This window comes from Myotis daubentonii, chromosome 4, assembly GCF_963259705.1.
Source record: "Myotis daubentonii chromosome 4, mMyoDau2.1, whole genome shotgun sequence".
Taxonomy (NCBI): Eukaryota; Metazoa; Chordata; class Mammalia; order Chiroptera; family Vespertilionidae; genus Myotis; species Myotis daubentonii.
This window is the reverse complement of record NC_081843.1, coordinates 14,605,355-14,727,250: the sequence shown is the minus strand read 5'-3', so window position 1 is coordinate 14,727,250 and position 121,896 is coordinate 14,605,355. Positions and strand designations below refer to the sequence as shown.

The 121,896-nt window shown below is 51.7% G+C and overlaps 6 protein-coding genes, 1 long non-coding RNA gene, 1 other non-coding gene and 1 pseudogene across 18 annotated transcripts; 1 reads left to right on the top strand and 8 right to left on the bottom strand.

Moving 5' to 3' along the window:
• Positions 1-9,604: 9,604 nt before the first annotated feature.
• On the bottom strand, positions 9,605-10,306 carry LOC132232955 (uncharacterized). Its single transcript, XR_009452520.1, has 2 exons — positions 10,004-10,306; positions 9,605-9,771 (listed from the first exon to the last, which is right to left on the bottom strand). It is a non-coding gene; the product is annotated as an uncharacterized LOC132232955 (long non-coding RNA).
• Positions 10,307-11,470: 1,164 nt separating this feature from the next.
• On the bottom strand, positions 11,471-22,913 carry AMDHD2 (amidohydrolase domain containing 2). Of its 6 annotated transcripts, none has more exons than XM_059692798.1 (11): positions 22,693-22,913; positions 22,426-22,562; positions 22,207-22,346; positions 14,216-14,270; positions 13,835-14,047; positions 13,660-13,748; positions 13,438-13,582; positions 13,257-13,364; positions 13,025-13,093; positions 12,099-12,265; positions 11,471-11,714 (listed from the first exon to the last, which is right to left on the bottom strand). In XM_059692798.1, exons 1-11 carry the CDS (start codon positions 22,773-22,775, stop codon positions 11,706-11,708), a joined length of 1,215 nt encoding a protein of 404 aa, XP_059548781.1. In that variant the 5' UTR covers positions 22,776-22,913; the 3' UTR covers positions 11,471-11,705. The 6 variants fall into 6 exon arrangements, 4 of the variants coding, with proteins under 4 accessions (XP_059548781.1, XP_059548780.1, XP_059548779.1 ...); XM_059692797.1 differs by having other exon boundaries at positions 12,099-12,200; XM_059692796.1 differs by lacking the exon at positions 13,257-13,364 and having other exon boundaries at positions 13,025-13,219.
• Positions 22,914-22,963: 50 nt separating this feature from the next.
• On the bottom strand, positions 22,964-28,859 carry ATP6V0C (ATPase H+ transporting V0 subunit c). The gene is made up of 3 exons (XM_059692799.1): positions 28,604-28,859; positions 23,854-24,037; positions 22,964-23,704 (listed from the first exon to the last, which is right to left on the bottom strand). The coding sequence occupies exons 1-3, from the start codon at positions 28,683-28,685 to the stop codon at positions 23,500-23,502; spliced, it is 471 nt and encodes a 156-aa protein (XP_059548782.1). The 5' UTR covers positions 28,686-28,859; the 3' UTR covers positions 22,964-23,499.
• A 10,824-nt stretch (positions 28,860-39,683) lies between these two features.
• LOC132232952 (mortality factor 4-like protein 2) lies at positions 39,684-41,510 on the top strand (annotated as a pseudogene).
• A 4,504-nt stretch (positions 41,511-46,014) lies between these two features.
• Positions 46,015-73,012, bottom strand: TBC1D24 (TBC1 domain family member 24). 2 transcript variants are annotated; one of them, XM_059692792.1, is made up of 9 exons: positions 72,910-73,012; positions 52,741-53,820; positions 52,095-52,112; positions 51,406-51,564; positions 50,181-50,244; positions 48,832-48,927; positions 48,275-48,515; positions 47,725-47,895; positions 46,015-47,081 (listed from the first exon to the last, which is right to left on the bottom strand). In XM_059692792.1, the coding sequence occupies exons 2-8, from the start codon at positions 53,703-53,705 to the stop codon at positions 47,741-47,743; spliced, it is 1,698 nt and encodes a 565-aa protein (XP_059548775.1). In that variant the 5' UTR covers positions 53,706-53,820; positions 72,910-73,012; the 3' UTR covers positions 46,015-47,081; positions 47,725-47,740. The 2 variants fall into 2 exon arrangements, with proteins under 2 accessions (XP_059548775.1, XP_059548776.1); XM_059692793.1 differs by lacking the exons at positions 52,095-52,112; positions 72,910-73,012 and having other exon boundaries at positions 52,741-53,779.
• Positions 73,013-73,202: 190 nt separating this feature from the next.
• NTN3 (netrin 3) lies at positions 73,203-77,067 on the bottom strand. The gene is made up of 6 exons (XM_059692791.1): positions 75,754-77,067; positions 75,494-75,682; positions 75,268-75,417; positions 75,098-75,148; positions 74,880-74,954; positions 73,203-74,576 (listed from the first exon to the last, which is right to left on the bottom strand). The coding sequence occupies exons 1-6, from the start codon at positions 76,679-76,681 to the stop codon at positions 74,227-74,229; spliced, it is 1,743 nt and encodes a 580-aa protein (XP_059548774.1). The 5' UTR covers positions 76,682-77,067; the 3' UTR covers positions 73,203-74,226.
• Positions 77,068-82,735: 5,668 nt separating this feature from the next.
• TEDC2 (tubulin epsilon and delta complex 2) lies at positions 82,736-87,560 on the bottom strand. 5 transcript variants are annotated; one of them, XM_059692789.1, is made up of 10 exons: positions 86,808-87,560; positions 86,622-86,720; positions 86,368-86,438; positions 85,884-86,265; positions 85,363-85,416; positions 84,632-84,725; positions 84,356-84,467; positions 84,157-84,258; positions 83,542-83,732; positions 82,736-83,224 (listed from the first exon to the last, which is right to left on the bottom strand). In XM_059692789.1, exons 1-10 carry the CDS (start codon positions 86,831-86,833, stop codon positions 83,078-83,080), a joined length of 1,278 nt encoding a protein of 425 aa, XP_059548772.1. In that variant the 5' UTR covers positions 86,834-87,560; the 3' UTR covers positions 82,736-83,077. The 5 variants fall into 5 exon arrangements, with proteins under 5 accessions (XP_059548772.1, XP_059548770.1, XP_059548773.1 ...); XM_059692787.1 differs by having other exon boundaries at positions 83,542-83,795; positions 86,808-87,540; XM_059692790.1 differs by lacking the exon at positions 86,622-86,720 and having other exon boundaries at positions 83,542-83,795; positions 86,808-87,540.
• Positions 87,561-88,154: 594 nt separating this feature from the next.
• CCNF (cyclin F) lies at positions 88,155-110,137 on the bottom strand. The gene is made up of 18 exons (XM_059692784.1): positions 109,989-110,137; positions 108,827-108,981; positions 106,857-106,963; positions 105,850-105,917; positions 104,415-104,608; positions 103,990-104,043; positions 103,132-103,236; positions 101,469-101,546; positions 99,975-100,126; positions 97,800-97,964; positions 95,712-95,835; positions 95,261-95,441; positions 94,361-94,448; positions 92,087-92,186; positions 91,861-91,988; positions 90,973-91,142; positions 89,347-90,237; positions 88,155-89,135 (listed from the first exon to the last, which is right to left on the bottom strand). Exons 1-17 carry the CDS (start codon positions 110,002-110,004, stop codon positions 89,768-89,770), a joined length of 2,355 nt encoding a protein of 784 aa, XP_059548767.1. The 5' UTR covers positions 110,005-110,137; the 3' UTR covers positions 88,155-89,135; positions 89,347-89,767.
• On the bottom strand, positions 107,941-108,047 carry LOC132233884 (U6 spliceosomal RNA). The gene has a single exon (XR_009452738.1). It is a non-coding gene; the product is annotated as a U6 spliceosomal RNA (small nuclear RNA).
• Positions 110,138-121,896: the final 11,759 nt, after the last annotated feature.

Below are 121,896 nucleotides of genomic sequence, written 5' to 3'. Positions count from 1 at the left end.
CATTGGCCGTGCTCGCCGTCGTCACGCGGCGCCCTGGAGCCGCATTTCCGGGTTGGCGCGACCCTGTCTTGAGGGATGGAGGCACGAGCCAATGGGAGCCAATCCCGGGGCCGCCGGGCGGGGAAGGGGGCGAGCTGTCATCTCGGGCTCCCAGGCTGGGAAAACGCGGCTCGCAGGGCAGGGCCCGCCAAAGTCACACCCGAGCAAGAGGCGAGGCTGCTCCCACCCGCCGCTCTGCGTAAACGCGGAGAGACGAAACTTGACTAGTGACAAAACTGAGAATTGCTCACGGGGGACATTTGGGCTATAAGTCATGTTTATACCGCAAAGAGCAATCCCATCTCATCTCGGCTAATGGTCCCAGGAACGCTTTCAGAACTTCTTTGCTTATAATTTTCTTTGTAGTTGCTGCTGCTGCTGCTGCTGTTAATTTTTTGGAAGCTGTTGTTGATAATGATGTTATTGTTTGTTTGTTTGTTTTAATATATTTTATTGATTTTTTACAGAGAGGAAGGGAGAGAGATAGTCAGAAACATCCATGAGAGAGAAACATCGACCAGCCGCCTCCTGCACACACCCCACTGGGGATGTGCCCGCAACCCAGGTACATGCCCCTGACCGGAATCGAACCTGGGACCCTTCAGTCCGCAGGCCGACGCTCTATCCACTGAGCCAAACCGGTTTCGGCATGTTATTGTTTTTTAAAATTGTGGTAAAATAGATATAAAATTTACCACATTAGCCATTTTAGTGTACACTCTGTCATAAAGTACATTCACATTGTTGTGTGATGGTGATGTCTTTTTAAATAATAGTTCTTTTTTAATTTATTTTTTTATCGACTTCTGAGAGGAAGGGAGAAGTAGCGAGAAACAGAAACATCCAGGCCAGGAACCATGACCTCCTGGTTCATAGGTCGATGCTCAACCACTGACCAGGGCACGATGATGTTTTAAACAAAACTAGGATCATCTTGATACCTGAAGGTCTGCATGTTTTAAAATAACCTTTCCCCCCCCTATTTCCAAAAGACATAGCCTTTTATATTTTTAAATAACACTTTAGACAATACAGAAGTAACAATAACAGCACCGAACCCTTAATTCACACTGGCCAGACTTAATTGTTGGGTAGCAATAATCGCCCCACTAACACTTATTCTTAGTAAGGAATTTTCATGTCTAATCTCATTTACTCTAAACAAACATCCAGCTATTGTTGCCCAACTTTTCAGGTGAGGGGCTGAAGCGTAGCACACAGCTCTGTACCTTGCCCTAGCCTAGGTCTTGTAGTGCGAGACCAGGGTCTTGATACCCACATGCCAGAGGCTGTCCTTGGACCATGAGGCTATTGAGCCTGTGTTCGACTGCCCAGATTTCCAGTCCTCGGCACATGTACTGACCTTAAAAACAATAAAAAGGCAAGTGGAACCTCTGTCCCCAGAAGGGCTCCTGCTGCTTTGATACTCACCTTTTCCACTAACAATGCACTGCTCAGGAGGACTCTACTGGAGGAGGTGTATGGCTTATAGATCCATGTATTGATAAAGCTCCCTCCGAACTTACACTGAAGTGGATCCCGGGCTCCTCCCCCATGAACAAGGCCCTACACTTAAATCCAGGCACACCCATATGTATTTCCTTAACATGAATTGCTAGCAGATAGAACTGCTGGGTCAAATTGCAGGTGTTCCTCTCAGGACTTGATGCATCATGCTGCCAACTGCCCATTGCCGACCCTCCTTCAGACATTCTCACCCTCAGTGGATGCAAAGACAAGCTCAAGGTAGATGCCAGCTCTTGCCACCGTACCAAGCCACACCCAACATTTGGGAACATCGGGCACATTGACCTACATCAATAACTCCTACTGTGCATTAAGAGTAGGTACTCTGGTCCTCGCCGGTGTCATTCAGTGGTTATTAGAGTGTTGGCTTGTGCACCGAAAGGTCTTGGGTTTGATTCCTGGTCAAGGGGGCACATCCCTGGGTTGCAGGTTTGATACCAGGTCCCCAGTCCCAGCGCTTTCGGGAGGCAACCAATCGATGTGTCTCTCGCTCCCTTCCACTCTCTAAAAATCAATGAAAAAATATCCTCAGGTGAGGATTAACAACAAAACGTAGGTTCTCAGGCCATTTTCATTTTTTACATGAAGAAACTGAGGCTTCAGTGACTTGCCTACTCTATGTTATAGAGTTACTAGATCACAGGGCTCAAAACTTGCCCTGATCAACCATGACACCCTGACCTCAGCCACTGTCTGTACTCAACTGCCTGCCAAAGAAACCTTTTTAAAAAAAAATATATCTTTATTGATTTCAGAGAGGAAGGGAGAGGGACAGAGAGATAGAAACATCAATGATGAGACAGAATCATTTATCGGCTGCCTCCTGCACACCCCTACTAGGGATCTAGGCCACAACCCCAGGCATGTGCCCTTGGCTGGAATCGAACCTGGTACCCTTCAGTTCGCAGGCTGATGCTCTATCCACTGAGCCAAACCAGCTAGGGCCCAACAAACCTTATTTTATATTTATTTTAGTCCTCTACTAATGTTAACCATTAGAGAATGTTAACCATTTTATAATTTACCTTAATTCTCATCACAACCTTATGAGATGCTCAATATTCATTACCATCTTGCATGTGAAGAAATCTACCGGAGTGTACACTAAATGTATGTGAGTGTAAATATATACATAGCTATGGAGTCTTAAATATATATATATAATCTCATAAGCACCTTTTCACAGAAAGTTACTGAGGGATGTGCGCCACTAAACCAAGAAAAAAGGCATGAGATCCAGGAAGTAGGAAGAAAGAGAACACGCAGGGAGGGGATGAAGAGAGTCCCAGGATTCGTCCATTCCACAAATATGTAGTGAGTGTTCCCACCACACCAAGCACAGTGTCAGTTCATTGCTGAGACAACAAGAATCTCTGCCCTTGTGGAACTCTGATACCACTGGCTTGTGGTTGGGGCTGGGGGTGGAGACAGCAAACATAATAAACACGTCTTATGTGGTGTTAGAAGATAATAAATGCTGTGGGAGAGAGAAAATTAGGTATGGAGGACTCAGGAGTGCTCAGAGAGAAGGTGCAATTTTATCTTATTTTTTGTTTTTGATAAGGTGCAATTTTGAATGAATAATGAGAAATCCCACTATAAGAATGGGGAACACACAGACTCAACAGCTCCAGAAAAATACTGAAAATGATAGGTTCTTTAGTGGGGTTCACCACATAAAAAACTGAATTAAGAAGCTGGCAGAGCCCTAACCGGTTTGGCTCAGCGGACCAAAGCGTCGGCTTGCGGACTCAAGAGTCCCAGGTTCGATTCCAGTCAAGGGCATGTATCTTGGTTGCGGGCACATCCCCAGTAGGGGGCGTGCAAGAGGCAGCTGATTGATGTTTCTCATCGATGTTTCTAACTCTCTGTATCCCTCTCTCCTCCTCTCTGTAAAAAAAAAATCAATAAAATACATTTAAAAAAGAAGAAGAAGAAGCTGGCAGAGAGGAGGAAAACTCCAGAAAAAACAGCCAGACCAGAAAAGAAGGGCAAACACAGTTTTCTAGGCATCTCACTCATCTCAGCTGTGGGTGATGTTTACAGTCATAATACAGATACACTGATTCAACTGGTAATTAGCATACTCCACCCTGGGTAGAAACCAGAGTCGGAGACGGTATGAGTGAGCTGACTCCTCGCCCCTTTTAACAGAAAGGCAGTAGATAATGAAGACCAAGTACAGAGATAGTGTTTGGAAAGACGGACATAAATCACAGGAAGAACACCGCAACCAGCAGTAAGTGGAAGACGCGTAGGGAGACATGAGGCAGGGCTACTGTTTCTCCTTACAAGCCGTTTTAGAATTCTTTGGCCTCTTCAACACTGATGCAAATAAACATTAATGAAACGGGTATATCTTCTTGGTGGAAAGTCTAAGACGCTCTCCCGTGGGAATGTAAAGCTGTGCAAGGATCTTTGTGACAGCGCGGCCTGAATGTGACACACACACAAATAAATAAATAAATAAATAAATAAATAAATAAATAAATAAATAAATAAATAAATAAAAAGAACCAAAATATTTGTCAACAAGAGAACGGTAAGTTATTGCCAGAGAATTCTATGCAGCTACTGAAAAGAACCAGGCAACGCTCTGCAGAGAAGGGGAGTGGAGGCAAAGCAGCAAATTGCAGACTCTGAACCGGGGTCTTGAACTTTTTTATAAACGTAGAGCCTCTCACACCAAAACATGGCCATGTAGTCCTTGAGTAACTCAGAGAACAGGGAGGAAGAACAGGTTGAGCCCTAGAGCCCAGTGGAGCAGCAGGTGGAGCCAACCATATTGCAGCCAGCCTCAGGGAAGGGGTGAGGAGAGAGGGGTGGTGGTGGCCCTGAGGAAGGCAGCTGAGCAGGCAGCAGCAGAAGGGCAGGGAGTGGCAGCTGAGAGAGGGTGGTAGGACAGTTCTCAGCTCTTGCGGGGCCTCCGTGGCAGCTAGTGTGTAAAGCCCAGGCCAGGCCAGGCTGCTCCTCAATCCTGGCGAGAGGCAGGGTCCCCCCTCCATGTGTTAGCTCTGGCTGCTCCTCCCAGGACAGTGAGCTTGAGGGGAGGTGCACTCACCTGTCCCAGCAGCATTCAAGGGCATCCTGGCTGAAGGAATGAGGACAGCTCCCAGCTTTTCTGTCCCTTCTGTGCCCAGAGCCTCTGTCCCTGGCAGAAGGGTGACCTTGGGCCAAGAGTGCAGTGGCTTGGCCTGACATTGTGAGGTCAAGTTCCGCCAAGGAAGGGGCAGGAGGATGACCATACCCACCTGGGAGGTGGCTGAAAGGCTGCCGTATGCACATGGACCATTTGTGTGAAGTACTGACTGCAAACCAGGCTTTGTGCTTGCACCTGGCCTGAGCTAGTTCAGGTATTTCTCACTTGGCACAAGGGAGGAAATGGGGTTCCGTGGCAATGGAACTTGCCTAACTTCACACAGCTAGTGCATTAGTTATCTAGCATTGTGTAACCTTTCCCTAAAACTTAAAGGCATAAAACAACAAACATTATTTCACTAGAGGCCCGGTGCACAGATTTGCGTACTGGTGGGGTCCCTCGGCCTGGCCTGCGCCCTCTCGCAATCTGGGACCCTGGGGGATGTGGGATAGCCGGTTTCGACCCGATGCTGACAGGAGGAAGCCCGATTCCTGCAGGCCCAATCCAGACAGGAGGGAGCCTGAGCCTGTGCGTTGGGCGTCAGTGTGCGTCACAGTGACCAGCTGACTGGTCGTTCGGTTGCTTGGGCGTTTATAGAGAGAGAGTTTCTGAGGGGTAGGAATCTGGAGCAGCTGGGGTCAGGGTAAGCAGGGATGAACCTGTGCATAGCAGGATATGTTTATTAAGTTAGGGAATATCCATCTTAGGGGACACTGGACACCTTGTTAAAGTAGTGAAACAGACTCATGTGTCCCCGACAGGGAAGGCCTCTACTTCATGTTCAACTAAAAAGATGGTGAATGGCAGAGCTCTATCAAGAATGCACTGTCAGTTTATAAAACAAACCCAGACACCACCGTGGAAAACAGCGCAGGGCCACACTGGAAGGAGCAGCACCAAGCTGTGAAAGGAAGGGAAGTCCCAAGGCAGGCGGGGGGGGAGGGCTGAGGTACTAGGGGGGTTAGGGGTACAACTGATGTCTACAGAGATGCAGTGGGATGAGGAGGGAAACAGGGAGGGCTGCAGGGGTGGTAAGAGCTGGGGGGGGCACTGTGGGGCAGGGAGATGTGCAGAGGCAGAGCCCCGCAGGTGGCCTGGCCTACAGGTGCCACGAGGGGCATTGGGCCACTCTGCCTTGCTGGCTCCTGGCTTCCGGTCCGCCCGCCCTTTCGCTGGTTCAGAGGACTGCTTTGCCGCTACAGCTTTGCCATGGCGCAGGCCGCCCTTGGGATTCCTGATGGGCTCTACAGAGGCCCACTCCATTTTCACTCTCTAGGACTCACCCTCATGAAGCCCCTCCTACGGCGAGTTCCGATGCGCTGCACCCCATCTTGGGCCTGTGGTCCCTGTAGATACCTGGGAGTATTAAGGTACGCTCAGCCCAGGGTGCAGTGGGGCAGGTTGGGCTGGAGTTTGGTGGGGAAAGGGCACCAGCAATTAGACCTGGTGAGTCAGACGGGACTTGGGTTCAGGAACCTTGAGTTCTGCCTAAGAAAGAATTCAGAGCCAAGACGAAAACCGTAAGACAAAGTTTATTTAGAAAGTCTCAGAGGTAGAAGTGAGCCATAGAAGAAACGGGTTCAGGAAACCAGTTACAAGGGCAAAAGAAAAGCCCTTGGAGCTTAGGAGAAAGAGGCAGCCCTAGCCAATTTGGCTCAGTGGCTAGAGCAGGGGTCCTCAAACTTTTTAAACAGGGGGCCAGTTCACTGTCCCTCAGACCGTTGGAGGGCCGGACTATAGTTTTTTAAAAAAAAACTATGAACAAATTCCTGTGCATACTGCACATATCTTATTTTGAAGTAAAAAAACAAAACAGGAACAAATACAATATTTGTATTTGCATGTGGCCCGCGGGCCGTAGTTTGAGGACCCCTGGGCTAGAGCATCAGCCTGTGGACCAAAAGGTCCCAGGTTCGATTCTGATCAAGGGCACAAACCTCCCTGGCCTGGGCCCTGGCAGGGGCACATGCAGGAGGCAACCAATTCATGTGTTTCTCTCACACTGATATTTTGCTCTGTCTTTCCCTCTCTCTTCCACTAAAAATCAATGGAAAAATATCCTTGGGTGAGGGAGAAAAAAGAGGCAAGGAAAACACGTCTGGGAGAAGGGGGTGAGGAAAAGTTCTGGCAGCTGCTCTGGGGCTTCAGTCCTGAGGGCTTTTATATGGCAGTCTCGGGGAAATCTCAATAGAATATTCACCTGGTTCCCAAGTGTGTCTCCTCAAGATCTCCGCTAATTGGTCAGCACCAGCCCAGAGGGGCATCAGTCATGGCAGCTGGTTCTGATGTCAGCCATGTCATTGCCCTGCCTGGCCTGGCTGCTTCTTAGGAGCTGAAACCCCGCTGAGGCTAGAAGTCATCTACAAGGGTTAATGCTTAAAGCAGTGGTTGTGCAGGGGCTTGTAGCTCTGCCCATGGCTGGGCACCGGGTGCTCTTTGTGGTGGCGACCCTCTGCATGTGGCTTGTCTTCCTATTCCGCTCACACCTAACTGCCCACTACAGATTCACTGTGAAAGCCCTGCTGCTCAGGCTCAGCCCCTATTTGGGGGCACGGCCACCGGCAAACTCTCCCGGTGGTTGATACAGTCCAGCCCCCACTCCCAAACCGCCTTCTCGGACCTGGACCAACTCAAAACCTTCCTGCATATCGGCGTCCAGCCGAGTGCGTCTTCCCCGCAGTGTCCTTGGCATCCTGACGTGAAGCCTGAGGCTTCAGAAGGAGCCGCGCGGCGCTGAGGCCCATGTGCGGTTGGCACAGTCTCCCAGTTGGGAGGCCCTCTTCCCAACTGGGAGTATTCAGATGTGACGGCAGGCCAACCAGAGAAATGGCTGGAACCCACCGCTCCAGCTGCTCTGAAGCTGGCAGTGGAGGAACCCCCGGAGAACTGACCTCTACATTTTGCTGAGTAGGGGTTGGGACACCTATTGATATATAGAATTAGTCCATTCACTTTGGGAAGTCACATACCAGGACTTTTATATGTTGGGACCCCCTGTCTGGGAAAAGGATGCACGGATGTTTCCTCTAAAGATTAGCGTGGTTCCCTCTGGCAATGTCTGTTCTAGTTATTGTCCTTCAGTAGCTAATAACTACAATATGAATGTTCTGATAATTTCACCTTCCTTTATGGCAGTGGCCATACTGAGCTGCTGGCTGGTTGGTTTCTGATATGTGGGGTAACTCCTGCCAACAGCACCGGGGGCCCTGTTCCTTAGGATGACTGACTGTCTTTATGCCTCAGAAACATTACAGGGTCTGAACCAAAAGAGACGACCTCAAGCCCGTGGCCCTGGACCGCAATGACGATCTCCGCCTGTGGAGCCTGCTGCATACATTGCTTTGACCATTTTTGTTAGGCGGCTAATGGCAGGCTCCCTTAATGCAGAAGTGACCTGGCTGGCTTGTAGCAGGGTACAAGCCCTGAACGCCACCTCCAGGGCTATACCTGGGATACAGCAAGAGCTGAGCCAGGTCAGGGAGGCAGTTCTAGAGAATCGGGCAGCAACAGGTTACTTGCTGTGGCAGCATAACCATGGTCGTGAGGAATTTAAAGGAATGTGCTGTTTTAATCTTTCTGACAATTCTCAGTTGATAAAACATATACTCCAGACCCTGCGTGTGGTGTGCTCCATCCCTGGGAGCTGCTTTCAAGGCAGAAGCAGATGCAGTCCAGCAGGATGAGACTTTTCATCTACAACTAACCTCATAGATACGAGAGGATAGAATAGCAGTGGGGAAACGGTAGGGGCAAGAATAGAATACTGGGACTGGCTATGGTTATGGGAAATATTAATCATGCTCTGTTAACCATGATTGCCTTGTGTTGGTTAAAGAAAGGACATTCTGACCTGGCTGGGAGTTCTACGCCCCCGGGACCTGGGAGTCAACCTTGGAACCATTCTCATTCGGGAACTGCCTATTAGCGTGGAAAGATTAACAGCCTTGTTGCCCAAACAGTGGAGTCCCACCCCAGCCTCCTACTTCCTCATGCCTGTAGTCCCTGCTTCCCCCTGTAATCCTTGTCCAATCTTGTACTAGCAGCTGGCTTATGGGAGGCTGCAGAGCAGATTTTTGTGGATGACCTGCTGCTCTCCCATACTGCCAGCAGTATTGGAATAAACACTCATATACGATTTAAAAAAAAAGATGTGGTGCAGCCTGGGCCAAACCAGTCCCTGGGCCAGGCTCTGACCAACACTGGGTCCTCGAGCCTTCCCATTCACACACACTAAACAGGTACACCAGGCCCCTCCCCAGGGATCCTACCTCAGGCTCTGCATCTCAGTGAGTCACCCCCACTCCAGTGAGTCAGGCACACACCTAGCATCGCCTCCCCTGCCTCCCAGTCCACACCCAGAGGAGGGCAAGCCTGCCTCATCTCATCCCACTGCCACCCACAGCCAGCCCCTCAGGGTCTCCGCACCACCCCCGGCACCAAACCCCCCAGCAACTCAAAGGCAAACTTAAATGGCAGCCTCAGACTTAGAAACTAAGTGGACAAGCAGATGCCAGGGCTGGGGGAGGGGGAATTTGGGTTAGTGCTTAATGGGTGCAATTTCCGTTTGGGGTGATGAAAATGTTCTGGAGATGGTGGTGATGATTGCACAACAATGTGAATGTATTTAATGCCAACAACCTGTATACTTAAAAATGGTAAAAAAAAAAAAAAAAAAAAAAAAATGCCCTAGCTGGTTTGTCTCAGTGGATAGAGCGTTGGCCTGCGGACTGAAGGGTCCTGGGTGCGATTCCAGTCAAGGGCACATATCTCGGTTGCAGGCTCAGTCCCCAGTAGGGGGCATGCAGAAGGCAGCCGATCAATGATTCTCTCTCATCATTGATGTTTCTCTCTTTCTCTCTCTCCCCCCACCTCCCTTCCTCTCTGAAATCAATTAAAATATATATATTTTTAAAAATGGTGATTGTTACATGTATTTTACCACAATTAAAAAAAAAAAAAGATACTCCAGCCACTGCCTCTACACTTCAAATAACATCAGAACTCTCCCTGCAGCTGCGGGGCCCAGCTCCAGCCCCAGTGGCCATTAGTTCTGTTCCTCCAACACACTAAGCCAGGGGTGGGCAAACTTTCTGACTCGAGGGCCACAATGGGTTCTTAAACTGGACCGGAGGGGGCCGGAACAAAAGCATGGATGGAGTGTTTGTGTGAACTAATATAAATTCAAAGTAAACATCATTACATAAAAGGGTACGGTCTCTTTTTTTTTTTTTTTTTTAGTTTTATTCATTTCAAACGGGCGGATCTGGCCCGCGGGCCGTAGTTTGCCCACGGCTGCACTAAGCCTGGGCATTGTGGGGCAGTTCCCTTTGCCTGAGTGCTCTTTCTTCTCAGCCGTGCTGGCTCCTGTCATCTCTGGTGTCACCTGGCTGACCACCATCTCAACCAGTCCCTCCACGGTTCTTCACCCAGAGAGCGGACAGGTCTAAGGAAGGCTCCCATGGTTGGCTAGGCCAGGCCAAGTGCTGACCCAATGCCCACCAGCTCTGGGACTCAGTGCCCCAGATGACCAACAGGACGGCCCTTTGGGTTTTTGGCAGGCGAACGGAGCAAGTGAATACCCACAATCATGAATGAGGCCCAGGCCTGACCGGTTTGGCTCAGTGGATAGAGCGTCGGCCTGCGGACTGAAGGGTCCCAGGTTCGATTCTGGTCAAGAGCATGTACCTTGGTTGCGGGCACATCCCCGGTGGGGAGTGTGCAGGAGGCAGCTGATCGATGTTTCTCTCTCATCGATGTTTCTGGCTCTCTATCCTTCTCCCTTCCTCTCTGTAAAAAATCAATAAAAATATATTTAAAAAATGAATGAGGCCCAGTACCAGGAAAGTGCCGACAACCGCTGCTCAGCTGCTAACCTATTAGCCGAGCTCATCTGCCCTCTCCCAAGGACCTTTGCCAGGGCGAGGAGACTCGGAAGGTGGGGTCCAGCTGGACCCTGTGTCCTGCAGGGCACAGGACATTGGTGACCACAAACTGCCCACCAACACCAGACAGGGTTACCTACAGCTGTACAAACACGAGGACAGGATGGCTCCTGGAGCCCTCTTGGGAGTTGGGTTGTTCAGAAAAGATCCCAAAAGATTCAGAGCCTGGATGATCTTGCGGGGCTGGTCCAGTCAGGCAGGCCAGGGAGCAGTAGCCACGGTCAGCTCAGGGGTCTCCAACCACTGCCTCCTGAAATCAGAGCTCGGCAACCTGGGGTCCGGAGGCCAGTGTGGATCCCTCTGAAGGTCAGAGAGGAGTGCTGGGTGATGTGCAGAGAGCGAGACCACAGGACACCCACACACCTACCTCCCAAACCTCTGTAGTGCCCCCTTGAGAGCACAAACTAAGACATTCCTTGCCCATATTCTTAATGTCTCTAAGACCAATGCTCTCCTGTTTAAAATTCCAAGATGTACCCTTCCCCTCAGCCCCACAACAGGCAAACTTCTGAAGTTGTCCCCATTCACTGTCCCCCAGCCTCTTCCTGCCAGTTTTCAGCTTCTCAACCTGTCGCCTGTGGCTTCCCCCTCCCGCCCCTCCATTCATTTCCAAATGACACACCTGCCTGCAAGTCTGCAGGCCTCACACACACCCTTCTAACAGACCCGTGACGCCTCCTTGCAAGGCTGGACTGAGCTGGAGTCCATCCACTCCCAATCCTAAGCCACAACCCCAACCCCAGCCTCAGGAAGGCCACCAGGGTGACAGTGGAAACAGCAAGAAGCCTGCTTTGAAGCAAAACTCAGAGACCAGGCAAGTCCCTTTGGGGTATATGGTTTATCCAAGCCAGTCGCCTCCAGGGCTGTCATTCACCGGGGGCAGGGTTCCCATTCTCTCCTCGGAGACCAGCTCCTCAGCAGCCCAGTATTGTCCGTGTCCGGGTGAGGCTGGGTGTCCTTTCCAGCTGTGGGCCCAGGTCACTGCCTGGCCTCCTCCGCCTGCCACACCAACTCGCCTGAGATGTAGGTGGCCTGAACGTGGAGGGAGTCGTCGAGCATCACGAAGTCTGGGCCAAAGGTGGGCTGTGAGCAGGAGGCAGGGGTGGGGCTGCCCCTCCTACCCCAGCCCAAGGCGGTGGGAAAGCCAAAGCCTGGGGCACACTGTGCAGGAGAGGATGCCCTGACCCAGCACAGACTGACGGAGGCCCTGGAACCGAGACTCTGGCAGTGGGAGGCAGGAATAAGGGACCAGGAGGCCCTGCCCCATCTAGTCTCAGACGTCAGAAGCCTGGCCTGCTGGGGGAGTGGGGCCAGCCCGAGGCTGGTTGCCGGGTGAGGCTGCCTGGACGTTGGGGAGGTTCCACCCTTCTGCCCACCCTGTCCCTGACCCAGGCCTCCCAAGAACTCCTGAATCTTCAGGCTGCCCAGGCCACCCCACCTTGGACCCTGACCTGCATCAGCTCCAAAGTCCAGGGTTCCCTTGAGCTTCTCCAGTCCCAGTAGCTGGGCGGGGTGCAGTGACGCAGCCTCCAGGGCCGACTCCACACTGCAGCCTGCTCAGGAGACACAGCTGGGTGACCACCCTCACCCCGCCCCCACAGCCCTGGAGCTCCAAGTCCTAGGGATGGGAGGACATATCCCAGGACTCTGCAGCGGGTCGACAAGACCCCCCCGTCTCCTCCCCCGCAGCCACTCACCCATCCCAACCCTGTGGGGACCCTCCTTCTGGGTCCCAGGGAGAGCACCCCCACAAGAAAGGAGTACCCTGGGCATCCATGAGGCCACCTAGGGCTTGGTGCTCTGCCCCTACCAAGAAGTCAAATAACCAAACCCAATTTCCTCCACCTCCTGCATCACTCCCAGGCCAGGCCACAGCTGTCTCCTGCCTCCCAGCCTGTCTCCTTGCTGCTCTAAACAGCATCTTGGACCCTGGTGACCCTCAGCTCCCAGATGACACCCTACCGGGTGCTGCGAAGAGCCCCATGAGGCCTGGCCAACTACAACCTCTGCCAGATAACCCCGACCCACCTCCCCCAGAACACACAGCCCGACCCTGGAGCCTGGATTGCTGCCTTGGCCCCCTCCACCTCATCACAGCTCTGTACCTGCTAAGTCCTGCAATCCCATAGGCCCCGAACCAATGCCCTGCTCTCATGTGGGGCAAAGTCTTGGGTGCCCTGGTTTGGGTGCCTGTCACCCTGGGTTCCAGCTCTTTGCTTGCTTGTCCTCCTCTCCCCCTCCCTATGGGTGGGACCTTACCAACTTACGAATGCCCATCCCTGAGGAACCCCACTAGACATGACAGACAAGGGATGTCCAGCTTCTCTCAGATGCAACCTCCGCCCCCAACATACACACACACACCAGCCTCGCTGACCTGTGGCCTGCAGGAAATGCCGAATGCAGACGTCCATCGGAGCTATGCTGCCGCTCAGTGTCTTGGTGCCTTGAGAGCAGAGAGGGCAGGCTCTGGGGGGTGGAGGGCAGGGGCCACCAGGCACACTGGATGGGGTGTGGGTCGGCTGGGGACACCTAGGTTCCTGCATCCCACCAGAGGGGCTGAGGGGCTCTTCTAATGTGGGCAGCCAGTGGGGACCGTGGTCACTCACCTGCCACATAGGCCGTCAGCCCATCCACTTCCACCTCCTGCTGCCCTAGCGTGTGTCGGCCATTGCCCAAGCCCAGGGCAGGGACAGCGTCGGTGACTAACACCAGCCCTGGGGATGAAGAGGCCTCAAGACCTGCCCCACATGGTCCTCCCACCTGCCCCGACCCTGCCCAGCCGCTCACCCTGGGGATGGGCCCGGTGGGCAATGCGCAGGGCTGCGGGGTTGGTGTGTATGCCATCGGAGATCATTCCGTAGAAGATGTGGCGGCCGGGGGGCAGCCGGTCACTCGTCAGGAGCCCCACGATGCCAGGGTCCCGGTGGTGGAACTGGCAGGGCCAGGATGGAGAAGCTGAGCGACAGCAGGAGCCCCCAGCCCGCCCACGGGAGCCGGGGCAGCACTCACAGGCAGCATGGCGTTGAAGAGGTGGGTGATGAAGGTAGCCCCGCTCTGCACGGCTTCCTCTGCAACCTGCAGGTCAGCCACAGAGTGCCCTGCACAGGCACCTGCACTCAGATCCTGCCACCGGCCCAGGAGCCCCAGGCTGCCTTCCCCCGCGGGTGGGGACGTACCCCCTCACCTAGGGACACACAGATGCCCCGAGCCGTCAGCGCCCGGATCACCTCATGGCTACGGCCCAACTCAGGAGCCAGCGTCACAATGCGAACGTTGTCCAGGGACCCGTAGGTGGCGAGAACATCGTGGAAGGCATTGGCCTCAAAAGAGCGCAGGCAGGCCTCGGGGTGTGCACCCCGCTTCTCCCGGCTGATAAACGGGCCCTCCAGGTGCACACCTGGTAGGAGGGAGTGGATGGCTCCAGCAGGCCTCTCACCCTGCAGCCACTGCCCCTCTCACCTGCCCACCCTCCCACCCCATTTGGGCATCTGGAAGAGTAGGGGCTGCCAACAGGTCCCATAGGAACCTCCCAGGGTGGGGGCGAGGAGAGGGGTCAGCCACTCACCGAGGACCCCTGCCCCATGGGGGCCACCACTCTTCACAGGGATCTGAGGAAGGACCTGGGGGGAACCAGCTGTTAAAGCCCTGCCCCCAATGGCCCAGCACCAACGTTACAGCCCAGCCAAGGTCACAGTTCGGAGCCTAGTCTAGTGCTCACTGGCCTTCCATCAGGTATTAGAAGATGGTCAAAGGCCCCCAACCACGGTCAGGGAAAGCATGGCGCTCAGAACCAGCAGGGCGGTCAGCGGCACCAAGAACGACAGGCCTGGGATGTGAGACTGGCCTGCCTGTGAGGACCAGGAGGCGAGGAGACCCCCAGGCAAGGGTCAGGTGCATGGTCCTCAAGATGGTCCAAGTCCAGGCAGCATGCCCCAAGGGTTTGGACCCAGACAGGGTGATGGGCCTGGCTTCCCTGAAGGCCAGAGGCAGAAGGAGTATGAGCAATCCAGGCAGAGCAAGGGGCAAAAGCAGGGTTTCAGGCACTGACAGGATGGCCATACTGTGCCTCGAGCTGGACACAGTCTTGAGGGTCACTTGTGTGTGACAGGTGCTCACACAATGTAGTGATCCTGGAGGTGGGTGGACAGGCAGGCGTCCCAGCCCACATCTCCCTCCTTCAAGGTGGGGAAGGAGCCCACAGAATACTGTCAAGTCCCTGGGTGAGCCTGGGACAGAGCACAGAGATATTTAAGAGCCTTAAACCTGGTGTGACAGAGAGGACAGGAGAAGGGTAGGCTGACCCTGCTTGGAGCCCAACGAGTGGACGCTGGGCAGATGTGGGCAGCCATGCACTGTGGGGAAAGGAAGGAAACAAGGTCCCAAAGCCCCAACGGGCTCAGGCCGGCAACACCTGGTGCCTTGAGAAGTGGGGGGACAAACAGCAGGAGCCTCGTTCAAGACCAGCTGGACCCCCGAGTATGCCCTGCCAAGAGCCTAGAGAAGTAAACCGCACAAGTGGGTAGAAGCAGAAAATGGGGCAATTAAAATGAAATGTATATGACTTTGGAGAGAGGGAGGGAGGGAGGGAGAGGGAATGAGAAAAACATTGATTTGTTGTTCCACTGATTTAGACACTCATTGATTGATTCTTGTATGTGCCCTGACCAGGGATTGAACCTGCAACCTTGACACATTGGGACAATGCTCTAACCAACTGAGCTACCTGGCCAGGGCCTGAAGTTTATATATATATATATATATCCCCAAGAATATTTTTCCATTGGTTTTTAGAGAGTGGAAGGGAGGGGGAGAGACAGAGAGAAACATCAATGTGAGAGAGACACATTGATTGGTTGCCTCCCGAATGCACCCCAACCAGGGCCAGGGATCAAGTCTGCAACCAAAGTACGCGTGCCTTGCCCAGAATCGAATTTGGGACCCTTTGGTCTGCGGGCCAATGCTTTATCCACAGAACCAAACCGGCTAGGGCTGAAGTGTATATTTTATTGATTTCAGAGAGGAAGGGAAAGGGAGAGATAGAAACATCAGTGATGCGAGAAACACATTGATCAGCTGCCTCCTGCATGCCCCACACCAGGGATCAAGCCTGCGACCCAGGCATGTGCCCCTGACCGGAATCAAACCCGGGACCCTTCAGTCCATGGGCCGACGCTCTATCCAGTGAGCTAACCAGCTAGGACTGAAGTTTATATATATATATATTTTTTAATATATTTTATTGATTTTTTAGAGAGGAAGGGAGTGGGATAGAGAGTTAGAAACATCGATGAGAGAGAAACATTGATCAGCTGCCTCCTGCACACCTCCTACTGGGGATGTGCCGGCAACCAAGGTACATGCCCTTGACCGGGATCGAACCTGGGACCCTTCAGTCCATAGGCCGACGCTCTATCCACTGAGCCATACCAGTCAGGGCTGAAGTTTATATTTTTAATGCTCCCTGAATGTCACCAGTCAGGATTGTTCCCTCTGAACAGAACAAGACTCTTCTCTGGGGATTTGACCAGCTCAGGAGGAAGGACTCAGGGATCTCAACCTAAGGGTGCTCTCAGGAACACCCGCTGGTGCTCCTGGTGGCTAGCTGAGAACTGCTCTCAATCAGAATAGATGACCAAGGCCTACCAGCTTGAGAAAGCCTCTGAAAGGACACACCTGGTCGGGAGCAAACACCCAAGGAAAGGAGAACAAGTAAGAGGGGTCTCATACCCATGAAATAAGAATGGGGTGTGAGCTCTGGCCGGCGTCTCAGTTTGTTGGAGCGTCCTGCAATGCACCAGGCGGTTGCTGGTTCAATTCCCGGTCAGGGCACATGCCTGGGTTGTGGGCTCAATCCCCAGTAGAGAGTGTGCAAGAGGCAGGCAATCAATGTTATGCTCTCACACTGATGTTTCTCTCTTCTCCCTTCCTCTCTCTAAAAATCAATAAACTGCCCTAGCCAGCTTGGCTCAGTGGATAAAGCATCAGCCTGTGGACTGAAGGGTCCCAGGTTCGATTCCAGCCAAAGGCACATGCCTGGGTTGCGGGCTCGATTTCCAGTAGGGGGCGTGCAGGAGGCAGCTCATCAATGATCCTCATCATTGATGTTTCTATCTCTCTCTCCTTTTCCCTTCCTCTCTGAAATCAATAAAGGTTTTTTAAAAAGCCTTTATATTAATAAATAAATAAATAAAAATCAATAAACTATTCTTAAAACAAACCAATAACAACAATAACAAAAAGAATGGGATGTTAGAAAAAAAAGAACATTACGGGGGGAAAGCAAGCACTTGCACATTAAAGTGCCGAAAATATATAATAAATGTCACTATATAATGGAACCAGAGCTACCATGCCAGAGGAACTCCCTTGCACATCTTATACCTTACATTTTTGAAATGTTAAAACAGGGCAAAATAAACCATCTGGCCTGGGCTTAAGTAACATTGTATCCCAAAGAACTGTTTGCAAAGATAACAAGAAAGCAGTTATTATGACTACTGCACTGAAAATTAAAAAGATTGTTTAGAATTAACATCACTATTTCCCTGGCCGGTGTGACTCAATGGTTGGAGCGTTTTCCCATACACTAAAAGGTGACAAGTTCGATTCCCGATCAAGGCACATACCCAGGTTGTGGGGTCAATCCCATCAGGAGGCAACCAATGGATGTTTCTCTCTCACATCAATGTCTCTCTCCTCTCTCACTCTCTCTAAAAATAATAACATATTATTTAATATTATTATTTAATTATAAAAGCATTAACATCAACTGTTATATTATCCACACCAATAAAAATGCCTTCCTTCAACTGATGTAACTGTTCCCCTTCCCCTTCTCATTCATATAAATACCCATTGCTTTTGTCTCCAAATCAGAACATTACTTGGACTGCTGCCTAAATCAGTGCTTCCCAAATAGCTATTCCTTGATCTCAAATAAATCCTTTGCCTCTCACTTTATTTTTAAATTTTTTATTTATTGATTTTTAGAGAGAGGAAGGGAGAAACATTGATTTGCTGCTCCACTTATTTATGCATTCATTGATTGATTCTTTAAAAAAAATATATATATATATATTTTTATTTCAGATAGGAAGGTAAAGGGAGAGATAGAAACATCAATGATGAGAGAGAATCATTGATTGGCTGCCTCCTACACACCCCTTACTGGGGATTGAGCCTGGACACGTGCCCTGACCAGGGAACAAACCCGCAACCCTTAGGTGCACAGGACAATGCCCAAAACACTGAGCTACACTGGCCAGGGCCTTGGTTGATTCTTGTCCATGCCCTGAACTGAACCCACCACAACCTTGGTGTATCGGGATGGCGCTCTAACCAACTGAGCTGTATTGGCCAGGGCTGCCCCTCACTTTAAAAGGCCTTTTTATTTTTAGGTTAACAAAAATATGCACTAAAGCAAAAAAAAAGAAAAATAAGAGAAGAACTGGAAGATAAAAAAAAGCTAAGAGAATGTTCAGAAAACAGTCAACAAGGAAGAAAGGAGAGAATAAAAGGAGAGTTGCCATCCAGGAAAAAAACCCCAAAAAACAAAAAACCCCCCACACAACAAAACCACAACAAACAAACAAAAACCCCAAAACAGGACTTCCAGACTGACAGGGCCCAACAAAGGCCAGCAAAGTAGAAGAGCTCCCCCAGGCCCCGAAATGTCACCCTGAGACTTTATTTTTTATTTTTATTTATTTATTTTTAAAAATATATTTTTATTGATTTTAGAGAGGAAGAGGGATAGAGAGATAGAAACATCAATGATGAGAGAGAATCATTGATCGGCTGCCTCCTGCATGTCCCCTTATGGGGGATCCAGCCTGCAACCCAGGCATGTGCCCTTGCCCAGAATCAAACCTGGGACCCTTCAGTCCGCAGGCCGACGCTCTATCCACTGAGCCAAAGTGGCTCGGGCATCACCCTGAGACTTTAGAACCCAGGGACAAAGGGAAGATCCCACAAGTTTCCAGAGGGAAGAAACAGGTCACACACAAAGGATCAGGGGTCAGATGGTTTCCAAGTTTTCATTAGCTACTCTGGAAGTTAAATGCCTTTAAAATTCTAGAGAAAAATGACTCCTCAATTAGAATTCTAACCTAGCCAAACCATCAATCCAGAGACAACGTTTTTGGACTATCGAGATCTCAAAACCTTTACATCTTACGACCCCTCTCTCCGAAAGTCACTGGAGGATGTGCTCCACCAAACAAAGGTGTAAACCAGCAGAGAGGAAGACACAGGATACAGAAAGATCCAGCAGAAAGAGGCCAGAGGACCCCCTCCAAGTGAGGGTAAGGGGACTCCCAGGACAGCTTGGCCAGGTAAGGCCAGCAGCCAGTGCTGGAAAAGTAGGTCCCAAGGCTTCCACAAGACAACAAAACAGATGGAATCCTTGGTCTGTCTAAATATCCCAAAAGAGGAACAAGACAACTGGCAGAAAGCCTGGAATTAAGTCAGCAGATAAAAAACTATGCAGCCCTGGCCAGTGTGGCTCAGTTGATTGGAACATCATCCCCTACACCAAAAGGTTGCTGGTTTGATCCCCGTCAGGGAACAGGCCTGGGGTTCGGCCGTGCAGGAGGTAGTTGATTGATGCTCCGTTGTCACAATGATGTTTCTCTTTCTCCCTTTCCTTTCCTCTCTCTCTAAAAATCAATTTAAAAAATCTTTTTAAAAAATGTAGCCCTGGCTGGTGTTTCTCAGTGGTTAGTGTCAGCTGCGAGCACCAAAGGGTCTCGGGTTGGATTCCCAGTCAAGGGCACATACCTGGAGTGCAGGCCATTCCCAGCCCTGGTCAGCATGCAGGAGGCACCCAATCAATACGTCTCTCACACTGATGTTTCTCTTTCTCTTTCTTTCTCTCTGCCCCGCCCCCCCCTTCCCTTGCTCTCTCCCTTCCACTCTATCTAAAAGCAATGGAAAACCTCAGGTGAGGATTTTTTTTTTTTTAAATGTAAATGAGCTACAAGTCCTCTTTACACAGTCCCAGTGACTAATCTAACAAAAATTGCAAGAAACTATTTGGGGAAGATAAGAAGCGAAAGAGCTAAAAGAGGCCAAAGAGAGCCAATCATCTTTCCTGATGGGAAGCCAATAATACTGCTCTAAACTGAAAAGTCAAGCAGGAGTACCAGCATAGCTTTTAGAGATATAAGGGTAAATTCCAAAGGGTCAACTGAGTTAAAAGGGACTGTCCCATTAAAAAATATATAAAAAATAAAGAAAGTGACTGTCCCTCAGTGAGAAGTGTGGGGGCAAAGGGCTACTATTTTTCCTAATAAGCCATGAAAGTTATAACATATACAAGTTCACTAAAGATGAAAGAAAAGACAATGGATGAGCTTTTCCAGAACAGACTTTTAAGAGGGAAAGCAAGGGAGCATTAAGTAGAGAGAACAGAATAAAAAACAGTCTAGAGGTGAAGGGAATGAGGCACCTACAGGGAGGAAAAAGTGGGAGAGGCCAGTGTAGAAGATGCGGGGGCCAGCAGCCATGGCCTGGCCGCACCCTGAGGCGGTACCTGATCGTGCCTCAGAGAAGCAGAGAGCAGCGCAAGCCAACCTTCCTCCTGGACGGACAGAAAAGGGCAAGACTGGAGGACACCCCCAGAAAAAGAGCAGGAGGTCTCAATGGACCAGAGCATGATGACCAAACCTGGGCAACTCTGACAGAGAGGCAATCTAGTTCTGCTCAGTATGAATGGGCCATGGAAGAAGGGGGGTGGATGGGAGTGGGAGTAGGGGAGACAGCCAAATGAGCAGTCCTGTAGTTTCTAAGATGATACCTGTGTTAAAATTTTTATGTTCAGAGCCCTCAACAATTTCCACTATAAATCAGTTTATTCTCTGCTTCCCAAGGTCTTTATCCTGTAAGGGTTTAAGGGGGTTGGTGAGTGCTGGGAAGAAAATAGGAGTCCTCTGGCCAGAAGCTCCTTCTCCTAAGGAAAAAGATCTCACAGTTTGTATCACGATGGGCCAATGTACTGCACAGGTAGATGGGGAAGGATGTGAACCAGCTGGTGCGGCAGACATAGAAAGGCAGGGGGCTGGGGGTGAGGGGTGGGGTGGGCAGGAGAGCAACGGCCTGGATGGCTGGAATGTACCTGGGCAGAGCCAATGCTTGGCAGGTAGGGAGAGAAGGTTTGGGAAGGTGGTGTTTATCCTGCAGATAAGAGCGGAGGAGGAGTGTGAGTGCTGTGCTGAGCGCTGTACACTCTTCAGGAGACTAGGATAACAGTCACTAAGCCTCACTGGTGGGGACTGGGAAGGGGGAAGACAAAGAACAAAGAAGTAGGAGGGAGAGCATGTTCCAGGATTCCAGGTTCCGTAAATTATAGGATGTGACCAGGAGAGAAAGCACGGAATCAGGTGCGAGCCTGTGGCAGGAAGATGAGTTTGGTTTTTAACATCTGACTCTGTGATGGGAGAGCTGTGATAAATTTCCAGAACGATGTCCATAGCTGACATTTAGCTAGTGCTTAATATGTACCAAGCACAGTGCTGAGCACCCAACAACTCTAAAGGATGAATGTCATTATTATTCTCACTTTAGGTTTGAGGAAACAGAGGCTCAGAAGGAGTAAGGAGTCTCCCAAGTCTCCCAGCTGACAGGTGATAGAAGTCAGGAGCCCACATCCACCTCGCACAGCTCCTGGCTCTGGTGCTATCTCCACACTCCCAGGAGGGAACCCCACAGAGGGCAACCCAATCAGTGATTCTGAAATGGATCCTGTACTGGAAGAAAAAAATACTACAAAATTGGAACAAAGATGGTAGTTTAAAAGATAACAATTTCCTAAACTCAGTAACTCTATTATGCCTACACAACAGAATACCCATGCTTTTAAGAAATAGTTAAGAAGTAAAGAGGCACAACCTATACAACCTACTCTCAAACACCTCAGGAAAAAAAGAACATACACACAGAGAATGAGACCAAATAATTAAATGTGGCAAAGAGTAAAGTGAAGAACCTGCATGAAAAGTAAAATTTCTTAAAGGAAAAAGGACACCTGACACCTGAACAGCAGGACTTGCAGGTCAGAAGTAAAGTGGGAGGGTGTGGGTGCAGGCCATTGCAGCAGAGAAAGGCTGGAGTACAATGGAGCTTCTCTCTGGAAGGTTACCACACACCATACCACAGGCAGGTTAGCCAGGGAAAAGCCTGAGAAGGCGCCAAGGATGTGGCAATGGGAAAGTCCCCATGGCCTTGATCCAGGAGGCAGATTCTGGAACCTGGAAGTAGCCAGAGTACAGAGTGGGAAAGGCATGTGGCAGGTGAAGGTGCTGAGGCAGCAAATGTGGAGGCCTGTGGGGACAGCTGCAGCAGACAGACCGGAAATGACAGCGGGCCCAGGGGAGCAGGCAGAGGGACACCTGAATTTGAGAACGACCAAGGGACAGGACCCGGAAGGACCAGATGGAGGAAGGTCAGCAGGTGAGGTCAGACCCAAGTGCATTGTGGGGAGAGGAAATGGTATCTGAAAATTAAGGAGCTGGCTACTTCTCGGGCCCCCTTGGCTTGAGGCCGGGCGCCTGACCTCACCTTGTGATAAACCTCTGGTGGCGAGGTGACTAAGGTGGGACAGAAAGAGGTGACTCCGTGCGACAGGATCCTCTGGGCTACAAGGGCTACTCCCGAACCCACATCCTCTGTGGCCTTCGAGAAGTCAACGCCAAATCCACCTGTGGTCGCAGAAGAGAGGAGGTCGCACGGCGCTCCGAGCTCCGCCCCTGGGTCTCCACCCCCAGGCCCCGACCGCACCGTTGATCTGCACGTCAATGAAGCCGGGCGCCAGGAGGCAGCCCCCGCAGTCCCGCTGCTGGTCGGCTACGAGCCGCTCCTCAAAGAAGAGCTTCTCTGGGTCCAGAATGCGGCCCTCGCGCACCCACAGATCCTCCCTGCGGACAGAGAGGGGTGGGGCTCGTGTCGCCGACCCAGCACCCTGCACCCAACCCGCGTCCACCATGGCCAGGCCCTGCGCCCGCCGGCTCCACTCCCGCAGCGCCAGGCGCCGCCCCCACGCCCCACCTGAGCAGCCTTCGGCCCCGCAGGATGCGGCAGTTGGTGAACCGGAGCACCGGGGCCCGCGAAGCGCCCTTTCCGTCGCGCATCTTGAGCCGAATGAGCCGAGCTCAGCTGGGGGCGCCGGAGCGGGGCCCCACCCACATGACCCTCAGCTGACTACAGCGCGCGCCACGTGACCAGCGTGCCCACGTGACCGCGCACACTGCGGCGCTCTGACGCCGCGGCTCAGCAGCCCGCCCCTCCCCCCGGGCCCACACAAGCACACACACAGATGTCCAGTCACATCCGAGAATTTTATTGGACACGGCTCTGGGCCTCGCAGGCCCAGCTCATGGCCCCGCAGCTAGGGCTGGAGGACAGTGGTTCCATACAAAAGATCTCAGGGCACACGGTAACCCCACAAAGCGACACTCTAAAGATTATTATAGTTGGGAGACTGTAGGGCTGCTCCACAGACGTGCGAACAGGTCAAATCTTTATAAATAAACATCCAGTGAAAACGACAATTCGAATTCATCCCTATACACAGAGCACTCTAGGGCAGGTAAGTGGGTGGGGGTGGCTAGAAGCCACCATCCTCACTGGTCAGGGGACCTGGATGGGTGATGATGAGTGGGCCCAGATGTCCACGGCACGGGGCGGGTGGGGGCAACAGACAATGGGCACTAGGACACTGCGCATTTACAAGACCAACTACTTGGGGGTAGAGGGGGGCAGCTGCCCCGTGCATGTGTATCAGGCTGTTCATTCTGGAATGAGGAGGGGGTGGTCTTTACATCATATCCTGTGGCTGGTGGGCTTTGAGAGGAGCTACTTTGTGGAGAGGATGAGGGCGACGATGAGACCGTAGAGACCCAGCACCTCTGCGAAAATGAGGATCAAGATCATGCCCACGAATAGTCGGGGCTGCTGGGCAGTGCCCCGCACACCGGCGTCACCCACAATGCCAATGGCAAAGCCCGCTGCCAGCCCACTGAGGCCCACACTCAGACCAGCGCCCAGTTGGAGGAAACTCCTGGGGGAGAGAGGACACAGAATAGACATTAGCTGCCTGTTGGGGAAGATGGTAGGCACAGGCCACTAGCCCACTCCCCAGCCCTCCAGCCCTATGCAGTGGCCTGAACCAGGGCAGGGCGGGTGTGGTGGGAGGAACCCAGCACTCACCTGTAGAGACTGATGCCTTCATTCAGGGAGTTGGCGATAAGGACTGCCACCACCAGGCCATAGATGGCAATAATGCCAGCCATGACCACTGGGATAATGGACTTCATGATCAGCTCTGGTCGCATGACAGACATGGCCGCGATGCCAGTGCCACTCTTGGCGGTACCATAGGCAGCACCCAAGGCTGTTGGGAGGAGGCAAAGTGAGCTCAGGCATCTGGAGCCAGCACCTTGGCAGTAGCTCTGACACAGCTGAGGGCCACCCCATTATCACAGGGAACAATGAAGGTGGCACCCAGCCAGGGGCAGGAGGTGACCCTCAGGGGAAATGGTCACAGCCAAGCACTCAAGAAACACAGGTAACTGTTCCTTTCTTCTGCCAGAGGTCCTTATGGCTGGGTGGCTTATCTGGGCTCCTGCTCTGCTGGGAAACCCCCACCTGTGCTCAGCACTCCCCAATCCTGCTGCACAGCTCCCATGCTCCCAAGGAGTTCAGCTCAGCTGCCCCGACCTAAAAAGTGGAGCTGTAACAGGCTGGCAGCAGTCACACAGGGACACAGGCAGCTGGGCCCCTGATGTCTTGCTGGAGATTCTGGACACACTTTGTCCCACCTAGAGTCCCAGGCACTCAGGTCACAGAGGGCCTGGAAAAGCATGCAAAGATTGCATATTGGCAGCCCAGATGTTAGGCCAGGGTCAGACTGTTGGCCCTAGGGCTATGCCCAGGGCCAACATGCTAGAAGAGCCCCAGGACACACAGGGTCTGACCACTGGTCAGGGAAAGCAATCTGGTAAGTCCTGTTCTCTCAGGCCAGAGTTTCCTGGGCTCCCCACCCTGCCCACTAAACTCCCTACCACCCTGCCCTGGGACACAATGCTAGGAGAGGGGGCGTCTGTGCTGATGGGATGAGCACACCCTCAACCATACAGCAGGCCTAGAACCTTAAGTTTGGGGAGGATCCTCTCTCAATAACCAGAGGAGCAAGGGCAAGCCAAGGAGAAGACAGGGCACAGGAAGACAGGGGGGCGTGGAGCCATCACCCAGCCCAACCTTGAGGCCTCGGCAGATCTCCCCGAAGCCTAGCCTCTGCCCAAGGCCTCCAGTAATGGGGGTGGGGCTCCAGGAAGGCCTGTCTCCTCTTCCGCTGCCCTCCTCTCTCCCCATAGAGTATGCTGCCTTCCTGAAAGTTCCCCTCTTTCTGGCTTGGAAGTCTAGAGTAACTTGCCCAGAATAGAGAGCCACAGCGGGTCAAGGCAGCTCTTCTGACTCAGTCACCTGCTCTCCAGGGTTCCACTGCACTTCTTGAGCAGAGAGCATGGGTTGGAGATGGAAGGGACCAAGACAATCCTGGCCATTCCCCTGCACATTCTGTTCACCTATGTGGGCCACAAGGTACCTACTCTGCTCATTACTGAGCAGGGGAGAACTCAGAGGGTCGCTGCCTTCCTAGGGCTCTAAGCTTGGGGAGGAGACAGATATAGCACCTCCACCCACAATGCCATGTTCCAGGAGAGTGGGGAGGAGGATAGTGATGGGGTCTGGGAAAGGGCTTCGTAGAGGTAACATCTGAGTGGAGGGGTGACGATGAGCAGGAAGATTCCAAACAGCCTGAATGGAGATGCTAACTAAGATAGTGCTGGATGGGGACCTACTGGAGGGAGGCAAGGGTGAGGCAAAGGGACTTGAATTGCCTCCTCCCCATGTTCCTGGAGGCACCTTAACACTGCCTCGCCTAAACATTCAGCAGCTTCAGCCTGGGGCTCAGGGCCTCTGTCTTCATGAAGCCTTTGCTGGAATTCTCCCGGTTGCAGTGCATCCTTTGGGCTCCTAATGGAGGCCCAGCATGTCAGGCTGTCACGTGTGTGCAAGGGGCCAGTGCCATGGCTCAAGGGTGAAAGCACAGGCGGCCACATGGCACTTAGGGGGAGATGGTTTCAGGGAACTCAGCATCACAGGCACTGGAACTGCGAGAGGCAGGCAGTGAGCTGGCTCGTCTCTCAGAGGGCAGCAGGGAAATCTGTAGCCGGGGCTGGGAAGGCCACAAGAACAAAGGGAAGAAACAGGAATGACCATCAGGAGAGAAAAGCAGGCTGGCTGGGGAGCAGCAGGTGGCTGAGAAAGCCCTGGATAGCTCTGAAGGCCAAGCCTGATGGGGCTCCAGATCCAATGGGAGACTGCGATCAGAGGGCCGTTACAAGAACACAGCACCAAACACAGGTGTCTACCAGCAGGGAGGAAGTCACAAAAATTATGGAAAAGGAACAACTGACAGCTTCATGGAAGACATGATGAAGCATCAACTGGATTTTTTGGGGTCACAAGTTAAAAAAAAAAAAGAGGAAGCTAAAGTGGGAGATGGAGATTGGGGAGGCCTGAGAGTGAGCGGTCCTCATTCAGTTGTAAGAAGACCTATCAGCAAAGCACTAGGCAGGCCAGGGAATATCTAGGCCAGGAGCTAGGGACAGAGCTTAGAGTCGGCCAGGCAGCGACACCTGAGGCCTGAGAACTGAGGGGTTTGTTCACATAGGCACAAGGAGGTAGACGAAGACAAGCCTTGGAGAAGGACATATTTAAAGGAGAAATGAAATAAGAAGTCAACCACAATTAGCCCCAGGTAGTGAAAGGAGTGAAGCTGCATTCAGAACAATAGGGATGAATGGTCTCAATACCCAGGAGCTTGGGACAAGCAAAAAAAGCCCTGGATCAGTGCTATCCTGTTCTCAGTAACTTTCGGAGCTCTGCTGGTCAGGCTCCATTGAAAGTACCAAGTAAGCCCTGGACGGTTTGGCTCAGTGGATAGAGCATCAGCCTGCGGACTGAAGGGTCCTAGGTTCAATTCTGGTCAAGGGCACATGCCCAGGTTGTGGGCTCGTTCCCCAGTAGGAGGTGGGCAGGAGGCAGCCGATCAATGATTCTCACATCACTGATGTTTCTCTCTCTCCCTCTCCTTCTCTGAAATCAATAAAATACATTTTTTTAAAAAGCAAGTACAAAATTAAGTTCTAGAAGGAAAAGAGAGGCACCTGGTAATCAGAGGGAGACCAGGAGCAGGATACAGATAAAGGGCTGAACAGGCAAACTCAGCTTCAGGAGCAAACAGTGACAGCCAGAATTCCCGGTGGGCAGGCATTGTGTTTTATTCACTTATGTCTCCAAGAGGCTGGCACATAGTAGGAGCTCAATCAAGACTTGTTGAATAAATGACAGCCACCAGTCACACCCCAAGGAGATCAGGTAAGGCAGAATCTCTGGAGGCCAAGCACAGAAAAGCCGGGGTAAGCAGGCCGGGCAGCCTGCTGGGAGGTTCTGGGAAGCAGTCAGCCCTTGAAGATGTGGAAAGAGCAGGCACTAGCTAGAAGGGAAGGGGAAGTCAGGCTTCTCCCACCACAAATGACCTCTTACTGGCACATGATGGAAAGGACAGGGCTCACTCAGCAGCTCGTGACTGGCAGGCAGGCTCAGGGAGAGGGAGGCCTCCCAGAGAGCAGAGCCCCCCAAGTCCCCACAAGTGTTTACAGTCAGCAGAGACTGTTTGGAGTTCAAACCCTCCACATACCTGCATTGGGAGCCTACCAATTCATCAGGTAGGGTGGGGCAGGGCGTGGTCATCAAGCCAAAAACCAGACCCAGACCAGGCCAGACCAGTCCATGGGGGCTGCATCTGGGCCAGGACTCACCTCCCTGGGTGGCACATTCCTGGGCCTGCCCCCAAGGATCTTTCTCCCAGGCCAATTTTCACTAAATTCAACACCCCAGGACTGTCAAGAACCAACTTCAAAAGCAGGGTGCCTTAGAGAACGCTGGAAGGCCCCTTTCTCCATGCCTAGGGCAGCCCTTTCCAATACCAGGCCTTGCGGAAAGGAAGGTAGGTCATTCACTCATTCATTCATTCTCATTCATTGGGGCCTGAACCAGAACACTCTCCTAGGGGAGACCCAGTCCCCTCAATGCGGAGATTCTCTGTGCGACCCACTCCCAGGCAAGCGTCCACACATCCCAGTGCTGATGCTGGCCGGATTCCCATTGTCCTCGGCTGTCTCAGTCCCAAACACTCCCACCCCTGGTTCCTGCCGACTCTCAGCATCAACTTCTCAGCCCAGCTTTCCCAACAAACCCACACAGGGCTATTGGGCAACAGTGACAAGCCCTAACCGGAAGCACCTACCTCAGGGTTAGACCCATCCGACCCGGACGGGGAAGGAGGGGATGGAGGGAAGGGAAGGGCTGGGCACCTCGGCTGGGAGCACCGGGACTCGATCCCCCATCCCCACCGCCCACGGACCGGGCCGGCCCTCTGTCTGGGGAGCTGTCTGGGGTGTGATGTCACGCCTTCCCGCAGGACGGCGGAGGGAGGTAGGGGTGGGGGGGGAGGGGGAGGAGGGCGGGCGGATGCGGAGCAGGCGCAGGACCGCGCGCCCCCACCCCAGCCTCCCCCCACCGCTCCCCTGGCTAAGATGGCAGCGGCGCCATCGCCCCACCCCCGCACCGACTCGGAACGGGAGCGGGGAGGCCAGCCCGGGTATCCCTGGGAGACCCTTGGGACCCGCACTCCGGCCCCACCCTGAACACCCCACGGCCCAGGCAGCCTTCTGGGCCCCGACCCCCGCCCGCGGTCACGTGAGGCCCGGGACCCCCCGCAACAGCTTGGAATTACGTCAGAGTGACGTCACACGCCGAACCCCCGGCCAGCTGTGGGCACGAGACCCACGCTCCCCGGCGCCCCCCGGGTCCCTCCTGCCGCGGCGCTCACCGCTGAAGATCATGGCGGCCGAGGCGCCCATGACCGCGAAAAAGGAGGCGTACTCGGGGCCGCCGCTCTTGACCTCGGACATGTCTGCGGGTGGGGAGGGGGCGAGCTCAGCAGGCCGAGGCGGGGGCGAGGACCGGCGGGGCGAGGCGCGCAGGCAGCTGGCAGCGGGCGCGAGGCGAGCGGACGGACGCGGCGGCGAGGCTCCCGGGCAGTCAGCCGCTGCGCTCTAAATACCAGCACCGCAGAACAAAATGGCCGCAGCGGCCGCGTCACGTGATCCTGGCCCCGCCCCCGCGGGCCGGACCACTGCGCGCCGGCGGGGGGCGCCGCGGCCCCGCCCCTGAGCGGCCCGCTGGCCGCGCCCCCCCCGTGCGGCCACCCCGCGGGCCCGGACTCTGGCGTGCGGCCCCTCGGCCTCCGCGGGGGCGCTGCCCGTGGCCGCGGCATCTCGGCCCCCCGGCGTTGCGCCCGTCGGGCCCCTCCATCGGGGCGGGGCGGCGGCGGGCCTCATTATCATACGGGGCGGGACGCGGGGCGCTCCGCCTCCTCTGCGGCTGCGTGGCGCCGCCGGGGTTCGGATCCGGGGGCTGCTTTTCTTCGCCTTTGCGGCTGGGACCCTCGGCTGTCGGCGTCTCACGGCGGGACCCGGACCCTCCTCTCCTCGTCCTGGAGCGACCCGAGCATCCGAGCAGGCGGGGCCCAGTCCCGAGTCCGGGCGCTGCCTCTGCCCGACGCTCCAGCCCCGGAGCCCCCGCCCGCCTGAGAATCCCCTCGGTCGCTCCACCCTGACCCCGACCACAGCGTCCCCAGACCCAGGCCCGCCAGCTCCTGCCCCAGAAATGGGTGACTTCGCCCGTGGCTTCCCAGGAGAAGGCGCGCCCTTCCCTCCCTCTGTCTCCTCTGTTGCATTGGGGACCCAGACTGCAGCGGCGGGAGGGGTGTCTCTGTCCCCAAGAGACGAAGGCATGACCGGTTTGAAGTCTGGCAGGGCTGCGGCCTGTGCAGGCTTCCCGGGGTGACTGCCCGTTCTGGGGTCCCTGCCCTGTCCTCGGGCAAAGCTTGCGCCCTCAGAGCTGCCCTTATTTCTGGAGCCAGCACGCAGCCCGGCCGGGAACTGACGCCGGCCTGTTGATCCCACGTGGTGGCCCCGCACCCCAACTGGCTACCCGATGATCTACCCAGCAGCTCTGGTTTCCTGTGCCCTTTTGTCTCTTCCCTTTCAGGAGCCCTGGGTGCCTGCTTTCTGGGTGTCCCTGGAGCTCCAAGTCCTCCCCGCCTCCCTCTGCCACCCCCTCCCTTGCCCGAGACGCTGACTTCTGGAAAGAGGAATCTTTACTCTGTGTGTCCACCTCACCTGCCCTCCATCCTTCCCCAAGGTCACCGGGGACTGCCATTTCTCTAAGCCACTTGTCCGGCTGTCTGAGTGGGTTTCTCTGTTGCTGTGGCCCACTGCCCACTCCTCCACAGTCTTTCCTTTCTTTCCTGCTCATTTCCCGTGGCTCAGACGCCCTGATTCCTTCCTGGAGCTCCAGGGAGGAGCAAGGACAGGCCCAGGTCCTACAGTGGTTCCCAGGGCTACACACCCCTCCCACCCCCGCCCCTGAGTGATCAGGTCATCTGTCTGTACCTTACCAGACGTGCCCCAAGCCCACCCTCCATAACTCTAGGCACTTAGGGTCCAGGACCAGGGAGCCCAGGCCAGGTGGATACTGGCTGGGTGCCAGGGACACTGGGTGCAGGGGGAGAATTCAGACCAAGGAAAGGAGGGGCCGGACAGTCCATGGCGGTCAGAAGTACAGTGGTGGGCAAAGTGCGCAGAACCTTGGTGTGGCTGAAATTCCAAGACCGGGAAATCGGGGGACAGTTTCCTCACTGGGCTCAGGGAGCAGGTCAGCTTGCTCCCGGTCCTCTCATTTTCTGCGCAGGTTCTGGAATGAGGCGTCACACTGGTTCTCTAGTGGGGCTGCCGACACCCCAAACCGAGCTCAGTCCCATCCGCATCACGACTAACTTCCACCCGGTTATTTCCATTTTGGGTAAGAGACACAACCATCCACCCAACTGCTCCCATCAGCAGCCTTCGAGTCACGAACGGCTCATTCATCATTACTCACCAAGCCCTCCGCTTCCGTACTTCGCTCTGACCCCGCCAGAAGCCCGCTGCCCCGTGGGCGGTCCTTCGTTTCTGGCCTGGGTCTTCTCACAGCCTCTACATGAGTGACCTGCTCGGTTTCACTCCCCACTCCAACCCATTCTCCACCTTTAAGCTATAGGTTCCTTCCAACTGGCCATCTGCCCAGTTGCTCCCTCCTAGAATTCTTCACTGTCCTGACAGAGGCTGGACCCTTGGTGGTCTCCTCTCAGGCCCTCCCTATCTCTTATCCTCGTGTTGGCCCCTCCTCGCCTTTGTCCTGGATCCTGTAGTTCTCTCTGCACCAACTATTCTTCCTTCTTAGGGAAGGCTACCCAGTCTGAGGGAAAGCTACCTCCTCCAGGAAGCCCTCCTGGCCTCCCTTCCTCCTCCTCAGGCCCCTTCTTCATCCCTTGTACTCCATTACTACTTTTTTGCACTCACTACCTTCCCCACTGAGAGTCCCTGTGCCTCTTTTTCTGTATCCCTGATCCCTGGTAGGGTGCCTGGTGCATACAGCCAACATTGATTGATCACTAAGTGTGTGCCAAGCCTGTCCTGAGCATTTTGGGGGGTATTATCTAATCCTCACAATGGCCCCCTGAGGAAGAAATCACCATTACTCTCATTGTTTGAAAAAGGAAATAGTCCTAGGAAGGTTAACCACCTTGCCCAGGGTCAGGCAGCTGGAGTGGTGGAACTGAAACTCTGGCTGGACAGGCTGAGCCTGGCCCATGTGGCTCATGCACGACCTGCCTCTTAACCAAGGCTCAGGGGGCTTCTGGTGACCAGTGATGGGCCCAGGAGGGATGGGAGTTGCCTTCCCCTAGGCCTCCCAGCACTGGCAGGGCTCTGGGGTGGGATGGGCTGTGGCTGCGGAAGGGAGTGGCCAGGGATACACCGCTCTGCCTTCTCCATCACAGCTAAGTCCCCAGCTTGAAACCACAGTGTCATGAGCCCCTGGCTTGTCACTGGCTTGTCACTGTGCAAGTGGGGATTTCCAGAAATAAAGAAGAAGGGGCTTTGGGAAACTCAGGTGAGAGGCCCTGATAGGTAGGCATAGAGAGATGTGGGTTGGGGTCCTTATCCTCCAAGGAATTTAATGGGGGCAAAAGGGCCCACTGGTCCCCAGTTGGTCGCAGAGAGAGAAGTCCAATGGAATTCTGCAAGTCCCGAGGGCAGAGAGGGAGATGGCTGGAGAGAAAATGACAGTAAGATTCCAAATGGCCTCAAATGATCAGAAAGATGAACTTATCTAAAGAAGCCATTTCAAAGAAGAAAGAAGAGAGTGGAATGGTCTGACGCATGGCCTGAACGAGAACATCAGGGCCCGGCCAGTGTTGCTCAGTGGTTGAGCATCGACCTGTGAACCAGGAGGTCACAGTTAGATTCCCAGTCAGGGCACATGCCCAGGTTGCGGGTTCAATCCCCAGTATGGGGAATGCAGGAGGCAGCCAATTAATGATTCTCTCTCATCGTTGATGTTTCCATCTCTCTCTCCCTTCCTCTGTGAAATCAATACAAATATATTTTTAAAAAGAACATTGAGAAACTGGAGAGAAGCAAGCGTTCCAGGCAGGGTGCCCTCTCCCTGTGAACAGTCCCATTCTCCCTGTCAGTTGCCACGAAGATACGCTAGAGGGGGCTTAATGCCGGGATACGACCCCCTGTTCTCTTGACCTGGCTACACAAGTGGCCCAGGAAAGGCTGGGAGGAGATGGAACAAAAAACTTAGTTGTGCTAGTGGGGAGATGAGTAAAGGCGATTTTTATGTACGTTAAAAAAATTTGGCCCTAACCAGTTTGGCTCAGTGGATAGAGCGTCGGCCTGCGGACTCAAGGGTCCTAGGTTCGATTCTGGTCAAGGGCATGTGCCTTGGTTGCGGGCACATCCCCAGTCGGGGGCATGCAGGAGGCAGCTGATCGATGTTTCTCTCTCATCGATGTTTCTAACTCTCTATCCCTCTCCCTTCCTGTCTAAAAATATCAATAAAATACATTAAAAAAATTTTTTGGCTTATAAAATGATACAAGTTATTTTTATTTTTTGAATCCTCACCTAAGGATATGCTTTTTATTGATTTTTTACAGAGAGAGGAAAGGGGGCTACAGAGAGAGAGAGAGAAAACATCCATGTGAGATACCGATTAGTTGTTTCTAACGGGGGACTGAACGCGCAACCTAGGTATGTGCCTTGTCCAGGAATCGAACCCACAACCTTTTGGTGAACTGAGCCACCCGGCCAGGGACCTTGTTTTTTTTTAAAATAAAGTATGTCCTGTAGGTAAACACAGCCGATAGAAGCAGGACCTGCAGCCGCTTGGTCACTGGTAGAGGGCGCCTTGGCTGTCCCTGACCACCAGGGGGCGGTGTTTGGCTCTCTCCCTGGGCCATGGAAGGAAGGAAGGGAGGGAGGGAGGGAAGGAGGGAGAATCCTGCGGGTTTACAGTAAACCAGGCCCTGGCACTGAGCCTGACACAGGCAGCAGGCTCTCAGAAAGGGTACACAAGAGACACCGACCGCTCTGGACCCTCCCTCTGATCTGGGCTCAGCACCCTGAAGGCCAGCCCGACCTTCTCACCTCCACCAGTCGGTTCACAATCTCCTGGCCATCTGCCTTCCACCCTAAGCCACTCATCTGACATTTAGTGAGCATCTACTGTGTGTAGACACCAAGCTAGGCTCTGGGGATACAAAATTTAGGAAGAGTGTTCCTACCCTCTAGGACAGCGGTTCTCAACCTGTGGGTCGCGACCTCTTTGGGGGTCGAACGACCCTTTCACAGGGGTCGCCTAAGACCATCGGAAAACACATATATAATTACATATTGTTTTTGTGATTAATCACTATGCTTTAATTATGTTCAATTTGTAACAATGGAAATACATCCTGCATATCAGATATTTACATGATGATTCATAACAGTAGCAACATTACAGTTATGAAGTAGCAACGAAAATAATTTTATGGTTGGGGGTCACCACAACATGAGGAACTGTATTAAGGGTCACGGCATTAGGAAGGTTGAGAACCACTGCTCTAGGAGCTCACAGCCATGGGGGTGGACTTGTCCCAACCCTCAACTGGAAAAGTGGTCACCAGGAGAGGTGATACAAAGGAGGGAGGGGCTGGGCTGCTTGGACTGCCTCCAGGGCAGTGATCTAGGAATGAGGTGTCAAAAGAGGAAGAGGGTTTGAGCAGGGAAGGTAGAGATCTAGCTTGTACTTAAATCACAGAATGCTGGACAGCCGGTTCTGAGATGGAAACAGGTGGACACATTCTGGTGTGGACGATCTCAGAGGCAGTTAAGTGACAAGCAGCAGGATGGGGAAGAGTGCACAGATGAATGACCTGAACATGCATGAAACACTGCTAACAGTGGAGGCCCCTGGGGACCTGATGGGGAAGGAGACTACCCATTATGGATATTCTCATATGTACTGATTTTTACAGAGAGGAAGGGAGAGGGAGAGAGAAACATCAATGATGAGAATCATTGATTGGCTGCCTCTTGCACGCCCCCTACTGGGGACCAAGCCAGCAACCTGGGCATGTGCCCTTGATCAGAATTGAACCCAGGACCCTTCAGCCTGCAGGCTGAGGCTCTATCCACTGAGCCAAACCAGTTATGGCTGTATTGATTTTTTACTAGGTGCATTTTACCTTTAAAAACCATAAGAGAGGGAGGAATGGGGAGCAAGTGCTTAATGGGCACAGGGTTCCTTTTGGGGCATAAACATGTGGAACTAGAGGTGGTGTTTGTACAGCCTGTGAATGCCCTAAACACCACTGAACTGTTCACTTTAAAATGGTTAAATTCAGACCTGGCTGGTGTGGTTCAGTTGGTTGGAGTGTTGTCCAGTGCAGGGAAAGTTTGCTGGTTCGCTTCCCGGTAGGGGCGCATGCCTAGGCTGAGAGTTCTATCCCAGCTTTCTCTCTCTCTCTCTCTTTCTCTCTCTCTCTCTCTCTCTCTCTCTCTCTCTCTCTCTCTCTCTCTCTCCCTCCTCTCTTCCACTCCCTTTAAAAATCAGTAAAGCAGGCCGGCCGGCATAGCTCAGTGGTTGAGTGTCAACCTGTGACCCAGGAGGTCATGGTTCAATTCCTGGTCAGGGCATGTGCCTGGGTTGTGGGCTTGATCCCTAGTGTGGGACGTGTAGGAGGTGGTCAATTAATGATTCTCTCTCATCATTGATGTTTCTATCTCTCTCTCCCTCTCCCTTCGCTTCCTCTCTGAAAGCAATAAAGATAAGTATTTTTTAAAAGATTAAAAAATAAAAAAATCACTAAAACATATCCTTGGATAAGGATCAAAAAATAAATAAAAATTAAAAATAAATAAAATTGGCCCTGACTGGTTTGGCTCAGTGGATAGAGCGTCGGCCTGTGGACTGAAGGGTCCCGGGTTCGATTCCGGTCAAGGGCATGTACCTTAGTTGCGGGCACATCGCCAGTGGGGGGTGTGCAGGAGGCAGCTGATCGATGTTTCTCTCTCATCGAAGTTTCTAACTCTCTATCCTTCTCCCTTCCTCTCTGTAAAAAGTCAATAAAATATATTAAAAAAATAAAATAAAATAAATAAAATTGTTAAATTCAATCTTTAAAAAAAAGATAAAAACAAAGCTCTTCCTTGGGTGGCTAGAGACGAGGACTTAAAATGGCACACAATTACCATGGACCAAGCCCAAAAAGGGGTTCACCTGAGGTGGTGGTGGGAGCAGGAGAGGAGGGTGCTTCCGCCTGGTTGAGGTCCTAGCAGACACTGTGGCCACTTGCGCTGACCCGGCCCGAGGCGGGCAGGCTTCTGAAACAGCAGATACAGCCCTGCCCCCTGCTCCCCAGGCCAGGTCATTCCTCACCAGTTCTGGCCTATGTCGGAGTGTCTTCATGTCAACCATAAGATGATCCTAAGCATGCTATAGTAAAAAGCTGTTACTGTAGGTATTGTTGGTGGCACCCCTCAACCATAGGCCCCAGAAATGCACACTGCCATGTGAGCCAATGCACACCCTCTCTCTCTCAGAACACCCTATTATACTAGCAGCACAGGCAGGACCACATGGGGGCTCCTGCTCTCAGGGGCTGACAGTCTCCAGGGGAGGAAATGGGGAGACCCGGAAAGAAAAGCGTTGTCTTCTGGGGCCTCAGGGAGAGTGTCCTGGTTGCAGGGGCACTGCAGCCGACTGAGGGGTAGGACATGTCCTGTGTAAAGGCCTGGAGGCAGAGGCTCTTGGTTCAGAGGAGGAACTGGAAACCAGCTGGCACCAAGCTTCCATTCATCTGTCCTACCAGGACTTCTCACCAGGGCCCCACCCATCCGGGCAGCAGCAGAAGCACTGACAGAAAGCACTGGTCTTGGACTCTGAGCAGCCACAAAGGAAGAGAGAGGGGCAGGAGCCTGTCTGCGTGCTGAGCACAGCGAGGAAGCAGAATGGAAGGGAAGAGAGAGAAGCAGCAGTTTCACAGGAGGGCAAAAGCCCCAAAGCAGCTGCAGGGAGGATGGGAAGGGCACTGGGAGGAGCCAGACACGCAGAAAAAAAGGCTATGTTTTCATTTATATCACACAATTAAAACCCTAGGTATTCGGAAAGACACTAACATTGACCCATATAACCTTCCAGATGAAACATTTTCATTTTGATGAACATGACTTTTTGATACTGAATTTTCCATATGACAGGGATCCAAGCAATTCTTGACTGAGACATTTGGTTGCTCCTCTCATTCCTCTTATTTATGGAGCACGTCTACATGACAGGCTGTGTGAAAAAGAGCAAACAAAAAAAACTAGGAAAGAACTTGGTTCACACTGGCCTTGGCAGCAATTGGAGCAGGGTATGCAGCTCCTGTAATGGACAGAAACTTTTTTAAAAAATATACTTTATTGATTTTTTACAGAGAAGGAAGAGGGATAGAGAGTTAGAAACATTGATGGGAGAAAAACATCGATCAGCTGCCTCCTGCACACCTACTACTGGGGATGTGCCCGCAACCAAGGTACATGCCCTTGATCAGAATCGAACCTGGGATCCTTCAGTCGGCAGGCCGGCGCTCTATCCACTGAGCCAAACAGGATAGGGCCAGAAACGTTTCTTACTGTTCAATCAGCTAATGCAGTCTTTATTTATTTTTAAATATATTTTTAGCCATAGCCAGTTTGGCTCAGTGGATAGATCGTCGGCCTGCGGACTGAAAGGTCCCAGGTTCGATTTCGGTCAAGGGCATGTACCTTGGTTGCAGGCACATCCCCAGTGGGAAGTGTGCAGGAGGCGGCTGATTGATGTTTCTCTCTCATCGATGTTTCTAACTCTCTATCCCTCTCCCTTCCTCTCTGTAAAAAATCAATAAAATATATTAAAAAATAAAATAAAATAAATATATTTTTACTAAAGGTCCAGTGCACGAAATTTACTAAAGGCCCTGGCCGGCGATCAGGGCCAATCTGTGGGGTGACCAGCAGGGTGATGGTGGTGGGGGGGGGCCTGCTGGCCCCTGCCTTGGCTGGCCTGGTGCTGCCAGCTTGCCACCACCCTCCCCCGCCTCCCCCCACCCCCTGCCCCACTGGCACCCGCCTTGGCTGGCCTGGGGCCTGCTGGCTGGGGGCAGCGCCTGCGTGGAGCGTCTGCCCCCTGGTGGTCAGTGCATGTCATGGCAACTGGTCGTTCCACAGGTCATTCAGCCGTTCGGTTGATTTGCTTATTAGGCTTTAGTTATACAGGAAGGATTGATTTCGGAGAGGAAGGGAGAGGGAGAGACAGAAACCTCAACAATGAGAGAGATTCACCGATTGGCTGCCTCCTGCACGACCCCCACTGGGGATCAAGTCCAAAACCTAGGCATGAGCCCTGATCAGGAATTGAACCTGGACCTCCTGGTCCATAGGTCAACGCTCAACCACAAGCCAGCCGGGCTAATGCAGTCTTTTTTAAAAAATATTTTTTATTGATTTCAGAGAGGAAGGGAGAGGGATAGAAACATCAATGATGAGAGAGAATCATTGATTGGCTGCCTCCTGCATGCCCCCTTCTAGGGACCAAGCCAGAAACCTGGGCATGTACCCTCGACTGGAATTGAACCCGGGACCCTTCAGTCTGCAGGCCGATGCTCTATCCACTGAGCCAAACCAGCTAGGGCCAATGTAGTCTTCTAAATTCTTCAAGGGAGCACCCTGGCCAGTATGATTCAGTTGGTTGGGCGTTGTCCCATGCACCAAAAGGTTGCCAGTTGATTCCTGGTCAGGGCACCTACCTGTGTTGCAGGTTCAGGTTTGATCTCTGGGGTGCATGCGGGAGGCAACCAATTGATAAGTCGCCCTCACATCCATGTATGTATCTCTCTCCCCTCCCTCCTTCCCTTCTACTCTCTAAAAATCAATGGAAAAAAATATCCTTTGGTGAGGATTAACAACAACAAAATCTTCAAAGGAGCAATGCTCCTTCAAGTCCAGTGCTTCCTTCTCCTCCACGGGTGCTGCCAGTTCTGAATATGATGCATCCGGGACTCCCCATCCCCCATCCCATTTATTTTCCCAATCATTATTTCACAGTGATTTTGTTACATTTGTTCTTGTTAATTTTTGTTTAGGATTCAAAATAAAACTGACCAAACATATTACTAAATAATCTATTTTCACTTTTCCAAAATTGAATTGTGCTGCAAAGCCACACATTCTCTCACTATACATTTTTACACAGTTCTTGCAATTTTTTATTACATTCATTTAGATACTCCAAAGTGTCAGCCCACTTATCCATTTTTCAGTCAATAACCATTCGAGATGAAAGGTAAAAATTCACTTTTTTCTCTTCAATGTTTAACTTGTTTTTGACAAAACATGTCCTTTGCCAGTCAGTGCCCTTCAGTATGAAATAGAGCAGACGTCTGCTCCTGTCTCTTCGCATGAAGATAAAAACAGGCTGGGACTGTTTGCACTGCATGAGCTTCCCTGCTGTGGATGGCCTCACTGGACCAGAGCAGAACTGCAGTCTCCCTCTGGCCGGGGCACTTCTCACTGGTGAACTAACCAAGCAGCCAGGTAATACCCCTGTGGATTCAGCGATCTGAAGTGGAAGGTGTTGTTGGTTGGTGTGTCTCTGTCATGTCATGGTCAATGTGTCCATTGACTTTGCTTCCTCAGTCCCAAGCGTAGTGTTGACAAATTCCACATGGTTGGGTAAAAGGAGCCTGTCTGCCAGTGTGGGGGGCATTTCATCTTTAGCAACAAGTCACATGTACCTAACTTCTCAATTACAATCTGACACTAACATAACGAAGACCATAGAGTTTTCCCAGCGGATTATTATTATTATTTTAAATCCCCATGCTTCTCTGCCCTAGTGTTGCTGGGGGAAGCACCATGAGGTATGCTTGGTACCCCGTGCCATTTGGTAACTTCTCCGTGCAAACAAGACATTTAGGCAGGAAAAAAAAAGATACTTAAGCAAAGACAAAAACAGGACATACGAATACATGTTTGAGACAGTAGGTATACTACCTAATTAGTGGCATTAAAAAAAAATCAGTGTCAGTCTTGTGAATTTGATGATATTCTGGATTTAATAAAAATGTGGGAAAGTAGATATCTATAAAAAATTAAATCTATTCCTGGAACAGAAAAAGGACTACAGAAAAACTCGGGCGGGGGGGGCAAAATTTAATTTAATAGCATAATAATAATGTTATTTTCTTTGTTGTGATAAATGTATGATATTAACAGTGGGGAAGCTGGAGAAAGAATATAAGGAACACTGTACCATCTTGTAACTCTTCTGTAAATCTAAATCTAAAATTATTTCAAAGTAAAAGGTTAATGGCTATTGGAGGGACAGCTGGGAAGAAGTGGATTCCCATTTCAGGCAATTATCAGAAAAGCGAAGTGTGCTGCATAGTAAGGATCAGAAGATCCGATCCTGATTACAGAATCTTGGGTTGTCTCATCCTTTCAAAGAATCCCAGAAGATCGAGAAGATTCACTGGGAAAACACTAGGAGTTCTTGGAAGAGCGAGAAGAAAGAGGATTATTGGTTGAAATAAAAACAGGGTTGAATGAGTTCCAGAAAGCAGGGTTCGCAAACTCGTGGACAACAATCTGCAGAAGAAGACAACTTCAAAAAACCAACTAGAAGCAATATGCAGAGAAGTAAGCTGACAGCTGGTCCACAGCAGAATCTGGAACCAGCGCGCCCAGGCAGATGGCGGGGGAGGGGGTTGTTCTGTAGAGAACCCCCCTTCTGGATTGGTGGGGAAGACGAGAAAGAACAAGCAGAAGACTCCTGGAAACAGGGATGGTGTCAGTACCAGCAAAGCCCCTCAGCCACCTCAGAAGAAAAGGGCCCGGGCTGACTCCACTGTTGAAAGTGAGGATGCATTTAAGCAGGGGTCCTCAAACTTTTTAAACAGGGGGCCAGTTCACTGTCCCTCAGACCGTTGGAGGGACGGACTATAGTTTAAAAAAAAACTATGAACAAATTCCTATGCACACTGCACATATCTTATTTTGAAGTAAAAAACCAAAACGGGAACAAATACGATATTTGTATTTGCATGTGGCCCATGGGCCGTAGTTTGAGGACCCCTGCATTTAAGAATAGAATGGACGTTACAGGAAAGATTCCTGAAGAATTAAAACTATGGCTTGTTGAGGATTGGGACTTAGTTACCAGGCAGAAGGAGCTATTTCAATTCCCTAAGAAAAATGTAGATGCCATTCTAGAAGAGTATGCAAGCTGCAAGAAATCACAGAGAAATGTCAACAATAAGGAATACGCAGTGAATGAAGTTGTTGTAGAAATTAAAGGATACTTCAACGTGATGTTAGGCACTCAGCTGCTCTACAAATTTAAGAGCCGAAATCCTCTTGGCTCACCCTGATGCGCCCGTGTCCCAAGTTTATGGAGTACCACAGCGAGATTATTTCTAAGAACTGGAGCAATTCTGGCATATATGCCCCTTGATGAGAAGAGCCCTACATTATTGTTGGACTATTTGTGTGATTTCCTAAAATACCTGGCAAAGAATGCTGCATCTCTGTTAACTGCCAGTGATTACAAAGTAGCTTTGGCTGAGTACCACCGCAATGCCCTGTGAGGGTCTACTGAGCACTCGCTATTTTGTCCGGTATCCGTCAACACTCATTTTGTCCTTAGTCTTTTTCTTGTATAATTGATGTCCTTTAAAATTGTTAATGTATAACAGGGCTTATATTTCAGTTTTTCTGTTTTGTTTTAAACAGAAAATAAAAGGAGTACAAGCTCCTTTTATTTCAAAGTTGCTACCAGTGTATGCAGTAATTAGACAAAAAAAGAAACATTCCGTAGAACATCTTCTTGTATAGTTGACAACATTGCTTGAATGCTGGTGGTTCTATCCCTTTGACACTACACAATTTTCTAATTATGTGTTAATGCTACCTGATAAAAATGCCCTGATTCCTAGTGCCAAAGGTTCTACGCAATGTATATACCTGAAAACCCATGCATCTGTGCTCTTTTTTAAATGGTGCTTGAAGTAAAACAGCCCATCCTCTGCAAGTCCATCCATGTTGTTCCTTAGACATTCTATCTTTGCTCAGATTGCTGAAGGATGGTAGTTTGTCTCATGGTTTTTGTATTTGAGTCTAATGCACGTTCTAACATGATAGAGGCAATGCTTTATTGTGTAGCCGCGGTTTTCTCAAGAAGTTGATATTTAAGGAACTGTATTTCAGATCTTAAATAAAATTTGTTTCTAAATTTCAAAGCAAAAAAAGTTAAAAAACTTAATCTATTAAATATTTTATATTTATTGATTTCAGAGAGGAAGGAAGAGGGAAAGAGAGAAACATCCATGATGAGAGAGAATCATGGATTGGTTGACTCCCGCAAGTCCCCCACTGGGGATTGAGCCCACAACCTGGGCATGTGCCCTTGATTGGAATCAAACTTGGGAACTTTCAGTTCATAGGTGGCGCTCTATCCACTGAGCCAAACCGGCTAGGGCTTAAATATAAAATATTTAAGGAAACTAACACTTTATGGCTTCATGAAATGGGTAAGAGAAATTTGAAGGTCTTCTGAAATCTAAAATTTCTAAAACAAATTGTCCTGAAAAGCTAAAAAAATTAAGCACCTTACCTAATAACAGATAAACATGCAAATTTACCATACCTTTGCTACAGCCCAAACCACACCCACCAGCCAATCAGAGTGACTATATGCAAATTAACCCAACCAAGATGGTGGCTGGCAGCCACAGAGCTGTAGCAAGCAGGAGGCTTGGTTGCCCCAATGATGGAGGAAACCAAGCTTCCTGGCCGGCTGCTGCTTCCTTTCAAGGCAACAAAATTTCAATTACAGAAGGTAAATAAACCCCAGATACCTGCTTCCAGCCGCCATGGCCACGGAGCTGGAGTGAATTAAAAAAAAAAAGGAAAGGCTGGGAGCTTCTGTTGCCGTGGGGCTTGGTCAGTCTGAAAACAGCCATCAGTCCCTCACCCAGGCTGGCCGGGCACCCCAGTGGGGACCCCCACCCTGAAGGGGGTTTGGGCAGCCTGAAAATGGCCCTTAGCCCCTCACCCAGGCTGGCCAAACCCCCATGCAGTGAGGGTCCCCACTGGGGGGCTTGACCAGCCTGCAAACAGCCATCAGCCCCTCTCCTAGGCTGGCCAGGCATCCCAGCGGGACCCCCACCCTGATCCAGGACACCCTTCAGGGCAAACCAGTCTGCCCCCACCTGTGCACCAGGCCTCTATTCTATATAATAAAAGGGTAATATGCAAATTGACCCTAACAGCAGAACGACTGAGAATGAGGGGTCACTATGACACACACTGACCACCTGGGGGCAGATGCTCAATGCAGGAGCTGCCCCCTGGTGGTCAGTGCGCTCCCACAGGGGGAGCTCTGCTCAGCCACAAGCCAGGCTGATGGCTGCCAGCACAGCAGTGGTGGCAGGAGCCTCTCCTGCCTCCTCAGCAGCACTAAGGATGTCCGACTGCAGCTTAGGTCTGCTCCCTGCTGGCAAGTGGACATCCCCCGAGGGCTGCCGGGCTGTGAGAGGGATGTCTGACTGCCAGCTTGGGTCCGATCACTCAGGGAGCGGGCGTAAGCCAGCAGGTGGACATCCTTCGAGGGGTCCCAGACTGCAAGAGGGCATAGGCCGGGCTAAGGGACCCCCCACCCCCAGTGCACAAATTTTTGTGCACCGGGCCTCTAGAGTAGTTTATAAAAATAGAAAAAATTTGAAATACTAATTTAAATTCAATAATTAAAACTCTGAATAATGAAATGGCTTAGTCTTTTTTTAAATTATTTTATTACATATGTCTCCTTTTTTCCCGCCCTTAACAATCCCCCGGCCTCCCCTAACCCCCCAGTGTCTTATGTCCATTGGTTATGCTTATATGCATGCATACAAGTCCTTTGGTTGATCTCTTAGCGCCCCCTTCCCGCCCCTCAAGCCTCCCCGGCTTTCCCACTGTAGTTTGACAGTCTGTTCGAGGTAGCTCTGCCTCTGTATCTATTTTTGTTCATAAGTTTATAATGGCCTTTATTATCCATGAGTGAGTGAGATCATGTGGTGTTTTTCCTTCATTGACTGGCTTATTTCACTTAGCATAATGCTCTCCAGTTCCATCCATGCCGTTGCAAATGATAAGAGTTCCAGCAGGTGGACATCCTCCGAGGGGTCCCAGACTGCAAGAGGGCATAGGCTGGGCTAAGGGACCCCCCCCCCCCGAGTGCACACATTTTTGTGCATAGGGCCTCTAGTGTAGTTTATAAAAATAGAAAAAATTTGAAATACTAATTTTAATTCAACAATTAAAACTCTAATGAAATGGCTTAGTCTTATATTAAAATTTATTTTTGAGCCCTAGCTGGTTTGGCTTAGTGGATAAGCATCAGCCTGCAGACTGAAGGGCCCAGGGCTCGATTCCAGTCAAGGGCACATGTCTGGGTTGCTGGCTCGGTCCCCAGTGGGGGGCCTGCAGGAGGCAGCCAATCAACAATTCCCTCTCATCGTTGATGTTTCTATCTCTCTCTTCCTCTCTGAAATCAATAAAAATATATTTTAAAAATATATATTTGAGCCCTAGCTGCTTTCTCAATGGTTAGAGCATCGGCCCTCGGCCTGAAGGGTCGTGAGTTCAGTTCTGGTCAAGGGCATGTACCTTGGTTGCAGGCTCCATTCTGCCTGGTTGGGGCACATGTGGAAGGCAACCAATCGTTGTGTCTATCTCACATCAATGTTTCTGTCTCTCTCCTCCCTTCCACACTCCCTAAAAATCAATGAGAAAAATATATCGAGTGAGGATTAACAAAAAATAAAAATAAATTATTTTTGAAAAACTGATTTTCTTAAGTCCTAAAGGTAGACAGTCCATTTTATTTTATTTTTATTTTTTAAAAAATATTTTTATTGATTTCAGAGAGGAAGGGAGAAGGAGAGATCGACAGAAACATCAACAGTGAGAGAGAATCATTGATTGGCTGCCTCCTACATGCCCCCTACTGGGGATCAAGCCTGCAACCAGCATGTGCCCTTGGCTGGAATCGAACCTGGGACCCTTCAGTCCTCAGGCTGATGCTCTTACCCATTGAGCCAAACCAGTTAGGGCTACAGTCTATTTTAATAAATCACTGAATGAAGTGGTTTAAACTATATTGAATTTTTGTTTTTAAAATAAACTTTTAAACATTTCTAGAAAAACAAATAATTCATTATGCAATTTCAAAAAACTGGCTAATTTTTAACATAAAAAACTAATCATAAATAATAAAAAAGAAATAATAGAGAATATTAACAAAATAAATTATGTGCTATTTGGGAACACCTAATATCATATAAGGACAATAATAAGAAAAATAAAGATAATAATAACATACCTTTTAGTTTAGCAGAAAAATTAGGAAGAAGAAATTCAAAGAAACTATTTTGTGTGCACACACAAAGATGTCATGATATAGAAATCATGACTAAGTAGCGATTGCCCTCCCTGGACTGGATGTCTGGGAAGGCCTGACAGGGGCCCTCGGGATAGCCACAGAGAATCTTCCGGGCTTACCAAAAAAAGAATCCCCAAGTTCAGGAAGTTTGTGGAGGGAGTGCTGGGGTCCAACCCCAGCAGGTCCAGGGGTCCCCAAAGGTGTGGACGGAGTCGGCGAAGAAGGAATGACACAGAGACAGTGTTCAGTTGATCAGCAGCCTAGCCAGGATCTCTAGCCAAGTTCTGATCAGGATCTCCAGTGAAGTTTTGGTTAGGATCTCCAGCCAAGTTCTGTGTCCATGTTCTCTTGCTAGGTTCTCCAGCCAGGTTCTGTAGCCATGTTCCCTTGCTAGGTTCTCCAGCCAGGTTCAGTCACCAGGTTCTAGTCAGGTTCTCTTGCCATGTTCTATCCAGGTTCTGTCTATAGGTTCTTCAGCCAGGTTCTCTCGCTAGGTTCTGTCTCTAGGTTCTGTGTCCTGTTGTCTTGTTAGATCTGTATTTATACCAGTTGATTCCAATCCTATCAATCTCTATTCCAAAGGTTAGGGCGTTTCTTATCTCCATTCCAGGGAGTAAAAATTATGTAGCTTAAGCGTGATTGTTCGTAGTTAAAAGTGATTAACTACCCGCCTGGCACTTAGTTAAGGGGTTTTATTCCCTCCCTAACTTCAGGGGAAAATCCCTACTTGGGGAAACAACCTTTCTCGGAGGGGTGACCTTGGTTAAAACACATAGTGCCAAGAAGGGGAGCAAACACATCAAGAACAGTATGCCATATACGCCAGGTCGCTTGAAACATATGCTGTGCAGATGTTTCTTCCCTGCAGTGACTGTGTCAAGCAGCAAGGATGGACCGGCTCCTGGCAAGGGAGCTATGTAAATAGTACTAAAAAATACTGTTAGTGCCCTAGCCGGGTTGCTCAGTGGGTAGAGCCTCAACCTGTGGACTGAAGGGTCCTGGGTTCTATTCCCGTCAAGGGCAGGTAGGTCGGTTGTAGGCTCAATCCCCGGCCCTCATTGGGGTTCATGTGGGAGACAACCAATTGATGTGTCTCTCTCATCTTGATCTTTCTCTGCCTCTCCCCTTCCCTTCCACTCTCTCTAAAAATCAAAGAAAAAAAAAATCCTCAGGCGAGGATTAACAAAACAACAAAAACTTTTAGCTGCTTCTGAAAAGCTACGTTTTTAAAAGACCTTCAACATTCTGGTGATAAAGCACTGACAAGCACAGTGGGGTGCAGCCTCCAGGGTCCCATTTGGTGATAAGCCTGGAGGGAAGAGCCCCCGGAGGTTCCTCCGGTTGAAGAGACCGAACTTGGACTATGTAATGAGACCGTGTTTAATAACACCAAAATACAAGCGAGGGCTGTAGGGGCTCAGAGGAAGGGGGAGTAGCAAGGGCTGCAGTGATCTGGGGTGGTGGGTCAGCAGTGAACCGCTTCCCAGCACCTTTCCCCTCACAGCCTTTCAACAGTCCTGGAGGGACAGCAGAGCAGGATTGGTCCCATTTTACAGTTGGGGAAACTGAGTTCCAAATAAGTTCATTGGCTTGTCCAAAGCCACACGGGGTTCCTGGTCCTTTCTTCAGTCCCACTGTGGTCTGGTTCAGAGGAGTTTGAGTAGGTGGACACCACAAGAAGAGCAAGCACAGTGTACAGATAGGCAGGGATGTGGTATGTAGGAACACTGAGGGGTGGGGGAGGGGGGCTGGCTGGAGGACAGTAATCCTTGGCACCTGCAGCCCAGGCTGCTGCAGCACAGTCACTTGGGTGTCTGCTTCTCCCCTCTTCCCTCCTGGGTGCCCAGGCCCTCAGGACCAGCTGAGGGAGGTCATAGGGCAAGAGGGCTGCTCCTTGCAGTGTTCATTGGTCAAGCTTCACTTGGCACCTACTGTGCATGAGTCCAGTGCAGAACCAGGCAGGGCAGGGTGGAAAAGGAAAGGTGGCAGCACAAGGAAGTCACACTATGTAGCCGCTCACAGTGCTGTGAGAGGGATGCAGAGGGAACACACATGCCGTGCAGAGGGGCTCGCATTGAAGGTACAGTGAGGGCAGGGAGTTAGGGAGGGTGCAGACCTGGCACATGGACTTGTGGGGAGGACTGGATGAGACTAGCACGACATGCTGAGGAGTCTGGATGGGATCCTGGGAACCAGGTCACTGCAGCGACATAGAGGAGATATGGGGCCACCACAGAGACTGCGGGAGAGCTCAGGAGGTTCTGACTGTGAGGAAGAGAACTGGAGAAGGCTCCGTGGGTCCAGGCTTCTCCAGGCAGGCCCCCGGAAATGGAGCTGGCTGGTTTGAGGTCAGAGGGCCCTCCCCTAGCCATCTTGGGAGGCCTCTCCAAGTGTGAGTACATAGTGAGGCCCAGAAGAAGCTTCAGACTCTGCAGAAACACAAGAACATATGATGTCCATTCTGGTCCTTCATCCCACTGGCCCTTAGCCCTCCCTTGGGAGGAGCCCAGAGCTCAGCATAGATCCTGCCTTCCCCAACCTCTTTCACCTTATGGCTAACTGTCCAAGAGGCAGCCCCAGGAGGCCAGCATGGGAAGGAGGAAACTGGGTTAGAAGCCCCAGGCAGATGCTCCTGCCAAGAAAGTCCCCAGGGCACCTGTGTCTTCTCAGGACCAACACACCCCTGGAGAGCTAGAGCAGCAGGGCAGGCAGAAGGCTGCAGAGCCTTGCACAGAAGCCATGCAAAGAGGCACCAGCAGGGGGTGCCACAGACCCACACTTGGCAGCCAGTTCCTTTTGCCTTTCTAGTTCTGTCTCCACCATGAAGGGATTAAGGATCAGGGGCTGCAAGTGGGGGATGGCCCCACAGAGGAGAGCTAGGACCTGAGACCAAGGTGGAGGCAGTAGAAAGTCTGAGCAGAGTCAGGTACCCCTGCCCAGCCCAGCATCAGGGCCCCAGCTGTATCCCAATGCTGCCTATGCATGTGGTGAGGGGATCTTCATTCACTGCCTCTTCCCTAGAGAGCCTGCCCTACCCCACCGCCCCCCATCCCACAGTGGCAGCTCGGTCACCATCAGCACAGGCCTGTCAGCAGGTGTCGGGGTCCTGGAAGCCCCAGGCCTCCACAGCAGCGATGAGGAAGTTCTCAGAGCAGAGGGGCTGGTTGTTGAAAGTGTCGCAGTGGCCCGTGCGGCCCCGATTCAGGTCGCCATCAATGTAGAGAGCCTGGCCGCCCCCTCCACCTGCAGGATGCTCAGTCAGTGGCTGCCCCTCTGTCTGGTACTGCCCTGGAGGTGCTCTCCTCCTGCCCCTGAGCATCTCCACTTGTCCCTGCCCCAGCCTTGCTAGAGGCCTAAAACCACAGGGCCGACCTTCAACCCTCCAAAGGCTGCCAGCCCTCAGCCTGGGTCCAAATTCTAGGCTAGAGTCCACTTCCCAGCTGGTTTACCCAGAATACCTGCCCCTACTCCCACTCCTCATGCCTGCTTTCTTCCTCTGCCATCACGGGGGCTCTGCCTGTCCTTCAGGTGAGCACCTGCATCTGAGTCAGCAATGACTGACCCAGGGGCTTTGGCCACCCATGACCCTGTACCCTTCTCCAAGGCTAAGTGAGACACCCACCTATGATGAGGCAGTCACTGCCCCCGGCCATGAACATGGACTCAGTCTTGGAGGGCAGATTGAAGTGCCGAGTGGCCAGGAACGGTGAGAGGCGGTCAGCAGGGTCTGAGGATGAGGATGTGGACAAGGACACGGAGTGGCAGTGCCGGGACGAAGTGGCAGAGGTCTCCAAGGAGACTGGCTTAGTCAGCTCTGGGTGTTTGATGACCACCCACTCATAGCGCTGGACCTCCGGCTGCAACTGAAGATGAAAGTATGAGGAGCTGGCACACTATGCCCTGCAGGGCCCTTCTGGCCACTTTCCTCCCACAGATCTTCATTGGAGAGCTCTGTGTATGAGGCCTCCTGCCAGGGCTGAGGAGACGGTGCCACACAAGGCAGGTAAGGGCCTGCCTGCTCTCATGGCTCTCACGGTCTAATGATCACAAACCAGAGGAAAATGCGAGGTTATCCCGCAGGGTAACGGCTATAACAAAAGTAAACAGGGCCCCGTGAGCAGGGTTGACAGCGGTGCTGGGCCTGCTGATCTTAGAGCACCTGCAGGGAAACCCACTTACCCTAAACACAAAGCATTCTCCGGTCCCAAAGAAGCCCAGTTTGCCTCCAAACTTATTTCTCTCGCTCCAGTCTGTCGACAGGTAAGCTCCACACACCTGGGGAGAAAGGCCCAAGGTGAGGCTGTACCGTGCTGGCCTCCAAGAGCATCCCTTTGCTTAAGGCCTCCTCGGGGCCACGGTACCAGCACAGCTTTGTCACTGACCCCTCACTCCCACTTGAGGGCAAGAGTCGAAGAAGGTGAAGAGAGGTGTGGGAAGTCAGAGTTTGGAGGGCGTGGGGTTAGCAGTGAGAGTGGGGGTGGAGTGGTTTGGGATATTTTCATTTTGCTTCCCTCCTTGGCCCTCAAGCATGGGAATAGCCCCATGTCACATTCTGTTGTTGGGCAGAATGAGAGGCCCCTCAGATGAGAGCTTCCAGGAGGTACGCCTGCTCAACAACATTCTCCAACCCCCTGTCAGCCAGCAAAGCGCTTGATTTCACCATTAAAGTCAGGGTTTTCCCCAAGTGTCTGACAATCAGTCACCTGCTGTGATACAGATGCCCAAGTTCCTCCTGGAAACCCAGACAGAGTCTGGAATGGGATGAGGAACCTAAAACTCCCATGGGTGCAGGTTTGGGAGCCACTTGAACCAGAAGCTTCTACCACCCTAGCCGGTTTAGCTCAGTGGATAGAGCGTCAGCCTGTGGACCAAAGGGTCCCGGGTTCAATTCCGGTCAAGGGCACATGCCTGGATTGCGGGCTCAATCCCCAGTAGGGGGTGTGCAGGAGGCAGCCAATCAATGATTCTCTGTCATCATTAATGTTTCTATCTCTCTCTCCCTCTCTCTTCTTCTCTGAAATCAAAATATATATTAAAAAAAAAGAAAAAACTCAAGTGAAATGTTAAAAAAAAAAAAAGCCCCTACCACTGGCGGACACCCCCAGGATGGGGGCACATGAGCGCTGACCTCCCTAGTCTTGGTGACTTCCCAGGGGACAGATATGTAGCAGAAAGGGCCCTGAGAACTACCTGTTAGGGGTGAAGGCAAGTGAAGGCAGCTGACACAGCTGGTGCTGGCCCGCTGTGTTGGGAGGAGGCTGGGCCTCGCTCACTGAGCATTTATTCCTGCAATGGTCCTCCTAAGTAGCCAGGCTGTGTCAGCAGGGCCTGGGCCCTCAGGGGAAACAAGGAGGCCCTGGGCACTTGGGGGTCAGATAGGGAGGCTAGATTCACTTCATTGTGGACGGTGGCTCTGCTCTGTGCCCCTAAGTGTGGGAATGCTGGGTGGAGGCTGCAGGGGCACAGGAGCAGCAGAGTACCCCAAACTCAGAAGCCAGAACCCCAGGCTCCCTCTGGTCCCTGCTCACCTCCTTTTGTGTGGTCTTAATGAGCAGGAGGGTGGGCTCATGTCCTTCACACTGGAAATAGAACCTGGGGAAGAGACCACACGTACCAGTCCTGATGGGAAGCAGTTCTCCTGAACTCCTTCCCACACCACCTCTAGCCAGCTTTGCTGACAGCACTCACAGAGCCAGGGAAACCTGGACTGTTAGGGGCAGACGGGCCCAGGACTGCATTTCCTTATCTCCTGGGGACCAGGCACTGTGGCCAAGGACCTAGCAACACTCTGGACTGGGCACTCTTCTAAGCCAAGGGGGAGCTCCCCCAGGGTCTGCAGGGTGAGCAGTCAGCTGCCCCAGGACTGTCTACCCTGGTGTGAAGCATGGCAAATCGCTCCCAGCAGGCAGAGCTGTGTGCCAGGTGCTTCGGAGAAGCAAAAACAAGAGGAACAGGTCCCTGCTCTAGGAAAGCTCAGAGTCCAAGCATGTGGGAGCTGTTGGCAATGGGAAGCAGGTGAGGAAGCCTGAGGTTGCCACTGTGGTGGCTCCAGGTGCCCGGTGCTTGGCTGGCAGCCCTGGCAGCTCCATTAGCTGTCCCTCAGTCACACAGAGGTTGGGGCTGGGCGAATGTAGCTCTGGGTGTGCCATAATGCTCATGGGGCTACAGACAGTCCCCGCCACGTGGGCTGGGCCAACTCTGCCTGTGTTGCCTCTGCTGGGTCACCTGTGACCCAAGCCAGAGCATCTGAGGCTCCAGGGGTGCTGAACCCAACAGAGCTGCCAGGGAGGCAGTGTGCCCTGGGGAGTCCAGCACAGCCCCAGCCCCATAGGGCCAACCTATTCCTGGCTTGTGGACTGACAGAGTGGGGGTGGGGAGTCCTGAACCACACAGCCCGTTGCCTTGAGTCGTCCTCTTATAGTTCTGTAAGTTCCCATGTCATCACCATGCCTACATGAGGACATGGAGCTGTGGCATGTACGGTAATGACCGACCCCTGAATTTGGGTGGCCTGGGAATGAGAGAAGCCCAGAAAAGGCTTCCCAATTCTAGGGCCCCAAGAAGAGGCAGGGCCTCACCCAAGTCCCAAGGTTCACAGGCCTATTTTCAGTGTGACTTCCTGGAAGCACAGATAGAACCAGAAGCTGGACAACTTCACCACTCCCTCTGCCCCTCCAGCACCACCTGACCCTTAGAGTCCGTGCCTCGGGGCCTCGGAGGGCAGGCCTAGCCTCCCCAGTCTCCCAGCATTACCTAGTCAGGCTGTACCCATGCTGCAGTGAGGAGAAGAGCAGGAGGGGCTGACAGAGGGCGAATCGCTCAGGGATCCAGGACCAGATATCTCTCATCTCCTTCACACTGACAATCTCCGAGTGAAAGTTCTCCGCATGAACAGCCAGGTGCACAAACTGCCTGGGGAGAGCCAGGAGAGACTCAGCGCACACCTGCAACCTCAGGCCTGACCATACCCGCTACCCTGGGGGTGTGCACTGGATCTCTTGAAAGCTAAGCCTGGAGGGAACTTCTCACCTGTTCAGCCAGGTTAAAGCCTGGTCCAAGGAACCCTCAGGAAGAAACAGGGTGGAGCTGTTCCCTGGAGCCCCACTTCCATCCCCTCCTTACTAAGAGGGGAGAGTGCCAGCCCAGACAAGGACAAAAGCACCTTTTCTCTAAGAAATGGGGACAGGAAGTGAGTCAGCTCTGGCAAGACAATGCTCAAGGCCAGCCAAGCACGAACAGAGAGCACAGCTGAGGCAACTAAGCAAACAGACAGACAGACAGACAGACAGAAGAACAAACAGATGGTTCCTGAACATCAGCCAGGCTCCAAGGCAGCACTGCAGAAGCAAGCCCTGAGAGCCAGCACAAGCAGCCAGACCCTGGGATAGCCAGGCCAGAAGACAGAGAGAATCCAAGCATTGAGATGTGGTTTCCAGACCTACCTTTTAGAAAGTGAAACACTGAAAAACAGGAGGAAGCAACGGACATGGAGAAGAAGAAGAAAAATAAAACAGACAAGGAGAGGTTAGTAGTAAGTACTGATGTCTAGGACATGTCTGCCTTTGGCCTGGAAGAAAGGCCTTCACACCTACAGTCATGTCATCTGTATCAGGTCATACTGTACCAAGACAGTATCAGGACACCATGGGCCCTTCCCATCCCTGCTCCCCAGGGTTCTGAGTTCAGGGCAGGGGGCATGTCCAGCAGCAAGTGAGCCCAGAGCTGGAGGGGTAGAAGAGGGGCCGCAAAAAAAAGAAAGAAAAGAAATGACCAGAGGCAGCCAGTCTGGCCCATTCTTTGGTCTTCTGACCACATGGTCAACACCCAGCTTTCATCTCCGCCTTGGGCCTCAGGCCTGAGGACAGTAACCGTGTCTTTCATTCCCACAGCTGCCTCAGCAGCCTATGGCTGTAACCAGGAAAGTCCTCTCTCTTTTCCTATCATTTCCTATCCATGTACAGGAGGCTGGCTGGCAGTAGGCAGACCAAGAGGCTGGCAGGACAAGCTCATGCCTAAGTCCCCAGGATGTATTCCACCAAAGCCCCACCCCAAGTGGGCCCCTAGCAGCCTGCCCAGAGGCCAGCCTACCTCTTCTGCTTGACGGTGATACCCCTCTGCTTCAGAGCTTTCTCATTGGCCATCTGCAGAAGCTGAATCTCCTTCCGAGAGAAGAGGCGGATGGCGAATGCTTTCTCCAGCAGCTTCTCAGGAGACACGGTCTTGGCAATATCCTTGACGAAGGTGCGGATGTCCTGCTTCACATTATCCGACTCAAGCGGCTGTCCAGCTTTCACCTTGTGAAAGAACTTGAGGATTGCCAATGCCACGCGGTACAGCACCTTGTAACCTTCCACCAGAAAGACATCAAAGACACGAGCGAAGTAGCTGAGGGGAAGCTCCCCAAACAGCCAGCGCTGCCAGTCCGCATAGACCTGCAGGACGTCCTCCGACACCGCCACCATCAGCTTGTGGGCTGCCTGACAGTACTTGTTCACCAGGTCCCCAAATGTCATGCAAGAAGACTCAAAGGCCAGAAAGCTCTGATCGATCAGCTTCTTGCTGGGTTCATTGCAGGCCAAGATGCGGCAGGCCTTCTCGAAGCACTCAGCTTCATCGATGCTGTAGTGCAGCAGCAGGGCTACGACCGCAGGCAGGGCCGGGCAGAAGGAGATGTCAGGGAACTGGTTGGCAATGCAAAGCAGAATCTTCCGAACAGCACCCTCACCCCGTGCGTTCAGGCAGTAGCTGGGCACTTGCGTGTTATCCACAAACTCAGGCAAGGGCAGGGTGCTGCTGCTGTGCTTGCCCACGATCTTACCCACAATGTCACTGTACACGCTGGCATCGGGAGTGACTGTGCGGCAGGGAATGTCCCGGATCAGGCGCTGGTACACCTTCCCCCGCAGAGCATGGCTGTGGGCCCAGTAACCCTGGCGGGCCAGCTGCTTCAGTTCTTGCAGCTCAGTGCAACTCAGTTCCTTGGGTCCCAGGTCCTGGATGGCAGTGTCCATCTTGTCTTTGTCCACAAAGCAGTTGTACCCCTGGGAGTCCATAGTGCAGGCTGTACCCGGGAGGAGGGCCCTGGGCTGCCAGGAAGGGGCAAAGAGCAGCTAAATCTTCCAGCCACCTCTGGAGGCCTTTCTGCTAACTTGTTTGCCACCCCATGCCCTGTAGGATTAAAAACCATGCTTAATACATGTGTATAAAGGTTCTCATTTTAGAGAATATGTTTTTGTTTGACTCTTTATATAAAGTATTATAAGGGTTCCATTTAAGATAGGTGGATATTCTGAGAGGTCACTATGAACTCTGGAGTGTAACTTCTTTTCATGGAGCTTATCAAGTTACTGTAATAGGTCACACAGATTATGAATATCAAGAAGCTAGAAGCAAGTTCCTGGAAGGGCTTCAAAAGAGAGCCTGACAACAACTCTCAGTTAGGGATGGAAGGCCTATCAGGCTCCCACACACTACCATCCTGTGGCCTGTGGGCCTTATGAAAGGATCCACTGGTTAAGGGGACCTATTTAAGTCAAGATATGCTTTGTTTCAGTTCTCGAAGGTTTCAGGCCTTTAACCCGCTGTGTATCATGAGGAAGACACACCCTACTCTGCCCCACTGTCCCTGGGCTAGAATTCAAAGGCCAGCTCTTAACCTTCTAAACATGCTAGCTAGGCTTTAGGCAGACTAGAGAAGAAATACTAGTGAGGAGTAGACATGAGGGCTGAGAAATAAATAAAGCTGTTACAGCTTCAAAATTAGACTTTTTGATTGATTGTTAATCCAAACCCAAGGATATATATTTTTTAGTATCACTATTTTTTATTTTTGTATTTTCTATTGACTTCAGAGAGGAAGGGAGAGGGTGAGATAGAAACATCAATGATAAGAGAGAAGCAATGATCAACTGCCTCCTGCATGCCCCCTACTGGGGATCGAGCCCGAAACCTGGGCACGTACCCTTGACTGGAATTGAACCCAGGACCCTTCAGTCTGCAGGCCGACGCTCTATCCATTGAGCCAAACCAGCTAGGGCCCAAGGATATTTTTTCCATTGATTTTTAGAGAGGGGAAGGGAAGCGGGAGCAGTGGGCGGGGTGGGGGGGGGGGAGAGGGGGAAGGAAAGCATCTATGTGAGAAAGACACATTGATTGGTTGCCTTCCGACTGGGGCTGGGGATCAAACCTGCAACTCAGGTACATGACCTTGACTGGGAATTGAACCCGAGACTCCTCAGTGTGTGGGCCAATGCTCCAACTGAGTCACACATGCCAAGGCAAAATTAGACATTTTTATATCCAAATGAACCAGAAGTATTGGAGGATTTGATACTATCTCTCCATTTGAGGCAACTATTGAAATTCAGGCAGACATTTAAAAATGGGTGAAATGTGCTATGTGAGACTCTGGCTGATAGGTCACTGCAGGTGAACAGCAAGACAGAAGTCTATGTTGAGGATACCACAGTTTAACAGTTTTTGCTAAAGGCTACTGTCCTTGGCCTTTACAATAGTCTGCCCATGTACCTCAGACTAACCTTTCTGCCTGTGATGGTGGAAGTGTCTGGAGATGTCACAAGGGTTTGCTTCAGTGAGTTTTGGTAAATGACCAGATCATTCCAGTTTCTCTTGAATCTAGAACATTCATCTGAAAATATAAAAAGCAAAAAATATCTTAAGAACACTGAGTGGAAAGTAAAGAATTATAGTTTAACACCTGTATTGTGAGAAGATATCTTAAGAAAGCACCTTGATTCTTTTTTTGTAGTAAAATATACAAAAAAATTACCATTTACAAGTGTATAGTTAGTTCAGTAGCATTAAGTACATTCACACTGTTGTTTGTGCAACATCACCACCATCCATCTCCAGAACTTTTTCATCTTCCCAAACTGAAACTCTGTGCCCATTAAACGCTAACTCCTAGTTCCTCCTTCACCTGGCAACCACCATTGTAACCTCTGTCTCTAAGAATCTGACTATTCTAAATACCTCATATTAGTGGAATCATACAATATTTGTCCTTTGTGTCTGGCTTATTTCACTGATCATAATGTCCTTAAGGTTCATCTATATTTATAGCATGCTTCAAAAAAATTTTTCAATATATTTGTATTGATTTCAGAGAGGAAAGGAGAGGGAGAGAGAGCTAGAAACATCTATGGTGAGAGAGAATCATTGATTGGCTGCCTCCTGCACACCCTCTACTGGGGATCGAGCCCACAACCCGGGCATGTACCTTTGACCAGAATCAAACCCAGGACCCTTCAGTCCACAGGCTCTATCCACTGAGCAAAATTGGCTAGAGCAACACTTTGTTTTTTAAAGCAGTTTTAGGGTCATAGCAAAATTGAGAGGAAGATACAGAGACTTCCCATATACCTCCTTCCCCCACACATGTATAGCCTCCTCCATTATCAATATCCCCCTCCATGCCCAGGCCCACTTGGCTCAGTGAATGGAACGTTAGCCCATGAACTGAAGGGCCCGGGTTTGATTCTGGTCAAAGGCAGGTACTTTGGTGCAGGCTCGATCCCCAGCCCTGGTCAGAGTGTGTGTGGGAGACAACCAATCTATGTGTCTCTCTCACATCAATGTTTCTCTGTCTCTTTCTCTTCTCTTCCCTTCCACTCTAAAAATTAATGAAAAAATATACTCAGGTCAGGATTAACAACAACAAAAATCCCCCATCATGAGTAGTACATTTGTTATAACTGATGAACCTACATTGACACATCATAATCACCCCAAATCTACAGATTAATGAAGGCTCACTCCTGGTGTCATACATTCTATATCAGTGATGGCGAACCTTTTGAGCTCGGCATTTTGAAAAACCCTAACTTAACTCTGGTGCCTGTCACATATAGAAATTTTTTTATATTTGCAACCATAGTAAAACAAAGATTTATATTTTTGATATTTATTTCATATATTTAAATGCCATTTAACAAAGAAAAATCAACCAAAAAAATGAGTTCACGTGTCACCTCTGACTCGCATGTCATAGGTTCGCCATTACTGTTCTATATGTTTGGACACATGTAAAATGACATATACTAGTATTCTCATTACTGTATCATATGGAGTATTTTCACTGCCCTCCAAGTCCTCTGTGCTCTACCGGTTCATCCCTGTCCCTGCCACCATTTATCAGATTTTCATTCCTTTTTATGGCTAAAAACATTCCATTATATGAACAGAGCACAATTTGTTTATCCATCATCTGCTGCTAGACATTTGGGTCCTTTTTACATTTTGGCAATATAAATAATGCTGTTGTGAAGATGGGTGTACAGTGGGGCCTTGACTTACGAGACTCCCGACTAACGAGTTTTTCGAGATACGAGCTGTCTCTCAGCCGATTTTTTGCTTTGAGTTGCGAGCTAAAATTCGGATTACGAGCCAGCTTCAGATACCCCACCGCTAGTTGGCGCAGTGAACGTCACAGTGAACGCCACAACATCAGCCCAGCATCACGTGTCTCACTCGTTCACTTTTTGATTTGACATACGAGTAATTTGAGTTACGAGCTCCGTCACGGAACGAATTAAACTCGTAAGTCAAGGCCCCACTGTAAAAGTATCTGTTCAAGTCCCTGTTTTCAATTCCTTTGGATATACAGTATATCCATTGATACTGTGCTTTCCCATAGAAAGCATTAATTAAAATAAGTTTTTCTGACAACATCCATTCAATATATCTTACTGGAAAAGCTTCACCCACAGTAGAACCAGGCCTGCTGCCAGTGCTGGGACCTTCTTCCTCAGAAGAAAAGAAACTCAAATTGGGGTTGATTTGTTTGCTCTGCTCTGGGAGAAAAGGCAGTGAGGATTTCCTTCTTCCCCAGGTTCTGAAGACCAGGAAAACAGGCCCACTCACACACACACGACCATGCCCAGGCTGCACTCCACAATCTTCCATGTGCAAATTACCTAAAGCTTTTAAATCCTTCATTCTAGGCTCTGAGCCCACTAACCTCTGGAGCAGTGATGGTGAACCTTTTGAGCTCGGCGTGTCAGCATTTTGAAAAACCCTAACTTAACTCTGGTGCCGTGTCACATATAGACATTTTTTGATATTTGCAACCATAGTAAAACAAAGATTTATATTTTTGATATTTATTTTATATATTTAAATGCCATTTAACAAAGAAAAATCAGCCAAAAAAAAATGAGTTCGCGTGTCACCTCTGACACGCGTGTCATAGGTTCGCCATCACTGCTCTGGAGGGACCCCAGGCCCATCCTGTTTGTGTGAAAAGAACCAGCTCCTTATCGGGGCAATAAACATGTTTATAAACAGAACAAGAGCTGGGCAGGACAGCACCAACCCTCACTCAACTGGCCTCAGATTCAGGTTGAATATTAAACTGGAAACTCCAAAAGTGATTATCACACCGTGCAAAGTTCCTTCAGACAGGACCCACAGTTTTGTTTGTTGCTGCAAGTTGCCCAGAGACACACTGGATTCAGAGGGACTCTGAGGAAAGGCCACACCCAGGAGACCCTGAAGGAGTTCCCAGGACCCCCGTAGGCCTCCTCCCCAAGCCTCCATCCAAAAAGAGGGCATGCTGTTTCTGGAGCCGGGCAAACAGACTTGTAGTGACCTTCTTAGGCATCTATAAAACCAGGTCCAGGATGGTTTCCTTAGGTTTCTTTTTACACAAATGCATAATCATAAACAAGTCAAAGAATACACAATTACAGAGTAAAAATGTAAAATCCTGTTTATGTTATCCCTTCATTCTTACTCCCTCTTCCACCTAAGATAATCATCCATTGCTCACGTATTATATCCTACAAAGCCTTTTCTTATATTTACACACATTCACAGCTGAGTTAGATTTTAAAGACTGGCTACTGAGACGGTGAACTCAGGAGGCGGGAAACAGATAAAAAACAAAACCATTCCGTTAGATACTCACACTCGGGAGTTTACGTAAGTTTTAGGGTTGAAGTGATGCTCTCTCCCTGTTATTTATATCCACCTGCAGCATGCAGCCATCACACAACACTGTCTACACCTCCCCAACACGAAACATGGCTTCACCTGTTCTCCACAGTCCCCCAGCTCCTGACAAAGGTCAAGGGAGAGAAGGGAGGCAGGAGCAAAAGTGGGAAATGATCCAGTTTCAAGTCAGACAAGTCTGGCTTCAAAGTCCTGCTCTGCCACTTGTTTGCCTGAACCTCAAACAAGCCATGGCTCTTTCCTGAAAGGCAGGTGCCTGTCTGTAAAACAGAGCTGCCAACACAATCTGCCTCACCATCATTAGTCCCATGAAACACCTAAGGGCTCAGCTCTTACTTGGGCTCACTGGCTGGGGTGTGGGTGACATCCCACTCTCTCTCATTTCCACTCACCCCTGCCCAGGCAGTCCAGGGCAGGCAGCCAGCGGGGCCCCGCCAGCAGGTGCACTTTCCCTCAGACTCAGAGTGGGAGGAAGGGAGGGAATGGTTTCTCACCATAAACACTGCACTCACCTAAAGGCCGCCCCCCAAGTTCACTGCACAGGAATGGGGGTGGGGAAAGGGCTAGTTCTCTGAAGTGGGAGCGGGCCCGGCCCCAGCTGCCTGGAATGTAGGGAAGTACCGCTGTCCCTTGAACAACATAGGTTTGAACTGCACAGGTCCACTTATACAAGGATTTTTTTCTTTTCAGTACTGTAAATGTATTTTCTTTTTCTTTTCTTTCTTTAAATAAATTGCAGGAAGATGCCAAATTTATTTTTTATTTTTTTTGAAATCAATATATTTTTATTGATTTCGGAGTGGAAGGAAGAGGGAGAGAATGAAACATCAATTACGAGAGGACTATCGAATCAGCTGCCCTCCAATGGGGACCCAGCCCACAACCCGGGCATGTGCCCTTGACATGAATCAAACCTGGGACCAACCCTTCAGTCCACCAGCCAACGCTCTATCCACTGAACCAAACCAGCTAAAGCTAAATGTATTTTCTTAATACTATTTTCTTTTCTCTAGCTTACTTAATTGTAAGAATACAGTATATAAATATATATAACATACAAAAATATGTGTCAATCAATTACGTTATCGGTAAGACTTTTAGTCAACAGTAGGCTATTAGTAAAGTTTTTGGGGAGTCAAAAGTTATATATGAATTTTCAACTGCAGGACGGGTCCCCTGATCTCTCTTCAAGAGGGCCCCCTAATCCCCATGTTGTCCAAAGGTCACCTGTATTTTGGGTCTTTTATCCTCAGCTTTAGGCCTAGCCTGCAATTTGGGGAAAAGAGGAAAAATTCAACTCATCCTGTTAGACTCCAAGAACTGCAGACCATGATCATTTCAGATAATGGGGACACCAACCACATAGCCTGTCTGCAGGGTGGCGGCTACTTTAGCTAGGGTCGTTAGGGCAAACCTCTCCCAACCTGAGCTTAAGTGTGAGAAGGAAGCAGCAGAAGAGCTGAGAAAAAGTCACTCTGGACAATGAGAAGAGCAAGTGCAAAGGCCCTGAGGCAGGAACAGGCCTAGTGTGCTGTGGGGAAATAAGGGCACCAGTATGGCAGAGCACAGCGAGCAAGAGCACGAGCAGCAGAGATACCCACAGCATGGATCATGCACAGGGAGAGATTTGAATTTTATTATCAGCATAGAGGGACTCAGAGTGGGAAGCAGCGAAGGGATGTGATTCAATGGATATGTTTAAAAGCCAATTGCCAGGATTAACTGAGACTGTTATAGAAAGCACTCAGCCTAGCCTGACATGCCAGGGCAGCTCAGATGTCCCAAGGGCATCTCAGTTAGTGCTCCTTGGGGTCCCCTGACCTGGCACTGGCTCTGAGGTATCTGGAGAGTGACAGGGTGGGTCAATGCTTGACCAGTCCTGCGGAGGGGCCGGAGTACCCCCTCCCACAAGAGAGGTGCAGCCACGGGAGGCCCCCACTGAGGTTATCCCACAGACCCACACAAGTCTCTCACTGTGGCTACTCTGACAGACCTTCTTCCCCTTCTGTGCTGTGCTGCTGCTTCCCACCCAGAAAGCCCCTTCCAGTGACCTTCACACCCCTTTCCTCACAATCACTGTGTCTGTTTTTTGTTGTTGTTGTTTTTTTAAAATATATTTTTATTGATTTTTTACAGAGAAGAAGGGAGAGGGGTAGAGAGTTAGAAACATCAATGAGAGACATTGATTAGTTACCTCCTGCACACCCCCCACTGGGGATGTGCCTGCAACCAAGGTACATGCCCCTGACTGGAATCGAACCTGGGACCCTTCAGTCCGTAGGCCAACGCTCTATCCACTGAGCCAAACCAGTTAGGGCACACTGTGTCTGTTTTTGAGAATTCAGGCTACCTGATGGAAAGCAAATATTTCTTAAAAAGAAAAAACAAAAACATACATGGAAATGAGTGGCCTCTATTTCCCCAAAATATTATCTTGCTGTCGGGGAGACCTCTGTCCAGCTCCCCATTCTGTCATGATGACCACCTCTGTCCAAAGTACACTGTCCTGGGTCTGCCAAGGGCAAGTTCACATCAGACTCTGATGAGACACGATGTATTAGGGGCTCCCTTCAGCGGCTGCAGGCCCACAGCCCCAACAGAGAACTCCCCAATCTGTGCTCACAGAAGGAGGTAAGGGGCCATCTGGGGTGGGAGGAGCCAGGCCTCCCTGAACCTACTTGCTATGCATGCAGCCCTCCAAGATTTCTGATCAGGACCAGGGCAGGAGGAAAAGTGGACACAGAAGGAAGGGCAAGACCTTATTGTGGACAGTGGGGTGGGAGACATCAGGACCAAGCAGTTGGGGTTTAGCAGGACCTCTCCCACCCTATTTTCAGGGACTGCCGAACACATATCCCACAGCTGCTGGTTGTCAGGCGATTTAGCTTTGCATTTCTATCTCTAATTCTAAGGACAACCCCACGGCATGGGGATTTGCTCCACCTTATAGAGGAGGAAACTGGGATAGAGAGAGGTACCTGTGGGGTCCCCAAGTACAGAGAGAACTATCCCTGATGTGTCTGTCTCCAGAACACTCACAGTAAACCCACAGTGCCTAAGACCCCTCTCCCATGTGGGACAGCCAGCCCTCTTCAGCAAGTTCAGGGCTGGCTTCTCAATACCACCTGCTGTCCAGGTCTGATGAGTCATAAGACCTCTATGTTTATCAACTCTTAAGTGGGGAACATGATTTTCCCAAACAATTGGATTTGAAAACAAATTTACTTTCATGTGACAAACAGAGACCCTCACATTAAGCCTGGGCATTCCACCTTAACCATCAACCAACATGGGCACTACACCTTCCATTCACACCACCTTTCCTGGGGGGTCCAGTACCCCATCATGACTCCCCTTATCCCAAATTTTTATTGATTTGACAAACATATTGAGTTGCCTTTTCTGTGCTGGGTCCTGGGCAGGACACTGGGCACAAGAGAGTAAAAGATGGCTCTCCAGGAGAGTAATGATCACAGCCGAAGCAGGAAGTGCTGTGAGGCCAGGCAGGGCCCTGGAAGACCACCAAGGCAGGACGCTGACTCCACGTGAACACTACAGAAGGAGCAATGGTATCCCAAGTGTACTATAAAGATGGGGAGTATATCATCCAATGCGAAGGTAGAGAATGGGTGCATGAGGGAGGGCACCCATTGGGGAGCCTAAGGCAGGCAGTGGCTGAAGATGGGATAAGAGGGGGGCTGGTGGTCTTTCGAGCCAGCTGCACTAGAATATTGGATGTCATCCTCCACATTAAGGAGCTGGAGGAGATCCTAAGCAACAGTGCATTTTAGAAAAATCCCCCTGGTGGTTCAGGAGGAAGGAGGGCAGTGTCCAGAAGAGGATGCACGAGGAAGGCTGAGTCAAGCCTGGCCAGGGAAAATGGAGAAGATGGGGTGGACCCAAGAGATTGCCCAGGGGTTGGATTCTACCAGACGAGGTAACCAACGGTGCGGGGTAGCACCCAAGCACTGAACAGAGAATTTTGGCCCAGGGGTAGGGTTTTGGTGGGGCAGAGGTAGCACTCCATTTTGAAGTTGAAAGTACCTGTCAAGCAAATGCCAGAGCCGCTCAGTTTGGAGGCAGAACCCTGGGCTGCTGTGCCAAGGTCCTGCCCAGACACCCAGCCCTCAGCCCAGAGGCCCACACTGGCTTGTGAACTTCTCACCCAGTTGACCTCAAAGACAGCCCCCCCCCCCCACCACCACACACACCAGGACTCTTCCAAAGTGCCAAATGTGGTGCCACTGGGCAAGAGGCACCCTTGTGCAGAGTGAGGTTGGCACTCCCAGGACTCCTACCCACTCCTACTGCCCCTACCCAGCCCGGGCCTAATCACACCTCACCTTGGCTGCCAGAACAGCTCACAGTTGAAGGACCCAGGGCTGGGCCTGTTTGGGCCTTAGTCATGTACCACAGGAAAGGGTGGACGCTCTGTGGGTGTCAGCTGCTGTGTCTCAGTTCTTCCTCTCTAAGTCTGAGCAATCTTATATCCGTTTCCCAGGAGTGGAACCAGAAAACAAAGAACTAAGAGGAAGGAGGCTGCAGCTCCAGCCTGACAGATGACTGGGCAAGGACAGAAAGGAGGGGCAATAAGGTGCTCCGTTCTGGCCTGAAGAGTTCCCTGTGAAAAATGCACACTCCTCTGTATCCCCAGAGCAGGATTCAGAACATTTGTTCTCTGGGTAGTCCCTCTATCTATCTTTAAAACATAAAAATAAATAAATAAATAAAATTTCAGGGAGGAAGAGAGATAGAAACATCAATGATGAGAGAGAATCATCTATCGGCTGCCTCCTGCACGCCCCCCACTGTGGATCGAACCCACAAACCGGGCATGTGCCCTGACCGGGAATCGAACTGTGACCTCTTGGTTCATAGGTCGATGCTCAACCACTGAGCCATGCTGGCCAGAGGGTAGTCCCTCTATCTTAGAGACCATCAGTCCCCAGTGAGGTGGAGCTTGTAGAGGCAGAGCAAGCCAGGACAGAGCAGAATGACTGAGTCCCTCGACACCAACTTGGCATCAGGGGACAGGCATGCAAAGGTGACAGCACCTCACTCCAGCCCTCAGGTGTGCGAGGTCTGAGGATAGGAAAGACACAGCAATTACTGGGCATGTTCACTGCCTGATAAGGAGATGCTCAGAGTGCCAGTGATGGGGCAGGTGGAGAATGTAGCAGCAGGACAGGGAAGGGAAAACAACCTGTGTGTAGGAGGGGAATGCACATCTGGATGGCTGAGTGTAACGTAGCTTGCAGGGCATTACAGTAGGGCGGCAGGGACCACGGGACAGCTGGAAAGGTTTCTGTGCAGGAGAAGGTGGAGGGAGATAAGGAGTCAGGAGATATTCCTGAAGCCATCCACCTTGGACAACCAGAGGGGTGGGGACAGGCCTGGAGCAAAATGCACTCCAGGTGGTGTGGACCCTTTCCTATTATGTTATGCAGGAACCTTCCTCTCAAGCCTGAGTCAAGTTTAATTTCCTCACAAGAGGCCCAGTTCTCCCACCCAGCCATGGGGAGAGGCCAGGGAAATGCCCAATCCTAACTCAGGAATCTGCTGTAGCCCCCAGAGACACAGCTTCAGGACTTTGTCTAGAACCCCAGGTGGAGGACACTCATCTCCCCACCCCAGGCCCCAGCTGTAGGATAACTCCCAATTCTACGGATGGCTGCTGGTGACATTGTCACTGACTGAGGTGACCACTGTCAGTGATCCTCCACATTCCCTTGCCTTGGTGCCCTCTTTTTACCTACCTCACTCCCACCTCCCATCTTTCTCTGGAACATGTCTGTGGGAAACCCATTACCTCATCCTCTCCCAGAATGCACCCTTCTTCCTCCTGGTCAGACAGCAGCCAGCTCTCCCCAGTCCCTGCCCCCTCCCTCCAGGACCTCCCCAGGACCCTGCTGGCCCCTCCCCTAGGACTTCCCCAGGACTCTGCCCCTCTCTCTCCAGAATGTCCCCAGGACCAGCCTCCTCTCATTCTAGCTCATGGCCTCCATTCCTTGGCTGCCATCACAGAGCTTGAGGGTTGAGTAGGCAGCCCTGGTGTGAAGCTCTTCACCTTTAAAAGCCTTTATATTGCTAGCATTTTATCCACAACCTGGTCAGCCCCAGAAACTGCTCCACCCAGAGGTAGCATACCACAATCCCACTCTCTTCTAACCTTTTCCTAGAGCTCCCCATTGCTCTCTTCCCACCCACGTGACTCCATCTCCCTCACCTACCAGCCCCCTGTGGCTTTATGTCTTTGCCTGCTCAGCCTACACCTGTTCCATCAAGCCCCTTCTGTGCTCCTGTCTCAGCCGTAGGCAAAATCCTCGGGAGAAGCCAGACTGAGAGAGTGCTTCTCCATGCTTGAACCCCAACTGTAGAGGGAAACATCACGCTGTCCTGCTCATGACCTGGCAGCCCTTCTTGGCATGCCTCAGAGGCACCCACTCCTATTCCCCCCACTAACTTACAGCTTCATATCCACCCGCAACCCTCACCCTCCCTCTCTCCTGAGAATGGGGTGCCAGGCAGGAGCTTCTTCTCCTCTCTGACCCTGCTCTTGATCTTGGTCCTATATCTCACCTCCTGGGGACCCCAACTCTCCTGCATCTTTAATGCTCCCTCTTTGCTGCTATAGAGACCCCAAACGGCACTCACAGAACCTGACACTCCACTCCAGCTATGCCTGTCCTCCTTTCCTTCCCCGTCAAACTTCTGGTGAGAGAAGGCTACATCTGTCTCCCACCCTCTCCCACCCCTTCCACCTTCACTGCCTAGCTGCCAGATCATTTAACAGGCACCTTTCGTCCCTTATCTCCCCGAAGCACACACAGCTGACCCCAGTACTCTCAGATCTCCGCTCCCTGGGCCTCCTGAAACCCTTCCCTCATGTGTGTCTCCTCACCTCTTTGGCTGTAGCTGTTCCTGTTCCTCTGCCTGCCTCTTAAATGTCCCTTTTATAAGAGTCCTTCGTTTTCTCAACCTAGAATCCTCTTGTGAACACAAGTCCTGTACTTCCAATTGCTTTCCTGAATGGCTTCCATTCTTCACACACTCTGTGTGACTTCAAAACGTTCAGCTCTGACTCCCAAAGTGCTCTGCCCCACTCTCTCTCTACCTGAAATCACGTTCTGGTTCCCCAACCATCCCTTCAGGATCTGGCCCTACCTGCCCTCCAACGGCAGGTTCAGGAGCCTTGCCCACTGCAATGGCACCAACTGCAGCCCCCGGGACACATGAACAGGGCATGGCCACAGCCGGGAAGAAAGACGGGACACAGCCGTTCTTTCGGTCCAATCTACTTCAAGCCTCAGCCCAAATGCCCCCTCCTTCTCCAGCCCTTCCCAACTTCCCAGGCAGGGCTGAGGGGACCCTGGCTGCCCTCTACCCCTCCTTATCCAAATCTGTTTTACTGTGATGACCTGCTTATGAGTCCAGCTCTTCTACAATACTGTGAGTTTTGAGCCAGGTGTTTCACACTATATCTAGTGTAGCCAGGAAAGAGGAAATGAGAGAAGGAAACAAATGAAGACTCAGAAAAATCCCAAACCACTTGGGCCCAAGAGGAAAATTTAATTCTAAACAATAACAACAGGGAACATTCACCAACTTGTTTAGGCATGTGACCCTCCGAGCAGGCATCTTCACATGATGGGAAGGCAGGCCATGCTCTGCCTCAGCCCTGAAACAGAGCACAAGAATTTCTCAAATATTAATGGCAACTGGCATTCCACAGTGACTATCAGGCAGCCAGTTACCGGGGAACTTGATAGTAAGCCCTTTGCTATAGCACACAATGGAGGGCACGTGCCAGCTACAAAGGGTGTAACCATTAACCATTAGGTATTAGTCACAGCACCGCAGGCCAGTTGGCTGGCCCATCTGCCTGCCACCTGTCAGAAGTTCAAATGCAGGTCTTGCCCGTGGCACCTGAGCCTATGATATGGGGCCCCAAGCAGGAAAGAGTCCCAACCTCATTAGCCACTCAAAACAGTTCCTTGTACCCCTTTCTCAAGCAGAAAACCTCTTTCCCAGCCTGGTCTGGTTCACCTACAGGCAGGGGCTGGGGTTGGAATGGGGCCCTGTTAATTTAGGATCTTTGTCTTCTGAGCTCAAAGGTCCTCCCACCAACATGTCCGGGGGGGGAAAACACCCCCCAGGCACAAGATAAACCAGCTAGCTGCACAGAATGATAACCAGAGAAAGAGAACTTGGCTATCAGCAGCATTAGAATTTTGACTGGTTAAAATTCCAGGCAGGGTGCCTTCAACAGGTGTGCCTCAGAAGGCCGGACACATAGCAGGTTCTCCGCAAATATTTTTAGATCTGACAACAAAGCCAGGCCAGGAGGGAATCTTGCAGGTTTAATCATTTCAATAGGCACTCGAGACACTTCCTGAATGCCAGTGTACTGAGCACTGGAATACAAAGATGCAAGGCCCAGATCCAGCTCTCCATGAGCTCTGGCTGTGGGGATATGGGTGTACTGGCCATGCCAACTCAGGTACAGGGGCTATGACAGGAAAGCACAGGGTGTCTGGGGCCCCAGTCCATGAGGAAAGAGGGGTTGGGAGCCAATGATATCTCAGCTGAATCCTGAAAGATGAGGTGGCCTTTGTCCCGGAAGCAGCAGAAACAGCATGGGCATAGGACAGGTCCTCAGCTACTTGGGCTGGAAAGCCCTTCAGCTCTTTAAGGGGGCAGGCCGGTGAGTGCCATTTGTGGCTCAATTAAGACAATTCTATATCTAGCCTCATGGACTCCAAGATGCCAAAGGACCTGAGACAGAGGCCTGGGGTTCACAGTGCTGTCGAGGAAGCCAAGTGCTCCTGTGTCCAAGGAGGTGGGGAAGGTTCAGCCCAGGAAGATAGGAGACATGCCGGAGGCAGGAGGAGTTCATGTATACTCCCAGATCCTTCTAAGGCCACAGGTTTACCAAGACATGAAGGCTAGAACGGCCCTTGCCAGAAAAGGAATTAGAGGAGAATTAGGGAACAAGGGCAAAATGATTCAAGGAAAGGCTGAAGGGACAGAGGTGAGGGGAGCTTTTGGTGGGAAGCAGGTAATGACCTACATTTAGAACACTATACAGGGAGGGGCTTTTATTGGTAACATAATCACCCATTGGTAAACAACCCTCAGTGTGCTGGTATCCCATTAAAAGTGTAACAATTAGCAGACACACAGTTTCAGATTATGAGACACAAGCTAAGCCATGTGTAGTGTGTTCTCAATCACCTGTAAAAGAAGAGAGCATGCCTGAGTGGGATGGAAGGAGAAACCATGACTGCTGACATGTGACCCCTGACAGCATATTTCTGTGCACTACCCAACCAGGCCCGCAGACATAACTATACAGAACAGAAAGAGATCTTATCTCACATCTTCTAAGTGAGCAGGTACCAGAGACAAAAATAACTGCTACTGGGCCTGTGCAATTATGCAGGGGCTGGGCAAGTCCTGTGGGCAGACAGGGGCTCCTTTAAAAGTATCAGCCTTTGCCCTAGCTGGTTTGGCTCAGTGGATAGAACACTGGCCTGTGGACTTAAGGGTCCCGGGTTTGATTCTGTTCAAGGGCACATGCCCAGGTTGTGGGCTCAATCCCCAGTATGGGGCATGCAGGAGGCAGCTGATTGATGATTCTCTTTCATCACTGATGTTTCTATCTCTCTCTCCCTCTCCCTTCCTCTCTGAAATCAATAAAAATAACTTTTTTAAAAAAGTGTGGCAACCTTAAAAAGAAAAGAAATGAAATGTCAGCCTTTCCTTGCCCTCTCTCCTTGCCCCTCAGTGTGGGAGAAAGACTAGGGAGGAGCCACCACACACTTGGCCTCTTTATCCTTAATAGAGTCTTTCCAAAGTCCCACCTGCTGCGAATGCTGAGGTCCTGGAAGGAGAGCGAGGGGACCCCAAAAATTCTGCAACCTTGGATCTATCTCTGGGTCTGAGAAGACCTTTTTCAGAGATCAAATGGTGAGAATGCTCTGAGACGACCAACCCTCAATCTGGAGGGAAAAGTGGTCCTTTGAGATGAGTGACAATCTGGAAGTGTCCCAAAAGGCAAATAAACACATGAGACAGGAAAGCCCCCGGAACTGATTGTGTGATTTTTGTTGTTTTTTTAAAAAATATATATTTTATTGATTTTTCACAGAGAGGAAAGGAGAGGGATAGAGAGTTAGAAACATCGATGAGAGAGAAACATCGATCAGCTGCCTCCTGCACACCTCCTACTGGGAATGTGCCCGCAACCAAGGTACATGCCCTTGGCCAGAATCGAACCTGGGACCTTTCAGTCCGTGGGCCGACACTCTATCCACTGAGCCAAACTGGTTAGGGCGATTGTGTGATTTTTGTACCATGAGCATTTTACATCTTGCTATTTACTCTAACCAACAAATTGGGCCTTTGTCATAGAAATAAAATGCAAAAAGGCAAGGGGTTATTAATGAAAACTCTGTTAGCTTATCTACTCTGTGTTTTTTGTTGTTGTTGTTTTGTCTTTTTTAAAATATATATTTTTTAAAAATATATTTTATTGATTTTTTACAGAGAGGAAGGGAGAGAGATAGAGAGTTAGAAACATCGATGAGAGAGAAACATCTATCAGCTGCCTCCTGCACATCTCCCACTGGGGATATGCCCGTAACCCAGGTACATGCCCTTGACCGGAATCGAACCTGGGACCTTTCAGTCCGCAGGCCGACGCTCTATCCACTGAGCCAAACCAGTTTCGGCTTTATTTTAAATAAATACATGCCCTTGGCCAGAATCGAACCTGGGACCCTTAAGACCGCAGGCCGACGCTCTATCCACTGAGCCAAACCGGTAAGGGCATACTCTGTGTTTTATAGACATAAAACATTAGGTGCCTCCAGGGTTCAGTCTTTTTTTTTCTCACTCCATATAATCTCCTGCAAAGGCCCACTCCACTACTCCCTGGCTCTACTGTTACACAGAAAGGAGTCCCCAAAATGCTCTCAAGCCCACTACACTCTCCTTGGCCCCAGACCAACATATATCCACCTACTGCTGGGAAGTCTTACCGACCCTCAGCTCAACATCTCCAACCTGAAAGTCAGCACCTGCTCCCAAGTCTGCCCCCTTCCCACACACTATGTGTGGCTTGGACCCAGCTGCTCGTCACTCAATCTTGGACTGTTCCCTAAGTCTTCCTTTCTCCCTGGCCCTTCCTCCATCCCTTCAGCCACTTGCCTCATGGTTTTGCTCTCCTTTTTTATTTTTATTATTATAATTTATTTTTATTGTTGAGAGTATTACAGATGTCCCCCATTTCTCCTCCATTGTCCCATTTCATTGCTTTCCTTTCTGTATCCTCCACAGCCCTTCATTGGCACTGGGCCTTATATCTCCCTAGATGTGCCATGGTGGTCCCTCAACCACCCTGGGCTCAGTGCAACCCTTCCCCAATCCATCCCAGTAATCACTGCCAGGTTACCAGTGGAGAACACAATCTGATCAGTCACTCACAAGACCCAAAGATCCCTTGGTGACTTCCTACCACTCTCAGGGTAAAGTTCAAATTTGGGCCTGGTACTCAAGGCCTCTCCCAATCTGCTGCCAGTCTAGCTCTTTAATTTCATCTCCCTCTCTTTACTCCAACCACCAGAGCACTCCCTGCCCTTCTCCCAACTGGTGGTGGGTAGGTCATGCCCTTTACTTCACATACAGTCTCTGCCCAGGAGGCTCTTTCCCTCATATGGTCTTGCCACTCCTATTCAACCTTCAAAATTTGGCTCAAGCATTTCTCAGGAGCCCCCACCAAAGGCCAGCGGGATGCCACTCTATGCCCAAAGCAAACTCTGTCCTCCTCTATGGGCATGCCTCCCACAGTGCCGCAGTTCACCGGCCCATCTCCTGACTCCACTGTAAGCTCCTTAAGGGCAGAGACTCACTCAACTTTGTAGCCACAGAACACAGGGTACAGGCCCTCCTCATGTGAATGATGATTTCAATAAACGTGTGTGGAATTTTTAAAAACCATCAAATAATGAATTGAAGTTGATTCTTAGTAAAAAGCCTGAGGCTTTGTTTCCTGGATATTATCTCCATTTGGAAAGTGACACTTGAAACAGTCACTGAAATTGCTGTTTCAAGTTAAAAAGGGCTGCTTTCTCTTATGTACAGAGTTGTCATAACAGAAAAGGTATGCTCAAACAGGTAAAACATTGAACAGGGTAAATGTTAAGTGCTTTTTTATAACCTGCTTCATTGTCTTTATGTACTTTAAACCAGAAACCATCTAAAAGCAAACACTTAAATATGTCATCTGAGGTTGGCTTAGACTGTAATGAGAATTAGGAGCAACAATGCGTGCCCAAGGTCACCTGGCCTGCTGGATTGTCCTGGCAGGTGTGGTCAGCAAGAGCTGGTGAGACCCACCTGCCGGCAAACTTACAGATCCAGGGGGTGAATTTTATTATTGTTATGAAAGGCCAGCTTAGCCCAGCGGCATGGTTCAGTGGTTGAGTGTCGGCCTGTGAACCAGAAGGTCACAGTTCGATTCCTGGTCAGAGCACATACCCTGGGTGCAAACTTAATCCCCAGTGTGGGGCGTATAGGAGGCAGTCGGGTTGATGATTCTCTCTCACCACTGATGTTTCTATCTCTCTCTCTCCCTCTCCCTTTCTCTCTGAAATCAATAAAAGTATATTTTTAAAAAAATTAAAATAAAAAGAAAGCCTGCTTAGATTACCAGATTACTTCTACATCTCCCGGAAGGTCACCCTTACTATCAGATGAAAACCACCACACTAGTTTTATTTAGCATCTTGGTTCACTTCAAGAGATAGCGGCCCCCATTCCATGCCAGGCAATAGGGGACCAAAGATGAATGCAATGTGACTCCAGCCCTGTTGACAGGGAAAGACAAGCTTCTAAACAGGGCACTCACTACCAGATAAGCACTTCGCTTAAAGGCTTTATCTGAGGGCTGAGAAGATTAGCTGAGGACCCAACTTTCAGAATAAAAGGAAGTGCACATTGGGGGTCATTCCACTGGCTGTAACCTTTATATACTGAGACATCTTTGTGAGATTTCTTTATCTTTTCTCCTCTGGTCTTGTTTCTCCCGGACTATATCCCTTGACAAGAACCTGCATCCTTGTCTTTGAGACAATCAAGCAAACATTTACAGATGCCTACTGTGTGATGGGGGTAGAATGGGTAGACGGGGCCCTTACCCTCAAGCGGAGGAAAAATCTGTCCGATAATGGGATGGTCCTTTCTAAATGTAATGGCCTGGAAGTCCTTGCTGAGTCCCCAGCAAGCATACAATGAAAAAAAAAAAAAAAAAGGAAAACCACCTTTGAGAGCTTCTACTGGTCCCAGAAAGACAAACTAATGACTTGGAATAAGAAACTCGGAAAGACCACAACACCAGCATCCCAAGCACAGCCACACCAGCCACAGGCGGGTCCTCCCAGCACACCTCTAGGCTAATAGTCGATCTCTGCCTCCGCACAGCCCGCTGGCCCTTAAACAACCTCTGGCCTTTAATGTCGGCCCGGAGGGTGGTAACCCAGGAGGCCACAGCACACCTGTCTCCATCCTAAGGTCGCAGATGAACACCTGTGCCCAGGCCACCAGCACCCCTGCGTGCGTGGAGAAAACCATGCCCAGAGGTGGCCCATCCCCGACCTCCAGCTGTGTTCCTCCAGGCTCAGATGGCACAGCGCCCAGGGACCCTGTGGAAGTGCTTCTGCCGCTCGGCCCAGTGGCCGTGCCAAGGGGGCACCCACCGGACAGGGCTCAGAGGCCAGGCGACAGGTGGGCGGGCACGTCATCCTGAGGCAAGCAGAGGGCAGGAAAGGGAGTAGTTGCAAGTCTTCGATGGCAGAACTGTTATCAGAGATTCTGTTGCAATTTCGAGTCCAGAAGAGGATTTCCTCCCCCCACAGACAGACAGCCGCACAAGGAAGGGGTGACACAGAGACAACTCCTTCTGACTGACGCCTCGCCCGGGGCCGGCCGGCCAGCACGCAGACGGCGGCTGGTAGGGGGCGCCGGTCCTGCCCCCGGGGTGAGTGTCCCGCGAAGCCGCGGTCCGCCGGGGGCGATGGGCAGTGACAGTCGGACGGCCCGGGCCCCAGACCTCCGTGCCGCGGCCAGCCCCCGCGCCCCACCTCAGACCCAGGCCCCAGAGTCGGACCCCCACGCCCCCTCCCTCTGCACGCCCCCGCTGCGGTGACAGCCGGCGACCTGGCTCCGCAGCCCCCGAAGCTCCGTGGCAGGCCGCCACGCCCCGTGCCAGGCCCGCCGCGTACCCACCTCTGCCGCCGCGCCGCTCCGCGCCGCGCCGCGTACCGCTTTCTTCTCAGCTCGCAGCGCAACTGAGCGCGGGCTTCTCTACGCATGCGCGCGCGCCGCCCCGCCCCCGCCGAGCACGCGCCAAGGGCTGCCCACCCCGGGTGCCGCGGGTCTCAGCCCAGCGGGCTCTGGGCATGCGCACCGACGCCCCTCGGCCGGGCGGCCGGAGCCCGGGCCAGCCCTGGACAGGTCCCGGCGCGGAGCGTCAGGGGTTCGCGGGCGGTGACTCCTGGCAGGAATCGAGTGAACGGCCGGCTACCGGGCCCTGCGGAGCGCAGGGCTGGGGGCATCAGGAGACCAGAGGGCTGTCCGCGGGAGGTGCCGCTCCGCCGCGTTACGCGTAGACCCAGGAACGCGGTGGGCACGACGTCCGGTGCCGAGTGGGAGAAGGGACGCAGGGGATCCTAGGAGCTGGACTTTACGGGAGGGGTCCTAAAGCCGAATCCGAGAGAGACAGCGGGACAGAGACAAGAGACAGGGACAAGGCAGGCCAAGAACGAGGCTGAACAGAGGCAGAGACGCAGTGGAGACAGGGACACAGAGGCCCAACCGGTAGAGAAAGGTCAGGCATAGGGGACAGACGGGGCGCAGAGGCCCCCGTCCTCGCCGGGGGAGGAGTCACAGCACCCTCTGCGGGTTCTGGCAGGGGCGGGGAAACCAGTGTCGCCGAGCCCCGAGCGGGTCTGTGGACCAAAGTGGTGGCCACAGCGCCTCTCGGTGAGCCATAGCGCTCTCTGGCGGATTCTAGGAGCCCCTGGGGAGTGGAGTCTCAGCGGCCCTCGGTGTGTTCTCAGACCGACAGTGGCTCCTGGATTCACAGGGGGCTTCGTAACCATTTGGGGGGATACACAGTGCCTTGTAGAAAGGTAAGAGCGCTCTCTGATGGGCTACGGCATCACGAGGAGGCGGCCCTCGGGGTGTTAGCAGAGGCCCCCACCAGAAGGCTCACAGCCTTCTGTAGGTATCACGGTTTCCCTGGGAGGGGGCAGATAGCGCGAGTGTGGGAGATCCAAGGTCCAAGGAATCATCAACAGCTGCCAAAGGAAGGTTCCAGGCAGCTCATTGGGCTATCATATCCCTCTGAGTCGCTGCGTTGGTCACACCCATTCTGGGCACGGGCGCGAGGCGCAGAGGGAGGCGCCCGGCAGGGTTGGGTGGGGACTCAGATGGCCACGCGCGCGATGTGAGCAAAGACTCCTCCACAGACAGATGCACTGGTCGAACGTGCGCCTTGATGTGGGAGTAGCGCCCCGCCCAGCCCCAGCCTGGCCCGCGGGCTCAGGCCGCCCTGCAACGCCCCCGCCGCTCGCGGCGCTGCAGTCTCCGAAGGCGCCGCGTCCACGCGTCGCGCCAGGGCAGCACGAGGCTCCCGCGAGCGGCGATGAGACCGGGTCCTCGGCCCCCTGGATCCCCGACCGCCGCCCCTGGCCCGCCACCCAGCAGCAGGTAGCGGCGACCAGGTAGCAGGTGTGGGCAGCCGCAGGCAGCATCCCGTGCGGGCACCCACAGTGCGCTGCTCCCGCGCCGTGCGCGCTCCTCGCCGCTCCGGAACACGGCGAGCACGGCCACCGGGAAGCGCGTCCACAAGCCACGCGCCTCGCCGCGCGCACCCACCGCCACCTGCACCGCTGCGGAGAGGACGAGAGGGGGCGGGGTTAGGCTGGGAAGCGGCAGGCTGCTCAGAGGAGAACCGGGTGCCAGTGGCCAGGAGGGAGGGCTGAGAGGGAAACAGAGGACAACCACTGGAGAGGGAGCGCACAGAGAGGACACCGCAAAGGAGGGAGCAGAGAGATCACCAAGGGGCTGACGGGGCAGGGCCAGTGGCAGTGGGGCACCTGAGGGATGGGGTCCAGCAATGGTCAGGGTATCCAACGGGAACGTGGGGAGGGCAAGGTGGGAAGGTGGGGGCGGGAGGCCTGAGGGCTGCCTACCATAGTCTTTCCTGCAGAACTTTTTCAGGCTGATGCGGTAGCTGCCCCGGGTGGGTTTGCAGTGCAAATCACAGTCTGGGGAGGGGAGACGAGGGAGTGGGCAGGCTGGCATAGATCCCCACCTCCTTCCCCCAACCTCTCCTCCTACCCTCCTTGAACCCATAGCACCCCTCCTCTCATGGACATGCCAGTCTAGAACCTGATATGTGCCCACTCACCCTGCGACTCCACAGGGCTGCTCTCCTCAGTGGGTCCAGGGACAGGGGTCTCTGCAGAGAGGGTGGAAGAATGGCCTGTATTCGAGGGGCCTGGGGTTTCTGGAACTCTCAGAGGATATGTAGGCAGCAGCAGGGAGCTGGGGTGGCCTAAGCAGGGCAGGGTCACTCACTAACACAGGGTGCCACTGGAGAACGACTCTGTTGGAAGCCAGGGGCGCAGCGATTGCAGGTGAGGCCAGTGACACCATCCTTGCAGGGACACTGGCCTGTGGTCTGGTTGCAGGTTTTGCCAGCAGCACCAACAGGGTGACAGTCACAGGCTGAGGACAGAGGTGAAATGGTCAGAAACCCATCTGGGAATATGTGAAACCAGAGGGTGGGGGTATGCAGGCTCACCCCTGCAAGCGTGGCGGTCATTCGGTGCACGGCCCGGGTCGCGATAGAAGCCCTCCCGGCAGTAATGGCAGTGGCGGCCGGCAGTGTTGTGCCGGCAGTTGAGGCAGACACCACCACTGCGACGGCCGGACAATCGGTACAGCTCCATGTTGAAGCGGCAGCGGCGGGCATGGCCATTGCAGGAGCAAGCTGCAGAGAGGGATGGGTCAGGGGCAGGCTGGCTGGATCCAAGATCCCCAGGCCACCCTCTAAGGCCTCACCAAGGCAAGCGTGGGCTTCCCGGGCTGTGGCCCGCTGCCAGGGCCTGTCGCAGTAGAAGGGCTTGCAGCGGCCACAGTCGGGGCCCTCGGTGCCATGCCGGCAGTCGCAGATCAGGTGGCCCTGGGTGTCCAGCAAGCACCTTGAAGCATGCCCATTGCACTTGCAGCGCCCGCCCACCTGGAGCTCAGCGGCTGAGTAAGAGTAAGGGACCACGGCCTCGGAGTTGCTGGTGTCCCCCAGCATGGCCGGCCTCGTGAGCACTATTCGAATGTCTGTGGCGGTCACCCAGTCTTGGAGCACCGGGCTGCTGTCCAGATCCAGGCCGGGCGGGCTGCTGTCCTGCACGCTGAAGGCCAGAAGGCCACCGCCATCAGGCTGGGTCTGGGGCTCAGGAAAGCACAAAGCTTCAGGCCCGGGACCGGCTGGGCCATTGGCAGGGGCGGGCAGGCGGCCATAGTCCAGGCCACAGCAGGCGGAGAAGAAGCCCAGCGGGACCCAGCTGCGGCCGTGGTCCTGCGACTTGAGCAGGGCCACTGAGGTGGGGGGCGTGGAGCAGAAGCGCAAGCTCACAAACACCAGCTCGAAAGTTTTGCCCAGGGGTACTGTGAGGCTCACGTTGAGGGGCGCCTGCGTCAGCCAGTCGGAATGCCAGCACAGGGGGCTGGCGGTGCCCCCTGCCAAGGTCAGGAGGGCGGCGGGGTGTGCCCGCCGCGGGTCGGAGGAATCGCAGGCCTGCGTGGGGGGCTGCCCGCACGTGCTGGACGCCAGCACCTCGCGGCCCAAGGCCGCATTCACCAGGCCAGGCACGCAGGCTCGCGGGGCGCCCCCCTCCTCATGACAGGGGTCGGCGGGCGCTGGCGGCCCCGGGCTCAGCGCGGCCAAGAGCGTGCCCGCGGTCACCAGCAGCCCCCAGGGCCAGATGGGCATGGCCGGAGCCTCCGTGGGTCAGCCAGCTGGCCGTGGCCCCACGCCGCTGTCCTCGTGGGGGTAGAGCCCGGGTCTGAGGCTCTGCCGGCAAAGTCGAGCAACCGCAGGCCCCGGGCGGCCCCAGCTGGGGCCCAGATGAGGGTGCAGCCGCGGGCACGCCCCGGCCCAGCGCAGCAGCGAGGATGTTGGCGGGTCCCCCTGCAGGGCCTGGAGCGATGACAGCCTTCGCCCCGGCTCCGGGCCCCTCCGCCCTCGGAGGCCCCTCCCGCTGTCCGCTGCTCACACTCACCCACGGAGGGCCGGGTGGAGCAGGTCTCCGGGCCTCCGGGAATGGCTGAGGGCGGGCGGGCCCTGGGGCGCCGGGGCCGCCGCCTCCTCCCGGCTGCAGCGAGGGCCGCGGAGCTGTGCCAGGTGGGGGCGGGGGGCGCAGCAGGCTCAAGCCTGGGCCCAGCCAGGGGCGGGGCTGCTGGGGCCGAGAAGGAGGGAGGGGAGGAGAAGGGGCCTGGTCGGCATAGCGGGAATCAGAAGCAGATTCAGACACTGGCTGGGCCATCGGGGGAGGGGCCGGGGAGCCAGGAATTCGCTGTCGGGAGGGGTCTGGAGGGGAAAACTCAGCCACGCAGCCCGTGGGGGACCACCCAGCAGGGTCGTTGGTCCGCAGCCAGGTTTTGACTGCTCCTGGGGCTGTGTCACATGCTGGGCGGGGGTCTGGCAGGCTCCTCCCTCAGGCCCAACAGGCAGGCTGGGCCCTGGGTCTGAAGTCTGGGTCCGGGATGCTCCCTGATGCCCATGCAGGACATAGGGCATGAGAAGCCAAATCGTATTGGTGAGTGTGGGGTGTCCCCAAGGCAGCAGTTTGCTCTAGTAGACAGAACCCAGAATTGGGACCAGGTCTTATTTTGAACCAAAGCTGCTCTAATTTCCAGCTGTGTGGTTCAGATTCTTTAACCTGGTCCTGCCTCAGTTTCCTCTTTGGCCACATGCCTGTTATTTAACATTGCAACGCTGGGGTGGGCATGGGGAATTTGATGAGATCAACGCTCAACAGATTTGAGTCCTCCTGCCTTATGCTCAGGACTGTATCCCTGATCCCTGGAATAGGCCTGAGCTTATCTAAAGGATGAGGCTAGTGTCCTCCACCCAGATCAGTCCAAACTCTTGTCCCTGGTTCTCTTGAGTGTCTACTTGCCACACCATGATGGGCTCAGTCCTTGGAGCTGGCAGGGAGGAAGTGAAAGCTGTGTGTGGAGGGGAAGTGGGGGGAGGTACAGCCACCTAGGTGGCAGGTCTCCTTGGGGTTCAGGGGCTTGGTCACCTATGGAGAGGTAGGGAGTGGGGTTTGATCCATGGGGAGCACCTGGTCACAGATGGCAGTACCCCTGAGCCTGACCTATATACCAGCAGATTTGGGCAGGGAAACTGAGGCAGAAGCCCAGCTGGGTAGCCTGGATACCAGCTAGGGATGGGGCAGCTGCAGCTGAGAGTGGCCCCAGCCAAGAGGGGCCCGGAATTGCTCTGAACAGAGAGACCCCTTCCCAACCACCTTGAGGTCCTTGTTGGAGGGGGGCCAAGCATCCCAGGAGGGGCTGACCCCATGGGGAAAGGGAAGGCCACACAGGAGCGCATCCTGTTTGGGACAGCTCTGAGGCCTGACGTTTCAGACGGGAGGCTGAGTTCAGGCCAAGCCCGACAGCCAGTGTAGGATGCCCCGGGAGTGTGTCTGTGTTGGCGAAACTGCCATCCTATGCTGTGCCTGAGATGCTGCAAGGACCCACAGGAAGAGGATGGAGAGGAGCAGAATCCTTGTGCTGTTTAGGAGAAGAGGGCAGGAGGACATTGGAGCCTCCCAGGGGAAACTGGAAGAGAAGAGGTGAGAGCAGGAGGGCTTGAAGAAGGAGAAGACAGGCCCTTTTCCAGGCTTGACTCGCACAAACAGGGATGTGTATGTGTAGGGACTAATGAGGTGATGGGAGACTTTGGAAGGACTCACCCAGAAGAGTCCCAGGGGCTGCTGGTCTCTCCCTTCACTTCTGGCAGCAGCAGGAAGGCAATGGGTACCCCCTGCCTCACAGAGCAGGTGCTACGGGACCCTGCCCCTCAACTTCCCAATAAAGAGAGTGCGCCCCTTTCAACAAAGAGCTCTGCACGAATGAGGGAGTTGACAGGGTGCATGCACATTCTGCTCCGGTTCAGAAACAGCACCTTCCCAACCACCCTCTTCAAGGCCCTCTGGCTGCTCCCTGGGATGGGAAGAGCTTGGTGAGAGACTGGGTGCTTCAATAGATCCTCTGGGGACCGTTAGAAGAAAGGAGGTGATGCAATGGCCACGGTGGGGAGAAATGCCCAGGGCCCACGCAGGAGTTCCACGGGGCTTGAAACAAGCCTCCTGGGAGAACCTGGAGGTCTGCATTCGGGACTCCTGCCAGGAGGGAGGAAGCAGAGATCAGGGGAACAGCCTCTCCCCTAGTTGGAGAGGGGTCTGGGCTTTGTCTTCAGCCCAGCCTCCTCGATGGGGTCTGCAGAGCACCTGGCGGCTTCTGATGTGGGTGGTAGGAGGCCCCTGGGGCTCAGACTGCTGTATATTCATGGGGTTCGGCCCTGGACCTGTTCCACCAGGAGGAGGCTGCAGTCAGCTGAGCCTCTTCCCTGGAATGGCTGCCTGCACACATTCTTTTCTGCTCCCCCCCATGGGGCAGCCCTGGTAGATGGTGTGATGGGAGGTAGGGGGCCTTCCCCCCAGCCCCAGCCCAGGCTCCTTGCTCCTCGTGGACTCTGCCACTTGCCCCCAGTCCCTGATTGGGGCTTCTCACACCTATCTCCTCAATGGCCCTGTCCCCTTCTGGCACCTAGAAGAGGCTTTGCCCTCCCCCCCCCCCACACACACCCAGGGTGACAGCTGCTGGTTTGGGGGGATGCAGGGAACCTATCTGGGGAAGGGATAGAGGGCCTGACAGTCTGAGGCCTCAGGGGGCTGGAGTCTTTCCTTTAAAAGGCAGACTAGTCTGGCCCTAGTCGGTTTTGCTCAGTGGGTAGTGTTGGCCTGTGGACTTGATTCCTGGGTTTGATTCTGGTCAAGGGCACATCCATCTACCTCAGTTGTAGGCTCAATCCCCAGCCTCTGTTGGGGTGTGTGCGGGAGGCAACCAATCGATCACATCAATGTTACCCTCTCTGCGTCTCTACCCCTCCCTTCCACCCTCTCTCTAAAAAACAAACAAACAAAAAACAATGGCTGGATGAGGATTAACACCAAAAAGACCCCCCCAAAAAATAAAAAAACAAAAACCACACACACACAACCAAAATAAAAGGCCAACTGACCCCCAGCCTAGCCCAGGACTTGCTATTTCCACTTTCAAGCCACCTCTTGTTCACGTATCACACAAACATGTATTTATTAAGCACCTGTTATGCCTCGAGGAGCGAGGAGCTTCCAACCCAAGGGGGAAAACAGACAGCTGGGAACAGGAGCACAGCATGCTGTTCCTTGCCCTGAAAAGGGCAGCCACTCAGAGTCTGCTGCCCTGCATCACGCACACCAGCCAGGCAGGGTCCCAGTGCCGGCTCACCTGCTCTGCACTCAAGCCAGGCCCACTCTGTTGCTGTGATCAGCTCTGCAAGCCCAGCAAAACGCTGTGTTGCGGAGCGTGGAGTGAGGTGGGGAGAGCCCATGAGGGACGGGAAGGAAAATGGCTCAGTAACCCCCTTAGTCTGGCCACGCAGGGTTTGAGAAAGGAATGGTTGCAGGTGGGGGCTTCTGCGACCCACACGTGGCACATCTACCCGGCCTGGGCAAGGTCTGGAGGAGGCTCCTGGCTCATCCAGACCTCTCTGGGGACCAAGCCTCTTGCGTGGGCTCAGGGCGTTCCCAGCTCCCGCCCCTCAGCTGCTGTCGCCAACTGAGCATGCCAGCATAGGAAGGCTGCAGCCAGGAGCCCAAGCCCTGCCGCCCGCACCTAATGTAGCCAGCAATTCACCCTCGGCCAGATCCAGACAGGGTTCTCGCTGAGAGAGGGTGATGGCCATGGTCTCACGGTGAAGCCTGTCAACATGGCCACAGCACCAAACAGTAGGACGATAGGACCCAGCGAGGCAATGATCTCCCAGTCCATGATGCTAGTGGCCAAAAGCAATGCCAGCAGGGTGGGGGTGAGGGGGTGCTGGGGTGGTAGGTGGGAATCAGCAGGCTCCTTGGGCTGGGAGTCCAGTGCATTCACGCTGCCCACACTCAGGTGGATGTGAGCACCAGCGCAGTTCCCCATTCCAGCTGGCAAGTCAGAGCAGACTGGCCGGGAATGCAGATGAGAATTCCCTACTGCCTCCTGACTTGGTGGGGCAGGCGCTAGAGGGCAGGTCTCCTTCCCTCCTACCTCCCCCACTCTGGGTGCCTGTGTTGGGGCCTACCCAGACTTCCCCCCTCATACTATCTGTGGCACCTCCCTGCCCAAGAATGCCCAGTTGTTGGCAGGACACCACCAGTGCCCAGGACTGGCCGGGACAGGCAGGTCTTTGGGCACCCATTCGGGCCTGCCCTTGTGGGGCAAAGGTCCAGTATGGAAGGTGTATAAGTAACCAGTGGATAAAATAATTCTGGTGGAAACCACCTGCTATAGAAACTGATTCTGGGCCCTAGCCAGTTTGGCTCAGTGGATAGAGCGTCGGCTTGAGGACCGAAGGGTCCTGGGTTTGATTTTGGTCAAGGGCACATACCTCAGTTGCAGGCTCCTCCCCAGGGCATGTGCAGGAGGCAACCAATCAATGTGTTACTCCCACATTTCTGTCTTTCCCTCTCTCTAAAAATCAGTAGAAAAAATATCCTCAGATGAGGATTAAAAAAAAAAAAGATTGTGGGGTGGCCAGTAACAGGGTGGTGGTGGAATCCACCGAGGATTAAGGGTTCCTGAAGATCCAAGCACATGGGCAGCTCTGGAAGCAGTAACGGAGTGGCCAGCTGTCCCTCAGTCTCCTGTCTGTTTCCCCACGGTTCCTGTCCTGGGCAGTGGATGGAACTGTTCCATTCCCTGAGGGCCCCTCATTGCAATTAGGCCCCTGGTTTTTCCTTCCCTACTTTGTCATCGGGTCCCCAGCGGCTCTCAAGATTCATGACTTTGTGTCCGAAGTACCTACCCTGCTTGGTGATAGGCCTTTTACAGGTAGGGCCTCCTGCGGCTTACCTGGAGCCACCCTGAGGCTGGTTCAACATCACCAAGTTCATCCCTTATATCTGCCATACTTCACCTGGCTCTCTGTTACCTGCCTCCTGGGCAGGGGTGCCCCAGGACAGAGGCTGGTGTTACCCAGTCTCAAAATCACTGTCCACACTAAGGGCCAGTGCCCCAGTTCTGAGCATTGTGCTCAGTCCTTGTAGGTGCTCAGTAAAGGTTCATTTAAAGAATGCCACAGCCTCCCACACCTCACCAGCACCCAGCTCTGTGAAGCATCTCACATCCTCACCCTTGCCCCAGGGCTAATAACCACTACCCCCAGCATGATAGTGTGGACAACACTGGGAATTGAGGCTCAGAATCCTTAAGAATCTTGCTGGAAATCCTATAGTGGCAAACAAGTCAGTGTAAACCCAAATCTGACTGATTTAAAACTAGAGGCCGTGACCTTGACCTCTACTTTCTTGCCTTCCAAAGCAATGATTCCTTCAACAGGGCGGGCAGGAGCCCCAGAAGAGGAACAGATGAAGGGTGCTGGGTAAAGGGCTTGTTCCCTGGTGGTGGCTCAGCATGGGGGGCCCACACCGACTACAGCAATGGGCCAGGAGGTGGTAGGCACGGGTACCAGGATTGATGGCTGTGGGCACATAGTGCCTCCTACTCTGAGAGAGGCCTGTGGCTTTTGTGTCTTCCAATGAGCCAGTACAGACCTAGGCACCCGTGCTAAGGCCAATGCATGAGGTGAGTCCCCAGTGCAGCCCATCCTGAGTGGCTTTACCTGCTTCCTATAGTACAGAAGGGATATGAGTGTTCTGACTAGGTATACTTGATATATTCTTGGCAAACAAAAACAAATACACATCAAATCGCACCTTGTTATATAATTTCTAAAGTAGTTTTAATGTCACACAAGCAGCTTTTTAAGTCTAAAGTGAGAGAAAATAGAGGTAACTAAGAAAAATCCCCATTGGCCTTTGTTCCCCCCCAGCCTGTGGAGGGCCCAGCTGAGCCTGACCAGGATTAGCAGCTATGAGAAGGGACCTAGTTCCTCAGGAAGAGCCAGGGGTCCATTCCTTCCCCTTAGAAACCTGGTTTTCCAGGGGAGTACAGGCATCTCAAGCCAGGCCACTGCACCGGTGAATCCCCTCAATTCCTGTTCATTTAACTCTGACCAGAGAAGGGGTGCTCTCCCAGTAGACCCAGAACCAGCTTGCCCAGTCACAGGAAGGGTTCAGTCAGCAGGTTCATCTCGCAGGATGGTGAGGAAGCGCTGGCCTCCCTCACAGAGAAGGCTGTGCACAGCCCGGCAAAGCGCCAGCTGGGGCGCTCCCAGTGGCTCCTGCATGCTCACCAAGGGGAGAAGTTCTGCCATCAGGACCTGGGAGGAGATGTAGGGTCAAGGTTGCAGGGAGGCCTTATCCCAGACAGCAGCCCGGGCCCCCACAGGAGGGCCCAGGGGATAGAGTAATTCCAGGACAGGCTTTGAGGCACCATGATCCAGCCCCTCCCTCCTCCAAAGGCTCCATTCTCTCTCCTGCTGCCCCGGTGCTGGCAAATGCACAGGGGCAGAGGCTCTCGTCAAGAGCACAGATAGGCTGTTGAGCCCTTACAGGGCTTCAGATCTGGAATCCTCCCCATGACTCAGGCTCCCCTGGCACCCAGACACCTACTCCCTAATCCTCACTCTGGAAGTACCTTTTCCAGGTGGATTTGCTGGTCCAGCATGTCCACCCGAAGCCTGAGGGCTGCCAGGGTTTGCAGCTCCTGGGTGCTGGAGTAGAGAAGCAGCTGGGGGCTCCAGGTGGGATCTGCTCCTCCTCCACAAGGCAATGAGGCCATGGGGGGCCTCTCCTCAGGCCACGGCCCCAGCTGCTGTTCCACCACTTCTGTGAGGACGGGGGAATGTGGCCTCCTGGGGTGACAGCCAGGCACCTCTTTGCCACTCTCCTCTAAGGGGGAGCAAAGTTGCAAAGTCTCCATTTGCCTCCGAGACAAAGCCCTATTGTTCATAATCATCTCTTACGAGGCTAGGCCAGTCACCTACCAGTACCTCCAATTCTCACATGCTACTTTTTCAATGATTGGACAAATAAGTAAACTACTTAAAGTGATAGGGCTCTGTGTGTTGGGAGAAGGAATGGGGGTGGAGGAGCTGTTCCGACTGGTCCCATAGGACAACTGGGGAGAACTCAGAATGCAATGGAGTGACTTGGGGAAGGGACTGTCTGCCTCTACTCTTGGGTTGTCCTGTGGCTAGAGAACCTTGACCTCCCCTACCAGACTTCAGCACAGATGGCAGTGGGGTCTCACCTGCCTGCAGTTCCCGCAGCCTGTGGAGGCACTGCCCCACAATGGCCTGTAGCCCCTCCAAGGTGAGCAGGCCACGGTACTCCTGCATCCAGTCCGTGGGGTCTACGAAAGAGTCAGGGAGGGCAGGCTGGGTCCATGCTGGTCCTGCAGCACCCCCAACCCCAACCCCATACAAAAACCTGTATCAGGGCCCACTGACCTCTTGTGAGCTCTTCCTCCATTCTCAGTCTTAGCAGCGAGCAAGCCTTCTGCAGGCGCCCTACCTCTGCCTCCACCTCTGCAGCACTGAGCCTGGAGCTAGGCCAGCCTGACTGGACACAGGTCAGGGAAACTCCCGTGTTCAGCACCACCGCTCACCTCCCCTAAAGATGGGGCCTGGGAGTGGCTCTGGGCCTTCCTGGAGTTGCTCCTCAAATTCACCAAGTGTAGAACCAGACACTCTTCCCCTACCCGCCAGCAAATCCAGCAAGGATACAGTCACCTGCATTTTCTGGAGGAACTGGGTTTTAGAGGACGTAGTGGCATCCATGGAGTCGCTGGTCTGTGTAGAGCTGAGCTGGGCCCACAGGCTGGATGCACACATGGGCACCCCAGTGAGAGATCATTATTCTAATTAGCTGGGCTGGATCTCAGGAAGTAGGCAAGGGTCAGAGTAGGGGCCTCAGCCTAGGCCCTAGGGTGCCTGGCTCTGCTGAGAGGTAGGAGAGGCCTTGGGATGTCTCAGGGGAACTAAGAGGACACTGTCCAGAGGGCTGACCCATTCTGAGAAATACTAGGAGAGAATTTGAGGAAGAAGGGGAGAGGGGCTGGCAGTGACTGGTAAGAACTGTGGGTGCTGGCTGTGTACCAGGCACAGTGCATAACCTGAAAGGAACCACCTCAGTTAACATCTCTAGAAAGCTAGTACTACTATCATCACCTGCACATGCAAGACAAATTGGGACTAAAAGACACCAAGTGTTTTGCTCAAAGTCTTGCAGCTTATAACCAAGCAGCTGAGCTGGGGGGTCTCAAAGCCTACTGAGTCTAAGGTGACTACGGCAGTCGGAGCTGGGCAGACTCTCTTAACATATAGTGTTCCCTCCTAGCAAAGAAAGCAAAGAGATCTGCTGGAAAAGTCTTACCAACAGGGCCCCGAGCTGGTGGGAAGCCTCGGCTTCCCTGCTCTCCCCTCCACCCCCACCCAGTTGCAAGACTCAGCCTCACCAGGAGTTCTGAGAAGCCGCCTTCCTGAAGGCCACGGGCAGCTGCAGCAGCGTCCTGTCAGGAAACCCAGTGTTCAAAGGAGCCTCGCCTCATTCCGGGACTGCAGACCCCATTCCCTGCTCAGAGCCCAGATAGGGGTGAGGCTAACACCCGCCACCCCCAAACAGGGCTTCCAGAGTGACCATGGGAGCCAACCCCGTCCAGGTCTGCCCTGTCAGAGAGAGGAGAGGGTACCACAAGCAGAGACCATCTGAGCCCCTGGGCTGGGTAGATAAAAGGGCACTGGGCGGCCAGGGAGGAGAGTGGGACAGGCCCTAGCACATCTAACCCAGCCAATTCACAACCAGCTGTTCCACTCTGCCAGCTTCAGGCCATGGGCCTCACGGGTGGTACTCCAGAACCCACATGCACTTCAATGCCCTGCCCTCCCTGTCACCCCAAATTCCAGACTCCAGCTGCTGGCTAGGGTCTGGTCAGGTAGAGTGCTAGCAGTTCCTCCAGTGAGGTTCTGAGAAACCTACCCCTTCTCCTTGAGTGTGAAGGCTTCTGGGGCCTGAGGAGCAGCCGATGGAGCTATCTGTGGGTCCCTGAGGCCGGGTCCAGGCTTGGCCGCTAGGGGCCCCCTCCCTGCACAGGTCTGATCCCCCGCGGACAGAAGCCTAGGCTTCGGGAGGCCCTTGGCAGGCCTGGTGGCCTGGCGGGTGCCCCTGGGGGGTTTTGTTGGAGAAGCCCCGTGTGGGGCAGCGGCTGTGGTAGCCGAAGTGGCAATGGACCCAGACTTCAGGCTGGAGGCCTTGTCTCTTTCTCCGGCCTTAGATACGCCTTTTCGAACGTGTACAGCCTTCTGCAGTGCCTGGGTTAGAAGCTCCAGCTCCTTGAGGTCTTGGGGGCTGGGTGTGCATGCTGCGGAAGCCAAAACAGCGGTCGGTCACCACTGTCCTTCTTACCGCTGCATGCGGAAGGCAGGCCAGGGGCAGCACTTGGAGCTGGGTGGCTGAGGTTTACCTGGAGACGGGGCCTCTTCATTCGTTTCTGGACCTGGGGTTGGCTCCGGAGTCGGGGTCTCCGCTGGTTCCCTGCGAAGACACAGGAAGCAAAACCCCAGCCTTCTCAGAGCCTTCAGGGAACGGGGGGAGGAGGATGACACCGACAACCGGCACCTGGGAAGTGGGCGCTGGGCCCGCCCTCCTGGCCCGGTCTCTGAGAGGGGTTCTGAAGGCCCGGGGAAGGCCGAGTCGGGGGTCCCGGGGCCCGCGTACCAGGCCCGCAGCAGCCTCCGGGAGACCCGCAGGCTCTGCTCCAGCTGCCGCTGCCGCTCGGCACAGGTGTCCAGGGCGTCCCGCAGCTCGGCCACCAGCCTGGGGAGGACACGCCGGTAGCTCAGCACCCGGGCGGCCTCCATCGGGCCGTGCTCGCTCCCGCCCTCGCCCCAGCGCCGGACTCACCGGCGTGAGCAACCGAGCGGTAGCATGGAGACGGTAGTCAGTCTTCAGGATTTGCCGCCGGCGGAAAGTCCCACCCCTTCCGGGCCATAAGACCGCCCATTTCCGGCGGACTATCCAATCCGGAGACCAGAGCTCAGGACCTTCCCCCTCCCCTACACCCAGCCCACCTGCCACCCCGCGCCTGGCGGCTCGGGCCCCTCCTCCCGGAGCCAGGCCCCGAGGCTTGGAGGAGCGGACCTCGGGAGCCGCGCAGGCTTCCGGTGCGGCTGACTGGTGGATGGTAGCATCTGCGATCGCTCACAGTCGGCGTCTCTGTTCTCACTGAAGGCACTCTGAAGTGGGGCCGGCCGGTCTTGCTGACGCCGGGATGGGCCCAATCGCTATTTACTGGCAACAGTCGCTAGATTTGAGGATGAAGTGTGTGTTGGGAGCGGGGGTGAGGAAGAAGGGAGTGTTCACTTTTGGACATACAGGTGCGGTGATGACATTCAGGGGACATCAGGTAGGCACGTGGGTAGAGATGAAGCAAGAGGGTTCAAGGTGAGGCAGGTGTGCAGGGACAGGGACAGGCGAGGAATGGGTGTTGGAAGGAGAGCTGGAGCCCAGAGAGGTGGAGTGACAGCAGAGCCCGGTGTCAAAGAAGCACTGGGAGACTGTACTAGAACGCTGTCCAAGGGATGGGGGTGGGGTCTTCAGTGACTAAGGAAACACCCAGCGTGGGGGCAGCGATGCAGGCAGATGCAGGCGGCAAGCCCCAATGTAATTGCAGAAAAGAATAAACAAAAATCTTGGGTTACGGCCACAAATCTTGTGGGGGGAGGTGGAGGAGGGCATGTTTACAGATGGAGAGCTGTCCATTTTATAGTCACTAATAGAAAGGTGGTGCAGCATAGGGGAGACAGACATGAAAGAGGGCAGTTGAGGCACAAAGGGGTTGGGACCCAGGCAGCCCTGGGGCTGCTGTTAGCGTAGCCCCTCCATCTGCTGTGGCCTGTTTTCATGTCTAATGTGGGGAGGCTGATGTCATTCTACCAAAATGAGATTCTCTGTGAGGTAGGAGGGAGAGGAAAACGCTTCCCATCAGCACTTGGGAGACCCCACACCAGTGTAGGGCACTGAGGTGGTCATTAGAACTTTGGAAGATGCAGGGAGACTCCACACTGTGGTCATGGAGTGTTAGGTTCCACAGGAGTAGTCTTCCCCTACAGGTGCAGCTGGGAGAAGGCAAAGACCTGGGTTCACCCAGAGTTGGGATTTTGGTAAGGGGCCATGGACAAGTGCCACAATGTGCCTTGGTTCACAGTAGGAAGTGACAAGAAGGCAGTACAGACATGCACATCACGCAGCTTCCACTATCCTCATCACGTTTAATCCTCACAACAGGCCTGTGAGGTAGATATTGCCCCATCTTACAGGCGAAGAAACAGGCTCACACATGCCCAGGGGCACACAGTTGCAAAATTCTCTTACAGTAGAAAAGACATAGATACACACCACACACACACACACACACACACACACACACACACACACACAAGCACTGTAATTCTGGTTCAAGAGCATTTGGGGGACACTCCCAGTCAAGTGGTTCTTTCTGACATTTGGAGAGGAAACAGAAGTTATCACAGCATGGCGAGTGTCAGTGGTCAACCCAACTGCAGAGAGGTCAGGGTCCCTGCTCTTGGGCAGATCTCTCAGGTGTTTTGGCTGCTGCCCCAAGCATCTCGGCTAGTTGTCCTCAGGAACCCACAGCAGACCCATCCTCGCCCGGTAGGCAGGGACAGTTCTCAATCTTGCTCTTCTGCATCTGGGTCACTTCAGATGTTACAAATGATGTTTTTTGTGGGGGTTTTCCCCCCCTGGCTAACCTCTTTAGGAAAATTCTTTTTGCATAAACAGTTTCAGGATAGCTTTGAGGGGTTTGAATCAGATTATCTTTAGCTGCATCTAAATAATGTTAAGAATCCCTTGTTTTTAAAAATTTAATACCTTCTATTTAAAAAGAAATGGCCCAGAAATTCAGCACAGCAAGAGATGTTCATATGGAGACTATCGGTTGGGGACACAGACAAATCACTCTGGGAGGAGGGACATTTCTAAAATGAGCTGGGAGGGAGGGAACCTACGACCAAGACATCAAGGCCCTGTCCTGCAAAAAGTCAGGGCCTTCATGTCTGGTCATCACACGTAGTCCGACAATGAAAAGGGCAGGGCTCCCTCACCACGGGACCCTCTGCCCTGTGAGGGAGTAGATGACCTGGGCAGGGTGAGGTGGGCACGGCGACAGACCTGTACTCAAAGCTCTCAGCTCCCCCTAGAATAGGGGCCCTCAAACTTTTTAAACAGGGGGCCAGTTCACTGTCCCTCAGACCGTTGGAGGGCCGGACTATAGTTTAAAAAAAACTATGAACAAATTCCTATGCACACTGCACGTATCTTATTTTGAAGTAAAAAAACAAAACGGGAACAAATACAATATTTGTATTTGCATGTGGCCCGCGGGCTGTAGTTTGAGGACCCCTGCCCTAGAACCTAAAACCAGATAGATGGAGGGAGTGGAGAAGCTGTGCCAGGCTACCTGGATCACGTGTTCTCAGTTGTGAAAGCTGTCGCTACTGTGATGAGGGTTCAATGGGGTTGGGGTTGTCAGGCCATGGGCTTAAGCTTCCCAAAGAGAAAGCAGGACAGACACAGGGGAGCACAGAGAAATAGGCTTCACACGGTGTTGCTTTGAGGTGAAACTTTTCAAAGAGAAGGATCTGAGTTTTTGTTCTGATTTAGACATTCTGATAGCTGGAATGGGACTCGCCTGGTGAAAGACACTCAGTGCCCTTCCTAAGTTCTCTGTACCCCATTTGAGGCCACTGGGGTCTACACATCATTCATCTCCAGTGCTCCCACTTCTGGTGCAGCAGCAGCTCTCTCTCTGCAAACATTCACTGCAGCAAACACTAACACACTCACAGCCCCAGGAAGCCCAAGTTCGTGTCCTGCTCCTCCTTGCTGGGGGCAGATAGGTTTTTCCTTTTCACCTCTTGCCGGGGAACATTGCTCTCTGGGGAACTTGAGGGACGACACTGTAAACACGACTTCCTGGCATGATGATGGCAATGCAGTGTGCTCAAGTCACTGCCTGGGGAATGTGCTGAGGTAGATTGGGGAGGGCCGCCATTCACGGAGTTTGTAGGACTCACGCTGCTGACGGAGGAGTACCCTGAGGTTGTAATGTCCTTGCTCAGTTCCCTGCTGCCACAGAGAGGGGGCGTGGGCCCTAGGGCCAGAGGTGTCTGGGTGCTTGGCACCATGGCGTGCAGGTCCTGGCATCTCTTGTCCTCCAGGCAGGCCTCCTCATCGCTAGATTCCTGGCCGCAGTGCTGTTCTGGATTGAGGTACACCACAGTGACATCAAGGACACCGCTGGGAGCCGTCACTATGGGAGAAGGAGGAGTCAGAGGAGAGGCCAGGCCACAGACTGAGCATCAGGGTGACCCCTTACCCAGCTGGGACCCTGGTCGCCTAGGGTCCAACCAACTCTCACCCAGTTCTCTCAGCTACATATGCTGGACCTCACTAGACAGTTCCCTCTACTGATCTTTGAGTTAAAGAATGGAATATGAAATGCCTCCTTCAAGCTTGGGGCACCCAATAGGACTTGGGGGATAGTAGGAAGTGACAACAAACTGGTCAGCTAATAATTTACTTAATTCCCTGGACACAAAAGCTTGCAAGCAATCGGGAGATTGACAGAAACTGCTTGAATTGGGTTTTCTATGCAGACAAGTGCCTGAAAACACAAGAATAGAGCCCCCTGCAGCCTTCCCTGGACCCTGGAGGAGAGTGTGAGGCACAGAACCACAAAGCTGCACAGGGCAGTGGGGGACACATCTCACACATAGTTCTAGAAAGATCTTATTGTAAACTCCAGACAGGACTTCTTCCTCTTCCCTGCCCCAGTGAGTCCCTTCCATCAACACAAGCCTGCCTGAAACTGAACACACGTTTGGCTTAAATCCTTTCTCCCCAAACGCTGCTGTGGTGTCCTAGGGACTCTGCTCTCTCACGTCTACCTGTGTCTGTACATGTTCTCTTGCAGGTAAAGCCAGGGGCCCTCGATGAGAGCTGCCCTTTTTCTCGCTGCCCCCTTTGGCATAGCCATAGGACTTACCATCACCTTCCTTCTCGCCCTCGCTCTCCTGGTCGCCCTCGTAGCCAGAGCAGTAGTCCAGGTTCCAGTCCAGGAAGCTGCCCAGGAGCGTCTCTTCCTGGCTGGACAGCTCTGCAGTGGGGGTGGTGACGAAGCTGCCCCTGTCCTCTTGGAGGCTGTTCTCTCGCTTCCTAAGATGTGGAGGCCAGGAACTCAGTCATAGGCAGCAGCATTAGGTCCCTGGCATCTGCCTGCCCTGCCCCGTGTGCTGTGATAGAGACAACACAGCCACCCAGTGCCTGCCCTTGGAGTCCCAGAGGCAAGGCCAGAGGTGCAGGGAGAGCACTGGCTCATCTGGACTTTGCAGGATCAGGGCGAGTTCTTCAGGTGAATGAGGTGGGGAAGAAAAGTTATTGCAAGTGGTACAGCCAGGACTTTGAGATAGGAGAGACAGAAGTGGGATATACACAGATTTAGGATAGAGATGAGGGTGCACGGGAGGCGCTGAGGACACTAATTAGGTTATAGCTGGAGTTCAGGGAGTGCCAGTAACACCATGGAGTAGGGGGCCCAGGGAGGGTGACATGTGACAGGTGCATGGCAGGGCCAGAGCCTGAGCTGGGCTCAACCTATGCTCAAGCCTATTTTCCCTCAAAGGGTACCAGTCAAAGCAAGAGACAGCACGTTGGAGGAGAGGATAGCGCTGTGGAGTGCAGCTCAGGTCTAGGGGCCTGAGGCCTGAATTCAACCCAGCTTCAATTTCATAGGATCTGTTGCTTCTCCGTTATGCCATAGGAGCCCTCTGTGTATGGAGCCCCTCAGGCAGTTGCAGGGGTCACGAGGGAACCCAGGCCCAAGCACACAGGAGCCAACACTGCATCACACCCTTAAGATACCGGGCTTACTAACCTCTTGGTTTTCCTTGCGGAAGGAGAGCTAAGGAAGGTGTGAATGTCCCCTGAGCTGAGGAAAGACGTGGGTTCCGGGCTCTCTTGTTTCACTCCTAGAGCTGCGCACACCTGGCTGTAGCTCAGCACCTGAGAGGAAGCCAGGGTCAGAGGGAGAGAAGAGGCCCCAAGGGGTAGGCAGGGGTTTGTTCCCACCCCAGCCAGGAGACAGGGTAGGGGGGTGACACCTCTTCCTGGCTGATCTCTTGGTAACGCTTGTCCTCAAATCGCTGTTTCACGGCAGTCAGAGAGACTTGTCTATAGTCCTTGGGGACGTCATCATGGAAGCTGCAAACAGAGGGACACATGAGGGACAGTGGGGGGCAGGTGGGGATCCGGGGCAGGCATTATCAGCACACCCAGCCCAAGAGACTCCCATTTTTAGCCTCCCTCACTAAAATGAGAGGGGACAACATACTTTCAAAAATAGCTCAGTGACGGGAGGTAAAGCAGGGTGCTACTGTGGAAAAGTCTAGCTGTTCCTAACAGTTAAAACTAGAGTCACCTATGACCCAGCAATTCCAGTCCCAGGTGTATCCCCAACAGAAATGTGAACACATGTTCACACAGAAACTTGTCCGTGGATGTTCATAGCAGCATGATTCATAACAGCTAAAGGTGGAAACAATCCAAACATCCATCAGTGCACAAATTATAAACATAATATCCACACAGTAGAATATTACAGTGGAAAATATGAGGGTGGAAGAGGTTGGCCACAAAAGGTCACATATTGTATGATTCCGTTTCTATGAAATGTCCAGAACAGGTACATCCATAGAGACTGACAGTAGATGAATGTTTGCCTAGGGCTGGAAGGGCGAGGGAATATGGGTAATATATGTAAGGAGAACAGCCCCCCCCTCCCATTTTAAAACCATTTTTATTTTTCAATTATAGTTGACATACATTATTATACTAGTTTCAGGTGTACACTCTAGTGATTAGACATTACTTACTAAGTGATCATCCTGCTAAATCTTGCACCCATCTGACACCATACATAGTTAATAGATTATTCACTATGTTCCCTATGCTATACTTTATATCCCATGACTATTATGTATTAACAATTTCTACTTCTTAATCCCTTCACCTTTTTCACCCATCCCCTCAATAACCTTCCATCTGGCAAATGGCAAATGTTCTCTGTATCTGTTATTTTGTTTTTTAGATTCAACTGTTGATAGATAGGTATTTATTGCCATTTTATTGTTCATATTTTTTATCTTGTCTTTTCTTCTTCTTCTTAAAGAAGACCCTTTAGCTTTTTTTTTGGTTTGCCCTTTGATTTTAAATGATGGCTTTGCTGGATAATCTTGGTTATAGGTCCTTGCTTTTCATCACTTTGAATATATCTTGCCAATCCCTTCTGGGCCTTCAAAGTTTCTATTGAGCTCCCTTGAAGGTAACTGCTTTTCTCTTGCTTTTAAGATTCTCTCTGCCTTTATCTTTTGCATTTTAATTACGATGTGCCTTGGTATGGGCCTCTTTGGGTTCACCTTATTTAGGACTCTCTGCACTTCCATGTCTATTCCCTTCAGCAGGTTAGGGAAGGATTCTGTCATTATTTTTTCAAATAGGTTTTCCATTTCTTGACCTTGGCAGCTGAGATAGCTCTCCCAATTTTTATCCACCACATGTGGGACCAGCCTGTTCTCCTTCTGGCAACCCCATGATGCAAATGTTAGTGAGCTTGAAGTTGTCCCAGAGACTCCTTACACTATCCTCATGTTTTGTGTTCCTTTTTCTTTTTGCTGTTTTGACTTGGTGTTTTTTTGCTTCCTTTTATTCCAAATTGCTGATTTGGCTCTTAGCTTTATCTGCTGTACTGTTGTTTCCCTATAAATTATCCTTCATTTCAGTTAGTGTATTCTTCATATCTGACTGGTCCTTTTTATGCTATTGAGGTTCTCACTAAGTTCACTGAGTATCCTTATAACCAGTGTTTGGAACTCTGCATCTAGAAGGCTTATCCCCATTTTATTTAGTTCTTTTTCTGGAGTTTTGTTCTGTTCTTTCATTTGGGGCATGTTTCTTTGTCTCCTCATTTTGGCAGCCTCCCTGTGTTTGTTTCTATGTATTAGGTAGAGCTGCTACATCTCCCTGCCTTGGAGGAGTGGACAAACTTAGTATGTGTTCTATAGGGTCCAGTGGCACAGCCTACCCAATCACCCAAGCTGGGCACTTGAGGTGTGCCTCCTGTGTGGGCTGTGTACACTGTCCTCTTGTAGTTGAGCCTTGATTGCTGTTGGCACATCAATGGGAGGGATTTACTCCCAGGCCAATCAGCTGCAAGGACTGGCTATGACCACCAACCTGATACTCACAACTTACTGCAGGAAAGGTCTGTGTGGATTGATGGTCCTCTCATGAGAGCCCCCTCCTTTTCTCTATACTTGAGGACCCAGCCTCTGTGGCAGAAGTAGGGTGGGAGAATCCATTTCCTTTTATAGACTTACCACTTTTGGTGAAGACTCAAGACACAGGGTATGAGGTCTTCACAGGAGAAGCCGGTGAGGTCCCACAGTTGAGTGCTCCAGGGCTGTGCTGGGGAGAAAAGCAGGAATGGTGGGGCTGTTCTGACACCCACTCACACATACAACCCAGATGGTTCTGTTGTGGGATTTCCTGGATTTCAGGGTCGCAAAGACCCCCACATACAAAGCATGACTCCTCGCTGTCAACAATGTGGGAAATACAGGGGTGGGCAAAAGTAGGCTTAAGTTGTTCATATGTAAAATCTATAATAATAAAAGCATAATATGCAAATCAACCAAATGGTGAAACAGCGGAACAACTGTCCGGATGAAGCCAGGGCTGCGAGGCCCAAGGCAACTGGGGCTGCGAAGGCCTACTCTTGCACACATTTAGTGCATAGGGCCTCTAGTAATATAATAATTAGTAAGTAATAATACAAGCCTGGCTGGTGTGGTCAAGATTCGATTCCTGGTCAGGGTACATGCTGGGGTTGCAGGCTCAATCCCCAGTAGCGGGGCGTGTAGGAGGCAGCTGATCGATGATTCTCTAATATTGATGCGTTTATCCCTCTCTCTCCCTTCCTCTCTCTGAAATCAGTAACATATTTTAAAAATAAATAATAATACAAGAATAAATACTGTGTTTGGTGGACTATAATTATAAATCTACTTTTGTCCACTCCTGCACTTAAGCTAGAACCATCCCTAACCTCACCCCCAGAGAATGGCTTTTAGTCCATTCTAGTGTTTTCTTCTCCAGGAGAGATGGGCCTGCTTCTTTTTCTCCCCTCTCCCCACTTATATCTGAGCATCATTTTCTGACTCCAGGAATTGCCCAAGCCCCTGGCTCAGCCTGTGCTGAGTGGCTAACAGGATCCTTACTTTGCCCATGTGTCAACCTTGCTAGCAGCAGGGCGGCTGCAGCCAGGCGTGCTGGGGAGTAGGCGGCCAGGCTGGTGTGCAGTAGGGAGAGCTCGCAGAGGAAGCTGCACAGGTGCTGGGTTCTTGGTGGCATAGGGATCAGCGTCAGCAAGATGTCCTTGTAATCGACCACAGTAGGGACCTAGAGAGAACCGGAAGGCAGATGTGGGGTGGGGTCTCAGCACACAGAGAGCTCATCTACCCACTCAACAGGGAGGCTGGCCCAGCACAGAGTCTGGCATGACTGATGTTCAAGATGGTTGCCAGGGCATGTGTTGATAAGATGACCTCAGGGTCCAAGAGAACTTCTCAGAGCAGGAAAGTTCAATGCTATGAGGTTGCCCTTAGATCCTGCCACTCCCTCATGTGACCTCCACTTTGATTTACAAAAAAAAAGAAAAAGGCCACTTACTCGAATCTTCCCTTCCAGGGCAGAAATGATCTCTCCCATCATCCTCACCAGGTCCTCATACTTGTACGTATTGTCTGTGAGCCACACAGCTTCCCGGATTGTCAAGATCTCTTTGTTGATGAACCTGGAATATGAGATGGGGTCTGAGAGTTGAGCTCAATTCCCTCAGTGAGGCAATCACTTTAGGCTTCAGTAAAAGAGGCTGGGGGTGGGGAGGTCAAGGAATAGACCTGGATGCTTGTGACTACAGACAGGAACTGAAGAGGTCACATAACCCTGTCATAAGGGGCTGGAAAGGAGGAGGGATTAATGCCACAGACCATTATGAGTGGCTGGACCGCCAGGCACACAAATGTTTCTGCCAAAGGCACTCATGAATGACACAACTGGTCAATCCTCTTAGTGAGTGAGGGGGATTTGCCCTGCTTTGTGCCAGATTCTACAGCGAGTATAAATGGCTTAAACCTAGGAGGCAAGTGAGCCAACAGAACTGAGATAGAGGTTGTTTGAAGGTTTGTACATAGCACAGAGTCTGGCCACTGGAAATTTGATTGTCCATTAGGCAGGTGGTCACCCTGTTCTCTATTCTCCATGAGAGCCAACTATCAGTGAACACACCTGTCCAGTGGCCTGCTGAGGGTGCCTCGCCTGGGAGGGTGGACTGGGGCCAGGCCTGTGATTGCTTTGTTCTAAGACTCTGCAACTCCCACATTTGCTGAGGCATGGGGACCACAGGTGCTGAAAGATTGAGATGCAAGTGTAGCTGATGAGAGCCCTGTGCTTGGAGTCATGGCAAGTGCTGCTTTGAGAGCAGAGGTGGGGGTATCTCAGCCTCTAAAAAATTTTAAAGCAATTAGCATCTCACTGCTAGTCAGTTTGTGATCCAATAACTTGGTTTCTGATGGCAAGGATGTAAGTATGCCACCTAGGTACAGGAGGCAGACGCCCTGTCTATTCAGCCCTCTCTGGTGAGGAGACCTGAAATACTAAGGGGCCCAAACAGTGTGCGGCAGTCTGCTTGCTGACCCTGAGTCCATCACGCTCCCTCCACCTGTGGTCATATGACCATGCTTCCATGACTACCCAGAGACCATACTTTCTAGTTACATGTGGCCATGTGACTGAGCTTGCTGCAAAGGTGGACATGGTGACCTTAGGGGTCATGGAATGGTGGTGGCAGAGAATAAGACAGAAACTAGGGCTCCTCTGTGACCTCCATGAAACAGAAAATCTGTCCCAATGACATGATGAGCCTGGATCTTATGCCTCTGGGTTATTGTGCAAAAGAAATCAATCTCCCTGTAATTCACACCACTGTGTGCAATGAGCCTGTTCCTTATTTCCCCCAAGCCTTGCAGACAAAGATGGTTGGTCTGGAAAGCACTGCCCAGGGGAAATGGCAGGCCATCTGGTTTAGGAAAACTAGAAAATACAAAATGTATGGTGGGAATCACTGTTCATATTACTTCCAAAACTGGGTGGACAGGTACTTGTTAAAGGACAGCAGATTTAGGTAATAAATAAGATTGAGAAACACATTCTTGGGAATGTGGCTGCCAACAAGCAATCTTTCATGATCTTGGGTGGAGGACTCTGACTTTCCCTCCTTGTTGAGTCATCCTCAGGGGCCAGGAGAAGTGGGGTCCAACCTGAGCCTCACCAAGTAAGGCCACACTCTGGGTCCTGAGACCATGTGCTGGGATGAGTGGCTGCCCACACTCCAAGCTCAGCTGTCCCTGTGGGGAGGACTACGTGGCTTGAGCACTCCCTAAAACTCAAACCCCCATCTAACCAAGTGGGGTGCTGAAGTTTTATTTCACTGAAAAGCCAGCCCATGGACTAGGGAAGCGGTTCTCAACCTGTGGGTCGCGACCCCTTTGGCGGTCGAACGGCCCTTTCACAGGGGTCGCCTAAGACCATCCTGCATATCAGATATTTACATGACGATTCATAACAGGAGCAACATTACAGTTATGAAGTAGCAACGAAAATAATTTTATGGTTGGGTCACAACATGAGGAACTGTATTAAAAGGGCCAGAAGGTTGAGAACCACTGGACTAGGGCATAGCTGTGGGGAGCTTCTCACCGAGTGCAGATGACCATGCAGGCAATGCCCAGCAGCTGGAGCCTGTACCGGGGCACCAGCCTCCTCCGTAGGTATCGGTCCACACACTCCACTGTCAGGTGAAGGCATAGGCTTGTGAAGTCCTTCATGGTAGCAACTTCTACCAGCCAGTCGATCAGAATGTACCTTTGAGAAGAGAACCACCCCTGAACACTAGAGCGAGCACTCATGTGTCCTGTCTCCCAATCCAGATGGTCCATCTTCTCGAGTGAGAGAGCTGGTCATCTGCACTATTGGTTTACCCAGGAGCCATCCGAGGCTGAGACGCCACATTCAAGGGGGTTGGGGAGGCCCCACATCTCCTGACATTGTTTCTGGGAGGTAGGTGGCGCATATATCTGTGTCTCTGCCTTTCCCACAGAGCCCCCCAGGCACTGGAAAGACCTGATACTCACAGGTAAGGGGCAAGGTAGAGGTGGGACAGATCACAGACCCCAGGACCAGAGAAAAGACACTCAAAGGTGCGAGAGCTCTGGCCTTCCTGCAAGTCACCTATGGGGTCATTTACCAAAACCTTTTGCAGTGGAGCAAAGAGCCAAGAACACAACTAAAGCAGAATGCACCGAGCCCATGAACTGGACTTTCTTAGTCACCCACCAACCCTGATGGAGCACAGAGACAAGACACATGGGGTCCTTCCTCGAGGGCTATAGCCTGGGGTCAGGGACACAGACATCACAAAGGAATGCTGTGTGCAATGGGAAGGATACTCGAGTACGGGAAATGCCTTTCTGAACAAACGAGAGGGGACGGAGAGAGTTCTAGAGAGAAAAATTGTGATTCTGCACAGACAGGGTAGATGGGATCCTGGTGTCAGGCAGAACAGAAGCATCTCAGAGGGAAGGAGGGAAAGATGGGGTCAAAGTGGTGGAATGGAAGGAGGGAAGCAATAGAAGTGGAATGGAAGGAGGGAAGGATGAAGGAGGAAGACAAGCCTCTAGTTTCTCCCAGAAGGAGGAAGACCGCATGAGTATCATGTATTTGAGGTTTAAACCAGCCACTATTGGAACAGAAGAGGAAGTTCCCCTACACAAACAGATTAACAAGCTTAATTTGGTTTATAAAAACAGAATAACCAATGTATATACTTTTAAATGGTTAAATCTGAAACTAATACAATGTTACATGTCAATTATACCTCAGTAAAAAAAAAGTTGGCAGTTGCTAGGCACAGAGGAAAATGGAAAGATGCTCAACTCAAGGGCTAAAATGATAGTACTGCAATAAAATTATTTTAGTTCTTAACAAGGAAAAAAAAAGTGAAATTTATACACACTACTGCTCCCAAAATAGCAACAGTCCAAAAAAAGAGGCAGACTGAGAGGGGCACAAGGTGTTATCAGCGAATTTCTTCCAACAGAAAAAGGGAAGAGCTGAGAAGAGGGGGGAAGGGATTGTGACATTTAATGTGGAATCTAAGGATGCTGCATCTCTCACTGTGTGTGTTAGACATTAAGCCTCTCCGGGAAACGCTAGATCCTTCTAAAAATAAATGTTTACTCAGAACCCACTATGTGCTGGGCATTGTCTACGAGAGTATAGCCAGAGCCTGCCCATTATAAATCCGAATGTATTAGAAATCTCTTACTTAAGCTCACAAAATTATTCACATTTTCCATTTTACTAACATGTTCTGTGATTGAACGTAAGAAGTGCCTTATCTCTAAACCTTGGAGGAAAATAGGCCTGCAGGAAGAGGTGGGTATTGCTGGGGTTTTAGGACACCGGGCACATTGCAGCTGCCGCAGAGGGCATAGCTCCTGGTTCAGGCTGGCTCAGACAGCCATGGAGTTTCACACACCCAGTTGATGATCGTAATGATAGCTTATAAAGAAAAGGTGGTTTGGGGGCTTCAGAAAGATGTTTAAAATGGTTTAACTTGTTCTGAGGCTTAAAAAGGAAAACTGGAGAGAGCAACACTTTTTAGGACGAATATTTTCTCTTAAAAGCCCTGGATAACTTAGAAAACACTCTCACACACACACACACACAGAAATGGGGTGATCTAGTGGGGTTGACAACACAGAGTGCTCTGTGACAGGTGGTTCAGGTAAAACAGAATGGATAGCTCCCTTTGCACCAGAGACCAGTGGTCACTCTGCCTTCCAATCAGACGCTCTGGCTTGAACCCCTCACCTCATCGTGTCGTTGAGTCCCTTCTGCACGGAAAACACCTTCTGCTTATTAGCAGCGTGGGAAGCCTGAAAGAGCTGGCAGACTATCTCATTGGATGCTTTCACTTCTAGGCCAAGCTGGTTTCCATTTGCACAGGCTTTGGCTAAAGACAGCTGAGAAATAAAGACATGCAGAATGAGCACAAAGCAGTGACTTTTGAGGTTTTCCATTTCCAAATGTGAAGAGCTTTTGAGAGAGAAGACATGTGTATACACATTTGCCCTCCTTATGCCTCAAGCCTTCTGTAACCAGTATGACTAAGATTTTAATGATTCCTTTTGAAGTAAGTAATATATCACATGATAAAGAATTTTAAAAAGGATAAAAGGTATGTAACGAAATGTCAGTCCCCTTCCTAACCTGGTAAGCAGTTCAAACAATAAGTGTTTGGTAACTTAAAAAAAAAAAAGTATATTTCTGTTCAACTCCCAATTGTGAAAGCTAGATATTCCAGAAGGAAGAAATGCATTGCCCTTTCAGCCAGCAGTGATGGGAATGCTGCTGCTCTGCTTCCTCAGTTGTGTTTATTTCCTCTTTTCTCAGAGGGCACTGAGGCCCTGTGGACTTTATCAGGACCTTATTACTCTTATTGATGAGTTTGAGCTTCAAGTAGAACCACATTGTGATTGTCATGTCTTATAAATTTGCAGACTGCCTTTTTGGACATAAACATTACAGGGCTCTGTGACATGTCAGGCTGAGCCACCTACCGCTTTGTGATTTCTTTCTTAGCTTTTGAGGGTAGGTGACTCTCAACCGTCCACTTGATTGGTTGAGCTTCTACCCGCTTGGCTTTCTTTGTCTTGAAATCATGACTTCACAGCTACAAGGGGAGAGTGCTTAACTAACACCAACTACAAATCCTTAAGGGTTCTGGTTCTGACACTGGACAACTTGGTGAGCAGGTCAAATAATGAGAATAAGACAGCACTCCACATGCCCACCTGCTCTAAGGAGCTTCAAGATCTGTTGCTGAGGTAAGCTTTACCTGCAAGACAACTTTAGGGACCAGTATGAATTTTGACAGCAGATGCAGTCCCCAGGCACTTAGAAATTAAGAGACTGGCTTAGATGCCCTAACCGGTTTGGCTCAGTGGATAAAGCGTCGGCCTGAAAGGTCCTGGGTTCGATTCCAGTCAAGGGCATATACCTTGGTTGCAGGCACATCCCCAGTGGGGAGTGTGCAGGAGGCAGCTGATCGATGTTTCTAACTCTCTATCCCTCTCCTCTCCTCTCTGTAAAAAATCAATAAAACATATTAAAAAAAAAAAAAGAGAGAGACTGGCTTAGAGGCAATGGGCTTTGAGACAATAGGGTGGTAATGAACAGAGAAGAAAGCAGCAGTTCTAGGCTCTTCTCCCACACACCCCAGAGCTAAACTCCTTTAAGTCACAACTCCAGTTTTATGGCCTCCTGAGTGAGAGTCCAGGAGGTAAAGGCAAGCTCCTTTCTCACCTGGGCTTCCCAGCAACCTTTGGCAGCATAGTCCCTGAGTTTCCGGAAGTTGTGGAGGCACCGTCCAGGATCAGACATCTGTCAATGGAAGAAAGTCACTATGACTTTATACTGTTGTGTCTCTGGAAAAACTCAGAACTGACCTACGGGATCTTTAAATGTTTCCCCCAACATCCCCAGAGGGTCTCTGGCTGCACTTTCTTCCAAGCCTTTTATTCTCTAAACTAGAGGCCCGGTGCACAAAAATTTGTGCACTCGGGGGGGGAGGGGGGACCCTCAGCCCGGCCTGTGCCCTCTCGCAGTCTGGGACCCCTCTGGAGATAACGACCTGCTGGCTTAGGCCTGCTCCCGGGTGGCAGAGGGCAGGCCCAATCCCTAGGTGCAGCCCCTGGTCGGGCTCAGAGCAGGGCCGATTGGGGAGTTGGGGCGCCACCCCCTTTCATGCACAGAGCAGGGCAATCGGGAGGTTGTGATGCCACCCTCAGTCACGCTCAGGGTAGGGCCGATCGGGGGGTTGGAGCACTGCCCCCTGTCACTCACAGAGCAGGGCCCATCAGGGGGGTTGGGGCTCTGTACCCTGTCACGCACAGAGCAGGGCAGATCAGGGGGTTGGGGCGCCGCCACTCTCATACTCAGGGCAGGGCTGATGGGGAGGTTATGGCTCTACCCTGTCACACACAGAGCAGGGCCTGTGGGGGCGCCACACCCTGTCACACACAGAGCAGGGCGGATAGGGAGGTTGTGACCCCGCCCCCTGTCACACACAGAGCTGCAGGGCGATCAGGGGGTTTGGGCTCTGCCCCGTCACGCTGATCCCAGTGCCGGGAGACCTCGCAGCTCTGCTGATCCCGGTGCTGGGAGGCATATTACCCTTTTACTATATAGGGTAGAGGCCTGGTGCACGGGTGGGTGCCAGCTGGTTTGCCATGAAGGGTGTCCTGGATCAGGGTGGGGGTCCCCACTGGGGTGCCTGGCCAGTCTGGGTGAGGGGCTGAGGGCTGTTTTCAGGCTGGGGGGTGATTGAAGCTCCCAACCGCTCCTTTTTTTCTTTTTTCTTTTTATTCTGGGCCAGCTTTAGCTTGAGGCTTGGCTCCAGCTCTTAGGCCTTAGCTGCTGAAAGTAGGTTTCTGGCCTTTGCGTACAATGTTGTGATCCTGCTGGCTGAAGTGAGGCGGTATTTGTTACATAGTTTCTTAAACTGCAGGCTCAGCAGAAAGTAGGTTTCTGGCCTTTGCGTACAATGTTGCGATCCTGTTGGCTGAAGTGCGGCGGTATTTGTTACATAGTTTCTTAAACTGCAGGCTCAGAGGCCTGCAGCCGCAGGCAGGGAACGTTCCTCCAACATTCCTCCAACACTGAGGCAAGCAAGCTGCCTGGCTGCCGGCCGCCATCTTGGCTGGAAGTTAATTTGCATATCTCGCCGATTAGCCAATGGGAAGGGTAGCGGTTGTACGCCAATTACCATGTTTCTCTTTTATTAGATAAGGATGACAGTGGTCATTTTGGGACAGTGCTGAGAGTGGCCCAGTAAGCAGCGGTTCCCAGGGGCCTACTAGATGTATGAGGATCCTTTCTGTGCTGACTACCTCATCCAAGGGCCAATTTGGTGACTGTGCCTTTGGCCAACATAATTCCTCCTCTCCCCAGACCCTGGTCCACTCACATCCATCATTCTGTCACTTTCCCAGAGGAGGTACGAGCTGGTCAAACATCCCTGATTAGCAGACTCTTCAAACAGTTCACGAGCCTGCTTCTTTTTCTCTTCATCCTGGAAAAGTCCAAGCAGTTTATTCTTTTCTTATTCTCTTTCTGCTAACCCATTCTAGTAACCATCTTCATCTTTCTCCATATCTCTAAGTGTCCCCATGCATTGCTCTTTAATAAGAATGAGTTAACTAAATCGGAGTAGAAATGATTTCTCTAAAGACATACATTTGACAATCAACGGGGAAAGTGAATTCACGCATGCTGCCCTCACAGGTTCTGCTTTCTTCTTGACCAGGTTTGTGTTTGGCTTGGCCCTAGGCCTACTGGAGGGCAAACCCTCCACACTGAACCCCCCAGATGGTGATGCTGGAGGCTATCTTGGGGCTCCTCCACCCCCTCCCTCATGCTCAGTGTCCCTCCCTGTTACTGTCAATGCACACCTGTCACCAGAAGGCCACCACCTTCCCTGACTTGCTGCAGAGGGAATTCCTTAATAACAAAGCTTGTTAAAGCTTCCTCAAATGTGGAGAGTCTGGGTGAGCAGTGGGAGAGGGTCACCAATAGCAGAACCATGGAACAAATAAGCACACTCAGATGCTCTGCCTGGCTCCACGCAGCCTCTCAGTCAGGACTCTGGCTTCGAACCCTGGACAGCCCCTTTTGCTGCCTTTCACTTTACTTCCTCATCCTTGGTGTTTGTGGCTGGCAGAAAGGTGAGCAGCATGGACATGTGACGCTGCTGTATTCTATGTGCTCACCCAGGCCAGGCACACATAAAACTCAGAATCCAAGTGGGATGGATAACTCAACTCACCTCAAAAAGATTCAGTACTCTCCCCAAGCAGTGCAGTATGGATGCTCTGTGAGTCTAAGAGGGGGAGGAGAAAGAAGTTTGATCACCAGAGGCGAGAACATCCGGGGCTGCCTCTCCCAGCCTGTGGGGTTTGCAGAGGACCGCCTGCTTCATGGAACCTCTCTTGCCTTTCCAGCTGTCACTGTGCCTGCAGTCCAGCTCATCAGATTCCCCTGAACCCGGCTCCGAGGCCTCCTCTCCTGCTTGGGCATTTCCAGACGCTCCCACATCCAGACTATTGATTTTCTGTGCCTCCACTGCCCTCAGGTCCCTGACTTTATATGGTCCACAGCATCTCTCCTCAAGGTTTCTCACCTCTTGGGATCCTGTGGGGCTTTAACTGCCCAGCACTGCCCACCCTACATGCGGCCCTGGCCAGGACTCACTCTTTGTAGCTGGCACTCTGCCCGGAGGCTCTCGTGAACCACGGCCTTGCAGCAGCTTCCAGACACTGACCACGGAGGGCGGATGAAGAGCCAGATGAAAGGCGCGGCACTGACATTCAGTCGCTCAGCGAGACTAAAGTAGCGAGAGGCTTTCAGGCCATTCACTTCTGCGCGGGCCTCATCAGACACAGACACTGGAGAGGCGGACAGAACATGACCCAGGGATGTCTTGAGGACAAATGTGAGAGTTCTCCATGATCTTTTGTAAAAGTCTAAAACCCCAAGTCCACTGCAGTGCAGAGCTGCTGGTGTCTGAGAAGATAGAAGCCCTTCAGAATGGGGGGCTCCTTCCCCTTCTCTCCCTACTTTGTGACTCACGTACCTCTGCCAGGGTCTTCCCAACAGCCTGGATTTTGAAGGTGGGAAGGTGCTCTCTGTGAAGGTGTCAGATGCCCACCCTCCCTCCTGTTGGGTACTGCTGGCAACCCCCCTGCTAATAAGTTTATTTTGGGGATAATGAGAATTTCCAAAATCAGACAGTGGTGATGGCTGCACAACTCTGTGACTATACCAAAAATCATTAGGTTGTATACTTTGGATGGGTGAGTTGTATGGTATGTGAATTTTGTCTGGGAACTGCTATCTGATGGGAGGTTTGGGGCAGGACTGCAGCTTTTCTCAGCCTGGAGGAATGCTCATTGTTCCTATTAGTCACAACAGTCTTATCAACTGACCACGTGCAGGGGCTATTTCTCAATAAGATGCCAGATCTTTCAGAAGCAGAAAAACAGCTGTTTTTAAATCTTAATGTGTTTTGGGAACCAGACAGGATGGACCCTAGGCTAGTCCTTAGTGTGCTAAGCAAACAGGCAGGAATTGGTGGAAGGCCACATAAGATTCTTTCAAAGAGTACCTGACCTTTGGGGGTAAAGAAATTCAGTTACCATGCTGGCTTTGACCTGCTTGTACCTGCCTCCGGCTTAGAGCCTTGGCTACCTGTGTTCTTGATCTCTTACTGAATTAGGCACACTTTGACCACTGCTCCAGAGTTCCACAGAGGAACTGTGGCTGAGGCAAGGAGCCAGAGTCTACACACGAGTTTTGGTGTTAACTGGACAGAGGGCAGGCAGCCAGGGGAAGGCTGCTGCCTGAGTAGCCCTCATTCTAAGTCTCTGCTCAGTCATTCTTTGCTGACTGAAATGAAAAGATTTATTAAAATGAGAAGTGAGTCTTCCAATGTACAAAAATCAAACTTCATCAATGGGTCCCTCAGTAGGGCACCTCTGCCACAAGCTCCTTGGAGAAGACAGTAAGGCAGACCTCCAGATACAGTAAGAAGAGCAACTAAATTACTAACACTGAGAAGAGCTTATGCGTGTTCTAAAACATCAATATCAAGAGGGGCAATGCCAGCTCCAGCCCTGCAAGGACTTACAGCCTTCATTGTAGAGGTACGCAATGCCTAGCTTCACAGCAGCTTCAAAATTTCCCTTTTCAGCAGCCCTACAACATTAAGAACAGAAAATACCACAGAATTATATTCCATCAAGGTTATGTTCCATCACAGCAATTGAAGCTAGAGTACTTATTTTCTGAATAGCAACTTTTTTTTTTAGCTAGTGCAGTTATATATCATACAACATGGATGAACCTTAAAAACATGCTAAATGAAAGAAGTCAACAAGTTGTATGATTCCTTATATGAAATGTTCATAATGGGCATATCCAGAGAGAGGAAACAGATACTAGGGTTTGGGGGATTGCAGGTAAAATAGGGAATGACTGCTAATGGGTACAGGGTCTCATTTTGGGGTAATGAGAATGTTATAAAGTTAGATAGTGTTGATGGCTGTGACTATATTAAAAAACATCAAGTTGCACATTTAAAAAGGGTAAATTGTATAGTTTGTGGGTTATGTCTCAGGTGGCCGGCCTGAAACTACTGGCACACTTGGATGGTGTGTTTAGACATTGTCACACTAGGATTCACAGGCCTTAGGGCTCACACCCACTTTGGTCCTGCCTCTGGTTCCCATCTCTAGCAGGGGGATGGGATCAGCCAGTGAAAGAAATGCAATAGGATTTAAATCATATGGTTTTGACCAAAAGAAAAGAGAGCTGAATAAAGTTTCCACACACAGGTGACCTGGGTTTGAGTCACAAGGGATGGGTCACAGCCCAAGAGGGACTCTTCAGAAGCACCACTCTGACTAATGAGAGTTAGGCCTGTGTTGGTGGTAGGATGACTGATGACTGTGCTGGAAGTCATGTGACTCAGTGGGTGAGGTTGACTGCCCTTAGTTGCTTCCTTGGGGGGATAAGGAATTGGCAGAGGCTACAGGAAGAAAATCATTCCCAGGTCAGGCCTTGGGACACACGCTGAAATATCAGGGAGGCCCCAAGGTGGGAGAAAACCAAGCTATTCCCAGGGTGCAGAGATACCTTTCAAAGAGCTTCAGGTTCCTTGGAGAAGGCCACAGCTCTTGAAAGCTGGCACATGCCCACACGCTGGCATGGTTGTCTACCAGGTACTTCAGGTGGGAGTGCACCTGCAGAGCAACGGAAGCAGGGTAGGTGGGAATTAAGGGACCTTCCCAGAAGCCATGCCTCTGGAGCTCTTGAAGACAGAATGTAGGGCCTCCTGCCCTCTTCCCTACCCCAGTAGTAAAGGCCCCCACTCTGTGTCTTAAAGTAACAGTGGCTTTGAATAGAAAAAAGAGCCCAGAAATAAGTTTCTCTGCGGCTCTAAAGGTGGAGACAGTGGTCCCGGAAGAGGGAATAATCATCTAGACTGAGAAAGAGGGAATGACACTTCTGTATGATATATAGCTATAAGGAACAGAGGAACCAAGTCTAACAGGAGAAGCTAGGACAAAAATTTGTTTTTTTGTTGTTGTTTTAAAATTTTTATTGATTTCAGAGAGGAATGGAGGAGAGAGAGATAGAAACATCAATGATGAGAATCATTGATCAGCTGCCTCCTGCACACCCCCTACCAGGGATCGAGCCCACAACCTGGGCATGTGCCCTTCCCCAGAATCGAACCCTCCCGGGTTCCTTCAGTCCGCAGGCTGACGCTCTATCCACTGAGCCAAACCTGGAGGGGCCAAAAATCTGTTTTGTATTGTTCTGCCTGGCGTCTTGCAGTGGGAGCATGAATGGAGCCTAGAGGTCAACGGACTCTTGGAAAAGACTGACAGCAGCCTCAGGTAGGACCTGGAGTCTCTCTGCTCTGGGCGGGAGCCCTGATCACTGGTTAGCAATCTAAGCGCTAACGTTCCCACTGCCATTGGAAACTCAGCACCCATGGATACTATAATCCAAACGGAGGCGGCTTTGGGAGTTGGAGAAGTGGGTTCTTGTTTTCCTACGAATTTACTATATGCCTTGGGTTAAGTCGTTCAAAATGAGGCTGCAGTTCCAATGTCTGTAAAATAACTCCGAGTCCCTTTCAGTACTGAATATTACATGGGATTTGTTCTCAAGGATATACTTTTATTCTTTTTAATATCTTAATTTTTTTTTTTTAAATATGGAATGCTTCACGAATTTGCATGTCATCCTTGCGCAGGGGCCATGTTAATCTTCTCTGTATCGTTCCAATTTTAGTATATGTGCTGCTGAAGCGAGCACTAATATCTTAATTTTTTTCAAAAAAATTTTAAAAAATATATTTTTATTAATTTCAGAGAGGAAGGGAGAGAGAGAGATAGAAACATCAATGCTGAGAGAGAATCATTGATCGGCTGCCTCCTGCACGCCCCCTACTGGGGATTGAGCCTGCAACCTGGGCATGTGCCCTTTACCGGAATCAAACCCAGGACCCTTCAGTCCGCAGGCCAACGCTCTATCCACTGAGCCAAACTGGCTAGGCTCAAAATTTTTTTAAAAATTTATTTATCGCCCTAGCTGGTTTGGCTCAGTGGATACAGCGTCGGCCTGGGGACTGAAGGTTTGCAGGTTTGATTCTGGTCAAGGGCATATACCTTGGTTGCAGGCACATCCCCAGTAGGGGGGGTGCAGGAGGCAGCTGATCGATGCTTCTCTCTCATCAATGTTTCTAACTCTCTGTCCCTCTCTCTTCCTCGCTGTAAAAAATCAATAAAATAAAAAAAAATATATATATATATAAAATTTATTTGTCAAGTACAATTGATACAGTGTTAGTTTCAGATGTAATGTCTTATGTCGTAAGAAATACAAATTTTACTGCTGTAAAAAAAAAAGTGGCTTCTCTGTTAAACATTATAGCGAATGTACTACTTTTAGGTTTCCCATGATCAGAACAAACTCAAGCATCTATTAACAATTACCATCCTTGTTCCTCTGTTCTTTTTGTAGCCAAAGTTCTGTTCTGACATTTAAGAACATGAAACCTTGACGGAATGACCAACACTGCTAGGGCAACTTACAGATCGAACGGCAAGGATGTCCCCAACAGAGAGCCATTTCAGGATGTGAAAGAGCACGTCTTCTGGGAGACTCAAGATGGTTAAGTTTCTGGGTCTTCTTCTTATTCTCCGCTTTGTAGGATACCAGAAACACTTGGCACACCTACAGTGGATCACTTAAGAAAAAAGAGTCAGAATGGTCTCAGTGATGTGCTGGAAAGGTGCTATTCGGAGGTGAAGTTATACCCGCAGATGACTTAACAGTTACAGTCCCCGCCCCACGAAAGGAGTCAGCCGGATTTCTAGTCCCCAACAAAGACTTAATAAAGGAGCAGTATTATAAAGATAACAGAAGACGTCGTCATTCATTCAAATATTCGGTAAGTATGGACGGTGAATAGCCGACAATCATGTAGCCTGGCTATCGGGAAACCTTCTGACCCGGAGCGCAGATGATAACCGGGAAGGGGAACCAAGCAGCCAATGGGATGAGGTCTCTCAGTGGAGCCCCCGGGACCCCTGCTGATCTCTCTGCTCCGTTTGCATACCTGACTAAGACGCATAATGTTCCATAAGGCTCGGTGGACGTGAACAACCCGGTTTTCGAGTCCAAACCAAGAGGGTCAGTTCCACAGGGACTCAAAGGCTGAACTTGCAGGACAGCTTGGTCCCCCCTCTGCCCAGTGCGGGGGAGCGGGGGGGATCATTCCAACTCCAGCAGCTCCTTCCTCATTCTAAGTAGAGGACTTGGACACTCCCGGGCAGGACCCCCTCACCCACAATTTTCCTGGTTTTCCATACAGCACTCCGCCCCCCGCCCCGCTCTTAACCGGGGTCTTCCCAGCCGCAGGTAACGCGCCGCGGAAGCCCGACCTACACTCCGGGGGACCAGTTCCCACAGGTTACCTGGATTTTACCGCACCGCCCTCATTCCCTTAATGTAGGACAGACACGGAAACGCGTAGCCGCCACGGCGATAACTTCCGAAACCGCGGCAGCGCTCACAGCCCTCGACAGGGAATAGGACCCGCGCGGGGCTTTCACGCGGACCGGGGCGCCGCCTGGCATTTAAACTGCGCGCCGGGCAAGTGCCGCCGGGACCCCGGGCCAAAGGGCTCGAGCCGGGCTGCGCAGTCTCGGGCCGCCCGCCCGCCGCCGCCCGACCCCTGCGCCCCGCGCTCACCACTGCCGCTCCCCATCGCCACCTGCGCCGCTACCTCCGTCGCCTCAGTCACCTCCGTCGCCTCTGTCTAAGCAGCACCAGCCGCCGGCCAGCCCTGCGCGCACCGCCCCACGCACGCGCAGACCCGCCCCGCCGCCCGCCCTAGTTTTCAAACGCACCCAGCGCTTCCATTGGCCCGTCTGGGGGGGCGCGCGCCTCAGGGCTACAGGGCTCCGCCCTCGGCCACGCCCCGCTCGCCGGCTCCGGGCGCCCTCGATTGGCCGCCCCAGGACGCGAATTCGAACGCCGGCCGTTGATTGGCGGAGCCCGTGAAAAGCCTCCCGGCTCCCTGGTCCTGGCGGGGGTCTGGGAGGAGCGCGGTTCAGACTCGGCGGGCAGGGGCTTCTTCAGTCCGACTTGGGCCGCGTGGTTCCGGGCTGGTCTGTGCCTGGCCCTCGCTGCTGACTCGGCGTCAGAGTTCCCAGCCGCCGGAACCCACCGTGCGCTGTCGGTTGTCGGCGAAGGTCTGCGGACCTTGCAGGCGCGGGGTCTTGCGAAGGCCGCGGCGCAGCTGGGTCCCAGACGGGGTCGTCTACCTGTGTGGACGCGGAAGAGCCAGCGCCCGGGCATTGCGTCCAGGTGGCCCCTGACCCCCGATGCCATACGCCTACTTCCCGTTCGCGCTTCAGGCGAGGAGACCTCGGGTTGGGGACCAAGCCACTGACTGCATCGATTGTCATGGCAGAAAGTGGAATTGGAGATCTGGGCTCGAAAGCATCCACTCAGCAAGCACGTTTGGCCCCTTCTTCCCCAGTAACAAGGCTCCCCCTGGGCCCTTCGTCCGTACCTGTCCCAGGACAAGCACTAACCCTCTCTCTCACCTTGACCCGGTATCTCCCCAACTCTGTGTCCCTAGTATCTCCTCGCTGCCACCCTGGGAGCCCTTCCCGAAAGGGAAGCGCACACCTGCTTGCTTTACTCGCTGTTGCCAGCCACAGCTGGGCATTCTGTTCTCAGAGGTTAGCGGGCAGTGCCTACATGGCCTGTCTTTCAGGAATCAGCTCACCTTCCACCCCTTCCAGGAGACATTCTAACAGGGAAAGAACTGCAATCTCCGGGCCTGGAGAAGCTAAGGAATCCGAGTCATGGCTCAGACCCCTCCTCCCACAACCTCATCCAGCTGTCATGTCCCCTCTGCTCCCCCATTCCTCATGCTCCCTGAACCTCGTGCCCAGGCTCCATGCCAGCCTGGAGCAGGAGATGGAGAAGTGAGGAGACGGATGGTCTCAACAAAGGATATGGAAGTCTCAGTGATCCCAAAACGACAAGGGGCTGAGGCCCTGGCATTTGGTGGTGGCGGAGCAGGCGGGGTGATGTGCACGGGAAGTAGAATGGATAGAGCTGAACATGCTTGGGGCCTGCTCCCCAGATGTCCCAGAGTTCTCATCCTTCCTCATACCTTTTTTCCCATCGGTTACTCTTTCCCGGGTTGTTACTTTGTCGCCCTCCTCCCCTGCCTTGTTACTTTGTTACCGTTTTTTTTCCCCAGGCAGAGGTACCTTGCTTCAGTGTTAGATTTTGGAAGCACCCACAAGGCACTAATAAACTGGACCCACCGATGACGACGGAGTCAGCTGTCATTCACCGCCCTAACTCCCCTGTCATACGACGTCACTGAGTCCAAAACATCAGCCCTGGTCACTCAAAGTTCCTCAGATGTCCTCTGTCTTGTTCTTTCTGACCTTATCGCTCTCTGTCATTCAGAAGTAAAGTTTTGTTATTTTTTCAGGAAACAGGTGTCCTCTTCTTGGCTATTCTGTAGCCATACCTTCCCTAGCCCCCACCCACTGCCCTAGCAGTAAGAGCCCCTAGGGCCCAGTGGGGTGAGAGACAGTTCCAGAAAGGTGTGAGAAGAGCCCATTTCCCATTCAGGGTGAGAGAACTCATTGGGAATGTCAAACTGTGGGGCGCTCAGGGAAGTTTCTGCTTGGAATAAGATGGCAATTGAAGGACTGGGGATGAATGAGAAAGGAATTCAAGGGTGGCAGGGTGCAGAGGGGAGAGTAAGGAAACTGAAGTAGACTGAGAACTCAAAGATCCCATGATTCAGAGAGAAAGGAACCGGAGTCTTCAGAGGACGCAGAGAAGCAGAGGAAGTGGAGAGAGGCCACAGGAGGGGTTTTCATCAGAAGGCTGCAGGGGACATTGTGAAATGCCCTAGAGAAGTTACATGGAAAAATAAGGCAGAAACCAGTGGGTGTGATAGCAAGGAGTGTGATAATGCTGTCATTCACCGCCCTAATGTTGGGTAAGTAGTGATGGGAGGTAGGATGAGTGGGCAGGGACAGTAGATAGCACTTTCCCAGAGAAGACTGAGAAGGGAGGGAGAGAACAGCCTGCTGAGGGGGCTTTTTAGAGGGGGCCAGAAGGACCCTGCTGGAGAGAGAAAGGCTGCTTGATGGAGCATCCTCATGACAGAGGTGCAAAGACACATCCGTCCACCCTCAGGCTAGACAGGGCAATGGGCTGGAGCACACGGGTCTTGCGTTCAGTGGTTCTCACACCCGAGCTGCATCAGAAACACTTGTTAACATGGGGCTCATTTTAATGCAGATTGCTGGGCCTCATCCCAAAATTTCTGACCCAACAGGCCTGGGGTGGGGCCCTTGAACCTGCATTTCTTTTTCTTTTTTTTAAATATATTTTATTGATTTTATACAGAGAGAAAGGGAGAGAGATAGAGAGTTAGAAACATCGATGGGAGAGAAACATCGATCAGCCGCCTCCTGCACATCTCCTACTGGGGATGTGCCCGCAACCCAGGTACATGCCCTTGACCGGAATCGAACCCGGGACCCTTCAGTCCGCAGGCCGACGCTCTATCCACTGAGCCAAACCGGTTTCGGCAGAACCTGCATTTCTAACAAGTTTCTGAAGCTGCTAATGCTGTGGTCAGGAACTCCACTATGAGAAACTCTGTCTGCCTCAGTCAAATGTTGGCTCTATACCTCCTGACCGTGTAAAGTTACTGAAGTCTAAATCTCAGCTCACTCATCTGGGCAATGGTATAATGATCATGACCACTTCAGGGGTTGGTGTGGGGTCACAGGTAGGCTTACCCTGACCTTTGCAGCGGCTGGGGCAGAAAGCAAATCCAGGTATGTACATGCTGAAAATTTGTGACTTAGGCTGCAAACTCATCAATCTTTCTCTTCTCCTGCCTTCAGAACTATGACATCTTTGCAGCCATGGTCACCCTCAGCTGCTGCTCCTTGAGAGGACACGGCAGGTGTTTCTCCGAGGCCGCTTCCACAGACAGGTCTCAGCGAGGCCGCAGGCCACCAGCTGGGACTCAAGGGAATGGTTTTCTATTGACATACACCTGGATTCTCCATTAGGCCTTCAAGGCAAATGGCCTCAGTCTGGCAGAGAGCCACCCTAGCCTTCCGCCCCTGAGCTGAGCTCACTGGGACCACCAGCTGCCTGTGTAATCCTTGCAAGCTATGGCAGGGTATGCACACCTGGGCTAACCTGGCACTGGGAAGTTTATTTTTAAAAAATATATGTTTTTATTGATTTTTTTTTTTGAAAGGAAAGGAAAGGGAAAGGAGAGAGAGAGAGAAAAAAACAACAACACAAAAAAACCATCGATGTGAGAGAGAAACAACAATTGGTTGCCTCTCGTCTGCACCCTGACCAGGGATCAAATCCGCAACCTGGGTATATGCCCTGACCTGGAATGGAACGGACAACCTTTCGGTGCATGGGATGACAACCAACTGAGCCACACCTACCAGGGTGGGAATTTTTTTATTGTAGCAAGACTGTGAGGGAAGTGGGGAGGGAGGTGGTGGTGATGAGGGGCCTGCTGGCTCTGCTTGCCCTGGTTTTCCCCTTGGGTTGGGGGCCCAGGGCAGGTGAAGCTCAGGAAGATGCCCTACAGGGAAACCTGGCTGACTGAGTAGTCATCTAGCATGTACTTCTTGGCTTGCTCCAGAGTGTTAAATACCGGCAGTGGATGGTAGGCACCGGGGAGGGGGGAGGAGACAGCAGAGGGTGGAAAGAAGGAGGGTCCTTGGAGTTGTGATAAGGCCCCGAAAAGGCCCATCCATCTTTCAGCTGCCCCCAGAGCACTCCCAGCACGTCAGTCCTACAGAATTGAGCTGTCTGCAATCTCGGGGACCCTGGTTGGGAATGGTGCCAGGAAGCAGAGGTCCCGGCGAGCCCCTGGCTTGCTGTACGATGCTGGATATGTGGCGTTCTCTGTCTGGGCCTGCTACCCTCTCTGTGAAATGAGGAGGAGCTGATCTCCAAGGTCCCTTCCAGCACAGACATCTAATGCTCTATGAAATCCGTATGAACACTGCCATGGGGACATCCGAGAGGAACTGCAGCAGCACTGAACGTGATTTCCACCCGAAAGAGAAAACACCAGAAAGCGGGTGACATCAGAGCTGCGCTCCCTCCAATGCCCAGGTATATGCTCACCTTCACCCAGCTGAGAGCATTGCCAGGCAGGTGATAACAGGCCATCCCTTGGTGCTCATCTTCCAGGACACTGCCTGCATGAAGGAGAGACCGTGTCCCCACGAGGGCTGGGCTGGAGGGCCACGGCAGGGTGGCCTGGGCCCACAGAATCTCAGTCTTCATCCTAGGGGCCAGGAATGCGGGACTTGGCAGGGGTGAGGCACAGATGCCCTCTGCGTAGTGTCGCACACCTGGGAAGGTCAGGTCCACAAATGCCTTGAACTCCTGCAGCGCCTCCTGCTGCCTGTTGGTCCTGACTTTGGTCCGCAGGGAGTAGCCACGGCCAAGCTTGCTCTTGAGGTGCTGTGGGCTGCCCAGGCACTTGATGCCAGCTGGGTGCACAAGGCCTCACAGTCCTCCATGCTGGGGAGAAGGGGTGGGGGCCTGACATCCTTTCAGCTGCCCCCAGAGCACTGTCACCTGTATGAGCACTCCCTGGGGGAGGGATGGGTATGCTGACATCTACCCTCTGTGTCAAACGCTGAATGTCAACACCTAGATCAGGCTGTTCCTGATTCCCATGCTCAGAGTATGGCCCACATGCTAGAGCCTGGGGATTCTCCTCGCAGATTCTATTCCAACTGATGTCAGGTCTCTGCCTACCCAGTCCCTCCCAGCCTATTCCTCCCATAGCCCCCATCCCAGCTCATCCATCCACCCACAGAGCCCTGAGCTCTACCTATGGGAGGTGATGACGATGGCCTTGCGGGCCTTACAGACCCTCGCCACAGTTCCCCAGAGCAGGCACCGGGCCACAGGGTCCATGCCAGTGGATGGCGCTCATCCAGAAAGGTGACCACGGGCTCTCCCAGCAGGGCAATGCCAGTGCTCAGTTTCTGCTTGCTGCCACTGCTAGGAGCAGAGAGGAGGAAGGTTTGGGTGAACGGCAGTTGTCAACCTCCAGTAGCCCAACCCTCCCCGCTTTTTCTTCTCTGTCCAGAAAGTGCTCACAACCCCTAGTGGGGCTTTTAGTAACTGTCCACGCTGAGTAGAAACCATTCCCCTGACACAGGGATCAGTCCAGGTAAGTACATGGTCAATGAGCCTTCTTTGATGATCTCAATGGGGACAAGGGCAAAAGGCCAGTTTATTTATTTATTTTAAATGTGTAATTATTACTATGTAAAAGGTAATAAAATGTACAAAACAAAACTTTCCCTTTTTAAAACTAACGTTACAAACCCATATTATGGCTTATCTATAAATACTATACTCTATAGCTGACCATTCATTTGGTGCGTAAGTCCAACAATGTAGCCCTCTAATGGTTAAAAAAACACACAAGAAAAGTTTATCCAAGAATGGATTGCCCTTCTGTGTGTTTATCCTGAATGATCACAGGATTTTGTCAACCATGGGAGGAATCACTGTGTGCGCAAGTCTGAGTAAAAGAGTGTTTTAGATACGGTTTTCAAAATAATTTTCACCCTTCAAAAAACACAAATACACAAAGATGCATCCTTCATAGAAATCAAGCACAAATCAATCAATTTGAGCTATTTTCAAATACAGAAAAATGTATGGCACCGAACAGAAGCCACAATGTGGCTTTCTCTAATTATATAGAATGTCATAGCACACATTCCAGCACGGAGTTTGTTATTCAAACTTACAGGTATCTTTCCTTAGTTCAGTCAGCCCTATTCCAAGCATAAGAGAGAAAGTGATTCAGTCATCATCATCATCATCATCATCATCCCATCATCAGGCCTGTCTGGCATAATGATACAAGTGGGAAAAATAAACCAGGGACACTTCCATTGTCCCAGACCAAAATATTCCCACTGACACAATTATTCTCTTTTATTTTTTATTTTTTTTAATATTTTATTTATTTTTTACAGAGAGGAAGGGAGAGAGATAGAGAGTTAGAAACATCGATGAGAGAGAAACATCGATCAGCTGCCTCCAGCACATCTCCTACTGGGGATGTGCCCACAACCCAGGTACATGCCCTTGACCGGAATCGAACCTGGGACCTTTCAGTCCGCAGGCCGACGCTCTATCCACTGAGCCAAACCGGTTTTGGCATTTTTTAAAAAAAATATATTTTACTGATTTTTTTACAGAGAGGAAGGGAGAGGGACAGAGAGTCAGAAACATCGATGAGAGAGAATCATCAATCAGCTGCCTCCTGCACACCCCCCACTGAGGATGTGCCCGCAACCAAGGTACACGCCCTTGACCGGAATCGAACCCGGAACCCTTCAGTCCGCAGGCCAACGCTCTATCCACTGAGCCAAACCGGTTAGGGCGATTATTCTCTTTTTAAAGGAACTGGAGTATGAGGAGGGGGGTGGGGGGGGGTGTCTACTTTTAGAGAAATACAAATTTTAGAATTTGCCTGTGACCGTCCGAGAACCCAAGTGAGAGGCCTCGCCCTGCCCAGTCCTGGCCTTCACATGGCCTTGATCTCATAATTCACTGCTTGGTGTTTACTTGTCCCAGCCTTGCCTCATGTTCTCATTGTGGATGCTGTTGTGGGTCCTCTTGTTCTTGTCTCTGTCCTGGGACAGTTCACTGGCCGTGGTCATAAGCTGCTGCTGTACGCACTCCTCCACGCACTCCTCCTCCTTGGCCTGGTGATCTGCTTCTCCTTGCAGGCATCCAGGATGCCCTCCCCGGACAGCTCAGCACTGGAGCCCATGCACTTCGTGTCCTCCTCCTACAGATTCTTTTGGGCCTAACAGCCCACCAACTCCTACACTGAAGTGTGTGTGTGGTTGGGGGCGGGGAGGGTTGTCATCAACCAGATGCAGCTCCTCCTTGACCTTCTCCAGGTCAGCCTGGGCTTCTTTGGCCCTGTGCTGCCCCTCCTCCACCTCCTCCTACTTAGTCTAAGCGTCTCTTCCACGAGGGGGATCTCAGTGGTGTTCTATGCAGCCAGCCGCTCCTGGCTTCTTATCTGCTCCACCGCCTGCCTCTTCAGCTCCTTCTTGGCCACAGTGCAGCCAGGGGTCAGCTTCCAGGCACTGGGCTTCCTCTCCTCCTCCAGCTCCAGGGCCGGAGGGCCATTTTATTGAACTTTTAAAAACGAACACATAGCATTTACAATATGCAAGGCGCTGTTCTAAACTTTGCAAAGTTAAATAATGTAATCTTCAAAAGACACTAGGAAACACAAAAACCTGCTTGAAACTGAAGCCGAGAGAGAGAGAGAGAGAGAGAGAGAGAGAGAGAGAGAGAAGAACCAAGGACGACATTCCTGACCCATGGGCGTCTCGACTTCCCAGTCCAGGGAGTGGGGTGCTGCTGCAAATGCTCAGGGGTTGATGTGCACAGCTCTAGGGGAGTTCTGGGAGCCCGGAGATGTGTGGCCTGCCTTGGTTTAAGCTAGTTGGAGCTGGGTTGATGTCACTGGCAACAGAAAATTGAGGAATACCTCTAGGCTTTTCACCAGAATATCAACATCTCGGATGCTTCAGACACAGGGGCATAAGGTAATGTGTGCTTGAAATGCCAGCCTACCCAAATCAGAACTGTGTTTAGTGGCAGGAAGAAAGGTCTGTCCTCATCCCGTCTGGACGATAACATCTGTAGTGCTGCTACCTGACCTCAGCCCCATTACTGCCTGGGCCAAGAGGAAGCAGTGCCTTAGGGCAGCAAAGGTCACCGACCCATTCTTACAGGAAGGCCACCTCCCTGCAGATCCACAAAGTGACATGGACTGCACAGCTACCCCAAGCCGAGGGCTAATGGGCCTTGCCCTATACCCCAGCAGTGAGAAGAGCCAGAACAAATCTTAGTACTGGAGGTGGTAGGGCCAAGGGAGCTCCAAATCTTACCTGTAGGTCCTCACCAGCTGGTCTGAGTTTGCTGTCACGAGTAAGTCATCAATAATTTGCGCCCTACCTGGTTTGGCTCAGTGGATAGAGCATCGGCCTGCAGACCGAAGGGTCCCGGGTTCGATTCCAGTCAAGGACACATGCCTGGGTTGCGGGCTCGACCCCCAGCAGGGAGTGTGCAGGAGGCAGCCGATCAATGATTCTCCGTCATCATTAATGTTTCTATCTCCCTCTCCCTCTCCCTTCCTCTCTGAAATCAATAAAATCAATATCAATATATATATATATATATATATATATATATATATATATATTTTTTTTTTAAATAATAATTTGGTCTATGCAGGCACTGATGTGCGCTCGGGGATGCCCCGGAGCCCGCTGTCCATCACCAGCGTCTCTCGGCCTGTCATGTGGTCCAACAGGACATCAAACTGGGGGGAGTGGCCAACACCCTTCCCTACCTGAGGTTGGAACAGACCCAAGGGGAAGGCACATCGGATGGACACCTGCCCTGGCCTTGCCCCACCCCAGGCTCCTGCCTCTGCCCTATGCATACCCGCATTTACCACCTGAGCAGACATGTGCCTTGGGGGTTCCTGGGACAACAGTGATGTAGGGAGCCTGGGATGCAGTGCTCACTGTTGGTGTCTGTACACTGGGGCACATGGGCTGGAGCACTTACTTGGCACCCTACCTTCTGCCCACCAGGCCTATTTCCTGTCACTTTTCAAGTGTCCAGTCAATAAAAGACACTTTATTTTTTTCCCCTTTAAAAATATTTTCTGTTAGACATGTATAGACAGGAATAGATATTTTTTGTGTCAAATATTTATACAAAGGCTACTGGACTCTCTTGTTGGTCCCTGCCCCAGGCCTGGTGTGCACCTCCAGACTCTCGCATGAGGTGTGCTCCCCACAAAGGACTGTTTTGTGTTATTGTTGCCAAACAGCATCATCCTGTATCTACCAGTCTGTAACTTGCTTTTCCAGCTCAACGTTATATCTTAAAGATCTTCCTCGGTCAATAAACACAGACCTATTCTGACTCAGTTTAACTGCTAGTTAGTCATCCAGGGAAGGCTTCTAGATTTTACTTAGTTGTTTATAAACAATTCAGGCACATTTGAGTTATTTCCAGTTTTTTGCCATTATGAACTTGCAGCGAACTACCCTGGTTTGTGCCCATGTTCAAACATTCCTCTGGAGTAGATGATGAAAATAGAATGCCATTCTTGAAATATAACCAAATTTCTTTTCCCCATCTTCTCCTCACTTTAACCAGCTGGATAGTTCTGAGCTCTGGGTGGGGTGGGGAGACTGCTGAGAAGAATGATGACTTGAATGAAGATGCTTCAAATATTTCACTATTAAACGCAAAGATTTCTGGTAGATTGCAAATAAATCTGGTGATTTTAACACAATATTTCTTCTATTTCTAGTTTGCTAATTTTTTTTCTAAATCATGAGTGGGTACTGTGTTTTTTAAGGATGTCTTTTCAGCATCTATTGAAAAATATTTTTCTCCTTTCATCTACTAAGGTCGTGATTTATATTGTTGGGTTTTTCTACTATTTTTTAAAAATATGTTTTTAGAAAAACAAGTTTTGGAGAAACCAAGATGGTGGCATAGGTAAACACTGGAAATTGCTGCCTCTCACAAAAACTTCAAAAATACAACTAAAAGACAAAACGGACATCATCCAGAACCACAGGAAGGCTGGCTGAGTGGAAATTCTACCTACAACTAGAAGGAAAGAGAAAAGCACACTGAGACTCAGAGGAGGTGCGGTCCGGAAGTAAAGTGCAGAGGTACGGAGGCACACATGGCAAGGGCTGGCAACTGAGGACGCAGTTGTCTTTTTGAATCAGGAGGGAGTCACACGCCCCCAACTGCTCTGAACTCCAGTTCCGGGAAGTCTCTGAGGACCCAGACTCATACGGGGAGAAACTGGACCGACTGTCAGTGGGCAGAACTCGGAACTCGATGGCGGCTTTATCTCAGAGGTGCTTGCAGCGATTACCGGGACACTGAGACACAGGGCCTCTTAGGGCAAGGCTGAGGATCAGCCATAGCTGTTTGCTCCGCCCTGTTGATCCCCTGAGACCCCGCCCCACCCAAGCTGTGGCAGAGGCTTTTGCATATGAATGCCCTGGCCTTTTGCAATCTGAAAATTACCTAACAAACTGCAGCTGGGCCAGACAGACCCAGAACTTCCAAGAGAAGGCCCAAGGCCCCACAGCAGCTTGCATTGCTTCACAGCTGGGCCTCATCTGGGCACCTCTAAACCCCAAACAAGGAAGGGGAATCTGCAGATCTCTTTGTAGCTCCTGCTGGGTAGCCTCAGGCAGAGGCTAAATTAGCACCTCCTTAGATCCAAGAGCCAGTGTACCCAGTGGTCAGAGTGGGACCATCCAATTACAACTCCTCATATCCATAAGGGACACACTCAGGGGGCAGACTCAGTGACCACCAAAGCCCCACTGAAGCAAGTCTTGCCCCAGAAGGGTGTCTTCAGCACAGAAGTTCTCCCACTGCAGACACAGCTGATTCTCACAGCCAATTGGCCTGGAGGTCAATTCCTCCCAGTGATACCTACAACAGTCAAGGCTTAACTACAACAAGACTGTGCACAAAGCCCACAAAGGGGTGCACCAAAAGTGTCCACCTCAGGTAATTGAGGAGACTGAGCCACTAGGCCCTATAGGACACCTAGAACACAAAGCCACTCTACCAACACAGGGAAGCATAAAAAATGAGGAGACAAAGAAACAGGTCACAAATGACAGAAATGGAGGAAAGCAAACTACAGGATATAGAGTTCAAAACCACAGTTAATAAGGTTACTCAAGAATTTTCTAGAAACCACTAATAAATTTAGTGAGACCCTGGAGGATATGAAAAAAGACCAACTAGAAATTAAGCATACACTGACTGAAATAAAGAATATACAGAGATCCAACAGCAGACAAGAGGACCCCAAGAATCAAGTCAATGATTTGAAATACGAAGAAGCAAAAAATACCCAACCAGAAAAGCAAAATGAAAAAAGAATCCAAAAATATGAAAATAGTGTAAGGAGCCTCTGGGACAACTTAAAGCGTGTCAACATCCGAATTATAGGGGTGCCAGAAGATGAGAGAGACCAAGATATTGAAAACCTATTTGAAGAAATAATGACAGAAAACTTCCCCTACCTGGTGAAAGAAATAGACTTACAAGTCCAGGATGCATAGAGAACCCCAAACAAAAGGAATCCAAAGAGGACCACACCAAGACACATCATAATTAAAATGCCAAGAGCAAAAGACAAGGAGAGAATCATAAAAGCAGCAAGAGAAAAACAGTCAGTTGCCTACAATGGAGTACCCATACGACTGTCAGCTGATTTCTCAACAGAAACTATGCAGGCCAGAAGGGAGTGGCAAGAAATATTCAAAGTGATGAATGCCAAGAACCTACAACCAAGATTACTTTATCCAGCAAAGCTATCATTCAGAATTGAAGGTCAGATAACGAGCTTCACAGATAAGAAAAAGCTAAAGGAGTTCATCACCACCAAACCAGTATTATATGAAATGCTGAAAGGTATTCTTTAAGAAGAGGAAGAAGAAAA

Bases quoted from the DNA above. Each gene is read 5' to 3' on its own strand.
- AMDHD2 (XM_059692795.1), bottom strand. From the start codon at position 22,775: ATGCGCGACGGAAAGGGCGCTTCGCGGGCCCCGGTGCTCCGGTTCACC. The intron at 12,201-13,024 runs GTCAGCGAGGCT...TCTCCTGAGCAG, and splicing joins GCATTTCCTGCAGGCCACAG to GCTGCAGTGTGGAGTCGGCC. The intron at 11,715-12,098 runs GTCAGGGTCCAA...CCTTTGGCCCAG, and splicing joins GGACTTTGGAGCTGATGCAG to ACTTCGTGATGCTCGACGAC.
- CCNF (XM_059692784.1), bottom strand. The intron at 105,918-106,856 runs GTATCTCTGCAC...TTAATGTTGTAG, and splicing joins AACCTGAAGCTCTTTGAAAG to GGCTGCTGAAAAGGGAAATT. The intron at 95,836-97,799 runs GTGAGAAGCTCC...CTCATATTCCAG, and splicing joins TGCATGGTCATCTGCACTCG to GTTCATCAACAAAGAGATCT.
- TBC1D24 (XM_059692792.1), bottom strand. From the start codon at position 53,705: ATGGACTCCCAGGGGTACAACTGCTTTGTGGACAAAGACAAGATGGAC. The intron at 50,245-51,405 runs GTAATGCTGGGA...TCTCTTCCCCAG, and splicing joins CATGGGTACAGCCTGACTAG to GTTCTATTTCCAGTGTGAAG. The intron at 48,928-50,180 runs GTGAGCAGGGAC...CTTTCTCCCCAG, and splicing joins TTAAGACCACACAAAAGGAG to GTGTGTGGAGCTTACCTGTC.
- ATP6V0C (XM_059692799.1), bottom strand. From the start codon at position 28,685: ATGTCCGAGGTCAAGAGCGGCGGCCCCGAGTACGCCTCCTTTTTCGCG. The intron at 24,038-28,603 runs GTGAGCGCCGCG...TCCTCCCAACAG, and splicing joins GGCCGCCATGATCTTCAGCG to CCTTGGGTGCTGCCTATGGT. The intron at 23,705-23,853 runs GTGAGTGCTGGG...TCTCTCCCCCAG, and splicing joins GAAGGCATCAGTCTCTACAG to GAGTTTCCTCCAACTGGGCG.
- TEDC2 (XM_059692785.1), bottom strand. From the start codon at position 86,764: ATGGAGGCCGCCCGGGTGCTGAGCTACCGGCGTGTCCTCCCCAGGCTG. The intron at 84,259-84,355 runs GTCAGTGGGCCC...ACTCTTTCGTAG, and splicing joins GGAGGAAGAGCTCACAAGAG to ACCCCACGGACTGGATGCAG. The intron at 83,225-83,541 runs GTACTTCCAGAG...ATCTCCTCCCAG, and splicing joins AGCAAATCCACCTGGAAAAG to GTCCTGATGGCAGAACTTCT.
- NTN3 (XM_059692791.1), bottom strand. From the start codon at position 76,681: ATGCCCATCTGGCCCTGGGGGCTGCTGGTGACCGCGGGCACGCTCTTG. The intron at 75,683-75,753 runs GTGAGGCCTTAG...CCCTCTCTGCAG, and splicing joins GGAAGCCCACGCTTGCCTTG to CTTGCTCCTGCAATGGCCAT. The intron at 74,577-74,879 runs GTAGGCAGCCCT...TCCTCTCCGCAG, and splicing joins GTTCTGCAGGAAAGACTATG to CGGTGCAGGTGGCGGTGGGT.